The 144,179-nt window shown below is 44.6% G+C and overlaps 3 protein-coding genes, 1 long non-coding RNA gene and 2 other non-coding genes across 6 annotated transcripts; 4 read left to right on the forward strand and 2 right to left on the reverse strand.

Moving 5' to 3' along the window:
• The first annotated feature begins 2,770 nt into the window (after window positions 1-2,770).
• On the forward strand, window positions 2,771-15,899 carry LOC140722273 (uncharacterized). Its single transcript, XR_012097572.1, has 4 exons — window positions 2,771-2,845; window positions 3,799-3,966; window positions 13,477-13,826; window positions 15,747-15,899. It is a non-coding gene; the product is annotated as an uncharacterized lncRNA (long non-coding RNA).
• Window positions 15,900-28,097: 12,198 nt separating this feature from the next.
• Window positions 28,098-34,095, reverse strand: LOC140722264 (uncharacterized). Its single transcript, XM_073037066.1, has 2 exons — window positions 34,002-34,095; window positions 28,098-30,113 (listed from the first exon to the last, which is right to left on the reverse strand). Exon 2 carries the CDS (start codon window positions 29,702-29,704, stop codon window positions 28,313-28,315), a length of 1,392 nt encoding a protein of 463 aa, XP_072893167.1. The 5' UTR covers window positions 29,705-30,113; window positions 34,002-34,095; the 3' UTR covers window positions 28,098-28,312.
• Window positions 34,096-42,173: 8,078 nt separating this feature from the next.
• LOC140722234 (uncharacterized) lies at window positions 42,174-63,417 on the forward strand. Its single transcript, XM_073037021.1, has 3 exons — window positions 42,174-42,289; window positions 43,236-43,402; window positions 60,979-63,417. The coding sequence occupies exon 3, from the start codon at window positions 61,372-61,374 to the stop codon at window positions 63,415-63,417; it is 2,046 nt and encodes a 681-aa protein (XP_072893122.1). The 5' UTR covers window positions 42,174-42,289; window positions 43,236-43,402; window positions 60,979-61,371.
• Window positions 63,418-86,579: 23,162 nt separating this feature from the next.
• Window positions 86,580-91,801, forward strand: LOC140722257 (uncharacterized). Its single transcript, XM_073037048.1, is given in 3 exon segments — window positions 86,580-87,183; window positions 87,352-87,574; window positions 87,659-91,801. Coding segments are annotated over 3 exon segments (4,650 nt in total). The 5' UTR covers window positions 86,580-86,899.
• Window positions 91,802-107,127: 15,326 nt separating this feature from the next.
• Window positions 107,128-107,241, reverse strand: trnal-caa (transfer RNA leucine (anticodon CAA)). Its single transcript has 2 exons — window positions 107,204-107,241; window positions 107,128-107,162 (listed from the first exon to the last, which is right to left on the reverse strand). It is a non-coding gene; the product is annotated as a tRNA-Leu (tRNA).
• A 4,572-nt stretch (window positions 107,242-111,813) lies between these two features.
• On the forward strand, window positions 111,814-111,885 carry trnac-gca (transfer RNA cysteine (anticodon GCA)). The gene has a single exon. It is a non-coding gene; the product is annotated as a tRNA-Cys (tRNA).
• Window positions 111,886-144,179: the final 32,294 nt, after the last annotated feature.

Genomic DNA, 144,179 nt, shown 5'->3' on the forward strand with positions numbered 1-144,179 from the left:
GAAACTATAACTCTGAGAACTCTGTGACCTGGCAGTGGAGGGAAAGGGATCGGGGAAGATATGGAGGGGAAAAGCTAAATACGTATCCGGTGTACGTATGAAAATAGGATAGGGAAATAATGAAATGATGTGGGAAATGTGGCGGTGGATTGGGCAGCGTGTGAGGGGAGGAGCGGAGTCTCCGGGTCACGTGGGCGACCCATAATCACGTGACCCGGTTTCCCCGCGGGTCCGCAGCACCTTTGGGTTTGTTTCTGAGGCCCCGCCCACTGCCTGATGACGCTATTACAGATCTCGCATGCTCCGTTGTTTTTTTCCTCCTTTGTGGAAGCGGGTCGGCGGAGGGTTCGGGATCGGGAGGGGTCCTTCCCCGCTAGGACGGGGAGCCAGGAACGGATTATTCTCTGCGGGGTAACACCAACAGTTTCTCTTCGGTGAGTACTGAAGCCGGTCCCAAGCGGAGAGGTCTGACGGTGGGTAGTGAGTTAACTTTCCCGAACTCAAACAAGAGAAAATCTGCAGATGCTGGAAATGCGAGCAACGCGCACAAAATGCTGGAGGAACTCAGCAGTCCGGGTAACAGCTAGGAAAATAGTACAGTCAACGTTACCGACCGAAACCCTTCGGCAGGACATGAGAATAAAAGGTGGGGGTGAGGAAGAGACAGAGAAACACACGGTGATCGGTGAAACCTGAAGGAGGAGGGAATGGACTGGCGGCCTGGCCTCGCGCCTTCACACCGAAACGCCTGAGATGAGCCGCCGCTCAGCCCGTGTTGTTCTGGTCCTATTAGCAGGATGACGTAAAACATATTTCTATATTGTTACTGAGGGAGAATTGTATAATTTGTATTCCTTGTATTATCTGAATGTACTTGCCTGTGATGCTGTCACAAGTCAGTGTTTCTCTGTATCTGTACCGTCCCGTACCTGTGCACTTGGCAATTAATTCAACAGGTCCTGAGAAATCTCAGTGAGATTTGATCAGTGATGATCATCTCGGCAGCTCGGTAGGTCGAATGTATGAGACAGTACACTGTTAAGATAGATAGATAGATAGACAGATACTTTATTCATCCCCATGGGGAAATTCAACTTTTTTTCCAATGTCCCATACACTTGTTGTAGCAAAACTAATTTCATACAATACTTAACTCAGTAAAAAATATGATATGCATCTAAATCACTATCTCAAAAAGCATTAATAATAGCTTTTAAAAAGTTCTTAAGTCCTGGCGGTAGAATTGTAAAGCCTAATGGCATTGGGGAGTATTGACCTCTTCATCCTGTCTGAGAAGCATTGCATCGATAGTAACCTGTCGCTGAAACTGCTTCTCTGTCTCTGGATGGTGCTATGTAGAGGATGAGAATGCAAAACCCTGAACAGTGTTGATGATCAGAGGGATCTCAGACTCCAAGTTCATCGCTCCCTGAAAGAGACTGCACAGATTGATCGGGTGGTTAAGAAGGCAAATGGCGTGGTTGTCTTTATTTGTTGAAGCTTTGAGTTCAAAAGTCGGGAAGTTGTGTTGCAGCTGTTACGAGCCTGCGGTCGTACTGTGACTGTTTCTTTAAGAGCGCCGGCGTGAGGAGGCGGGACTATGACGTCAGTCACAGGCTGACGGCGCTAACTGTGGATTAACCATAAGAGAGAGAGAGAGCGATCTGCAGACAGGCAGTCGGCCAATCTAAAGAGAGAGAGAGACTGGAAAAGCTGATCGCTTCAGTTTGTCGCAGCTGAGGCTTGGAACTCTCCTCGGCCCACAAGAGTGGGTTGATCATCGGTACAGGGAACCACAACGAATGTGTGTGGCTGTCACTTCATATAATCCATAGGAGTGGGTTGTGGAATATCTTGTGATAACCATTGCCTGGGTACGTTGTGTGGTAATCCCTGGAAGACGGTATTCCTGTGACAGGTCACTTTCGCTGATAACTCGTATATGGACGGATTCAACGGATAAGAACTTCGTCGACGGTTATTTTGAAGTAACGGCCTTTTCTCTACGTTTCACCCTGGATTACAAATATCTCTCTCCCATCATTTATTCCGGGGATTACTGAACTTTCCTACTTTACCATCACAAGACTCTGAGCTTTTTTCCCGCAGGCTCGATAGTTTGGGAGTTATATTTACACATGTACACACATAACACTGTTAACTTTCCTTTATTTCGTTAACTTATGAGAAGTAGATCCTAATAAAGACATGGTTTAACATCAAAACCAGACACCAGTGTGAACTCTGTTGCTGCTGGTTCGTTTCTAAAACGTTACAGTTCGTAACACAGCTTTATAAAACTAGTTAGACCACATCTGGAGTGTTTCTGACAGTTCTGGGCGCCCCCATTCTCGGAAGGATGTCGGGGCTTTGGAGAGGGTGTGGAAGAGGTTTACCAGGATATTGCCTGGATTAGAGGGCATGAGCTATAACGAGAGGCTGCACAAACTTGTGTTGTTTTCTCTAGAGCGGCGCTGGCTGGGGTGAGACTAGATGGACGTTTACAAGGTTACGAGAGGAATAAATAGAGTGGACAGACGATATATTTTTCCTGGTGGTTGAAATGTCTAATACATTTAGGGTGAGAGGAGATGTGAGTGGCAAGTTTGCTTCTGTCCACGGAGTAATGGGTAGCTGGAATAACTGCCCGGGAGAGGGGGGGTCACGTGATCCACTTTGCCCCTCCCATTTAACCGCAGATGGGCAGCATATGTGCGTTGCTTCCGAGGCCCCGCCCTCCGGATGATGCACCAATCACTTTGCGCATGCTCACAGTCTCCAGGCGGGTTGCGTTCTGCGGATTCGGGATCACTGTCTGCGGGCCGAAGATATCACTTTCCCATCGGTGAGTATTGAGACCGATCCCGAGCGGGAGATCCGATGTTGGCCGTGAGCCCCGAACTGAGGGCCAATTACTCATTTAGTACCCAGTTATCTGGGCTCGTCAGAAATGTATCGACTTCACTGAATCTGCATTGAGCGATCCAAACCAGGAGCCCAGGCTGTCTATTTCCGTAGAACTGAAAGGGGAGTCCAGCCAACAGGTCACGTGAGGCTATGTGCCGCAGATATGCCCCGTCCCCCGCTTTGTGACGCACGATCACGTCGTGTGTTGCTAACAAGGTTTGCAAGAATTATCTCAGAAATGATCGGCTTTATGTATGAGGAGCATTTGATGATTCTGGACCTGTGCTCAATGGAGTTCAGACGGGGGTGAAAGGGGAGGGGTTGGTTAAGTAAACCTACCGAATGCTGAAAAGCCTGGATACAGTGGACATGGAGAGGATGTTTCCATTAGACAGAGAATCTGTGATCTGATAGCACTGTCTCAGAATAAAGATGCTTCCCTTTAAAATTGAGGTGAGAAAAATTTCTTCAGCCAAAGGATGTCTGATTTGTGGAATTTGTTGCTGTAGAGGGTGGTCGAGGCTGCCATTTGGGTACGTTTATGACAGAGATTAATATATTGATGATTGCTAAGTCGCTTCAGGGTTACAGGAGGAAGGCAGGAATATGGTGTTGGAATAAAAATCAGCCATGGTTGAGTGGTGGGGCAGACCAGATGGATCGAATCACCTAATTCTGTTCCTGTGTCTTATGTCTTACCATACTGAATGATGGCTCCTTCTTCTCCCATATCGTTTTGTGACGTGTGAGGGACAATAAAAGATTGTTTACTGAGATCATTATATTTGCCTTCAACATTTAAATTTCAGTGAGTTTTCTTCTTAGTAACATTAAGCAGAAATATTTTGTTCTTTCTATTGTTAACGTGCTTCATTATTTTTCATGTTAAAGTTAGACCTGCGGTGAGAGATTTATCGGAAGAAAAACCTCAACTGGAAGCAAACCACAACTGAAGACAGTGGAACATCAACAAGTGAACCAGCCCGAGGATTGAGAGCATCAACTGGAGAGAACCCATCTGACTCAGAGAATCCAGTGATTCAGTCAGGAGAAAGTTTGGTGAGTCTCATTTACTCAAACACTGGTCCTTTAGAGATTACATACCTGTACAAAGGAAGGAAGGAAATAGTTGGAAGTGAGACTGAATGTGCCCAGAGGAACCAGTTATGCCTCTGTCAGATCCAGTTGCAATCACTCTAGGTCTGGTAATATGTTTCCAGCAGCCCAGTCCTTTAAAACCACTCCCATTCTGTCAAAGTCGAATCCGGATAAAGTCACTCAGAGACCGTATAAATACAAACTCTTTATTCCAAGCACCCGGGGCTTATTCAGTTAGTCACTCAAACAGGAAGAGTCTATGACTGTTACTGCCCAATCCACTAACTGACTAACAATTCCCCTTACACCACAGATATATCTGTCCAGATACCCACCACACAAGGCAGGCTGGAGCCAAAGTTATTTACTACATGACAGCCCCTAAAGACAAAATAATCATAATGGCTTACACACAGAGAACTGACTGAAGCTGTCCTATCTCTACACGTGAGTGCACAAGGAGATGAGCATCCTGGAACCCGAGCTAGCTTCCATCAAGAAGAAATAGGGCTCAGCATGGCTTAGCACATCTGGTGCTCATCAGCAGTTTCTTTCAGAAAAGCAGGCTGCTATTGTTTAACCAAGTGTTAACCCTTTTGCATACTTTATCATTCCCTCCTTTTGATCATTACATGATCAACAAAGCAGTAGTTTTTTTTACAGAGAAAGCAACTGAGTACAGCATTGACTTATCAGTAGGAAGAAACAGTGTACAACAGTTATTATTACAATGATATGCACAACTATTAGGCCATAATGCAATATCATGCCCCATATATTAACAAACAGGCCTTCAAAGACCACCATTTCGAACCTTCAGTGAACCCGTGTAAATCCTGCTCTACTTTCTTGATGCTGTCAATCTCCTTGGCAGTGTGCTCGGAGAGAGATGTAATGTTAGACTGATCAGGGATATAGGTGCAGCATTCTGTTTCAATAATAACACAGATTCCCCCTTTCTCAGCGAGGATAAAATCTAAAGCCATACGATTCTGTACGACTGTTTGCCGGATTGCAATCATTTCAGTGGATATTTCTGTTACTTGGGCCTGCGTTTCTGTCAGGGTCTCTGCAGTATTGTGGCCAGCTCAAGTGCTGTAGCCAAATTGATAATCTCTGGTGAATTCCTGGCTACTCCATAGGAGAGAAAAGTGATCATCCAAAATCGCTCAGTCTCAGTTATTCCTCTCCGCTGCTGGGCACCTGCAAGTATGGCCAGGTTGCATGTTTCCCAGTCTAGGAAGTTCCGTTTGGTGGGAGCCTGAGATACCATCCCTCAGAACACTGACAGCCACATTCATCGCTGATAATACCACAGTCCCTCACCTCACTTCCCCGGGTGTTATTTGTGAAAGCCCAGGCTGAGAGTTCCTCACTCTGGTTGAGCGGGATTACTGACATTGGAATCATAGTTTTACTATGCTGCGGAATTTCAGCACAAACCTAGCAGGCCCCTAGTTCTACCTGTTTGGCATCGGTGTGACAGACAAAGGTGTTAACATGGGTGCCCCCCGGATGCTGGGGTGAGCCCTGTCAAAGACATAAGCATGAATACCACTATCAGACAATACATTTTCCTTTAGTCCAAGAGTCATTCTACATGATTGCAGACTGTTCAGTGTATCCAACGAGATTGCCCCTTCAGTTTCACAGCCGTGGAGTTGTCAGTAACACCTGATATGGTTGTCTCCACCGAGATCCGAGTTTCCCACAATCCCAGTTCTTGATCCGAACAATATTCCCAGGTTCTTGGGTGGGATAGTCACTCCTCTCTGCGGGGTAGTTCTCTTCCTTGTAAGCCTGTCATACCTGTGTATGTAATGCTTGGAGAATTTTGGTTATTTCCCATCTCTTCCCCAAGAGTATGAATTTTGAATTTTGCTGGTAGACTTTCTGGCAACAATGGTATACAAGGTCTTGGTTCCCAGGGTGTCCTCATGATGATTTCAGCTGGTGACAACACTGTTTTCCCCTGTGGGGTAACCCGCATGTGGAATAGGGCTAATGGTAGGTCCTTCGACCAAGTGAGTCCAGTAACCACCGTTAGTTTGGCCAATTTACTCTTCAGAATGCCATTGACTCTTTCCACTATGCCAGCAGTCCATGGGTGGTGTGTACAGTGGAATTATTGCCTCATAGTTAGTTTGTTACATACCTCTTTGTTCACTGTCACCACAATATGTGGGCCATTGTCAGAGCTCAGCATCTCTGGCAGGCCGTACCTGGGAGTTATTTCCTGTAATAATACCTTCACAACAGTCATAGCTGTATTGGTGGTAGCTGGAATAGCTTCAAACCATCTACTAAACACATCTATAATATCTAAGCAGTATCAATAGCAATGTACTCTAGGCAATTCAATAAAATCAACTTGTAGACAGGAAAAAGGTCCATCTGTCAAGGGAGTCATACCCAGTGTGCTGGTTACCAACCATTCCCTCCTTTCCCAGGTGTGTACAGTTCTGTATATAATCGACCAATATTGGTAAAAACTGTGTAGGAACACAAACCTGTCCCGCTGGGGTGATCCAAAAACCTCGGTCGGGGTCTTTCTGGCACCTCACCTGGAACTACAGTTTGCGCTCCTCATCAGAGGCGTCCCGCTGAAGTACGTACCTCCCACATGTCTGGCAAACTCGTTCTGCTTAAGTCACGGAGGATTGCTTGATGGGAACCCGAGGAGACTACAACTACTGAGGACTGTGCCACACTTTTCGCTGTCTGATCTGGTAAAGCATTGCCTTTAGTGACCCAGTCCGACTGGCGGGTGTGGGCCGCACATTAATAATAGTCAAAACTCGAGGTAGCTGTAGAGCGGTGAGTAAGTTGTTTATAAAGGTGGCATTACTAATGGGGTGGCCAAAGCAAGTCAGGAACCCCCCTGTTCCCAGAGAGCCCCGTAGTCATGTACAGCTCCAAATGCATAATGGGAGTCTGTGTGAACGTTCGCACTTTTATCTGTTGCTAGGATACAGGCACAAGTCAGAGCAAATGGCTCAGCCTCCTGGGTGGAGACAGCTGCTTCAAAAGAGGCCTGCTCAATTACTTCACTGTCCGTCACTATCACATAGTCAGAATATTGTTTTCCTGCTGGATCCACAAAAGAACTTCATATCCTCATAAAACATTTACTCAGGCTTGAGGGCGTATTGCGGAATGGATGGGAGAATCTTTCACAGTGATCCAGATGGGGGGCAGTTGGTGCGGCCGTCTTCATGGCCTGAGGTTGCCCAGAGACGGGGTACAACGTCTAGGGTTCAGTCAATATTGATAGAGTGTTTTACAAGATGTCCTGACTTCACCTCAGACTCCTTCCAGTATTGGAGTTGTCCTGCGACCAAGTTTTGCCAGTCTCCCTCGTTGCTAGAGGCTTGTTTCATCAGGGTGTAGGCAAGGAACCCCAGGGTCTTTGGTTTGAACCCGGGGCAAACCCTGACGGTAGTATGGGGAACAACCAGTCCTGTCTGTCACCAAAGGAAATCTGGAACTTTGGCCAGTAATGCACTGCCCTCTTTTCCTTTAACCTCTCCAATCACCATTACTGGGAACTTCTGTCCCTCGAGGGGGGCATAATACTGGCTTTCCTCAGTTGAGCACCCCGGAGGGTCATAGCACAGAGTCACATGAGGGTCGGCCGCTGGCAGAAGGGGTTCAAACGCAGTGGAGTCCAGATTAAGTGCCCACCACTGGGGGGGGTGTCAGTAACTGGGGAAGCTGTCGGTTGTTCACTAGTCCCAGGGTGACACCCTTGTCCACGCAGAGAATCTCGACTTCCAACGGACAGAGCAAGTCTCTCTCTGCTAGATTACACCCCAACTGGTGGTGACTGTAAATAAAACCTCACACTGGTTCCCCTAGAATTCCACCTGCAGTGGCTGGGTACGTGGATACGTACATTCCATTCATTCAAACCCAAACAGAGTGATTGTGGCGTCTGATAGCTGTTTTCTCTTTTCCGATACTATTTCCTGATCGAGAGTGGTTGTGATTGCCCCATATCAATCATAAACGGAACAGGAATTCCAGCAACTTGCAATATTACACTGGGCTCTTCCTGAGGGGTGGTACTCACGGTAGGAAGCATCATTGATTGTCAATTTCTATACAGGTTGTTATCCCCACCTGTCCCTTGGTAGGTTTTTGTTTCTATTTCTTATCCCCAGATACAGCACACAATGTCAGGTCCCAATAATATGTCAAAGCTCTTCGCATTCGATTTCGATCATTGTCAGGCCAATCCATATTATTTGTTTTAATCATGTTGGCTATCTTAGTTGCTAAGCATTGGAGCAGTAAGGTGTTAAACTGGGGAACGGATTCCCATCATTAAAGACTCAGTCTCCTGCGAAAGTGCCGTAGCAGGCCACAAATCACTCCCAATAGTCTGGTCCCGATTCCCCAGGCTTAGGTTTGCATTTAAGTACTTCAGTGATGTTTACAGGTTTCTGGAAAGCCCTTTCCAAGGCTTGGATGATCTGGTCTGTCTATTCATTCTCATTCTGGATTCCCACCTGTAACTCCTGATAGGTTTGGTATCTCAATCCTGCCTTCCATTTCCGCCCCTCAACAGCTGAGAGAATCATGTAGCAGAGACTGAATAAATCTTGCAGGGTCGCATTAAACATTTGGATAGTACTGCGGACACACTGAGCAAACTGTACTGGTTTTTCTTTTCTACCTGGGACCTGATTCATGATCATTATCATTTCTTGAGGCTTCCAGGGTGCATACACAGGAATCACTAAGGGCTGTCCCTCCTCCTGCTGCTGGTGGACTGGACAGCATTCGGGTGGGCAATTGCCTTTAGAACCATAGAACATTACAGCACAGAAACAGGCCTTTTGGCCCTTCTTGGCTGTGCCAAACCATTTTTCTGCCTAGTCCCACTTACCCGCACCTGGGCCATATCCCTCCAAACCCCTCTCTTCCATATACTGTTATGATACCAGCCCCCTCCTTTGTGAGAATTGCAAGAGCCCTAGTGAAAGGGGGGTCAATGACCCGAGAGAGAGAGCAAGAGAGAGAGAGAGACAGGCTGAATGGACACAGGAAATGGAAAGACAGCGACGTGCTGGATACCACATTCCACTGGGACAAAAGCTGGCGACTGTGGCATTGTTCTCAGGAGACACCTGGGAACTGCAGACGTGCCAACTCGCAGGGACATTGTAAAGCCCTCGGGCAAAGTGGGCTGGTTGAGAGAGAGATTGCATCACCTGCAACCTGATTGACACCTGAGATCCCGTGAGGCAGTATAAAGAAGGGTCTGAAAGAGGACGACCCTCAGACGCACCAAGGAGACACCAAGAAGCACGATACCGCTTCCCGTGGGAACGGGAAGCCATTTTGAAGTAAGCCACGTGCGTTAAATTCCGAATGCGGGGTTTGTGGCTGGAACCAACGGAAGATCGCTTTTAACTAACAACGGGGAAGATCGCTCCCCTGATTCCACGGATGTTTTTGGGCAAGTTTTTCCGTTTTATCTCTCTCTCTCTCCAACACGTGAAACCAAAAGGGAAAAGCCTGCAGACTTCAGAGTGACTCTTTATATTTCCAATTGGACTCAGTATTATATACCCTAGACAACGAAAGAGATTATTTCTAAGTGATTATTAATGTACCTGCGTTTTAGATTGAGTATTGACGCATTTTATCTGAATGTTTGTATTAACCTTAATTTTTGTGCCCCTTTATTAATAAAACTTTTGAAAATAGTACCATTGGACTTCAACTGACATATCTATCTTTGCTGGTAAGTGAAACCAGTTACTGGTTTCATAACAATACCTACCCAAGATTCTCTTAAATGTCAAAAGTGAGCCCGCATTCACCACTTCTTCTGGCAGCTCATTCCACACTCCCACAACTCCCTGAATGAAGAAGCCCCCCACTGATGTTCCCTTTAAACTTTTCCCCCTTCACCCATGACCTCTAGTTTTTTTCCCCCTGGCCTCAGTGGCAAAAGCCTGCTTGCATTCACTCTATCTATACCCATCATAATTTTATACATCTCTATCAAATCACCGCTCATTCCCCTATGCTCCAGGGAATAAAGTCCTAACCTATTCAACCTTTCTCTGTAACTCGGTTTCTCAAGTCCCAGCAACATCCTTGTAAACCTTCTCTGCACTCTTTCCATCTTATTAATACCCCTCCTGTAATTAGGTGACCAAAACTGCACACAATACTCCAAATTCTGTCTCACCAATGTCTTATACAACTTCACCATTACATTCCAACTCTTATACTCAATACTTTGATTTATAAAGGCCAATGTACCTAAAGCTCTCTTTACAACTTGTGATGCCACTTTTAGGGAATTATGTATCTGTACTCCCGGATCCCTCTGTTCTACTGCACTCCTCAGTGTCCTACCATTTACCTTGTATGTTTTACCTTGGTTTGACCTTCCGAAGTGCAATACATCACACTTGTCCGCATTAAACTCCATCTGCCATTTTTCAGCCCATTCCTCCAACTAGTCCAAATCCCTCTGCAAGCTTTGAAAACCTTCCTCACTGTCAACTACACCTCCAATTTTTGTATCATCGGCAAATTTGCTGATCCAATTTGCCACATTATCATCCAGATCATTGATATAGATAACAAATAGCAATGGACCCAGCAATGATCCCTCTGGCACACCACTAGTCACAGGCCACCACTCAGAGTAGCAATCCTCCACTACCACTCTCTCGCTTCTTCCATTGAGCCAATGTCTTTGTGGAGCAATTACCTCTGGGGTTCTATTGGATCCTTCCCTCCCTGTCTCGGAATAATCGTAGGTATTCCCTTTCTGAATCTCATGGTATAGGGACCTCCCCCTTCCCTGCCACCACTGTTTTACCCGAGTGGTCACCGTATCTGAGTACTGGGAGGATTGGGGTTCGGGAGCACTGGGTGCACTCGGCTCCTGGTGAGGTGTTGGGGGGGGAGTACCTTGGGTGCCCACACCTCATCACAGTCACTGTCCTGTAACAGGGTTGGTATGCCAGACATGGGTTTGGGATCTCTTGTTTCCCTATCAGTTCGAACTTCAGACTGACATTCCTGCCATTCTCTCCTATCTAGGCTAGACTCAGTTTGCTTATGTTGTTTTCCCTGCTCTTGTTTTCTTCGTCTATCCACCCTTTCACGTACCGCTTTTAGCATCTCCCAAACTTTGGCGTTCCTCCTGCTGTACGTACCCTTTGTCACATGCATTATTCCTCCAACTTGCTAATAATGTACCGTTCCACTTTGCATCTGCCTTATCCTTCCATTCCCTTTCCAACAATTTCCACTTCTTTCCACAGTTTTTTTCCATATCAAATTTACTGCTTGTTCTCATGAGGTAATATCCCTGGTTCCCCCACAGTGGCCAGATTTTGTCCCCCAATTTCTTATTCAGTGCTGCACTCAACATGCGCAAATCTTTTTCCTTGTCTGGAAAACTCTCACACATTGTGTAGGGCTGCTCCCGGCCCACTCATATCAATCGACTGCAATTGACCCATGTTCTCTAAGTAATTTACCCGGTACAAAGCCTCCTGCTTAATTAACAAACAGATACATTTACCCAGCTGACACCTCCTGTCCATTTAATAAATTTACCCGGCTGGCACTTCATGCTCATTTAATAAATTTACCCGGCACGTCTGCCTCCTGTCTACTTAGTGAAATTTACCTGGAATCGCCTCCTGCCCACTTAGTAAAATTTTGCCTCCCTTATACGAGTCTCCCAACAGATTCTTTCCTGATCCCGTCAAGGTATACGATTAGCCTTGGGTGAGGGACCGTACCCTGAAAGGAACAAACAGAGAGCGACGAAAGATAAAATAACTATTGAGTGCCCAGTCAGTCTCCACCGTCCCCAGAGTGGTCCAGCCGCTTACTCAGCCAGTCTGCTTGGCACTCCCTATATTGGGATCCTGTTCGAGACGCTAAACGTTAAAGTGGAATCTGAATAAAACTTGGGAGACCAGGTTCTTATCGTCACCACGGTTTATTGCGCATTCTCCTGCAGGAGTTTGAGACCCAGTTGTCAAAGGGAAGGCACGTAAGCACTGCCACCATCTGACAAGTGGACTGACTCAGTCAGGTTACAGCCGTGTATTTATACATGAACCCAGACATTTATATATAGTAAGCCCCAGACTTTACTATTGCAAAACTTAATTACATAGATAAGAGAGTTTGCTAAACGAAGGTTTTAATTACAGGTGGATGTACTGTTCAGTCCTTATCAGTTATTCCCATTGCAAGGCCCTGACTTAATTACAGACAGATGTTCATTCCTGTCCTTATCAGCGAGTTCTCCTCCCTTCACTCAAATGAGGGTACAATGTATAATGTTATCAGCTAATGAGGGTGCAATGCATAATGTTATCAGCTCTCAGTGTGTCTCTCTGCAAGCCACAGAGAACTGGTAATGAGCCTGTCTTAGCAAACCACTGAACACAAAGTTGACTTCAGTTCAAAAATTCCTGTTCAGTCCCAAATATTCTTTTAGCCAGAGCTTACATAGGGTCAAAATGTTTTTTTATGTATGTATCCTTAATTCCTCAGGAGGTTTCATGGGAAATATTTATGTCCAATATAGAAACTGGTGTTACCTATGTGTATTGTGGTGATGCAAAAGTTGCTGGAAAATTTACAAATGGGAAGAAGTGGAGTGATATTTGAAACTCTGACTTTTTAAACCATAATTTAGCAAACAAACCACTTACGGACAATATGCAAGACCTTTGGTGAGAAAATCCTTCATTGACCTACAAGTATCTGGGAGTACAGTTAGACGAGAAGCTAGACTAGACTGCCAACACAGATGCCTTGTGCAGGAAGGCACAGAGTCGACTGTACTTCCTTAGAAGGTTGGCGTCATTCAATGTCTGTAGTGAGATGCTGAAGATGTTCTATAGGTCAGTTGTGGAGAGCGCCCTCTTCTTTGTGGTGGCATGTTGGGGAGGCAGCATTAAGAAGAGGGACGCCTCACGTCTTAATAAGCTGGTAAGGAAGGCGGGCTCTGTCGTGGGCAAAGTACTGGAGAGTATAACATCGGTAGCAGAGCGAAGGGCGCTGAGTAGGCTACGGTCAATTATGGAAAACCCTGAAAATCCTCTACATAGCACCATCCAGAGACAGAGAAGCAGTTTCAGCGACAGGTTGCTATCGATGCAATGCTCCTCAGACAGGATGAAGAGATCAATACTCCCCAATGCCATTCGGCTTTACAATTCAACCGCCAGGAGTAAGATATGTTAAAGTGCCGGGGTTAGGACTCAATGTATTAAGTAAACTACTTAAGAACTTTTTAAAAGCTATTATTAATGCTTTTTGAGAGAGTGATTTAGATGCATATCATATTTTTACTGAGTTAAGTATTGTATGTAATTAGTTTTGCTATAACAAGTGTATGGGACATTGTAAATAATGTTGAATTTCCCCATGGGGATGAATAAAGTATCTATCTATCTATCTTTCTATCTACAGGCCTGCTATATAGTGTGAGAGAGCAGATGAACTCGATCGAACCCAGAGGAGATCAAAGTTCTTATTGACAGTGATTTGCTAGCTGTTAAAATGAATACCTCACTATATAAAAATCACTATGCACATTTTGTCACTGGGTAAAAAAATGCACAGTACAAGATTTATGTACACACCGGTCATTACAAATTAGAGGGGACATTGGTGGGAAGGTGGGGAGACCTCCAGTGTCCCTGATGCCCTCACCTACAAGATGTACATCCAGCTGCAGCTTGTAACCCTGCACCTTAAGGAGTTGGAACTTGAAATGGATGAATTCTGGATCAGCTGGGAGTCTGTTATATACATGAGGGGTAGGAATCTTTACGTTACATCTCAATCTAAATGTGCAATGTGTAAGTTATAGTAATTTCTAATAAATAGTTTGTACATAGGATAGTCAATATAGCAGAAATGCAATTCCATCAGCATGAATTAATCAGTCTGATGGCCTGGTAGAAGATGATGTCCCGAAGCCTATTAGTCCTTTTGCTGTGGGACCGTTTCCTGGATGGTAGCAGCAGGAACAGTTTGTGGTTGTGATGTATTGGGTCCCCAATATCCTTTGGGCCCCTTATAAACACCTGTCTCTGTAAATGCCCTAAATCATGGGAAGTTCACATCTACAGATGCGCTGGTCTGTCTGCACCACTCTCTGCAGGTTCCTGAGATTGAGGGAAGTACAGTTCACATACCAGGCAGTGATGCAGCCAGTCAGGATGCTCTCAATTGTCTCCCTGTAGAATGCTCTTAAGATTTGGGCCCATACCAAATGTCTTCAATGATCTGAGGTGAAAAAGGGGCTCCTGTGCTCTTTTCACAACACGGCCGGTATGTACAGACCATGTGAGATCCTTGTTGATGTTTCTGCTGAGGATCTTAAAGCTGTTCACCCTCTCAACCCCAGATCCATTGATATCTTGATGTCAATATGGGTTAGCCTGTCTCCAATCCTCCTGTTGTCCACAATCAGCTCCTTTGTTTTTGTGCCAATGAGGGAGAGTTTGTTTTCTTGACACCAGTCAGATGTTATTCATACCTCAGATAGAGTCAGTGATCAAATGGTTGAGCATGGTGTGATGAAAGTGCTGAGCTGTGTATATCCCAATGCAAGAAGCATCGTAGGAAAGCCAGATGAGCTCAGGACAGGGAATTATGGTATTGTAGCCATTACTGGGACTTAGTTGCACCCAACAGTCTGAGGGATTTAGAGGAACAAATTTGTAGAGAGATTGCAGACCATGCCAAGAAACAAAGGTTGATTCAGTAAATGATTTTAACTTTCCATATATTGACTGGGACTCCCATACTGTAAAAGACTAGATACAGCAGAGTTTGTCAAATGTGCCCTTAATCAGTACGTAGAATTCCCGATGTAGAAGTGTGCAATAAGCTGTTAGGAAGTGATCCAGGGCTGGTGACAGAAATTAGTGATCATAATCCATGAAATTCAAAGTAAAGGTGGAAAAAGAGAGCTCTGGACCACGGGTTGAGATTCTGAATTGGAGAAAGGTCAATTTTGATGGTATCAGAAAGGATCTGACAAGTGTGGTTTGGGACAGGCTGTTTTCTGGCAAAGGAGTACTTGGTAACTGGAAGGCCTTCAGAAGTGAAATTCTGATGGTGTAGAGCTTGCATGTGCCTGATAAAATAAAGGTTGCATGGTAACTGGTGCAGGGAACCTGGGTTTTTAAGAGATATTGAGGCAACGGATATTTTGTTCCTCTAAATGCCTCAGACTGTTGGGTGCTACCAAGACTCATTAATGACTACAATATCATAATCCCATGCCCTGAGCTCATCTGGCTTTTTTTTAGTCATCTTCTGTTGGTTTCTAAAAGCTTCCATATAGGTTTTGCTCTATATTTTGCCCTCTCTTTGGCTTTGGCTTCTCAGTTTAGCTACAGTTTTGTCCTCCTGCCTGTCCAATGCTTCCACTCCCAGGAATCCATGCAGCTCAGTGGGAACAGGGAATGGAGACACTTAAATGGAGCCAGGTCACAGATTGTACATGGCAGAAGTGCCCCATTCTTGTAGAGATAGGAAGAGCATCAGAGAATTTGAGGGTCATTCCAGATACCAGCTCTGTGTCCTGTTAGAAGATGATTTCTGTCTCCAGCTTGGGTTGAACTTCATTGTAACAGTTTAATGCCAGATGACACCTTGATAACCCAAGTGTTCTCACTGCAATGATGCCCTTCACCCATTGATGGATTTTGTAAATTGTTTTACAGGTTAAAAATGATGAAGACCTTTTCTACGGGAATCTCGAACACAACACACCAGTTTTGTTGTCTCTGTCCAGATATTTAAGAAGTGGAGCAAGGGATTCACTGGATCATCCTTCCTGCTCAGACTGTGGGAAGGGATTCACTTGCTCATCACAACTGAAGGGACATCAGCGAGTTCACACTGGGACAAGGCCATTCACCTGTTCTGTGTGTGAGAAGACATTCAGAAAGTCTTCCCACCTGTGGACACACCAGTTAATTCACATTGGGAAGAGGATGGCCGCCTGCTGAATTTGTGGGGAAGGATTCACTTGGTCATCTGACCTAATGGCTCACCAGCAAATTCACACCAGGGAGTGGCCGTTCACCTGCTCAGACTGTGGGAAGGGATTCACTTGCTCATCTCAACTGAAGGTACATCAGAGAGTTCACACTGGAGAGAGGGCGTTCACCTGCTCAGACTGTGGGAAGAAATTCAGTTGCTCATCTCAATTGAAGGTACATCAACGAGTTCACACCGGGGAGAGGCCGTTCAGCTGCTCAGACTGTGGGATGGGATTCATTTGCTCATCTAATTTGAAGGTACACCAATCAGTTCACACTGGAGAGAGGCCTTTCACCTGCTCAGACTGTGGGAACGGGTTCACTCAGTCATCTAAACTGAAGATACATCAGAGAGTTCACTCTGGAGAGAGGCCATTCACCTGCTCAGACTGTGGGAAGGGATTCACTCAGTCATCTCAACTGAAGGTACATCAGCGAGTTCACACTAGAGAGAGGCCGTTCAGCTGCTCAGACTGTGGGATGGGATTCATTTGCTCATCTAATTTGAAGGTACACCAATCAGTTCACACTGGAGAGAGGCCTTTCACCTGCTCAGACTGTGGGAAGGGATTCACTCAGTCATCTAAACTGAAGATACATCAGAGAGTTCACACTGGAGAGAGGCCATTCACCTGCTCAGACTGTGGGAAGGGATTCACTCAGTCATCTCAACTGAAGGTACATCAGCGAGTTCACACTGGAGAGAGGCCATTCACCTGCTCAGACTGCGGGAAGGGATTCACTCAGTCATCTCAACTGAAGGTACATCAGCGAGTTCACACTGGAGAGAGGCCGTTCAGCTGCTCAGACTGTGGGATGGGATTCATTTGCTCATCTAATTTGAAGGTACACCAATCAGTTCACACTGGAGAGAGGCCATTCACCTGCTCAGACTGTGGGAAGGGATTCACTCGGTCATCTCAAGTGAAGATACATCAGAGAGTTCACTCTGGAGAGAGGCCATTCACCTGCTCAGACTGTGGGAAGGGATTCGCTCGGTCATCTAAACTGAAGATACATCAGAGAGTTCACTCTGGAGAGAGGCCATTCACCTGCTCGGACTGTGGGAAGGGATTCACTCAGTCATCTCAACTGAAGGTACATCAGCGAGTTCACTCTGGGGAGAGGCCATTCACCTGCTCAGAGTGTGGGAAAGGATTCACTCGGTCATCCAACCTACAAGCGCACCAGTCAGTTCACACTGGGGAGAAGCCGTTCACCTGTTCAGAGTGTGGGAAAGGATTCACTCAGTCATCCCACCTGCAAGCGCACCTGTCAGTTCACACTGGGGAGAGACCGTACACCTGCTTAGACTGTGGGAAGGGATTCGCTTCATCATCTCAACTGCAGAGACACCAGCGAGTTCACATTGGGTAGAGGCCTTTCTCCTGCTGTGAATGTGGAAAGGGATTCACTCAGTCATCTAACCTTATGTAACTCTCACTTCACCTAGCAGCTTAATATAGGGGGTGTTCATGCCACCCCCCCCCCCCCCCCCCCAGCATGGCCAAACTAAAGAAATCTCGTTTGGGTGGATGCTGCGTGATGTGTCCCCTGTTTCAAATCAGTACCCCGAAATAACAAACAGTACACAGTATGTCATTAAAGGACTGAGCTCTATAATTCTTACTTTCACTATAGGGTTAGTAAAGAAAAAATAAGGGCCCATTTTCTCCATTTGTGTCTTCTCATTTGTCCCAGCAAGCGACCGTGAAAATCTCTCTTCCAGACTCAATGAAAGAACATTTCTCTCATTGGATAGCATCGCACACCACAACCCTGTTATCTCTGCTACAGAGAAACCATTACCTCAGCAGTGAAACATTACAGAGAGGCCATTACATTAGCAGTGAAACCTTGCAGCATGTTACACTTGTGACACACTACCGGGTTCACACTGGGAGAAAGTTTCAATGAGCTGCATGCTGGATATTTGTCCATCACCATTGCTGAATGCAATTTCGACAGTGACTGTCGGTGCTGAACTCTGCAATTATTGCTGCTGCTCACCACACCCAGTTCTGCACCCTGGTCACTGGGCATGGGAGGAGTTTCTTCTGCTGTACATTCACTTTTAATGGGACTGGATCAGTGACAAATAAATCAGTTCTATTTTAAACTGTCTCCGGTATTTAGTGAATTTACAACACACCTAGTGTACAGTAGAGAGTTAACTCATGCTGGCTGGATCCTGCCAGTGATACTGTTTGCGACAGTCCTTTTACATCTTCCCTTGTTGTTCATCTCTCACTCTCCCTGTGGGGGGGGGGGGGTTCCAGTCACTACTCTGTGGGTGAAGAGGTTTCCCTTGAATTTTCTGCAGATTGAGGAAGTCGAGCTGACTGCAGTTCTGTCTGAGATGTTCTTCGCCCCTCAAATCTCTGGGCTGAGGAAGAATGACATTAGTTGTTAACCTCCCTATTCAGGGCTCATTTCCACATTATTTGTCATTTTCCCTGCTTCTGAAGGGTTGTTAGAAAACACCACTGTCCTCCAAACACTGAAAGCTGAATGGGAAACCATTAGTTTGATGTTCAATGGAGCAGGGTCAGAAACCAGAGGTGGGTCCACACAGGGCATTGTTTGAGGCTCTGAACGATGGTCGGCGTAAGAACGTATGATGAGGAGAAGGGAATCAGCAACAGGGTGTGGCAACGAATGACAGAGTAGCAACATTTCGAAGCTGATTGACAGAGAAAATCATTCAGTTATCTGACTGATGACACAAACAATTCCTGTTGTGAGGTGCTGCACTGGCCGAGGAACGTGTGTGTGTTGGGAATGCTTTTGTCTATTGAGGGAGTTGTTCCTGCTTGTTTATCCTGTAATATTGTATCCAGATGGTTATTATAGATTGTCCTATTTGGTATAATGTATTGATTATCATATAATTTGTAAGATTTTGACTCTAAAAGTGGATCAGGCTTGAACTTACGGTGCCTCGATGAAGTGATGGAGGGCATTCATGCGTTTGTATTTTAAAGCAAGGTTTTGGTGAATCATATTTGCCACTGATTGTACCTTTGTAATTAATCAGATTGAATTAAACTGCTGTAGGGTCCTGAAATGTGTTGGATTGTGTCTGATTTCTTTTGGCATTTTCTACACAGACAGACATACTTGATTGATCCCGAGGGAAATGGGGTTTCGTTACAGTCATATCAACGGAGTGTAAAAATTACTTACTGCCTTATTGTTTGTATTTCATGTACTTTCGATTTTTTCTTTCCTTTTGTTAACCACATTGATGTGTATTTCTGCAAGGGACCCCTTGTCAGGTGATTTTTGACAGGTCGTGACCATTGCATCTGTTATCTCTTCAGCAGCCTCTCTCAGGTGTTACGAATCCCTCGGTTTCGTTTGCTGTGGACTGTCACTTTAAGAAAGTTCCTGAGTGAGGCGGGACTAACAGTGACGTCAGCCGGCAGCTTTCTCAGCTCAGATAGAGAGAGCGAGATAGAGATTTAGAGAGAGCGATACATATAGATAGATATGAGACACACACACACAGTCGGAACGAGGGAGACAGAACAGCTACTCTCGTAGTCTGAGTAAGACTTTTATTTAAGAACTGCCAGGGCAAGGTTTGCTCCAGAATGTGTGTCTGTCACTTCGTATAATCCAAAGGAGTAGATTTAGGAATGTAATGTGGGACCACTTGAAGTTAACCCTTACCTGGATATGTTATGTGGTACTCACTTGAAGACGACATTCGTCTGATATATCTAAGTGGATTTTGGATCGATTCAACGAACAAAATCTTCGACGACAGTTTGCGTTTACCTGTGGAATTCGACATAATTGCCTTCTCTCTACAATTACCCTGGACTACAAGTATCTCTCTCTGATCATTTATTCCTCCGATTACTGAACTTTCCTACGTTACCATCTCCAGACTCTAAGCCTTGATCCCCCAGGCTCGATAGTTTAGGAGTTATATTTACCCATATTTATACGCATAACACTGTTAACTTTTGTTTAATTTGTTTAACTTAAAATATTATAAGTAGTTACTAATAAAGATAATGGTTTTAACATCAAAACCAGACTCCGGTGTAAACTGTATTGCTGCTGATTTGTTTCTAAAACGTTACACAGGACTCTATGATGTACTTCTTCTGGTCCAGCTGTCTTATCCACTTTAAGAACCTGAGTTTGCCTCGCACGTTTTCCTTTGTAATAACAATGACATTCACTCCTGCTCCCTGACACTCACGGATCTCTGGCACACTGCTGTGGCTTCCACAGAGAAGACAGATGCAAAGTACCTATCAAGTTCATCTACCATCTCTTCCCCATTTCCACCTCATGAGCATAATTTTCCAGAGGTCCAAAATAAACTATCACCTCCCTTTCGCATTTTTTATAATGGTGTATATTATTGTCTAGTTTGCTGCGATATTTCACCTTTCCCCTTCATATAGCTTTTTGCAGTTTCCTGTTGTTGGATTTTCAAAGCTACCCAATTATCTAACTTCCTACTCACTTCTGCTACCTGAAAAGCACTTTCCTTGGCTTTTATACAGTCCATAACTTCCTTTGTCAGCCACGGTAGCCTAGCCCCGCCGTTTGTGAACTACTACTGCGGGAGATTATGACCTATTCTGTACATTATGAACTATTCCCAGAAACGTCAGCCACTTCTGCTTTGACATCATCCCCACCAGTATCCTTCTCAAATCCACCTGGGGAATAACCTCTCTCATGCCTCTGTAATTCCCTTTATTCCATTGTGATACTATGCATGTGACGTATGCTTCTCCCTTAGAAACTGCAGCAGGAATTCAATCATTATGATCACTGCCTTCTGATGGTTCCTTTACATTAACCTCCTTAACAAGATCTGGGTTATTACACAACACCCAATCTAAGATAGCAGTTCCCCGAGTAGGCTCAACCATCAGCTGCTCTAAAAATCCATTTCGTAAGCATTCAATACATTCCCTCTGTTGTGATCTCACACCAATCTGACTTTCCCAATTCTCCTGCAGATTGAAGCCACCCACTGCTTTTACAAAGGAGAGAACGTGTTTTGGAAGCTGAAAAGCCTGAAAGTGAACACACCAGGGTGCGGAAAGAGGTAGCTGAAGAGATTGTGAAGGCATTAAAGTCATAGAATACTACAGCACAGAAAAATTTTGTCCGTCCTAAAGCATTAATCTGCTGAGTTCCAACAACTTCCACCTGGACCATAGCCCTCCATATACTTCTCATCCATGAACATAAGCAAACTTCTCTTAAAGTTTGAAATCGTCCCTGTCACTTGCTCTGGCAGCTCGCTGCACACTCTCCCCGACTCTGAATGAAGAAGCTCCCCCTAAGCTTTCTTTTAAAGTAGTGAGTAATGATCTATCACGAATCACTAGATTTTGGAACGGTTCTGGCAAACTGGAAAGTTGCAAATATCACTCCACTCTTTAAGAAGTGAGGGAGGGCAGAAGAAAGAAAATTGTAGGACAGTTAGTCTGACCTCAGTGGTCAGGAAGATGTTAGAGTGTATTAAGGGTGAGTGTTTTTGGGTACTGTAATTGGGGATGCATGAAGAAATAGGCCAAAGTCAGCAGGATTCCTTTAGAGAAAATAGTGTCTGACAAATCAATTGGAATACTTTGAGGAAATAACAGGCAAGATAGATAAAGCAGAAGCAACGGATGTTTTTAGCTTGGATTTTCAGATGATCTTTAACAAGGTACCCCATTCAAGGCTTATTGAGAATGTAAGCAGGCATGGGATCCAAGAGGACATTGCTTTCTGGATCCAGAAGTGGTTTCCCCACGGAAGGCAAAGAGTGGTTGTAGTTGGGTCATATTCTGCATGGAGGTCGGTCACCAGTGGAGCGCCTCAGGGATCTGCTCTCGGACCCCAACTCTTCGTGATGTTTATAAATAACATGGATGATGAAGTGGAGGGATAGGTTAGTAAATTTGCTGGTAACACAAAAGTTGGGGATGTTCTGGATAGTGTGGATGGCTGTCAAAGGTTACAGCGGGATATTGATAGGCTGCAAAACTGGGCTGAGAAGTGGCAAATGGAGTTCAGCCCAGAAATGTGTGAGGTGGTTCATTTTGGTAGGTCAAATATGATGGCAGAATATAGCAATAATGGTAGGACTCATGGCAGTGTGGAGGATCAGAGGAATCTTGGGGGTCCGAGTCCATTGGACACTCAAAGCTGCTATGCAGGTTGACTCTGTGATTAAGAAGGCATATGGTGCATTGGCCTTCCGTGGGATTTAGTTTCAGCGCCGATTGGAAATGTTGCAGGTATACAGGGCCCTGGTCAGACCCCACTTGGAGTAATTTGCTAAATTCTGGTTGCCTCACTACAGGCATGCTTCTGGCATGGTCCCGGAGGACAGGAAGATTGCAAATGACAATCGACTATTTGAGAAGGGAGGAAGGCAAAGGAAAGCAAATTATAGTCCAGTTAGCCTAACCTCATGCTGGGGAATTGTTTGAGTCTATTATTAGAGATGAGGTTTTGGGGTACTCGGAGACTAATGATAAAATAAGTCAAAGCCAGCATAGCTTCTGTACAGGGAAATCTTGCCTGACAAATCTGTTAGAGTTCTTCGAGGAAGTCATACGCATGATGGACAACCGAGAGGCAGTGGATATCATTTACTTGGGTTTTCAGAAGGCATCTGATAAGGTGTCACACACGAGACTGTTTAACAGGATAAAAATCAGAAGAAATACTGGCATGGATAGGAAGAATGGCTGACAGCAAGAGGGAGCGAGTGGGAATTAAAGGAGCCTTTTCTGGTTGGCTAGCAGTGACTAGTGGTCTTCATGGGGCAGTAATCGGTCCGCTGCTTTTCACATTATTTGTCACTGATTTGGATAATGGAATTGCTGGCTTTGTGGCAAGGTTTGCGGGTGATTCAAAGATAGGTGGAGGCGTTATTACTGCTGGGGAAGCAATGCGACTGCAGCAGGACAGACAAATGTGAAGAATGGGCAAAAACTGAGAGAGGGGGAGTAGTGAAGGAAGAAACTTCTTGGGATATAATGACAGACAGACAGGCATACTTTATTGATCCCAAGGGAAATTGGGTTTCGTTACAGTCACACCAACCAAGAATAGTGTAGAAATATATCAATATAAAACCATAAATAATTAAATGATAGTAAGTAAATTATGCCAAGTGGAAATTAGTCCAGGACCAGCCCATTGGCTCAGGGTGTCTGACCCTCCGAGGGAGGAGTTGTAAAGTTTGATGGCCACAGGCAGGAATGACTTCCTATGACGCTCAGTGTTACATCTCGGTGGAATGAGTCTCTGCCTGAATGTACTCCTGTGCCTAACCGGTACATTATGGAGTGGATGGGAGTCATTGTCCAAGATGGCATGCAACTTGGACAGCATCCTCTTTTCAGACATCAACGTCAGAGTGTCCAGTTCCACCCCCACAGCACCACTGGCCTTACGAATGAGTTTGTTGATTTTGTTGGTGTCTGCTACCCTCAGCCTGCTGCCCCAGCACACAACAGCAAACATGATAGCACTGGCCAACACAGACTCGTAGAACATCCTCAGCATCGTCCAGCAGATGTTAAAGGACTTCAGTCTCCTCATGATATAGAGACGGCTCTGACCCTTCTTGTAGACAGCCTCAGTGTTCTTTGATCAGTCCAGTTTATTTTCAATTCATATCCCCAGGTCCACACTGACCCCTTGGATGGAAACGGCCTTAGCCCTCCTCAGGTCCACCGCCAGCTCCTTAGTCTTTTTCACATTAAGCTGCAGATGATTCTGCTCACACCATGTGACAAAGTTTCCCACTGTAGCCCTGTACTCAGCCTCATCTCCCTTGCTGATGCATCCAACTATGGCAGAGTCATCAGAAAACTTCTGAAAATTTCCTTAACGATTCTCGAAAGATCATTGCTAATGCATTCATATCTCTTCAGCCATCTCCGGTTGGTGTACCACCTGATCCAGGTGACCTATTTACCTTCAGACCATCTGTTTCCCAAGAACCTTCTCCCGGGTAACATAACTTTAAACATTCTGACCACTAACAATTGGGACTTCCATATTCCTGCAAGTGTCTTCGACAGATAAGAGTGATGCACAATACTTATTCAGTTCATCTGCCATCACCTTCCGCACCCACCCCATTACTACCTCTCCAGCATCATTTTTCCCAGGTCTGATATCCGCTTCAGCCTCTCGTTTACACTACATGTACCTGAAGAAAAAATTGGTATCCTCTTTAATATTGCTGGCTAGCTCATCTATGTATTCCATCTTTTCCTTCTTAATTATTTTAGTTGCATTCTGTTTGTTCTTAAAAGCTTCCCAATCATCTAGCTTCCTAGTAATTTTTGCTCTAAGCCATCTCTTTGGTTTTTATGTTGTCTTTGGTTTCTCTTATCAGCCACGGTTTTGTCACCTTACCTTTAGAATACTACTTCCTCTTTGTGATGTGTATATCCTGTGCCTTCCGAATTGCTTCCAGAAATTCCAGCCATTGCTGCTCTGTTTTCAACCCTGCCTGTGTTCTTTTCAAATCAATTTTGACCAATTTTTCTCTCATGCCTCTCTAATTCTCTGTATTCCACATCTGACTTTAGCTTCTCCTTCTCTAATGTCGGGGTGAATTTGATCACATTAAGATCACTTGCCCCTAAGGGTTCTTTGAACCTGAGTGACCTAATTAATTCCAGTTTGTTACAACACCCAATCCAGAATAGCTGATCCCCAAGTGGCCTCAACCACGAGCTGCTCCAAAATGCATCTCGTAGGCATTCTAGGAGTTCTTCCTCTTGAGACCAACACCATCCTAATTTTCCGAATCACCTACATGACAATCCCCCATAACATTGCCCTTTTGACACGTATTTTCTATCTCCCATTCTGATTTGTGGACCACATACTTACTACTGTTTGGAGGTCTCTATACAATTCCCATCAGGGATTTTTTTTTTACATTTGCTGTTTCTTAATTCTACCCACAGATTCTACAACTCCCAACACTATGCCATCTCTTTCTAATGATTTTATTGAATATTTTAACAACAGGGCCACACAACCCCATGGCCAGCTTGTTCCTGGCTTGTTCTTTCAAGAAACATGTAAGTATCTGGGAAACAAGAGGACCTGAAGATGCTAGAAATCTAGAGTAATACACACAATGTGCTGGAGGGGCTCAGCATGTCAGGCAGCATCTAAGGATGGGAATCAAATTTTTGGGCCAAGACCCCTTATCAGGACTCTTGATACCCACGTATCTGGAATATCAAGAAGCAAAGAAAATAGGAAGTAGTGCAAAATAGGAAAAACTTGGAAAAATTTAGTTCAAGGCTTTAAAAAAACCTGTCAGAGCTCAATAGTTAACAAACACAACAAAGGCAATAAACACTTCCATCAACACTGACATTGAATTATTTGTTATAAAAATATCTTGGTCCCATTTCAATCAGTAGAATTTACAAAGATAAATAAGAACTTTAGAAAACATTAGAAAAGACTATTTACACCCAAACCCACTTAGATTAACACCAGCTTGGACAGAACGAGGAAGAGATATAACACACATGATAAAAAAATCACACAACAGTCAGATAAAACTAAGTATATATTTTCATCAAAAATGAACAGGATTCAGCACTCCATGTGTGTATATGCAATCGTGATAAGCAATACAGACCAGAAAACTTCAATGAAAGACCAACTCAGAAAAATGAATTACCACTATGGAAGAAAGCATTAACCATTGGAATGAGTATGACCCTCCATGGGAGACATCCCAACAATCTGAGCAGATCAGATGTTGACAAAGAAGCATCGAGCACTCCACTGAGAGTTCGAGACTTCTTCCCACAAACAGAGGGGTTCCTTGCAGAAATACAGGACAAGGTGGTTAACAAAATGAAAAAAAAATCAAAAATACATGAAATACAAATAAAAAAACAAAGCAGTAAGTGCAGAAAATGCCAAGAGAAACCAGACACAATCCAACACATTCCAGGATTCTGCAGTAGTTGAACTCAATCTGATCACTTGTGCAGGTACAATGAAGTTCTAAATATCATTCACCAACATCTTGCTTTAAAATACAAACTCATCAATGACCTCCATCACTTCATCAAGGCACCATAAATTCAAGCCTGATCCAGTTTTAGAGTTAAAATCTAACATTATATGATAATCAATACATTATGTCAGATAGGACAATTCATAATAATTATCTGGATATAATATTACAGGATAAATAAGCAGGAACAACTCGCTCAATAGATAAAACCATTCCCAACACACAAATGTTCCTTGACCAGTGAAGCACCTCACCACAGCTATTGTATGTATTATAAGACAACCAAAAGATTTTCTCTGCCAATCAGCTTCCAAATGTTGCTACTGTGTCATTCGTTGCCATGTCCTGCTGAATCCCTTCTCCTGATCATACATTCTTACACCAACCATCATCCAGAGCCCCAAACTCTGCCCTGTGCAGACCCGCCTCTGGCTTCTGACCCTGCTTCGTTTCCCATTCTGCTTTCAGTCTTTGGAGGACAGTGGTGTTATCTTAAGAAGCAGGGAAAATTGCACATAATGTGGAAATGAGCCCTGAATAAGGAGATTAACTACGAATGGCATTCTTTCTCAGTCCAGAAATTAGAGGGCCAAGGGACATGTCAGACAGAACTGCAGTCAGCTCGACTTCTTCAGTCTGCAGAAAATTCAAGGGAAACCTCTTCACCCACAGAGTGGTGACTGTTTGGAACCCATCACAACAGGGAGAGCGAGAGGGGAACAACAGGGGAGGATTTAAAAGGACTGTCGTGGAACAGAATCCCTGGCAGTGTCCAGCCGGCCTGAGTTGACTCACACTAGGTGTGTTATAAATTCACCAAGTACTGGAGACAGAGTTTAAAATAAACTGATTTGTTTGTCTCAGATCCAGAACATTAAACTCCAGTCCCATTAAAAGTGAATGTGCAGCAGAAGAAACTCCTCCCATGCCCAGTGACCAGGGTGCAGAACTGGGTGTGGTGAGCAGCAGCAATAATTGCAGAGTTCAGCACCGACAGTCACTCTCGAAATTGCATTCAGTAACGGTGATGGACAAATATCCAGCATGCAGCTTATTGAAACTTTCTCCCCAGTGTGAACCCGGTAGTGTGCCACAAGTGATAGATAGATAGATACTTTATTCATCCCCATGGGGAAATTCAACTTTTTTTTCAATGTCCCATACACTTGTTGTAGCAAAACTAATAACATACAAAACTTAACTCAGTAAAAAAATATGATATGCATCTAAATCACTATCTCAAAAAGCATTAATAATAGCTTTTAAAAAGTTCTTAAGTCCTGGCGGTTGAATTGTAAAGCCTGATGGCATTGGGGAGTATTGACCTCTTCATCCTGTCTGAGGAGCATTGCATCGATAGTAACCTGTCGCTGAAACTGCTTCTCTGTCTCTGGATGGTGCTATGTAGAGGATGTTCAGAGTTTTCCATAATTGACCGTAGCCTACTCAGCGCCCTTCGCTCAGCTACCGATGTTAAACTCTCCAGTACTTTGCCCACGACAGAGCCCGCCTTCCTTACCAGCTTATTAAGACGTGAGGCGTCCCTCTTCTTAATGCTTCCTCCCCAACACGCCACCACAAAGACTCTGTAATGTTTCACTGCTGAGGTAAAGGTTTCTATGTAGCAGCATTGTTTAGGTTACAACGGGCGATAAAAGGGTTTGGAGTGCAAGTCTATCCAATGACAGCAATGCTTTTTCTTGTGAGTCTGAAAGAGAGATTTTCGTGGTCTTTTGATGGGGAGAGATGAGAAAACTCGAATGGTGAGAGTGAGCCCTTTCTCTTTTCTTTTGGTTTATTTCACTAACTATATCGTCAAAGTAAGAATTATAAAGCTCAATTGCTTAATCACATATTGTGTACCATTTGTTATTTCAGGGTACTGATTTGTAACAGGGGTCATCACATAGCACACACCCAAACGAGATTCCTTACATTTGGCTGGGCCAGGGGTCTATCACCCCCTATATAAATCTGCTAGCCAAAGCAAGAGTTACATGAGGTTTAATGACTGAGTAAATTGCTTCCCACATTCACAGCAGGTGAACGGCCTCTCACCAGTGTGAACTCAATGATGCACATTTGGTTGATTTGACTGAAAGAATCTTTTCCGAAAGTCTGACCTGGTGATCAGCCTCTACCCAGTGTGAAATTGCTGGTGTCTCCGTAGTTAAGATGACCGACTGAATCCTTTCCCACAGTCTCAGCATATGAATGGCCTCTCCCCAGTGTGAACTCGCTGATGTACCTTCAGCTTAGATGAACAAGTGAATCCCTTCCCACAGTCTGAGCAGGTAAATGGCCTCTCTCCAGTGTGAACTCGCTGATGTAACTTCAGTTTAGATGAACAAGTGAATCCCTTCCCACAGTCCAAGCAGGTGAACGGCCTCTCCCCAGTGTGAACTGACTGGTGTGCCTTTAGTGTGTATGACTGAGTGAATCCCTTCCCACAGTCTGAGCAGGTGAAAGGCCTCTCCCCAGTGTGAACTGACTGGTGCCTCAGTAGCTGCGATGACAAAGTGAATCCCTTCCCACAGTCTGAGCAGGTGAACGGCCTCTCCCCAGTGTGAACTCTCTGATGGACCTTTAGTTGGGATGAGCAAGTGAATCCCTTCCCACAGTCTGAGCAAGTGAATGGCCTCTCCCCAGTGTGAACTCTCTGATGTACCATCAGTTTAAATGAGCAAGTGAATCCTTTCCCACAGTCCGAGCAATTGAACGGCTGCTCCCCAGTGTGAACTCTCTGATGTACCTTCAGTTGGGATGAGCAAGTGAATCCTTTCCCACAGTCCAAGCAGGTGAATGGTCGCTCCCCGGTGTGAACTCGTCGATGTACCTTCAGTTGGGATGAGCAAGTGAATCCTTTCCCACAGTCCAAGCAGGTGAAAGGCCACTCCCCGGTGTGAACTCGTTGGTGTACCAGTAGTTCGGATGACCGAGTGAATCCCTTCCCACAATCTGAGCAGGTGAACGGCCTCTCCCCAGTGTGAACTCGCTGGTGTACCAGTAGTTCGGATGACCGAGTGAATCCTTTCCCACAGACGGAGCAGGTGAATGGTCTCTCACCTGTGTGACCTCTCTGATGTACCTTCAGTTGGGATGAGCAAGTGAATCCCTTCCCACAGTCCGAGCAGGTGAATGGCCTCTCCCCAGTGTGAACTCGCTGATGTACCTTCAGTTTAGATGACTGAGTGAATCCCTTCCCACAGTCTGAGCAGGTGAACGGCCACTCCCCAGTGTGAACTCGCTGGTGTACCTTCAGTTGGGATGAGCAAGTGAATGTCTTCCCACAGTCCAAGCAGGGGAACGGCCTCTCCCCAGTGTGAACTCGCTGATGTACCATCAGTTTAGATGAACAAGTGAATCCCTTCCAACAGACTGAGCAGGTGAATGGCCGCTCCCCAGTGTGAACTCTCTGATGCACCTTCAGTTGAGATGATTCATTGAATCCCTTCCCACAGTCCGAGCAGGTGAACGGCCTCTCGCCAGTGTGAACTCGCTGATGTACCTTCAGTTTAGATGACCGAATGAATCCCTTCCCACATTCTGAGCAGGTGTACGGCCTGTCCGCTGTGTGAACTCGCTGGTGAGCCATTAGTCAGATGACTGAGTGAATCCTTCCCCACAAATTCAGCAGGTGACCAGCCTGTGTGCAGTGTGAACTGACTGGTGTGTCCACAGGTGGGATGACCGACTGAGTCCCTTCTCACACACAGAATAGCTGAATAGCTTTGCCCAGTGTGAATTCGCTGATGTACCTTAAATTGAGATGACCAAGTGTATCCCTCCACACTGTCTGAGCAGATGAACGGGTTCCCCCTGTGTAAAATGACTGGTATGTCAGTCGGTCAGATGATGGATTATATCGCTCCACATATTCTGAGTAGGAAGGATGATCGATTGAATCCCTTGCTCCACTTCTTAAATATCTGGACAGAGGCATCAAAACTGGTGTGTCGTGTTCAAGATTCCTGCAGATTCCTGCATTCCTTTTCATTTTTAACCTGTAAAAAGATTTATAAAATCCATCAATGGGTGTAGGACAACATTTCAGATAAAATCACTTGATTTGCTAAGGTGTGATCTGGCATCACACTGTTACAGTGAGTTTCAACCCAAGTTGGAGTGAGAAGTCATCTTCTAACTTGGCACAATGCTGGTATTGCTGATGCTCTTCCTGTCTCTGTAAGAATGGGGCATTTCTGCCATCTCCAATATGTGACCTGGCTCAGTTTGTCTCTGTCCATTGGTATTCCCTGTTCCCACTGAGCTGCATGGGTGCCTGGCCCCACAGTAACTGAAACACTCTGGGAATAATACTCTGGCTATCCACATGATCAATGCCCCTCAACAGCTTATACACCTAAAAAAACTCTAAACATAAACAAGGAAATTATACATTGTTTTGAGGATTTGTTGGAAGTATACAAAATTATGAGTGTATGAGGGTAAATGCAAGCAGGTTTTCCACTGAGGTTGGGTGGGATGAGAACCAGAGGATCATGGGTAAGAGGGAAGGTGAAAATTTAATGGAAACCTTTGGAAAAGCTCTTTACTGAAATGGTCATGAGAGAGTGGTATGAGATGCCAGCACAAGTGGTGAAAATGAGCTTAATTTCACCATTTAAAAGAAGTTTGGATGGGAGCCTGGATGGTAGGGGTATGGAGGGTGATGGTCCCGGTGCAGGTAGTTGCATAAGGCAGCTTAAATCTTTTTTCAGCATTGGCACAATGGGCCAAATAGCCTGTTTTCAAACTGAACTTCTCCATGATTCTATGACAGAGAAGCTGGCCAAACTTGTTTGGAAGGGAAAAGTTAGGACTGACATTGGATCAGCAACGGCTGGAGTTTCTGGGAGCAATGCAGGAACTGAGTGATCGATACATCTCAAAGAAGTGGAAGCATGGGAAATGCAGGATGACACAACAGTGGCTAAAATAAGAAGCCAAAGCCAACATAAGAGCCAACGAGAGAGCAAACAAAAGAGCAAAAACTATTGGGAAGCTTTTAGAAACCAACAGAAGACGACTAAAACATAAGTCAAATGAACTCAGGGCATGAAATTATGATATTATAGTCATCAGTGAGTCTTGGTAGCACCCAACAGTCTGAGGCATTTAGAGGAACACAATATCTCTTGGAAACCAATGTTGCCTGCACCAGTTACACTTCAACATTTATTTCAACAAGCACATACACACTCTACATTCCCAAAACTTCACCTGAACAACTGCCACTTACCAAGTATTCCTTTGCCAGAAAACAGCCTGTCCCAAGCCACACTTGTCAGATCCTTTCTGATACCATCAAAATTGACCATTCTCCAACTTCGAATCTCAACCCATGGTCCAGACCTCTCTTTTTCCATATTTACTTGGAACCTCATGGCCTTATGATCAGTAGATACAAAGTGTTCTCATACACTAATTTCTGTCACTAGTCCTGGATCATTTCCTAATACCTTTTTGCATACTTTTATGTCTGGAATTCTATGTGCTGATTAAGGGCATATTTGATAAACTCTACCCCATTTAGTCCTTTTACATTATGGGAGTCTCAGTCAATATTTGGAAAGTTAAAATGACTTACTGAATCAACCTTTGTTTCTTGGCATAGTCGGTGATTTCTCTACAAATTTGTTCCTCTCAATCCCTCAGACTGTTGGGTGCAACCAAGTCCCAGTAATGGCTACAATATCATAATTCCCTGCCCTGAGCTCATCAGGCTTTCCTATGATAATTCTTGCATTGTGATATACACAGCTCAGGACAGTCTTCACACCATGCTCAACCTCTTGATTGATGACTTTGTCTGAGGTCTGAACAACATCTGTCCAGTGTCAAAACAAACTCTCTGGGACAGCTTCTTCCACCAGTCTACCAGACTTTAATTCAATGCTGAAAGAATTGTATTTCTGTGTAATATTGACTGTGCTGTTATACATACAATTTATTGTAAATTACTATAAATTGCACATTGCACATTTAGATGTAGATGCAACATAAAGATTTGTACTCCTCATGTATATGAAGGATATAAGTAAGAAAATCAATTCAATTCACCCTCTCCAGTATCTGTTCTGGCATTCTGGTCCATACCCCTTGAAACTTTAGTTTAACCTCTAACCCCCCCCCCCCCCCACTAGCAGTAGCAAGCCTCACCCCTAGGCTATTAGTCCCCTTCTAGTTCTGTTCCCCTCAGTAACAAATCGTGTATCACCACTTTGACATTCCACTGCCAGCTAATTCCCTCCAACACTTTCTAAAGTGGTCCATCTATTGTTGTGGGGGATGGCCACAAAAGTACTCTACGATGGCTATTTAACATCGTTCCCCTTCCTGACTTTCACCCAGTTTCCTGTGTCCTGCAACCTGGGTGTAACACCTCTCTTCATGTCATACCTATCACCCCCTCTGAATCCCGGATTATCTGGAATTCATCCATTTCCAGTTCCAACTCCTTAAAGTGCAGGTTTACAAGCTGCAGCTGGGTGCACATCTTGTAGGTGAGGGTGTCAGGGACACTGGAGGTCACTTCACCTTCCCACCAGTCCCTTCTGATTTGTGAAGACCAGTGTGTGCAAAAATCTTATGCTGTGCAATTTTGACCCAGTGACAGCAGCATATGCACACTGAATTTTATATAGAGAGGTATTCATTTTAACAATGTCAATAAGAACTTCTATCTCCTCTGGGTTTGATCGAGTTCATCTGCACTCTCACACAACCTATGTAGCAGGCCTATAGTGGATAATTAAGGATATTCTCGTCAGAGCATTTGGACACCATCCATATGTGATTTGCTTGCTAAGCAACGCTTTAAACAGTCAAATTTCCAAATATCACTCCACTTCTTCCCACATGCAAATTTTCCAGCAACTTTTGCATCACTACATGCAGGTAACACCAGTTTTTGTATTGTACATAAATATTCCCTCTGAACCCTCCCCCAGGTGATAGATGGTGGTGAATTCATTGATGGAAATGCCAATGAATGTGAAGGGAAGGGCAGTAGTCTGTCTCACTGGAGTCTGTGATGTGAAAGCTACATGATGCCCAGGGCAAAGGAATTTGATATCATTATGTACCAAGAGAAAAGGGGACAAAACATGTTCTCACTGGTAGAAAAGTCCAGAGCAAGAGGAAACAGAACAAGCAACACACACAAAATGCCGGAGGAACTCAGCAGGCCAGGCAAAATCTATGTAAAAGTGTACTAATACTGAGTTCCTCTGGCATTTTGTGTGTGTTGCTTTGATTTCCAGCATCTGCAGATTTTCTCTTGTTTTTGATTATATAGGCATCCGCTAGTCTCATGAGACCATGGATTTGTGCCTTGGAAGGTTTCCAGGATGCAGGCCTGGGCAGGGTTGTATGGGAGACCAGCAGCTGCCCATGCTGCAAGTCTCCCCTCTCCACGCCCCCGATGTTGTCCAAGGGAAGGGCATTAGGACCCATACAGCTTGGCACCGGTGTCGTCGCAGAGCAATGTGTTGTTAAGTGCATTGCTCAAGGACACAACGCGTTGCCTCAGCTGAGGCCCGAACTAGTGACCTTCAGATTACTTGGCCACGCGCCAAGTGGATAAGTGTTTGTAATTGCAGGTAGAACAAAGGTGATTTTCTCAGCTGGTGATGGAAACGATTTTGTTCCCTTTCTCCGAGTTCCCAATCCTTGCATTCAGATATCTGGAGCTCAGCTCTGTCTGAGAGATCCATCGGCTCCCATTCCCTCATCAGACGGAAGCTCCCCGGGGCTGGTGTACGGGTCGTGGGGCTGGAGAGATGGAAGAGGGCAGGACTGTCCCGGGATTGCGGGGTGTAATGTTCGAAACTCACAGCAATTGTCCCGAGCTCGGAACTTAAGATAATATCACGAAGAATCGCTCTTACCTGCTTCCGACATTTTCCGAGGCTTTTTGTGCACTGCGCGCATGCGTGATATCCGGAGACCGCCGCAGCCCTGACGCCTGCGCATTTGATCGGTGCTTCACGGGTAATCACGCTGCAGTTAAAAGTTTCTGCATGTACTGGTTCAATGTCCATACCTCAGCTTTTTTCTGTGTGTATAGAAAACTCAGCAGCTGTTTTAATGCAGAAAGCGGCTCCCATAAGAAGATAATCAATATCAACGTGTATCTAATGGCAAAGTAAAATCCTCTTACAAATGCAGAAATGCAGACAAGACATTCTGCAGTTGCTGGAAATACAGAGACGCAAACACACACAATGCTGGAGGAGCTCTGCAGTTCAGGCAGCAACTAAGCAGAGGAGTACACAGACTCGGCATGCTGAAGTGAGTCGGCCTAAACGTTGTCCATTTATTCCTCTCCACATTTGCTGCCTGATCTGTTGATTTCCACCAGTATTTTGCAGAAATTAACCACGTTTTTTCGGTCAACCGGTTTCCAAATGTTTCTAATCTTTCATTTTTAGCCACATCCTGCTGGTCTGGTTCCTCTTCCTCCTCGTAAACTCCAGACCCCATCTCTCTCTGGAGCCCCAAGGCCCTGACTCAGTCTGGCAACTCTTTGGTTTCTGACTCTGCTCCATCGTAGTTCGTCTTCTGTCAGACTTTAGAGGTGCATTGTGTTACAAGACCGCTGGCTCGTTTGAAGACAGAGGCTGATCAGAGTCCTGACGAAGGGTCTCGACAGTGCTTCTTCCGATAGATGCTGCCTGGTCTGCTGTGCTCCACCAGCATTTTGTGTGTGTTGTTTGAGGTTCGGTCACTGTTAGAGGCGGGACTATGACGTCAGAGACAAGCTTGAGAGAGAGAGAGAGTGAGAGAGAGAGAGAGTGAGTGAGAGAGAGAGAGAGAGAGAGAGAGAGAGAGAGAGAGAGAGAGAGAGAGAGAGAGAGAGAGAGAGAGAGAGAGAGAGAGAGAGAGAGGGACTGAGACTGTTGGAACTTCAGCTTGTCACTGCTATGGGTTGGAACTCTTCCATGCCCAGAAGGTCGGGTTGATCATCAGCACGCAGTGTACAACGGATGTGTGACTGTCACTTCGTATAATTCCTACGTGTGGATTTGTTGGAGTATCCTGTGGTATCACTTCTATTGGCCATTACCTGGAATCGGGGTGTTCTGTGGTAACCACTTGAAGACGATATTCCTGTCACTGTCACCTGGTGATATTTCGAAGTGGATTTCGGAACGAATCAACGGATGAGATCTTCGGCGACAGTTATTTCGTTTACCCAGCGTGGAATGTGTGTGGGATTCTGCGTAACTGCCTTCTCTCTACATGTTCGTGTGGATTTACAAATCTCTCCTCTCACTCGCTTATTCCGTGGATTACTGAACTTTTCTACTTTACCAGTTTAAGACTTTAAGCATTGTTTCCCAAGTTTATGGTGGAGGAAGGGAAGCCCCTTTGTTTAAAAAAGGAAGACATCTCCTTCGTCCTGGAACGAAAAGCCTCATCCTGAGAGCAGATGCGGCGGAGACGGAGGAATTGTTAGAAGGGGATAGACTTTTTTGTAAGATACATTTTTGTAAGAGACAGGGTGGGAAGATGGGAAGCTACAGTCCAGGTAGCTGTGAGAGTCTGTAGGCTTATAGTAGATATCAGTAGATAGGCCGTCTCTAGAGATGGAGACAAAAAGATCAAGAAAGGGGAGGGAGGTGTCAGAAATGGACCAGGTAAATTTGAGGGCAGGGTGAAAATTGGAGGCAATGTTAATGAAGTCAACGGGCTCAGCATGCGTGCAGGAGGCAGAGCCAATGCAGTCGTCTATGTAGCGAAGGAAAAGAGGGGGATGGATGCCCATATAGGCTTGGAAAATGAACTGTTCCACAAAGCCAACAAAAAGGTAGGCAAAACTGGGACCCATGCCGGTGCCCATGGCTACGCCTTTGGTTTGGAGGAAGTGGGAGGAGCCAAAGGAGAAATTATTCAGAGTAAGAATTAATTCCTGTTGTGTTCCCAATCACAAATCCTTTGACTTTTCTACACTGCTAAAAGTTTAGAAAAGCACGTCAGTGGGTGAAGGGCAACATTTCAACTGAGGTAATTTTAGGCCCCATGGTGCCTTCTGATAAAAAAAACACTGTCACAGCTCAAAACAGTTTGGAGGAACAAGACTTTATCTTCTAACTGGCCACAGTTCCGACATCAGGCACAATATTAAACTGTCTGCTTCCCTCTGTATCAAAATGGATCATTGCTCCCCTTCGTCAGTCTGTGACCTGGCTCAGTTTGTCTATCTCCTTCGCATTCTGAGCATGCGCCACACACCTACTGCGATCACATTTTATTGACACGGCTGTGACTAGAGACTTTCAGATTATTATGTCCCTCCTGGTATCTGTCGGTGGTAAAGTCAGAGTCAGCAATGGTATTGACCCTCAGGAGTAGGTGATTAGGCTTTTTCGTTGGAGATCGATAAACTGCCGGTAGTGTGTGGCTGGATGAGTGGTTCATTTTCAGACTGGAAGGAGGTAGCGTTTGGAGTACCCCAGAGATCAGTCCCTGACCACAGTTGTTCACAGTTTAATGTCCTGGCGGAGGCAGCGAGATGTGAGATGTCCCAGTCTGCTGGTGACGCAGAAAGAGTGGAGTTGGTGTAGGGGAGGCTATTCACATGCAATTTCGTAGCTTTGCAATCAGTGCATAGTGCACTGTGGGGATGCAGTGGCGGGCTCCATTGCTGGGATCAGTGTACAGTCACGTGGGCTATGAGGATTTTGTGAATAAAGCGCCATTCTCCAATTTAGAATCTCAAGCCGTGGAACAAGCCTACCGCTTGTACATTTATATTGTATTTATGGCATTGTGATAACCAGATACTATAGCCCTCCACAAACTCTTTATCTAGTCCTAAAGAGTGGCTGCCATTGGGAGCTGAAAGTCCAACGATGTACGGTGTATCTGAAAGAGAGGTGAGTAGGCACAGGAAGTGGTGTGGCGCTGTGTACAATATTAAATCATTGGAAGGAGATGACATATGATTGATAGATAGATAGATAGATAGGTAGATAGATAGATAGATAGATAGATAGATAGATAGATAGATAGATAGATAGATAGATAGATAGATAGATAGACAGACAGACAGATAGATAGATAGATAGATAGATAGATAGATAGATAGATAGATAGATAGATACTTTATTCATCCCCATGGGGAAATTCAACTTTTTTCCAATGTCCCATACACTTGTTGTAGCAAAACTAATTACATACAATACTTAACTCAGTAAAAATATGATATGCATCTAAATCACTATCTCAAAAAGCATTAATAATAGCTTTTAAAAAGTTCTTAAGTCCTGGCGGTAGAATTGTAAAGCCTAATGGCATTGGGGAGTATTGACCTCTTCATCCTGTCTGAGGAGCATTGCATCGATAGTAACCTGTCGCTGAAACTGCTTCTCTGTCTCTGGATGGTGCCATGTAGAGGATGTTCAGAGTTATCCATAATTGACCGTAGCCTACTCAGCGCCCTTCGCTCAGCTACCGATGCTAAACTCTCCAGTACTTTGCCCACGACAGAGCCCGCCTTCCTTACCAGCTTATTAAGACGTGAGGCGTCCCTCTTCTTAATGCTTCCTCCCCAACACGCCACCACAAAGAAGAGGGCGCTCTCCACAACTGACCTATAGAACATCTTCAGCATCTCACTACAGACATTGAATGACGCCAACCTTCTTAGGAAGTACAGTCGACTCTGTGCCTTCCTGCACAAGGCATCTGTGTTGGCAGTCCAGTCTAGCTTCTCGTCTAACTGTACTCCCAGATACTTGTAGGTCTTAACCTGCTCCACACATTCTCCATTAATGATCACTGGCTCCATATGAGGCCTAGATCTCCTAAAGTTCACCACCATCTCCTTGGTCTTGGTGATATTGAGACGCAGGTAGTTTGAGTTGCACCATATCACAAAGTCCTGTATCAGTTTCCTATACTCCTCCTCCTGTCCATTCCTGACACACCCCACTATGGCCGTGTCATCAGCGAACTTCTGCACATGGCAGGACTCCGAGTTATATTGGAAGTCTGATGTGTACAGAGTGAACAGGACCGGAGAGAGTACGGTTCCCTGCGGCGCCCCTGTGCTGCTGACCACCGTGTCAGACCTACAGTCTCCCAACCGCACATACTGAGGTCTATCTGTCAAGTAGTCCACTATCCAATCCACCATGTGAGAGTCTACTCCCATCTCCGTTAGTTTGTGCCTTAAGATCTTGGGCTGGATGGTGTTAAAGGCACTAGAGAAGTCAAGGAATGTAATCCTCACAGCACAACTGACCCCCTCTAGGTGAGAGAGTGATTTGTGCAGCAAATACGTGATAGCATCCTCCACTCCCACCTTCTCCTTATACGCAAACTGAAGAGGATCCTGGGCGTGCCTGGTTTGTGGCCTCAGATTCTGTATTATCAGCCGTAGAGTCTCTATGGGTTGAATTAAGAGCAGGGATGCAATGGTGCGACTCTGTCAGGCACCCGTGAGATCACACAGACTATTGTGCGCAGTTTTTTTGATCCTTATTTCAGAAATGATATACTGTCATTGGAGAGGGTTCAGAGAAGATTCACTAGCATTATTCTAGCAATGAAAGGTTTACCATATGAGGAGGGTCTGACAGCTCATGGGCTGTGTGCCCTGGAGTTCAGGAGAATAATAGGGACCTCATAGAAACATTCTGAATGTTAAAAGGCCTTTACAGATTAGATATGGCAAAGTAAATTTCCAATGGTAGGGGATAATAGGACAAGAGGGAATGTCTTCAGAATTGAAGGACGTCCATTTGGATTAGAGATGCGGATAAATTACTTCAGTCAGTGGGTGGTAAATCTGTGGAATTTGTTGCCATGAGTGGCTGTGGAGCCAAGTCATTGGGTGTATTTAAGGCAGAGATAGATAGTTTCTTGATTAGCCAGCGCATCAAAGGGTTTGGGGTGAAGTCAGAGGAGTGGAGATGACTGGAAGAATTGGAACAGCCATCATTGAATGACGGAGCAGACTCGGTGGGCCGAATGGCCAACTTCTGCTCCAATATTTTATGGTCTTATGGTCTATTCCACTGTTTCTCCCTGCCAAAGTGCAGCCAATATTTCTGGATGCCTGACCCATTCATATGAGAATTTAGCCTTTACTATTTTTCTGAGCTTCTCATCAACGTGGACAGTTCAGTTAAGCTTTGCTCCAGAATTTGCACACAATTAAAAGAGTTTAGTTCAGTTTTTATGTTTATTTTTGCACTACTTATATATTTTAACGATTTAATATGTATATTATTGTATTTCATAGTTGTTAAAATCTATTGTTATGAATTAGGTTCTCCTGTTGCCGCAGAGACAACAGATTTCAGGACATATGCCGGTGCTATTAAACCTGATTCTGATATTGATATGGGAGAACCACCACCGGTCACCTGATCCCAGTTACCGCGGATCGTAATGCGAGATTGAAGCCTTTTCTAATTATTTGCAATCCTCAGAAATTACAACAGTCAGTTAAGTGTCCTTCTGAGTTTCCAAAGCAGAAGCGCAGTCTGTCTAATATTTCCACACAATTAAAATGGGGATATTGTTTATTCTTATCACGTACTGAGTTACAGTGAAAATCTTGCCTGACGTACCAGCCACACAGATCAATACATTACGACAGTACATTGAGCTGATATACGACAAGACAACAACTGTAACAAAGCATTATGGCTGCAGAGAAAGTGCAGTGCAGATAGACATATGGTGCAGGGTCACGTCGAGTTACATTGTGAGGTCGAGTCCATTTTATCATTCATTTGGCTTATAACCGCAGACAGGAAGCCGACCTTGAGCCTGGTGGTTCGCACTTTAAAGCTTTCGTATCTCTTCCCCGATGGGGGAGCGGGTTTGCAGCAAGAATGTCCAGATTGTGAGGATCTCTGAGTACATGGCCTGCTTTTCCGAGGCAGGGGAAGTGCAGGAAGAGTCTATGGAGGGGAGGCTTGTTTCTCTGATGTTCTCCGCTCTCCAAAGTTTTCTGCAGTTCCTTGCAGTCATGGGCAGAGCAGTAGCTATACGAAGGCGTGAAGTATCGACAAGAAGCTCAGAGACCTCGGCCTTCACCCTGCCTTGTGTAGCTGGATCCTGGACTTCCTGTCAGACCGCGAGAGTGGGCTCCCTCACCTCTGTCTCTCTGACCCCCAGCACACATACCCTACAGGGGCGTCTCCTTGCCCCCTCCTTTACTCTCTGTATATCCATGACTTGTGTCGTCACCCACAGCTCCAATCTGCTTAATAAATTTGCTGACGACACTGCACTGACTGGCCTAATCTCAAATAATAACGAGACAGCCGACAGAGAAGAAGTCATCACCTCGACACTGTGGTGTCAAGAAAACAACCTCTCCCTCATTGTGACAAAAACAAAGGAGCTGGTTGTGGATTGCAGGAGGAATGGAAACAGGGACCAAATTCAACATTTCCAAGTCTGTTATTGCACATTTTAATGAGGATCATGACAAAATGTACTGTATTTTATATACGGTTAATGACATATTTATAGATTATGGATTGTTACTGACAGAGAATCATATAATTGGTGATCCGCGTGTTATCCGAATGTACTTGCCTGTGATGCTGCCACAAGTCAGTGTTTCTCTGTACCTGTACCTTCCCGTACTTGCGCACTTGGCAATAGATTCAACAGGACCTGAGAAATCTCAGTGAGATTTGATCAGTGATGATCATCTTGGCAGCTCGGTAGGTCGAATGTATGAGACAGTACACTGTTAAATGCAAAACCCTGTACAGTGTTGATGATCAGAGGGATCTCAGACTCCAAGTTCATCGCTCCCTGAAAGAGACTGCACAGATTGATCGGGTGGTTAAGAAGGCAAATGGCATGGTTGTCTTTATTAGTTGAAGCATTCAGTTCAAAAGTCGGGAAGTTGTGTTGCTGCTGTTACGAGCCTGGGGTCGTACTGTGACTGTTTCTTTAAGAGCGCCGGCGGGAGGAGGCGGGACTATGACGTCAGTCACAGGCTGACAGCGCTAACTGTGGATTAACCATAAGAGAGAGAGAGCGATCTGCAGACAGGCAGTCGGCCAGTCTGAAGAGAGAGAGAGAGAGAGAGTGAGAGACTGGAAAAGCTGATAGCTTCAGTTAGTCGCAGCTGAGGCTTGGAACTCTCCTCGGCCCACAAGAGTGGGTTGATCATCGGTACACGGAACCACAACGAATGTGTATGGTTGTCACTTGTGTTAACCCTTGCCTGGGTATGTTGTGTGGTAATCCCTGGTAGACGGTATTCCTGTGACAGGTCACTTTCGCTGATAACTCGTATATGGACAGGTTCAACGGATAAAAATTTCGACGACAATTATTTCGAAGTAACGGCCTTTTCTCTACGTTTCACCCTGGATTACAAATATCTCTCTCCCACCATTTATTCCGGGGATTACTGAACTTTCCTACTTTACCATCTCAAGACTCTAAGCTTTGTTCCCTCAGGCTCGATAGTTTGGGAGTTATATTTACACATGTACACACTGTTACCTTTCCTTTATTTCGTTAAGTTACTGTAAGTAGATACTAATAAAGAGAGTGGTTTTAACATCAAAACCAGACTCCGGTATGAACTCTATTGCTGCTGGTTCGTTTCTAAAACGTTACAGTTCGTAACACAGTTTTATAAAACTAGTTAGACCACATCTGAAGAATTTCATACAGTTCTATTCGCCCCCATTCTCGGAAGGATGTCGGGGCTTTGGAGGAGGCGCAGAAGAGGTTTACCAGGATATTGCCTGGATTAGAGGGCATGAGCTGTAACGGGAGGTTGCACAAACTTGTGTTGTTTACTCCAGAGCGGCGCAGACTGGGGTGAGACTGGATGGACATTTATAAGATTACGAGAGGAATAAATTGTGGACAGACGATATATTTTTCCTGGGGGTGAAATGGCTAATACATTTAGGGTGAGAGGAGATGTGAGTGGCAAGTTTGCTTCTTTCCAAAGAGCAATGGATAGCTGGAGTCACTGCCCGGGGGCGGGAAGGAGGAGTCACGTGATCTCATTTTCCCCTCCCATTTAACCACAGATGGGCAGCATCTCTGCGTCGCTGCCGAGGCCCCGCCCTCCGGATGATGCACCAATCACTTTGCGCATGCTCACAGTCTCCAGGCGGGCGCCGTTCTGCGGATTCGGGATCACTGTCTGCGGGCCGAAGATATCACTTTCCCATCGGTGAGTATTGAGACCGATCCCGAGCGGGGAGATCCGATATTGGCCTTGAGCTCCGAACCGAGGGCCAATTACTCATTTAGTACCCAGTTATCTGGGCTCGTCAGGAATGTGTTGACTTCACTGAATCTGCATTGAGCGATCCAAACCAGGAGCCCAGGCTGCCTATTTCCGCGGAATTGAAAGGGGAGTCCCGCCAACAGGTCACGTGAGGCTGTGCGCCGCAGATCTGCTTTGTGACGCACGATCACGTGGTGTGTTGCTAACAATGTTTACAAGAATAATCTCAGGAATGATCGGCTTTATGTATGAAAAGTATTTGATGGTTCTGGACCTGTGCTCAATGGAGTTCAGAGTGGGGGGTGGTGTAGGGATGTATGGTTAAGTAAACTTACCGAATGCTGAAAAGCCTGGATAAAATGGACATGGAAAGGATGTTTCCATTAGACAGAGAATCTGTGATCTGACAGCACAGGCTCAGAATAAAGATGCTTCCCTTTAAAATTGAGGTGAGAAAATTTCTTCAGCCAAAGGAAGTCTGATTTGTGGAATTTGTTGCTGTAGAGGGTGGTTGAGGCTCCATTTGGGTATGTTTATGACAGAGATTAATATATTGATGATTGCTAAGTAGCTTCAGGGTTACTGGAGGAAGGCAGGAATATGGTGTTGGAATGAAAATCAGCCATGGTTGAGTGGTGGGGCAGACCAGATTGATCGAATCACCTAATTCTGTTCCTGTGTCTTATGTCTTACCATAACTGAATGATGGCTCCTTCTTATCCCATATCGTTTTGTGACTTGTGAGGGACAATAAAAGATTATTCACTGAGATCATTATATCTACCTTCAACATTTAAATTTCATTGAGTTTTGCTCTTAGTAACATTAAGCAGAAATGTTTGGTTCTCCTTTCTATTGTCAATGTGCTTCATTATCTTTCATGTTAAAGTTAGACCTGCGGTGAGAGATTTATTGGAAGAAAAACCCAACTGGAAGCAAACCACAACTGAAGACAGTGGAACATCAACAAGTGAACCAGCCCGAGGATTGAGAGCGTCAACTGGAGAGAACCCATCTGACTCAGAGAATCCAGTGATTCAGTCAGGAGAAAGTTTGGTGAGTCTCATTTACTGAAACACTGGTCCTTTAGACATTACATACCTGTAAAAGGAAGGTAGGAAATTGTTGGAGTGAGACTGAATGTGCCCAGAGGAGCCAGTTATGCCTCTGTCAGATCCAGTTGCAATCACTCCAGGTCTGGTAATGTGCTTCCAGCAGCCCAGTCCTTTAAAACCACTCCCATTCTGTGGAAGTCGAGTCCGGATAAAGTCACTCAGAGACCGTATAAATACAAACTCTTTACTCCAAGCACCTGGGGCTTACTCAGTTAGTCGCTCAAACAGGAACAGTCATAGACTGTTTATGTCGTTAGTGTCGTTAGTATCCAATCCACTAACTGACTAACAATTCCCCTTACACCACAGATATATCTGTCCAGATACCCACCACACAAGGCAGGCTGGAGCCAAAGTTATTTACTATATTACAGCCCCTTAAGATAAATTACAAAATAGTCATAATGGCTTACACACACAGAACGGACTGAAGCTGTCCTATCTCTACGCATGAGTGCACAATTCAGATAAACATCCAGAAACCCTAGCTAGCTACCCTCAAGAAGAAATATGGCTCAGCATGGCTTAGTACATTGGCTAATCATCAGCAATTTCTTTCAGAAGAACAGGCGGCTATTGTTTAAGAAAGTGTTAACCCTTTTACATACTTTACCACTCCCTCCTTTTGATTCATTTTTATCAATGAATAAAAACAATGCACAACAGTAATTATAACAATGATATGCACAACTATTAAGCCATAATGCAATATCATGCCTCACATATTACCAAACAGGCCTTCAAATACTACCATTTCGACCCTTCGGTGAACCTGTGTAAATCCTGCCCTACTTTCTTGATGCTGTCAATCTCCGTGGCAGTGTGCTTGGAGAGGGATGTAATGTTAGTAGACTCATCAGGGATATAGGTGCAGCATTCTGTGTCAATAATAACACAGGTTCCCCCTTTCGCAGCTTGGATAAAATCTAAAGCCATACGATTCTGTACGACTGTTTGCCGGATTGCAATCATTTCAGTGGATATTTCTGTTACTTGGGCCTTTGTTTCTGTCAGGGCCCCTGCAGTATTGTGTCCAGCTCCTCAAGTGCTGTAGCCAAATTGATTATCTTTGGTGGATTCCTGGCTACTACATAGGAGAGAAAAGTGATCATCCAAAATCACTCAGTCTCAGTTATTCCTCTCCGCTGCTGGGCACCTGCAAGTATGGCCAGGATGCATGTTTCCCAGTCGGGGAAGTTGCGTTTGGTGGCCCCTAGTTCTACCTGTTTGGCATCGGTGTGACAGAGACACAGAAATGTGTTAACATGGGGACCCCGGATTGTGGGGTGATCCCTCTCAAAGACATAAACACGAACACCACTGTTAACATACCTGTAACAATTTAAATGAACCAGCAGCAATAGACCACACATGGAGTCTGGTTTTGATGTTAACACCACTATCTTTATTTGTATCTACTTATAATATAACAACTTAAGCAAAACAATCAAAAGGGACCTTGGGGTTCAAATCCATACATTCCTCATGGTTGCTGCACAGGTTGATAGGGTGGTTAAGAAGGCCTATGGTATGCTAGGCTTCATTAACAGGGGGATTGAGTTCAAGAGTAGAGAGGTCATGTTGCAACTCTACAAATCTCTGGTGAGACTGCTCTTAATGTTTAATTCTGGTCACCTCATTATAGGAAGGATGTGGACGCTATGGAGAGGGTGAAGAGGAGATTTACCAGGATGTTGCCTGGTTTGGAGAACAAGTCATATGAATCAAGGTTCGCAGAGCTGGGACTTTTCTCTTTGGAGAGTAGAAGAATGAGAGGGGACGATAGAGGTCTACAAGATTATGAGAAGCATAGACAGGGCGGATAGTCAGTATCTGTGTCTCAGGGCAGCAATAGCAAATACCAGAGGGCATATGTACAAAATTAAGGGAGGGAAGTCTAGGGGAGACATCAGTGGTATGTTTTTTTACACAGAAGGTTGTGGGTGCCTGGAATGACTTGCCGGGGATGGTGGTGGAGGCTATAACATTAGGGCTATTTAAGAGCCTCTTGGACAGGCACATGGATGAAAGAAAAATAGAGGGTTATGTGGTAGTGTGGATTTAGTACATTTTTTTAAGGGTTATATGGGTCAGCACAACATGGAGGGCTGAAGGGCCTGTACTGTGCTGTAGTGTTCTATGGTTAACAGTGTTATGTGTGTACATATGTGTAAATATAACTCCCAAACCATTGAGCTCAGGGAATACCAAGCTTAGAGTCTTAAGATGGTAAAGTATGAAAGTTCAGCTCATCCACGGAATAAATGATGAGAGAGAGATATTTGTAATCGAAGGTGAATGTCGAAAGTAGGCAATTGCTTCCAATTCCACAAGTTCCACGGTGGTAAAACAGGATAACAGTCGCCGAAGATCTTATCCGTCTTCGTTCCAAATCCACATATGAATTATCACCAAAACTAGCTTATAACATGTGTACCGTCTTCAAAGGGAACTTCCACCCAGGCAAGCGTTAACACACAGGTAGATTCCACAAGGTACTCCCAATCCAGATCCAACACACAAAGTATAACTGACAGTGATTTCCACAGAATACCTTTCTCACAAGTGGTTACCACATAACACACCCAAATCCAGTTAAGGGTTAACAAAAGTGGTAGCCACGGGATACTCCATCAAAATCCCCATATGGATTATAGGAATTATCACCAACAGTGATTTGTCACGGGGTACCCTGTACAAGTGAATTACCACCCCCAGGCAAGGGTTAGCACAAGTGGTCTTCACAGGTTACTGCCAAATGTAAAGATCCACTCGAGTGGATCAAACAAAGTGACAATCACACATTCAACAGACAATAGACAATAGGTGCAGAAGTGGACCATTCAGCCCTTCGAGCCTGCACCGCCATTTTGAGATCATGGATGATCAATTCCTTATCAATTCCCAGTTCCTGCCTTGTCCCCATATCCCTTGATTCCCCTATCCATAAGATACCGATCTATCTCCTTCTTGAAAGCATCTGGAGAATTGGCCTCTACTACCTTCCGAGGCAATGCATTCCAGACCCCCCCCCAACTCTCTAGGAGAAGAAGTTTTTCCCTTATTCTCAAACCATGCCCTCTGGTACTGGACTCTCCCAGCATCTGGAACATATTTCCTGCCTCTATCTTGTCCAATCCCTTAATAATCTTATATGTTTCAATCAGATCCCCTCTCAATCTCCTTAATTCCAGCGTGTACAAGCCCAGTCTCTCTAACCTCACTGCGTAAGACAGTCCAGACATCCCAGGAATTAACCTCGTGAATCTACGCTGCACTTCCTCTACAGCCAGGATGACCTTCCTTAACCCTGGAGACCAAAACTGTACACAATACTCCAGGTGTGGTCTCACCAGGGCTCTGTAAAAATGCAAGAGGATTTCCTTGCTCTTGTACTCAATTCCCTTTGTAATAAAGGCCAACATTCCATTAGCCTTCTTCACTGCCTGCTGCACTTGCTTATTCACCTTCAGTGACTGATGAACAAGGACTCCGAGATCTCTTTGTATTACTCCCTTACCCAACTCTATACCATTCAGATAATAATCTGCCTTCCTGTTCTTACTCCCAAAGTGGATAACCTCACACTTATTCACATTAAACGCCATCTGCCAAGTATCTGCCCACTCATCCAGCCTATCCTGAATTCTCCTAACATCCTCATCACATGTCACACTGCCACCCAGCTTAGTAACATCAGCAAATTTGCTGATGCTATTCTCTATGCCTTCATCTAAATCGTTAACGTAAATGGTAAACAGCTGTGGTCCCAATACCGAGCCCTGTGGCACCCCACTAGTCACCACCTGCCATTCCGAGAAACACCCATTCACCGCTACCCTTTGCTTTGTTGGGCTCAGGTTATGTCCTGTGTTCGTTTGGAAGAGAGACAACCAACACCTGATTATAGTGAAACGTGGCTTTATTGCAGAATCGTAACTGGCACAGCGAGTACACAAGCATCGCTGGAGAAGGCGCGTTCTGCCTTCCCCTTACATTCTGTTCTTATTTATACCCCTTTTCCCCATTCCAACCCCTCGCTACACATATTTGGTAAGGCCGAACTTTGTTGTACATATTTGGTAATATCGGGCACTTGTGTCCTCCTTATTGGCCCGATGCCATTCACCCACGAGTTACCTGTTTCTTTTGTTTACTGAATCGCGTGACACTAGCAGTTTTGGTGTAGCGGAATCCTCAGTTTCGCTTCCTCCCTCCCTTGTACTCCTGTCTCCTAATATCACGCGAGCCACTCCTGACCTGTAGTGGCAGTCTCGAATTAACCCTAACATTAACCCTAACATTCCCTCCCTTGGCCTCCCTGAGGCCACATCCCTTACAAGCTTTTTCCGCGGCTGTCGGGATCAGGCAGGGAGGTGAGCATCCCCCGGCACTCTTTGGCGTGTCCTCCCTCTTTGCATATCCTGATTTGTCCGACCTAGGGTCACAAAATATGGGTAGGGGTTCCCTAAACATCAGCAATTTTTACAAGTAGCATGCAACATTTCAGAAGACTTATTCAAAAGCAACTCTCAATTTCCCCCTTTGCATGGCCCATTCCAGTCCGTGTTTTCCCATAGTGCGTCCGTTTCCGGGAGGGCCATGTCCTCCCTCTCCACCGGGAACAAGGGTGCCTGGTACGCCGGTGGAGGTCCATCCTTTCCGGTCAAGGCTCGATCTATAGTTTGGACGACTAGGGTCCTGATACAGGGTATGCAACAACAACCACACGTGATAAATATAGCAATTGAAATAGACAGTCCTAGAGCCAACTGTCCCAGGAACGCTCCCCACTTACCAAAGGTCTTATTCAGCCAATCTACCACTGGGTTGTTTACCCCGGACTGCTCTTTCAGCTCGTTGGCCAACGCCCGGAGTTCTATCAGGCTCCTGGTCAGCTTTCCGTCTGGTCCACCCCATTCCCCACCAAACATCATCCCAAGAGGCACACCACTGCCCTCCCGCCGTTCGTTTATTGGGATAGATGGGTGGATACCCTAGTCCGAGTGCCGCAAAGGGATACATGTAGACTTCGTATCCTTTCCATCCGGCTTCTGAACCTCCCCAGCAGTCAATCACATCACAAAGGTTAAATAGAAAAACTTTATCCCTCTTTGGGTCGGCGTCTAATATCACTCTGGCCCCGCAGGGGTCCGGCGCTCCCTGAACGAGATGTCCCAGGAGAGCGGCAATACTTATCCACCCCAACATCCAGTTACTCATCCTTGCCCGTTTCCTCCTCCGAGCCCTCTTCGTCAATCGTTTCAATTAGATTAATTTGGCTTCCTTTTGCGGATCTGGAGCAGTGAGAAAATTATGCCAGTTATTGTCACCCTCCCTTCTTACCTTTTAATGCCCTGTTGGAGACCTCGGTTACAGGGTATGGACCATGCCACCGTTTTTCGTTCCAGGTGAGCTTCCCCGGGCCTCGGAGGAACACTTCCACTCCTACCTTGATGGTGTCCGACCCCTGCGGCTGCTCACTGTTAGATTATTGAACTCGCACAGTTATCAATTTTACCATATTTCTAAAAACTCTCATATACTCTGTTACTCAACACGCAAATGTCTGAGTTTTGGTAACTTGAAGTTGAAGTGCTCCATGGCTCCCTAGTACACGGAGAGGATCAAATGTGGGACAGTCGCCTTTTAAAACCTGACCTTCGCGTGGGAGATTTCTCCTCTTAACAACCAGTCTAAGGTAGGCGCCGTCAGTATCTCCGTGCACTACGGTGTACCGCGTAACTTTTCTCCTCCTCACTTCTGAGACTTTTATGCCCTTCGTGGGCGGCGGGGTACTCAACTCCCCTCACTCAGAAGACTTTTCCACGGGCGGAGGATCCTGCTAAAACGGATAAGAAAAAATAAGTACTTACCAGTCACGATTCCGCACCTGGAATGAACTTTCCCAAGGTAATTTGGGGTTGGTGAGGTTCCGTCAGCAGACAAGATCTAACTCAGTAATTTAACTATCTAGTGGAAGTCTTCGATATAACAGGCACTTCCTGACCTTAATCGAGGTGCGGCCGCAAGTTGTCTGCCGTCGGACCCGCCAGCCTGTGTTGTCTCTTCCCTCCCCACGTCGGGGTCACCAATTGCTGGGCTCAGGTTATGCCCTGTGTTCGTTTGGAAGAGAGACAACCAACACCTGATTATAGTGAAACGTGGCTTTATCGCAGAATCGTAACTGGCACAGCGAGTACACAAGCATCGCTGGAGAAGGCGCGTTCTGCCTTCCCCTTACATTCTGCTCTTATTTATACCCCTTTTCCCCATTCCAACCCCTCGCTACACATATTTGGTAAGGCCGAACTTTGTTGTACATATTTGGTAATATCGGGCACTTGTGTCCTCCTTATTGGCCCGATGCCATTCACCCACGAGTTACCTGTTTCTTTTGTTTACTGAATCGCGTGACACTAGCAGTTTCGGTGCAGCAGAATCCTCAGTTTCGCTTCCTCCCTCCCTTGTACTCCTGTCTCCTAATATCACGCGAGCCACTCCTGACCTGTAGTGGCAGTCTCGAATTAACCCTAACATTAACCCTAACACTTTCTATCTGCCAACCAGTTTTCTATCCATGTCAATGCCTTCCCCCCGATGCCCTGAGCTTTGATTTTATCCACCAATCTTCTATGTGGGACCTTATCAAATGCCTTCTGAAAATCGAGGTACACTACATCCACTGGATCTCCCCCATCTAACTTCCTGGTTACATCCTCGAAAAACTCCAACAGATTAGTCAAGCATGATTTACCCTTGGTAAATCCATGCTGGCTTGGCCCAATCCTATCACTGCTATCTAGATATGCCTCTATTTCATCCTTAATAATGGACTCTAGCATCTCTCCCACCACCGATGTCAGGCTGACAGGTCGAGAGTTCTCTGTTTTCTCCCTCCCTCCTTTCTTAAAAAGTGGGATAACATTAGCCATTCTCCAATCCTCAGGAACTGACCCTGAATCTTAGGAACATTGGAAAATGATTACCAATGCATCCGCAATTTCCAGAGCCACCTTCTTAGTACCCTAGGGTGCAGACCATCTGGACCTGGGGATTTGTCAGCCTTCAGTCCCATCAGTCTACTCATCTCCGTTTCCTTCCAAATGTCAATCTGTTTCATTTCCTCTGTTACCCTATGTCCTTGGCCCATCCAGACATCTGGGAGATTGCTTGTGTCTTCCTTAGTGAAAACAGATCTAAAGTACTCATTAAATTCTTCTGCCATTTCTCTGTTTCCCATAACAATTTCACCCAATTCATTCTTCAGGGGCCCAACATTGTTCTTAACTATCTTCTTTCTCTTCACATGCCTAAAAAAAGCTTTTGCTATCTTCCTTTATATTCCTGGCTAGCTTGCGTTCGTACCTCATTTTTTCTCCCCGTATTGTCTTTTTAGTTAAGTTCTGTTGTTCCTTAAAAACTTCCCAATCATCTGTCCACCCACTCACCTTAGCTCTGTCATATTTCCTTTTTTTTAATGCTATGCAGTCTCTGACTTCCTTTGTCAACCACTGAGGCCCCTTTTCCCCCCTTTGAATCCTTCCTTCTCTGGGGGATGAACTGATTTTGCACCTTGTGCATTATTCCCAAGAATACCTGCCATTGCTGTTCCACTGTCTTTTCTGCTAGGCTATCCATCCAGTCAACTTTGGCCAGCTCCTCCCTCATGGCTCCATGGTTTCCCCTGTTCATCTGCAACACTGACACCTCCGAGCTGCCCTTATCGTTCTCAAATTGCAGATAAAAGCTTATCATATTGTGATCACTACCTCCTAATGGCTCCTTTTCTGCGAGATCGCTTATCAAATCCTGTTCATTACATAACACTAAATCCAGAATAGTCTTGTCCCTGGTCGGCTCTGGTACAAGCTGTTCCAAGAATGCATCCCGTAGGCACTCTACAAACTCCCTATCCTGTGGTCCAGCACCAACCTGATTCTCCCAGTTCACCTGCATGTTGAAATCCCCCATAACTACTGCGACATTAGCTTTGCCACATGCACGTATACCCTTGTACATTCATTTCCCAGGTCTGATCTCCCTGCAGCCATGTCTCCGTTATCCCAGCAACATCATAGTTACCCATTCGCACCTGAGCTTCAAGCTCATCCGCCTTATTCCTGACACTTCGTGCATTCAGATATAGAATTTTTAACCCATTTCTCCTCTCTCTGTTTGAATCGCTGCCTATTGTGCTTAACCCAGCTCCCTGAACTCCCATCGGGCTATACGCCCCTAGAATTTTGTTGTCCTTCCTACATTTACTTATTCTTGCAACACATTTAACTCCATGTTCAGTCAGACCATCCCTCTCTACACGAGTCCTCCTTATCACTTGTTCCGCCCCACCTTCCTCTACTACACACTTAATATTCCGGAACCGTGTAGTCCCCACCTGTCCTTTATTCATCCTCTCGCTATCCTCTCTCACATTCTGGATCCCCGCCCATTGCAAATTTAGTTTAAACCCCCCCCCAAGAAGCTCTAGCAAACTTCCCTGCAAGAATGTTAGTACCGCTCCAGTTCAGGTGTAAACCGTCCCTTCGGAACAGATCCCACCTTCCCTGGAATAAGGCCCAATTATCCACAAACCTGAATCCCTCCCTCCTGCACCATCCTCTCAGCCACGTATTAATTTTTATAATCCTCCTGTTCCTTGCCTCACTCGCACGTGGCACAGGTAGCAATCCTGAGATTGTTACCCTGGAGGTCCTGCTCTTCAGCTTCACACCTAACTCCCTGAACTCCCTACGCAGGACCCCCTCACTCATCCTACCCACGTCATTGGTCCCTACATGGACCACAACATTTAGATCCTTGCCCTCCCTCTTGAGAATAAACTGCACCCGATCTGAGATGTCTCGGACCCCGGCACCAGGGAAGCAACATACCATCCGAGACTCCCGATCTTCCCCACAAAATCTCCTGTCCGCCCCCCTGACTATAGAACCCCCTATCACTACTGCTCTCTTCTCTTCCCTCCTCCCCTTCCTAGTCGCGGGTCCAACTTCAGTGCCAGAGACAGGACCACTGCAGCTTGTTCCTGGTAGGTCATCCCCACCAACAGTATCCAAAACGGTATACTTATTTTTGATGGGAACGGCCACAGGGGTGCTTTTCTCTCTCTGTCTGCTCCCCCTGCCTCTCTTGACTGTCACCCATTTGCCTACCTCCTGTCTTTTCGGTGTGACTGCCTCCCGATAACTCTTATCTATCTCTGCCTCTGCCTCCCGAATGATCCGTAGTTTATCCAGCTCCTGCTCCAATTCCCTAACTCGGTCTGATAGGAGCTGCAGCTGGATGCACCTATTGCAGGTGTGGTCATCAGGGACAACTGTGTTGACCCTGACCTCCCACATACTGCATACGGAGCACACCACTGCTCTAACTGTCTCCCCCATTACCTGATCCTAGATTAGTCAGAATAAATGAAAAGCAGGCTTCTTGCCGAAGTCCTCTTGCGCCGAAGCCCGCTGAGCCAAAGCCCAGCAATCTGCTCCTGCGCACTCCGCTGCCCGCTCCTGAAAGTGGGTCGCTTTTTAAAGCCCGCGCTCGCCGCTGACGTCACCCGCGCTCACGCAGCTTTACCTTCCTCCTCAGGTATTTTCCAGGTATTTGCTGGATCTATAATCAACCCACCCTTGTGGGCACAGGAGAGTTCAAACAGCAAACTTCGGCCACTAGGTCCTTTGTTTCGAACCTTCCATCTTCTTTCTTTCTCTCCATCTGACTGTCTGTCTCTGACTGTCCTTGCTTAAATAAAGCAAACTGCGAGCTATGTAAACACAAGCTGTGAGCAAGTGTAAGCACGCTGCAGAGTCGATTAGTTCCACCCCTCCCTCTCTCTCAGTAAGAATCAAACAGGAGCCGAGAAAGCCGGCGGCTGACGTCACTCAGGCACTCTCTGAGTGACAAGAAACCTGGAGGTTCATCACACCACGATCAACCAATACTTTTTCCTTTAGTCCGAGAGAGTCCTTCTACTCAGTTCCTTCAGTAACACGATTGTAGTCTGTTTGATGTATCCACCGAGATTAACCCTTCAGTCTCAGAGCCGTGGAGTGGTCAGTAACACCTAATATGGTCCTCTCCACCGAGGTCTGATTTTCCCTCAATCCCAGTTCTTGGTCAGGACAAAATTCCCAGGTTCTAGGGTGGGATAGTCACTCCTCTCTGCGGGGTGGTTCTCTTCCTTGTAAACCTGTAGTACCTGTGAATGTAATGTTTGGAAAATTTTGTTTAGTTGGCATATGTATTTCCCCATCTCTTCCCCGAGGGTATGCATATCCAATTTACCTGGTAGACTTTCTGGGAACAATGGTACACAAGGTCTTAGTCCACAGGGTGTCCTCATGGGCCGTCCATAAATGATTTCAGCTGGTGACAGCACTGTTTTCCCCTGTGGGGTGACCCTCATGTAGAATAGGTCTAACAGTGGGACCTTCATCCACGCGAGTCCAGTCTCCGCTGTTAGTTTGGCCAATTTACTCTTCAGAGTGCCATTGACACTTTCCACTAAGCCAGCGGCCCGTGGGTGGTGTACACAGTGGAAATGTTGCTTGATAGCTAGTTTGTTACACACCCCTTCGCTTGCTTTCGCCACAAAGTGTGGGCCATTGTCAGAGCTCAGCATCTCTGGCAATTCCCAGTACCTGGGAATTATATCCCGTAATAATACCTTCACAACAGTCTTAACAGTATTATTGGTAGTTGGAATAGCTTCAATCCATCTATTAAGTGCATCTATAATAACTAAGCAGTATCTATAGCAATGTACTCTAGGCAATTCAGTAACATCAACTTGTAGACACGAAAATGGTCAAGGGAGTCGTACCCGGTGTGCAGGGTGCAGGTTAACAACCATTCCCTCCTTTTCCAGGTGTGTGAATAATTGACCAATATAGGTAAAAACTGTGTAGGAACACAAACCAGTCCCGCTGGGGTGATCCAGAAACCTCGGTCGGGGTCTTTCTGGCACCCCACCTGGAACTACAGCTTGCACTCCTCCTCAGAGGCGTCCCCCTGAAAAGTACGTACCTCCCACATGTCTGGCAAACTCGTTCTGCTTGAGTCATGGAGGATTGCTTGATGGGGACCCGAGGAGACTACAACTATCGAGGATTGTGCAGCACTTTTCGCTGTCTAATCTGCTGAAGCATTGAGTTTAGTGACCTGGTTGGCCATGCGGGTGTGGGCTGCACATTTAATAATAGCCAAAACTCGAGGTAGCTGTTGAGCGGTGAGTAAGTTGTTTACAAAGGAGGCATTACTAATGGGGTGGCCAGAGCAAGTCAGGAATCCCCATGTTCCCAGAGAGCCCGGTAGTCATGTACAACTCCAAATGCATAACGGGAGTCCGTGTAATTGTTCGCACTTTTAACTGTTGCTAGGATACAGGCACAAGTCAGAGCAAACAGCTCAGCCTTCTGGACGAGACAGCTGCTTCAAAAGAGGCCTGCTCAATTACTTCACTGTCCGTCACTATCGCATCACCAGAATATTGTTTCCCTGCTGGATCCACAAAAGGGCTTCCATTCTCATAAAACATTGCCTCGTGCTTGAGGGGATATTGCAGAGTGGATGGGAGAGTCTGTCCTTCTTTCATGGTGATCCAGACGGGGGGCAGTTTTAGAAATTAACAAGCAAGGCCAATTTCATGGCCTGAGATTGCCCAGAGATGGGGTACAGCCTCTTGGGTTCGGTCAATATTAAAAGAGTGTCTTACCAGATGTCCTGTCTTCACCTGAGTCCTTCCAGTATCAGAGTTGGCATGCGGCCAAGTCTGGCCAGCCTCCCTTGGTGCTGGAGGCTTGTTTCATCAGGGTGTAGGCAAGGAACCCTAGGCTCTTTGGCTTGAACCCAAGGCAAACCCTCACGGTGGTATGGGGAACCACCTGTCCTGTCTGTCGCCAAAGGAAATCCGGAACTTCGGCCAGTAATGCACTGTTCTCTCTTCCTTTAACCTCTCTAATGTGACTGGGAACTTTGTCCCTAGAGGGGTGCATAATACTGGCTTTTGTCAATCCCCCTGGAATTCCACCTGTAGTGGCTGTGTATGTGAATACGTGCTTTCCGTGCCTTCGAACCCAGACAGAGTGATTGTCGTGTTTGATAGCTGGAATCCATTTTCCAATATTATTTCCTGATTGAGAGTGGTTGTGGTTGCCGGCATATCAATCATAAATGGAATTGGAATTCCAGCAACTTGCAATATTACATTGGGCTCTTCCTGAGGGGTGGTACTCACGGCAGGAAGCATCCTTGCTTGTTAATTTGAAAATGGGTTGTTGCCCCACCTGTCCCTTGGTAGGTTTTTGTTCCCATTTCTGATCCCCAGATATAGCCCTCTCACATCCTTCTTCCCACTGAACATCTTCTCCTTTAATATTAGTTCCTTTCAGGGTTGATTGGGATTTGATAGTCAGGTCCCAACAAGATGTCAAAGCTCGTCACATTCGATTTTGGTCATTGTTAGGCCAATCCATATTATTTGTTTAATCATGTTGGCCAACTTAGTTGGTTAGTATTGGAGCAGGAGGGCGTTAAACTGGGGGGACAGATTCCCATCTTTACAGGCTTGGTCAGAAGTTGTTCAGACCTCAGATGGAGTCAGCAATCAAATGGCTGAGCATGGTGCGATGAATGTGCTGAGCTGTGTATATCACAATGCAAGAAGCATCGTAGGAAAGCCAAATGAGCTCAGGGCAGGGAATTACGATATTGTAGCCATGATTGGGACTTGGTTGCACCCAACAGTCTGAGGGATTTAGAGGAACAAATTTGTAGAGAGATCGCAGACCATGCCAAGAAACAAAGCTTGATGCAGTAAGTGATTTTAACTTTCCATATATTGACTAGGACTCCCATAATGTAAAAGGACTAAATGGGGTAAAGTTTGTCAAATGTGCCCTTAATCAGTGCGTAGGAATCCCGACGTAGAAGTGTGCAATAAGCTGTTAGGAAATGATCCAGGGCTGATGACAGAAATTAGTGATCATAATGCCATGAGATTCAAAAGTAAATATGGAAAAAGAGAGGTCTGGACCATGGGTTGAGATTCTAAACTGGGGAAAGGTCAATTTTGATGTTATCAGAAAGGATCTGACAAATCTGGTTTGGGACGGCTGTTTTCTGGCAAAGGAGTACTTGGTAAGTGGGAGGCCTTCAGAAGTGAAATTTTGAGGGTGTGGAGTTTGTATGTGCCTGTCAAAATAAAAGTTGAAAGGTACCTGGTGCAGGGAGCCTTGCTTTTCAAGAGATATTGAGGCCCCGGATATTTTATTCTTCTGAATGTCTCAGACTGTTGGGTGCTACCAAGACTCATTAATGACTACAAATCATAATTCCATGCGAGCTCATCTGACTTTTTACTTAGTCGTCTTCTGTTGGTTTCTAAAAGCTTCTCAATAGTTTTTGCTCTTTTGTTTGCTCTCTCTTTGGTCTTTATGTTTGTTTTGGCTTCTCATTTCAGCCATGGTTGTGTCATCCTGCCTTTCCAATACTTCCATTTCTTTGGGATGTATCGATCACTCAGCTCCTGTATTGCTCCCAGAAACTCCAGTCATTGCTGCTCTGTTGTCACTCCTACCTTTCCCTTCCAAACAAGTTTGGCCAGCTTCTCTGTCATAGAAACATGGAGAAGTTCAGTACAGAAACAGGCTGTTTAGCCCACCTAGTCGATGCTGAGAACACATTTAAGCTGTCTAATGCAACTACTTGCACAGGGACAATCACCCTTCATGACCCTACCATCCAAGTACCTATCAAACTTCTCTTATTGTTGAAACTGGTCTTATATTCACCACTTTTGCTGGCGTCTCATTCCACAGTCTCACGACCATTTCATTAAAGAGCTTTCCCAAATGTTCCCGTTAAATTTTCACCTTCCCCACTTACCCATGACCTCTGGTTGTCATCCTACCCAACCTCAGTGGAAAAAGCTGTTTGCATTTACCCTCTCTATACCCTCATAATTCTAACAGATCCTCAAAGCAATGTATAATTTACTTTCTGATGTTTAGACCCTTTTTTAGGTCTATAAAGTGATGAGGGGCATTGATCGTGTGGATAGCCAGAGGTTTTCCCCCCAGGTTTGAAATGGCTAACACGGGGGGACATAGTTTTAAGGTGCTTGGAAATAGTTACTGAGTGGATGGCAAGGGTAAGTTTTTTACCTAGAAAATAGTGTGTGCATGTAATCCACTGCCAGCAGTGGTGGTTGAGGTAGATACAATAGGGTTTTTTAACAGCCTCTTAGATAGGCACATGGAGCTTAGAGAAATAGAGGGCTCTGTGCTAGGGAAATTCTAGGCAGTTTCTAGAGTAAGTTATGTGGTTGGCACAACATTGTAGGCTGAATGGCCTGGAATATGATGTAGATTTCTATGCTCAATGTTCTATGTTGAACAGTGAAATAACATCTCTTCTTTAATCTGTACAGGGTCCACAATTTTAATGTGGCTTTTTCACACTCCAATAGAACCTTTGTCCATCTCCTGAGTAAATAGAGATGAAAACATATTTAAGATCTCCCCCATCTGCTTTGGTTCCACACGTGGATTGCCATTCTGGTCTTCCAGAGAACCAACTTTGTGCCTTACAATCCTTTTGCTCTTAATCTATCTCTGGAATCCCTGAGGATTATCCTTCATCTTTTCTGCAATGGCAATCTCATGCCTGCTTTTAGCCATCCTGATTTATCTCTTCTGTGTTCTCTTGTATATTTTATACTTCATAAGAACCTGCCTGCCTATCCCTGTTATGAAACTCCATTTTGTGCTTCACCAGGGTCTCAATATCTCTTGAAATCCAAGGTTCCCTGCAGTTTCTATCTTTACCTTTTATTCTGACAAGCACATACCCGCTTTGTACTTTCAAAATTTCGCTTTGAAGGCCTCCCACTTACCAAGCAAACCTTTGCCATAAAGCAGCCTGTCCCAGTCCACAGTTGACAGATCCTACTATCTTAATTCCAGGTGTTGATCCATTCCCTGAACACATCCACCTTTCCTATCATGCTCCTTGCATTGAGATATACAGGGCTCAGCATATACACTGCACCATGCTCAACGTTTTTCATTCCTGACCTTGTCTGAGGTCTGAACAACACCTGTCTCCACAACCCCTACACTATCTGTTCTGTTATTCAGGCATCCATTCCCCCTGAGACGTTAGTTTAACCCCCCTTACCCCCACCCCCCACCATGCAGCTCTATCACCCCTTTTGTTTTCATCTCCCAGTTCAATAAAAAGGAGGTGCATACAGGCAGATAGGAACAAATGGGCTACTTATGAGATACAGGAATTTCAAGTGAACTCTGATGAAAGAAGGCATGAGGTTGCCCCAGCAGACAAGGTGAAGGAGAATCCTCATGGATTCTGCAGATATGTTAAGTGCAAAAAGATTGCAAGGGAAAAATATAATCCTTTACAAAATCAGAATGGTAATCCATATGAGGAGACAAAATAGATGGGGGAGATTTTTTCTGCATTCGTATTTACTCAGGAGGTGGATACAGAGTCTATAGAAGTGAGGCAAAGCAGCATCAAGTTCATGGACACTGTACAGATTACAGAGGTGGAGGTGTTTGCCGTCTGAAGGCAAATTGCCATGGATAAATCCCCAGGGCCTGACAAATTGTTCCCTGGGACCCTTTGGAAGACAAGTGCAGAAGTTGTCGGGGCCCAAGCACAGATATTTAAATCATCCTTAGTGACAGGTGAGGTAGTGGAGGATTGGAGGACAACCAATGTTGTTCCGCTGTTCAAGAAAGGCTCTAAAAATAAACTAAGAAATTGTACATTGGTGTGCTTGACATCAGTAGGGGGAAAGTTATTGGAACTTATGTGCAGGAACCGGATATATAAGTATTTGGATAGATGTGAATTGATTAAGGATAGACAACATGGCTTTGTGCTTGGTAGTTCATGGCTCACCAATCTTATAGAGTTTCTCGAGGAAGTTATCAGGAAAGTGGATGAAGGCAAGGCAGTGGATGTTGTCTACATGGACTTCGGCAAGGCACTTGACAAAGTCTCATATGGGAGGTTGGTCAAGAAGGTTCAGTCACTCAGCATTCAAGATGAGATAGTAAATTGGACGAGACACTGGCTTTGGGAGAAGCCAGAGTGTGGTAGCAGATGATTGCCTCTCTGACTGGAGGCCTGTGACTAGTTGTGTGTCATAGGGATCAGTGCTTGATCTGTTGTTGTTTGTCATCTATATCAGTAATCTGGATGATAGTGTGGTTAACTGGATCAGTAAATTTGTGGATGACACCAAGATTGGGGTGTAGTGGACAGCGAGGGAGACTATCATGGCTTACAGTGCGATCTGGACCAGCTGGAAAAATGGTTTGAGAAATGGAAAATGGAATTTAATGCAGACAAGTGTGAGGTGTTGCACTTTGGTAGGACCTACCAGTGTAGGTATTACACAGTGACTGGTTGGGCACTGAGGAGTGTTTTAGAGGAAAGGGACCTGGGAATACAAGTCTGTAATTCACTGAAAGTGGTATCACAGTTAGATAGAGACGGAAAGAAAGATTTCAGCCCATTGGCCTTCATGAACCAAAGCACTGACAACAGTAGATAGATGAAAGTTGTAAAAGAGGTTCCGAGAGTTCAGAGAAAATTTACAAGGATTTTGCCAGGTCTGGAGGACTTGGGTTACGAGGAAAAATTGAACAGGTTAGGACTTTATTCCTTGGAATGTAGAAGATTGAGGGGAGATTTAATTGTGATAGAGGGGCATAGATAAAATGCAAGCTGGCTTTAACCACGGAGATGGTGTGGAACTACAACCAGAGGCCATGGGTTAAGGGTGAAAGGTGAAATGTTAAGGGGAACATGAGGGGAAACTTCTTCACACAGATGGTCATCTGGGTGCAAAATGAGCAGCCAACACAAATGGTGAATGCGAGCTGGATTTCAACATTTAAGGAGTTTTGTGTAGGGACCTGAATGGTAGGGGTGTGAGAGTGGGGAGTTTAAATAGTTTAGCACAAGCTAGATAGCCCAAAGGGCCTGTTTCTTTGTTGGTACTTTTCTGCAAGAGCCTTTAACAGCTGTGCGGACCAACCATTCATCTCAGCAAGAAATTTTTATAAGGCATTAAAACTGTGGCACTTTAAGTTAATAATACATATAAGAAAATCCCAGCTGCACGTCAAGAAAGACTATTTGCGTGAGAATTTTTCAGTTACTGTGTGGCCAGGCACCCATGCAGCTCAGCAGGGACAGGGAATAATACCAATGGAGGGAGCCAAACTGAGCCAAGGCACAAATTGGAGACCGCAGAAATGCCCCATTCCTATAGAAACAAGAAGGGCATCAGAGAATTGATGGTTATCCCAGATACCAGCACTGTGCCCAGTTAGAAGATGATTTCTCTGTGCAACTTGGGTGGAACCTCACTGTAACAGTGTGATGCTGGATCAAACCTTGGCAACTCAAGTAATCTCTTCCGAAGTGTTGTCCTACACCCAGTGATGGATTTTGTAAATCTTTTTACAGGTTAAAAACGAGAAGGAATTTGTCTCCCGGAAGCTCAAACATGGCACACCAGTTTTCCTGTCTCTGTCTAGATATTTGAGAAGTGAAGCAAGGGATTCAATCGACCATCCTACCTGATCAGACAACGGGGCAGGATTCACTCAGTCATTTGACCAACTGGCACGCCCGTCATTTTACACAGGGGAGAGCCCATTCTTCTGCTCAGACATTGGGAATGGACTCAATCAGTCATCTCAACTGAAGGTACATCAGCAAGTTCACACTGGGCAAGGTCATTCACCTGTTCTGTGTGTAAGAAAGCATTTAGTCTGTCAACCCACCTGTGGACCCACCAGTCAGAAGCTGGTCATCTGCTGAATTTCTGGGAAAGGATTCACTCGGTCATCTGACCTGATGGCACACAAGCGAGTTCACACCGGGGAGCAGCCGTTCACTTGCTCGGGCTGTGGGATGAGATTCACTCGGTCATCCACCCGACAGAGTCACCAGCGAGTTCACACTGGGGAGAAGCCATTCACCTGCTCAGACTGTGGGAAGGGATTCACTTTGTCATCTCACCTACTGACACACCAGCGAGTTCACACTGGGGAGAAGCCGTTCACCTGCTCAGTCTGTGGGAAGAGATTCACTCAGTCATCCCACCTACAGATACATCAGCGAGTTCACACTGGGGAGAAGCCATTCATCTGCTCAGAATGTGGGAAGAGATTCATCAACTCTTCCAGCCTACTGACACACCAGCGAGTTCACACTGGGGAGAAGCCATTCACCTGCTCAGAATGTGGGAAGGGATTCACTCGGTCATTTGACCTAATGGCTCACCAGCAAGTTCACACCGGAGAGCGGCCGTTTACCTGCTCAGACTGTGGGAAGGGATTCACTTTGGCATCGAAACAAGTGAGACACCAGCAAGTTCACACTGGGGAGAAGCCATTCACCTGCTCAGTCTGCGGGAGGGGATTTACTCAGTCATCCCACCTACAGAGACACCAGCGTGTTCACACTGGAGAGAAGCCATTCACCTGCTCAGAATGTGGGAAGAGATTCACTCGGTTATCCAGCCTGCAGTGTCATCAGCATGTTCACACTGGGGAGAAGCCGTTCATCTGCTCAGACTGTGGGAAGGGATTCACTCGGTCATTTGACCTAATGGCTCACCAGCAAGTTCACACCGGAGAGCGGCCGTTTACCTGCTCAGACTGTGGGAAGGGATTCACTTTGGCATCGAAACTAGTGAGACACCAGCAAGTTCACACTGGGGAGAAGCCATTCACCTGCTCAGTCTGCGGGAGGGGATTTACTCAGTCATCCCACCTACAGAGACACCAGCGTGTTCACACTGGAGAGAAGCCATTCACCTGCTCAGAATGTGGGAAGAGATTCACTCGGTTATCCAGCCTGCAGTGTCATCAGCATGTTCACACTGGGGAGAAGCCGTTCATCTGCTCAGACTGTGGGAAGGGATTCACTCGGTCATTTGACCTAATGGCTCACCAGCAAGTTCACACCGGGGAGCGGCCGTTTACCTGCTCAGACTGCGGGAGGGGATTTACTCAGTCATCCCACCTACAGAGACACCAGCGTGTTCACACTGGAGAGAAGCCATTTACCTGCTCAGAATGTGGGAAGAGATTCACTGATTCATCCACCCTACAGAGTCACCAGAAAGTTCACACTGGAGAGAAGCCATTCACCTGCTCAGAATGTGGGAAGAGATTCACTGATTCATCCACCCTACAGAGTCACCAGAAAGTTCACACTGGGGAGAAGCCATTCACCTGCTCAGTCTGTGGGAAGGGATTCACTCGGTCATCCCACCTACTGACACACCAGCGAGTTCACACTGGGGAGAAGCCATTCACCTGCTCAGTCTGTGGGAAGAAATTCACTTCGTCATCCAACCTGCAGAGACATCAGTCAGTTCACACCGGGGAGAAACCGTTCACCTGCTCAGTCTGTGGGAAGGGATTCACTCAATCATCTAAACTGAAGGTGCATCATCGAGTTCACACTGGGGAGAAACCGTTCACCTGCTCAGTCTGTGGGAAGGGATTCACTCGGTCATTTCACCTACTGACACACCAGCGAGTTCACACTGGGGAGAAGCCATTCACCTGCTCAGTCTGTGGGAAGAGATTCACTGATTCATCCAACCTGCAGAGACATCAGTCAGTTCACACCGGGGAGAAACCGTTCACCTGCTCAGTCTGTGGGAAGGGATTCACTCAATCATCTAAACTGAAGGTACATCAGCGAGTTCACACTGGGGAGAAACAGTTCACCTGCTCAGTCTGTGGGAAGGGATTCACTCGGTCATTTCACCTACTGACACACCAGCGAGTTCACACTGGGGAGAAGCCATTCACCTGCTCAGTCTGTGGGAAGGGATTCACTCAGTCCTCCACCCTACAGAAACACCAGTCAGTTCACACATTCTGAACTATTCACCTGCACAGAATGTTGGAAAGGATTCATTCAGTCATCCCAACTACTGGCACACCAGTCAGTTCACGTTCTTATTAATTCCTTGCTTTTGCTTGCTGAGGACATTCATTTTAAGAGAGCGAGTGATTAAGAAGGCAAATCAGTCGGGCTTGCAGCTTGTTTACATCGCTCACAGCTTGTTTAGTTTTAACCGAGGACTCACACTCAGAGTCAGGCGGAGATGAAGGAGGAAAAATGGAAGGATCGAAACCAGGGAACTAGTGGCCAAGGGTCACTGTTTAGAGCTTTCCTATGCCCACAAAGGTGGGTTAAGTGTTGATTCACCATACATCGAATGTGTGGTTATCACCTCATTTGATCCATAGGTGTGGATCGGATTTGGGGTATCCTGTGAAGACTACTTATGTGTTAACGCTTGGCTGGGTGTGGTGTGATAATTCACTTGAAGGCGATACCCCTTGTGACAAGTCACTTTCGGTGATAATTCGTATGTGGATTTGAAACGATGAAGCATAAAATCTACAGCAACTGTTCTCTCGTTTCACCACAATGGAACCTTTGGAATTCGACGTAATTGCCTTCTCTCGACATTTACCCTGGATTACAAATATCTCTCTTTCATCACCTATTCCGTGCATGAACTGAACTTCCAGACTTTACCATCTCAAGACTCTAAGCCTTGTTTTCCCCGAGCTCAATAGTTTGGGAGTTATATTTTGTTACACCTGTGCCCCAACTCTGAGGGGCTGAAGGGTACAAAGTAGCCCCCACCTTTTTGAGAATCGCAAGATCGCTATTAATTCAGGTCAGGAGACGCAGGAAATTAGAGAAAGACACGCAGAGTCCACATGTGGTTTGGAACGTCCTGGCCCCTCAGCGATACGAAGCCACGGGAAACGGCCATTGTCTCTTGGAGACGGAATTGTGTATTGAGTACTGTACTATTTATTTGAAGCCCTCAGGGAATGAGCCGAGGGGGCTGGCTGAGGGATTGCATCATCCCAACCTGATTGACATCTGAGACCCCGTGAGTAAGGATAAAATAGGGTCTGGGGAACAACCCCTTTAGAGGCACCAGGAGAAACGATAGAAATCCCGTGACAGCATTTAATAGCGACTGCCGGTGGTGACACGTGTGTGTGTCCATCCTTGCCCGGATGATGAGTTTTCCACGGAACGGCTTAGCTAAAGGACCGACTACAAAAACGGAACTCTCGAAGGATCGACATCATAAAAAGGAAAGCAGGCAAGTTTAAAACATCTGTCTCTCTTGACTCCAACAAAAGGCTGCAGCCTGCATGAACTTGAGTGACTTTTATATTTCCATCGGACAATACATTATCCCCTACACAACGATAGAGTTATTTCTTATTGATAATTATTATACCCGTGCTTTTAGATTTAGCATTGACAACGTATATTATGTATGTTTGCATTGATATTATTTTTGTGTATTTTTATCAATAAATACTGTTAAAAATAGTACCATCAGACTTCAATGGACCTTTCTATCTTTGCTGGTAAGTGACCCAGTTATGGGGTACGTAACAATTTACACACACATATATACACATAAAACTGTTAACTTTTGCTAGTATCTTGCTTAATTTACTTTATTGTAAGTAGATACTAATAAAGATAGTGGTTTTAACATCAAAACTAGACTCCAGTAGTCTATTGTTCCTGGTTAATTTCTAAAACTTTAGTTTCTAAATTTTTATTCATAACAAAATTGGGGCCTGCATCTGGGATATGAACAAATTTGAGGGCGTGTTGATTAATTAATTATTGATTTCATTGGGGAAATCCCTTTTGATTTATTTGTCTGCAAAATTAGCAGCAATGGATGTTGATAAATGTCTGGAAGCACCAACCTCTGAGTCACTAGAGGACGCCAGAAGGATCGTGTTGTTGTGTATTGTGAAAAGGTTTAAACTTGCTAAGGTGAAATTGACACTGAGGAAGGCACAGATGCAGAGGATTATAGCTGAACATCATGTATCTGAGGTGTGTTTAAAGTGGAGGAGTTGGAGGTGTTTCTTGAAAGTAAACCTAGTGAGCTTGAGCTCCATTACAAGTTAGAAAAGTTAAAGATGGAGGCTGCGGAAAGGCAGAGGCAGTTTGAGGCTAGAGAGGCAGAAAAACAGAGGGAGGAAGCAGAAAGACAGAGGGTGTTCGAGCTGGAAAAGATAGAGAGATTGCAGCAAAGGGGTCTAGCGTTAGACACTGGTGATAAGTTTGAGGACAGTCGGGAAGTTAAATTGGTACCTCCACTTGACGAGGCAGAGGTTGATAAATACTTTCAGCATTTTGAGAAGTTGCTCAGAGTTTAAAGTGGCCAAAAAGGGTTGGCCTATTCTCTTACAATGTGTAATTGAGGGGAAGGCTCAGCAAGCCTATTCTGCTTTGACAGTTGATGAAGCAGCTGATTATGACATAGTGAAACAGGCTGTGCTCAAACTTACAAGTTGGTCCCAGAATCATACAGGCAAAAGTTTAGAAATTCAAGGAAATGTGTGAACCAGACTTATATGGAATTTTCTTGTGAGAAGTTTGTGTTTTGGCTGGTGCAGATATAAAAATATAAATGATGATTTTAACAGCTTGAAAGAGTTGGTTGTAATTGAAGAATTCAAAAGGTGCGTCTCTGATGGCTTCTCAGTCACTTATATGAGACAGCGTTCTAAAGTTTGGTGATGAGACTGACACTGGTGAGGTAAATCTTATTAAAGGCATTGGGGGCGGCGTGGTTTTTGTGCCATTGCCCAAGGTACCTTTACAGTCAGGGTTGGTTTCCAGACCTGTTAAGATCAGATTGTGCTCCAGTTTACTGGTGGAAGATGTTACTTTGCTGTTAGGGAATGACCTGGCAGATGGTAAAGTTGTTCCTGTAGTGCAGTTGACAACTAAACCAAGCACTGACGACCCACAGATGGATTTTATCATTTATCCTTCCTGCGCAGTAACTCACAGTATGGCTAAAAAGTCTGCCGACGCAGACAGTTCTGAGCAGCATGATTCTGATACCAGTGATAGCCAAAATCGGGATTCAGATTATGCTGACTTGTCAGGGACTTTTCTGCCTTCATTGTTTCAACAGGATTCATGTAGACAGTCTGATGAGAAAGACGTATTCCTGTCTAGGAAGGAGTTTATAGCAGAACAGAACCGAGACCCTGAGATTGAAGCTTTAAAAGAAACAGCTCTCTCTGATGATGAGATTAAGAAAGTGCCAGTAGGGTATTATCCCAAGGATGGAGTGTTAATGAGGAAGTGGATGCCACCTGCTACACCTGTGAGTGAGGAATGGGCAATTGTTCACCAAGTTGTAGTTCCTAATGTTTACAGGACTGAAAATTTAACTTTGGCCCACAGTATGTCCTTAGGTGGCCATTTTGGAGTGAATTAAACTGTAAAAAGGATTATGAAGGAATTTTACTGGCCTAATTTGAGGAAAGATGTTGTGATCTTTTGCAGAACCTGCCGCACTTGTCAGGTTGTGGGTAAACCTAATCAGGCCATAGCAGTGGCCCCACTGTGGCCTGTACCTGCATTCGGTGAACCCTTTTCCAAAGTTATAGTGGATTGTGTTGGCCCATTGCCAAAGACTAAAGCTGGCCATCAGTATTTGCTAACTATTATGTGTACTGCATCCAGATTCCCAGAGGCAATACCTCTCAGGAATATTAAAGCTAAAATGTGGCAAAGGCTCTTACCAAGTTTTTTACTTTATTTGGTTTACCTAAAGAATTCCAGTCTGATCAAGGAAGTAATTTTACATCTGGATTATTCTAGCAGGTAGTTTATGAACTGGGAGCTAAATGAATTACATCATCTGCATACCATCCAGAATCACAAGGGGCTTTAGATAGATTTCATTCTACCCTCAAAACAATGATTAAGACATACTGTGTTGAAAATGGAAAAGACTGCGATGAAGGAATACATTTGCTTTTGTTCGCAGTAAGAGAGTCGGTACAGGAATCACTGGGCTTTAGTCCATTTGAATTTGTAGTTGGTCACTGCGTGAGGGGACCTTTGACCTTGTTAAAGGAACAGTGGATTGATGGGATGTACATGTTAACTTCTTTGACTATGTTTTGAAGTTCAAAAACAAACTACACCAGTCCTGTAGTCTAGTAAGACAAAATTTAAAGATTTGTCGAAACACAATGAAGTTTTTGTTTGATAAGCAGACTTGTGAAAGAAAATACCAGGTGGGGTTAAGGTGCTTGCCTTATTTCCAATGTGGCTGAACCCACTTAAGGCGAAACTCAATGGACCGTATGAAATAGTCTCTCAAGTTAACTATCTGAATTATGTTATTAAAAGACCAGACCAATGTAAAATAACATAGGTGGTACACATAAATAAGATAAAGCCTTATGTTGACAAGCAGGCACCATCTGTGAGTGTTGTTGTCAAAACATATGAATCTGGCAACCCTGAGAATGAAACAATTGACTCGTCTGAGACTTTTCACAAGCCAAACACGGTCCCAGTTAGGCTAATGAACTCGGTTGTTCAAGAAAACATTGATAATAAGTTGGCTCATCTGCAGCCAAAGCAACAACAACAGCTGAAGAAATTAATTCTGAAGTTTAAAGATTTATTTCCCGCCATTCCCAAGCAAACCACGGTCACAGTATATGACGTAGATATTGGTCAAGGCAAACCAATTAAACAACACACATATTGCATGAATGTAGAAAAGTGTAAATTGCCTGTGATTATGGACTGTGCCTTTAAGAACCATGTCTATAAGGGAGAGGGAGAGAGAGATAGAGAGACAAGCACAAGCAGCTTGTTACAGAGACAGATAGAGTGGAGAGCCTGCATGATGGACAGCTGGTGTTCAGCACAATGGTATTTAAAGGAGTGTTGCTGTTTGTTTCGTAGGACACGCAGACACACAAAGGCTAGTGGGAAGAGTTGTCACTGAAGTTTAAAATGTCCACGCGTTTGGGGTTGAGGATCGGTTAAGAGGAATCGGTCTGTGACTATTAGTGCATGTCAGAGCAACCCTGTGAAATCTGCTGAAAACCCTTGGCTGGGTTGGTAGATTGTCACTTGAAGACGAAGCTCTTTAGTTGGTCACGTTTGACTAAATTGGAAGATTCGGAGAACATCGACACCTGTTTACTTGGATGCCAAATCTCTCACTCACTTCAATCCCGTGAACTGAACTGAATATCCTTACCACACCAGCGTAAGACTGTATCATTTCCCACCCAAGTTTGGGAAATATATATTTAAAACTATATATGCATAACACTGCTAGATTTTGCACTGATTATGGAAAGGTAAATGCAGTAACAAAAACAGATGCCTATCCTATCCCTCGGTTGAATGATTGCATCGTAAGGTTGGAAAAGCTATATTTCTAACAAAGACTGATCAGTTGAAAGAGTATCGGTGTGTTCCATTGACGGACGGAGGTAGAGAAATTTCTGTGTTTGTGACACCATCTGGGTTGTACGAATACAATGTTTTGCTGTTTGGAATGAAAAATGCCCCAGGAACATTCCAGGGAATGATTGATTCTGTAATTCGAGGGTTGGAGCACACAGATACCGATACTGATGACTTAGTCACAGGGAGCAACACTTGGAATGACCGTATCTCTGCAGTAGAAAAGCTGTTTGACAGGCTTTCCCAGGCCAGCCTTACAGTTAACTTACCTAAGAGTGAATTTGGCCATGCCACTGTGACCTATGTTGGCTATGTTGTAGGTCAAGTCAAGTTAGCTCCTGTTCAGGCAAAAGTCCAGGCAATTTTCTGAAGTTTCTATTCCGACTGGTAACAAGGCTCTTGGAAGGTTTCTGGGAATGGTTGGATATTATCGCAAGTTCTGTAAGAACTTTGCTGGTATTGCTCTTCCGCTGACTAATCTCCTGAAGAAGGGTGAAAAGTTTGTTTGGACCGAGTTGTCAGGAGATTGATTGAAAGTTATTATTTGAGATTAGGCCAATCAATGTAGTGTCGTCAACAAATTTAATTCACAGATTGGAGCTGTGAGTGGCGACACAAGTCGTGGGTGCACAGAGAGTAAAGGAGGGGGCAAGGAGACACCCCTGAGGGGTATGTGTTCTGAGGGTCAGAGAGACAGAGGTGAGGGAGTCCGCTCTTACCACCTGCTGGCGATCTGACAGGAAGACCAGGATCCAGCTACACAAGACAGGGTGAAGGCCGAGGTCTCTGAGCTTCTTGTTGATACTTCACGCCTTGGTATGGCTACTGCTCTGGCCATGACTGCAAGGAACTGCAGAGAGCTTTGGAGAGCGGAGAACATCAGAGAAACAAGCATCCCCTCCATGGACTCTTCCTACACTTCCCCTGCCTCGGAAAAGTGGGCCATGTACTCAAACATCCTCACAATCTGGACATTCTTGCTGCAAACCCGCTCCCCCATCGGGGAAGAGATACAAAAGTCTTAAAGTGCGAACCACCCGGCTCAAGGACGGCTTCCTGTCTGTGGTTATAAGCCAAATGAATGATAAAATGTAATCGACCTCACAATGTAACTCGACGTGACCCTGCACCATATGTCTATCTACACTGCACTTTCTCTGCAGCCATAATGCTTTGTTACAGTTATTGTTTTGTCGTATATCAACTCAATGTACTGTCGTAATGTATTGATCTGTGTGGCCGGTACGTCAGGCAAGCTATTCACTGTAGCTCAGTACGTGATGATAATAAACAATATCCCCATTTTAATTGTGTGGAAATATTAGACAGACTGAGCTTCTGCTTTGGAACCACAGAAGGAAACTTAACTGTAGACTTTTCTGAGGAATACCAATAAATAGAAAAGGCTTCAGCCTCGCATTACGATCTGCGGTAACTGGGATCAGGTGACCGGTGGTGGGTCTCCCATATCAATATCAGAATCAATATCAGACCGGCACATGTCATGAAATTTGTTGTCTCTGCGGCAGCAGTAGAACCTAACTCATAACAATAGATTTTAACAGCTATGAATTACAAAAATATACATATTCTATAGTTAAATTAAATAGGTTGTACAAAATTTAAAATTAATACAAATGTAATAAACCATTTTAATTGTGTGGAACCATTTGACTGGGTTGTTGCTCTGGAAATTCTAGAGTGAAGCTTAGCTGAACTGTACATATTTATGGGAAGCTCTGATGAATCAAAAAGCTAAATTCTCACATAAATGGGTCACACATCCAGAAACATTGGCTGCACTTGTGTGGGAGCGCTTGTAATTAAAAACACCTTAATGGACGTTTCTGATGATTTCAGTGGGACAACAACATTAATCACGGGTTTCATCACTGAATCCAGTGTTGTGAGATGTAAAGCCCCCTGTTATGTGTCCGGCTGTGCAGTGTTGTTGGTGGAGTGGGCAGCGTGGTGTTTGTCTCGATTCGGGTCACAACACCAGAATTGCCAGCGGGGTCCACACACAGTCAACAGAAAACCTCTCGTCCCTGCAGTCTTTGTCTCCTGGTAAACTCAACACCCTGACAATGTGGACCATAGACACCCCTTCCTCTTTAAAGTCAGTCATTCATTCAGACAGCTGATCGCTGACAGGATTTATATTTATTGGTCATTAAAGTTCGCCCAGATTCGTTTGGACGGATTTGATGTGGAGTTCAGGGAGTCACAGTGAAAGGGCCGGACGGCCGAACTCTCTCCGTTGTCCAAACATCCTTCCAGGTGAGGCGACACTTCACCTGTGAATCTTCCCGGGTCGCCTATTGTGTCCGCTGCTCCCGATGCGGCCGCCTCTACACTGGTGACACCAGCTCCTGCGCAGTTGTGCGGGGTAGGGTTGTTTTTTTGGGGGGCGGATCGATGTTATTGTTCCCTTTTGTGCGGGAGGGGTGGGTTTTGGGGGTTGATGATCGGGATGCCGTTCTTTTTGATGCGGGGGGTGGGGTGGGAGTTTGATTTTTCTCTCTGAACGACTTTCATGCTCTTTCTTTGTTTTGTGGTTCTCTGGAGAAGAAAAAAAACTGCAAGAGTTCTTCATGGATACGTGCTTTGATAATAAACTGACCTTTGAACTGTCCGCTCCCAGCGGGACTTCCCGGTGTCCAAACATTTTCATTCCAATTCGCATTCCCATTCCCGTTCCGACGTGTCAATCCATCACCTCCTCTTCTGCCAAGTTAAAGCCATCCTCAAAGTCCAGGATCTGCACCTTCTATTCCGTCTGGGTAGCTCCTCCCCCCAACCTGAGCTGTACGAGGGGTGATTGATAAGTTCGCGGCTGAAAGTTATACAGCTCTCGGTACCTGCACGTGCAGTTCAACTCTTTGAGTGATTATGCAGAAAGTTAATCAGTTTTGTGCTTTTTCTGTTACAGATAATTGAAAATTGCTAGGTTTTGTAAAATTGACTCCTTTCACCGTAGGCCACAAACTTATCAATCACCGCTAGTATGTCACCCAATTTGTGTATTTGTGTACCTGCTCCTTTCGTGTACTGGGCAACTTCCTTGTCCCATTCATGTAATGAGCAGGTACACAGATTGTGTGTGTGTGTGTGTGTGTGTGTGTGTGTGTGTGTGTGTGTGTGTGTGTGTGTGTGTGTGTGTGTGTGTGTGTGTGTGTGTATTATATACATATATATATATGAATGAATAGCGCTTTTTATAATGTCAACCACTATACCAAGATGAAAGAAATATATATGATTTCCAGAGCTCCACAGAAATGCAGTGCTAAATAAGACATTAACAAGATTATAGCCAATCACTGCATTTCAGTATATAACTGGTACAATACAACATATAATACTTAATTTAATAATAAGACAAAGTATTGCATGGTTGCATTCTCTAATTATCATCAAATCTAATTATCAAGCAAGTGAAATAATGTTGTTTGCTTAGAAGCCATAATGTTGTTAGTGAGAAAAATTTACTTTTGTATTAGCGAGTAATCCACGGACCACCACAGTGACAGCTCCAGGATTTCACCAAAAACAATCCAATATCCTATGCTAATGTTATTAGTGATATTTTCCTCACCAGCCACCAACCCCTCTCCCTAACCCCCGCTTCCGTAAAATTCCCTCAATTTAATATGCAGCAGCTGTTAAATTCCCCGCTTGTTTATTTTGATTTTTTTACAGAGGTGCTGGGGTGATGCTCCGGTGAGCTCCGGCAGCACTGCACCCCTGTTTAGATCCAAGTAACATGGACCCGGGGATCAAGCTGCCCAGGTTTACGAGGTGTTGAGCGAGTATTTCTGCTCTGGGATCAAATGGTTTTTTTTTTTCTGGAGTTCAGTTCCTTTGGAAGCAATGCTGCTAATCTGAGGAGAGAATGAGTTTATATTCCATCCCTCTCAAGGAGAGGCTGTGAGTAAATGGGCTGGTCTGTGTTTGAACCAGTAGAAATAGACCTGGGGTGGGGGGGGGGGGGGTGTTCAGTGTTTGAACTGTTTGGAAATTCCTCCTCGCTGTCACCTGTCTGTCAGACAGTGGAAATCAAACAGAAACTCAGGTTGCTGGAGATCTGCACTAAAAATGATAAATTTTGAATCCATTCTGACAAATGACTGTGAACCTGAATCGTTAACTTTGTTGCTCTCCCCACAGCAGTTCCTTACCTGTTGAGCGATTCTGGTGAATCCAGTTTCTTTTTATTCCATTCACTCTGGAATGGTTTAAATTTCCTGATTGTCTGTTATACTTGGGAATGTGTTCAGTGCAGTTACTAACAAGTTTGACCTGAATAATCTCAGGGATGATCAGCTTTATGTATGAGGAGCATTTGATGGTTCTGGACCTGTGCTCAATGGAGTTCAGAGGGACGTTGGGGATGGTGGTGGGATGTATGGTTAAGTAAACCTTACGAATGCTGAAAAGCCTGGATACAGTGGACATGGAGAGGATGTTGCCATTAGATAGATAGATAGATAGATAGATAGATAGATACTTTATTCATCCCCATGGGGAAATTCAACCTTTTTTTTCCAATGTCCCATACACTTGTTGTAGCAAAACTAATTACATACAATACTTAACTCAGTAAAAAATATGATATGCATCTAAATCACTATCTCAAAAAGCATTAATAATAGCTTTTAAAAAGTTCTTAAGTCCTGGCGGTTGAATTGTAAAGCCTAATGGCATTGGGGAGTATTGACCTCTTCATCCTGTCTGAGGAGCATTGCATCGATAGTAACCTGTCGCTGAAACTGCTTCTCTGTCTCTGGATGGTGCTATGTAGAGGATGTTCAGAGTTTTCCATAATTGACCGTAGCCTACTCAGCGCCCTTCGCTCAGCTACCGATGTTAAACTCTCCAGTACTTTGCCCACGACAGAGCCCGCCTTCCTTACCAGCTTATTAAGACGTGAGGCGTCCCTCTTCTTAATGCTTCCTTCCCAACACGCCACCACAAAGAAGAGGGTGCTCTCCACAACTGACCTATAGAACATCTTCAGCATCTCACTACAGACATTGAATGATGCCAACCTTCTAAGGAAGTACAGTCGACTCTGTGCCTTCCTGCACAAGGCATCTGTGTTGGCAGTCCAGTCTAGCTTCTCGTCTAACTGTACTCCCAGATACTTGTAGGTCTTAACCTGCTCCACACATTCTCCATTAATGATCACTGGCTCCATATGAGGCCTAGATCTCCTAAAGTCCACCACCATCTCCTTGGTCTTGGTGATATTGAGACGCAGGTAGTTTGAGTTGCACCATATCACAAAGACATATTAGACAGAGAGTCTCAGAATAAAGATGCTTACCTTTAAAATTGAGTTGACAAAAATTTCTTCAGCCAAAAGATGTCTGATCTGTGGAATTTGTTGCCACAGATGGTGGTTGAGGCTGCCATTTGGGTATATTTATGACAGAGATTAATATACTCATGATTGCTAAGTAGCTTCAGGGTTACAGGAGGAAGGCAGGAATATGGTGTCGGAATAAATCTCAGCCATGGTTGAGTGGTGGAGCAGACTCGATGGATCAAATCACCTAATTCTGTTCCTACATCTTATGTCTTACAATGACTGAATGATGACTCCTTCCTATCCCATATAAGGTTTTGTGACGTGTCAGGGACAATTACAGATTTGTTCACTGAGATCATTATATTTGTTTTCAATATTTAGATTTCAGTGAGCAGAAATATTTTGTTCTCCTTTGTATTGTTAACGTGCTTCATTATCATTTATGTTAAAGTTAGACCTGCGGTGAGAGATTTATTGGAAGAAAAGCCCACAACTGGAAGCAAACCACGATTGAAGACGAGGGAAAAGCAGCAAGTGAACCAGCCCGAGGACTGAGAGCACCGTCTGGAGAGAACCCATCTGACTCGGAGATTCCAGTGATTCAGTCAGGAGAAAGTTTGGTGAGTCTCATTTACTTAAACACTGGTCTTTTAGACATTACATACCTGTAAAAGGAAGGTAGGGAATAGTTGGAGAGAGCTGAATGTGACCAGAAATGCCAGTTATGCCTCTATCAGACCCAGTTGCAATCACTCCAGGTCTGGTAATGTACTGTCAGTAACACAGCTCTTTAAAGTCTCTCACATTCCCTCAGTGTTTGCTCATTTGCAGAACTTGTATCTTCTGAGGTAGCTTTTGGTCGGTTCTGAGTGTGGACAGGGAAAGAGGGGTGTTTATATGTACTATCTTGCAAAAAGAAGTCGTTGTTTGCAATTACTTGCTGCAAACTCACTACCCATACCCTGTACATTCTCAACCAGATTATTGACATAGATGACAAGTAGCAATGGGTGTTACCCTGGGGAGCTCCAGGAGGCACGGGCCTTGACTCCAATAAACAGCCTCCCATCATCACCATCTGCTTCCTACCATCGAGCTGTTCCCAGACTCTGGGCTCTGTGACAAACACAATGGTAGCAGCAAGATTAGACAGTGATTAATATAAAGAGAGATTCGTTACTTCCTGAAAGCTGTCTGATGCAATGGACCTGATCCTCCCTTGTTCACAACGTGATCTGCCCTAGGACTCATCCTCCCGGGTCACACTGTGTCCGATAACCCACATCCCCAACCTCCCTCCACCCCGCCAGTAGCCCCACAACTTTCCCACCATTTACCCCACACCCATACACGTAAACAGATCCTCGTTACCGACATGCACTCTCACTGCTTGGGGAACCAGAACTAACTGATCCTACATTCCCGGCCCAGACTGTCCAGCCATTTGGCTCGGTCCCGACCCTTTCCCACTGCAACCGAACTTTGATTTACACAAAATCGAGACCAGCCCCTTCCTCATCGCCACCCAACCAGGCTCAGAGCTCGTTAAGGAGCCTCGTGTGTGTTACCTTGTCGAAGGTCTGAAATTCCAAGTACACAATATCAACCAATTCTCCTTTGTCTACCCTGCTTATTATTTCTCAAAGTATTCCAACAAATTCATCAGGCAAGATTTTCCCTTGAGGAAACAATGCTGAGTCCAGCCTATTTTATCTTGTGCCTCCAAGTGTCCCGAACTCACATTCTTAACAATTGACTCCAACATCTTTCAAACCACTGTCAGACTAAGTGGCCTATAGTTCCCTTTCTTCTGCCTCTCTCCCTTCTTGAAGAGTGGAGTGACATTTCTGAAATCTTTATGGGTTGAGCTAAGAAATCGCAGGGGTAAAAGGACCCTGATGGCAGTTATCTACAGGCTTCTAAACAGCTGCAGTGATGTGGACTACATTTTACAACAGGAAATAGATAAGGCTTGCCAGAAGGGCAGTGTTATGATAATTGTAGGTCATTTTAACATACGAGTGGATTGGGAAGATCAGCTCAGCACTGGATCTCAAGAGAGAGTATTTGCAGAATGTCTACGAGATGGCTTTTTAGAACATCTTGTTGAGCCCACTAGGGGATCGGCTGTACTGGATTGGGTATTGTGTAATGAACCAGAGGGATGGAAGTGAAGGAAGCCTTTGGAGGCAGTGATCACAACATGATTGAGTTCACTGTGAAATTTGAGAAAGAGAAGCCGAAATCCGATGTGTTGGTATTTCAGTGGAGTAAAGGAAATTACAGTGCGCATGAGAGAGGAACTGGTCAAGGTTCACTGGAAAGGGACACTAGCGGGAAGGACGGCAGAGCAGCAGTGGCTGGAGTTTATGCGAGAAGTGAGGAAGGTGCAAGACAGATATATTCCAAAGAAGAAGAAATTTTCGAATGGAAAAAGGATGCGGCCGTGGCTGACAAGAGAAGTCAAAGCCAAAGTAAAAGCAAAGCAGAGGGCATATGGTTATGGGGTTCTGCTTCTACAACATGATACAAAACATGGCCAAAGGCACCGAAGGATGCAGACAATAATCAAAACTAATACAATCAGACTTCAAAATGCTAAAACAACCCCCAGAAGTCCCCGAATATATTGAAAGGCCAGGGCCACCCCCCTGCCTTACTGGCCAACATCTTGAATTTTCGGAATCTCTTGGGTTCTGTGTTTAGACAAGCCAGTAACATTGGAAGATTCGTCAGGGATATGGGTACAGCATTCCTTACCTATGATAGCACAGGTCCCTCCTTTTTCTGCTAATATAAAGACTTGGGCCATCCGATTCTGTCGCACTGTTTGGCGAATTGCAATCATCTCAGTTACCTGTACTTGAGTGTCAGTCAGTGCTCCAGCTGTATTATTGGCCAATTCTTCTAGAGTGGCTGGTAAATTAATTATTTCCCTGGAATTTCTGACTACCCCATAGGAGGGAGAGGGAATCATCCATAATCTCTCAGATTCGGTTATACCCCTTCGTTGCCTGTTCCAATGGGGTTGATCCTGAGGCTGAGCCAGGATCCTCAAGTGTGGCATAAGGTCGGCCAAGTAGCAACAACCACTCTGACCCTCGTCCCCCCTCGAGAACCCGTCTGGTAGGGTGTGGTTCCATGCCGCTGCCCTGTTCTTTCTCCCGGCAGCCAGGGATAGGCCCCGTTTCCACAAACCCAATAAGCTCCATTTAGTGGTCCAGGGGTATCATAAGTTTGACTCTTGGTACAGTTACTACTTCCCACTTGATAAGGTGCACTCTCATTCTAGTTACACAACAAGTAGTACGAACCACTGCTGGAGATGTAACTCTTATCCCCGGCCATAGCTTGGAGAAGTCTTGTGGAGGAGATCTACGACTCCAACCCTCAAAGCAACACCATCCCCAGTCTCGCCTTCCAGACCTGGATATGGTGCAATTGACAATGCTACCATTACAGCTATCAGGAAACACCAGAACTGAATTGACTCCACTAGTATTCAGAGGCACCACTGACATAGTCTTACCCTGTTGGAGAATCCGGGCACATACCCAATGTGCTCCCCGCTCAACTTGCTCAGCGTAGGTGTGGCAGAGGGACAGGAAAGTGTTAAACTGGGGGCCTCCCGAGACAGGGGCAGGTTCTCTTAGGGTCAGTAAAATCAGCATTAACCAGTACATTTTCCAGTCCTTATCAGTTCTGCCAGTAACGTGTTTACAGTCCGTTCGATGTATCCGCCGGAGCTGCCCTTCCACCATCACTGCAGGAGGTGTTGTCAGTAGCACTTGGTACAGTCCTCTCCACCTCGGTCCCAACTTCTTACTGTTATGAACCCCATAACTGTGTCACTTACCAGCAAAGATGGAGACGTCCGTTGAAGTCTGATGGTACTATTTTTAACAGTATTTATTAGTAAAAATACACAAAAATAATATCAATGCAAATATACTCACAATGCAAATATACAGATAATATACATCGTCAATACTAAATCTAAAAGTGTGGGTATAATAATAATCATAAGAAATAGCTCTATCGTTGTCTGGGGGATAATGTGTTGTCCGATGGAAATATAAAGTTCACTCAGTTCTTGCAGGCTGCAGCCTTTGGGGGACCGCTGGGTTGCAATGGTTGGAGAGAGAGAGAGATTTGGAGAAAAACTTGCCGGCTTTCCTTTTATGATTTCGATCCGTCGGAGTCTCGTTGGTGTGGCCATTCACTTGTGGCCTCTCCTTTAGCTAAACCGTTCTTCCGTGATGAGCCCACGACCCTGGCAAGGGAGGACGCACTCGAGCCCTCACCGGCTGTCGCTATCAAACGCTGTCACGGGATCTCTAGCGTTTCTCCTGGTGCGTCTAAAGGGGTTTTTTCCCAGACCCTCTTTTATCCTTACTAACGAGGTCTCAGGTGTCAATCAGGTTGGGATGATGCAATCCCTCAACCAGCCCACTCTGGTTGTCCCCTGAGGGGTTTCAATGAATAGTACAGTACTCAATACACAATTCCATCTCCAAGAGACAATGGCCGTTATCAGTGGTTCCGTTTTGCTGAGGTCAGGACACATTCCAAACCCTGTGTATTCTGGACGTCTCTCTCTCATTTCCTGGGTCTCAGACCCGAATTAATAGCGATCTTACGATTCTCAAAAAGGAGTGGGCGACTTTGTACCCTTCGGCCCCTCAGAGTTGCGTCACATTTGTAACATTACCATCCCAGTTCTTGAGCAGGACAATTCTCCAGGCTGGATGGTGGAGTAGTCACCTTTAGTTTGGGTTTCGTCCTCTCGATAGGCCTGTCGTACCTGTGAATGCAAGCTTTGGAGAGTTTTTGTTAATTTGCATAAGTATTTTCCCATCTCCTCCCCCAAGGTATGCATATCCAATGTTGCAGGTAAGCTCTCAGGGAGGAGCGGCAAACAAGGTCAGGGTCCCCATGGGTTCTCATGGGCTTCCCGTAGATAATTTCTGCCGGTGATTTCTTACTTGATGGCGTGATTCTCATATGGAATAGGACTAAGGGTAAAACCTTCAATCAGGTCAATCCAGTTTCTTGTGTAAGTTTTGCCAACTTATCTTTCAAAGTACCATTGGCTCGTTCCATATGTCGCTGCTTTCAGATGATGGGTGCAATGGAACTGCTGTTTTATAGCAAGTTCTTTACAGATTTCCTCATTTATTTTGGCCCATTGTCCTGGCTTATCATTTCTGGAAGTCCATAGTGAGGAGTTATTTCTTTTAGCAATATGTTCACAACAGTCATAGTGGTATCATTAGTTGTAGGAACAGCTTCAATCGATCTGCTAAATACATCTACTATCACTGAGCAATACCTATAACAATGTACTCTAGGTAATTCTATAAAATCAAATTGCAAACAAGAAAAACATCCACCAGGCAACGGGGTAGTTCCAGAACCACAAGGCATCCCCTTTCCAGCATTTGTTTTTTTTTACAATTTAAGCATGCTTTGGCTCGTTTTTCAGCTGCTTTCTGGAAGTCAAGGTTGTAATAATGTATTAACCATTTCCTCCTTGCGCAAGCGTGTATAATTATGTACATGATCTATAAAAATAGGTAAGAACACAGAGGGAACACAGACCTGTCCCGCAGGGGTCACCCATAAATTGGTCTGAGGTTCGAGGTGGCAACCCATTTGGGACCATAGTTTGCGCTCTCCTTCAGGGGCGTCCCCCTGTTAGTTACGTATTTCCCCCATGTCTGGCATACCCGTGCTTAGATTTTGTCTAATAGGAGCTTGCTGGGTTCCCCAGGGGATTAAAAGTGTGAGATTCATGGCTGTCTGTTTGGCCGCTGCATCAGCCCTAACATTACCCTGGAACATCTCATCACACTCCCCAGTATGGGCAGCACATTTAATAATAGTCAAAACTCGAGGTAGCTGTAGAGCGGTGAGTAAGTTGTTCACAAAGGTAGCATTACTAATGCGGTGGCCAGAGGAAGTCAGGAATCCCCAAAGCCCCGTAGTCAGTTCATGACGGGAGTCTGTGTAAAAGTCCACACTTTAGTCTGTTGCTAGGATACAGGCAGGAGTCAGAGCAAACAGCTCAGCCTTCTGGGCAGAGACAGCCGATTCAAAGGAGGCCTGCTCAATTACACTGGCATGCAAAAGTTTGGGTACCCCGGTCAAAGTTTCTGTTACTGTTAAACGAGTAAAAGTTGAACTGATTTCCAAAAGACATAAGTTAAAGATCACACATTTCAGTAATATTTTAAGCAAGGAAACTTTTTTTTTAATTTCCATCTTTTACAGTTCCAAAATAACAAAAAAGGCAAAGGGCCTGAAGCAAAAGTTTGGGCGCCCTGCATGGTCAGTACTTAGTAACACCCCCTTTGGCTGGTATCACAGCTTGTAAATGCTTTTTGTAGCCAGCTAAGAGTCTTTCAGTTCTTGTTTGGGGGATTTTCACCCATTCTTCCTTTGCAAAAGGGTTTTAGTTCTGTGAGATTCTTGAGCCGTCTTGCATGCACTGCCCTTCTGAGGTCTATCCACAGATTCTCGATGATGTTTAGGTCGGGAGACTGTGAGGGCCTTGGGCAAACCTTCAGCTTGTGCCTCTTGAGGTAGTCCAGTGTGGATTTTGAGGTGTGTTTAGGAAAATTATCTTGTTGCAGAAGCCATCCTCTTTTCATCTTCGGCTTTTTTACAGTTTGATGTTTACATCCAGAATTTGCTGGTATTTAATTGAATTCATTCTTCCCTCTACCAGTAAATGTTCCCTGTGCCACTGGCTGCAACACAAGCCAAAAGCATGATCGATCCATCCCCGTGCTTAACAGTTGGAGAAGGGTTCTTCTCATGAAATTCTGCACCCTTTTTTCTCCAAACATACCTTTTCTCATTGCCATCACAGAGTTCTATCTTAACTTCATCAGTCCACAGGACTTGTTTCCAAAATGCATCAGGCTTGTTTAGATGTTCCTTTGAACCTTCTGAATTGAACTCTGGGCTCTTTGGCTTTAACCCAGGGCAAACCCAGACAGTGATATAGGGAAGCACCAGTCCTGTCTGTCGCCAAAGGAAATCCGGAACTTCAGGCAGTAATGCGCTGACCTCCTTTCCTTTAACCTCTCCAATCACCGTGACTGGGAACTTCTGTCCCTCGAGGGGTGCATAGTATTGGCTTTCCTCAGTTGAGCACCCCGGAGGGTCATAGCACAGAGTCACATGACGGTCGGCCGCTGGCAGAAGGGGTTCAAACGCAGTGGAGTCCAGATTAAGTGCCCACCACTGGGGGGGCGGGTGTCAGTAACTGGGGAAGATGTCGGTCGTTCACTAGTCCCAGGGTGACACCCTTGTCCACGCAGAGAATCTCGACTTCCAACGGACAGAGCAAGTCTCTCTCTGCTAGATTACACACCCGACTGGTGGTGACAGCAAATGAAACCTCACACTGGTTCCCCTGGAATTCCACCTGCCGTGGCTGGGTGCGTGAATACGTACGTGCCCTGCCTTTGAACCCAGACAGACCGATTGTCTGATAGCTGTTTTCCATTTTCTGATACCATTTCCTGATCGAGAGTGGATGTGGTTACCCCCATATCAATAATAAACGGAATTCCAGCAACCTGCAATATTACGTTGGGCTCTTCCTGAGGGGTGATACTCCTGGTTGGAAGCATCCTTTGTCAATTTCTAAATGGGCTATTGTCCCCACCTGTCCCTTGGTATGTTTTTGTTCCCATTTCTGATCCCCAGATATAGCCCGCTCGCGTCCTTCTTCCCGCTGAGCATATTTACCTTTAATATTAGTTCCCTTCAGGGTCGATCGGGATTCGAAAGTCGGGTCAAAGCTCGTCACATTCCATTTTGGTCTTTGTCAGGCCAATCCATATTATTTGTCTTAATCATGTTGGCTAACTTAGTTGGTAAGCATTGGAGCAGTAAGGCTTTACACTGGGGAACAGATTCCCATCATTAAAGACTCGGTCTCCTGTGAAAGTGCTCTAGCAGGCCATAATTCGCTCCCAAAAGACTGGTCCCGATTCTCCAGGCTTAGGTTTGCTTTGACGTACTTTAGTGATGTTTACAGGTTGCTGGAGAGACATTTCCAAGGCTTGAATGATCCGGTCTGTCTGTTCATTCTCATTATGGATTCCCGCCTGTAACTCCAGGTAGGTTTGGTATCTCAGTTCTGCCTTCCGTTTCCGCCCCTCATCAGCTGAGAGAATCATGCAGCAGAGCGAATAAATCTTGTGGAGTCGCATTATGCACTCAGCATCACAGTCACTGTCCTCAAACAGGGTCAGTATGCCAGACATGGGTTCGGGATCCCTTGTTTCCCTATCAGTTCGAACTTCAGACTGATGTTCCTGCCCTGCTCTCCTATCTAGGCCGGCCTTGATTTGCTTACGTTGTTTTCCCTGCTCTCGTTTTCGGGGCCCATCCACCCATTCATGCTCCGCTGTTAGCCTCTCCCAACCTTTGGCGTTCCTTCTGCAGTGCATACCTCTATCCCTTTGTCACATGCATTATTCCACCAACTTGCTAATACTGTACTGTTCCACTTTGCATCTGCCTTATCCTTCCATTCCCTTTTCAGTAATTTCCACTTCTTTCCACAGTTCCTTTTCCTTAGCAAATTTTCTGCTTGTTCTCATGAGGTAATATCCCAGGTTCCCCCCAGTGGCCAGATTTTGTTCCCCAATTTCTTATTCAGTGCTGCACTCAACATGCGCAAATCTTTTCCCTTGTCTGGAAAACTCTCACACATATTGTGTTGGGCTGCTGTTGTCCCACTCATACCACTTGACTGCAATTGACCTCTGTTCTTTACCCGGCACAAAGCCTTCTGCTCAATTAACAATCAGATAAATTTACACGGCTGGCACCTCCAGTTAAATTGATAAATTTACCTGGGACCACCTCCTGCCCACTTACTAAAATTTACCCGGCCCATCTGCCTCCTCAGTAAAATTTTGCCCACCTTATACGAGTCTCCCAATAGATTCTTATCCGATCCCGTCAAGGTATGCGATCTGCTTGGGCGAGGGACCGTACCTCGAAAGGAACTAACGGAGAATGACATAATGCCTATTGGGTGTCTGGTCGGTCTCCGCAGTCCCCAGAGTGGTCCAGCCGCTTACTCAGCCCGTCTGCTTGGCACTCCCTATATTGGGATCCTGTTTGTGACGCCAAATGTTAAAGTTGAATCTGAATAAAACACGAGAGACCAGCTATCGTCACCACAGTTTATTGCGCATTCTGCTGTAGGAGTTTGAGACCCAGTTGTCAAAGGGAAGGCACGTAAGCACTACCACCATCTGATAAGTGGACTGACTCAGTCAGGTTACAGTCGTGTATTTATACATAGTAAGCCCCATACATTACTATTTGCAAGATGTTATTTGAACTGGTATGCTCACCAAGTCTGTTGCTGCAAAACTTAATTACTTAGATAAGAGAGTTCACTAAATAAAGGTTTTAATTGCAGATGCACGTACTGTTCTGTCCTTATCAGTTATTCCCTTTGCGAGGCCCTGACTTAGTTACAGACGGATGTTCATTCCTGTCCTTTTCAGCGAGTCCTCCTCCCTTTACTCAAACAAGGGTACAATGTATAATGTTATCAACTAATGAGGGTATAATGTATAATGTTATCAACTAATAAGGTTACAATGTATAATTTTATCAGCTCTCAGTGTGTCTCTCTGCAAGCCACAGAGAACTGGGAATGAGCCTGTCTTAGTTAACCGCTGAAGACAGAGTTTACTTAAGTTCAAAAATTCCTATTCAGTCCCAATTATTCTTTTAGTCAGAGGTTGCAGAGGTTCAAAATTATTTTGTTATATATCCTCAATTCCCCAGGAGTGCTCAGGGGAAATACTCATGTTACCTGTGTGTATTATGGCGATGCAGAAGTTGCTGGAGAATTTACAAGGGTGAAGAAGTGGAGTGATATTTGGAAATCTGACATTTTAAAGTGTAATTTAGCAAGCAAACCGCATATGGACAACGTGCAAAAGCTCTGGTGAGAAAAGTTTTCATTACCCGTTACAGGCCTGCTACATAGGTTGTGTGAGAGTGCAGATGAACTTGATCTAACTCAGAGATCAAAGTTCTTATGGACAATGCTTTGCTAGCTGTTAAAATGAATACCTCCCTATATAAAATACTCTGTGCACATGTTGTCACTGGGTAAAAAAATGCACATTACGAGATTTATGTGCCCACTGGTCATTACAAGTTAGAGGGGACATTGGTGGGAAGGTGGGAAGACCTCCAGTGTCCTTGATGCCCTCACCTACAAGATGTGCATCCAGCTGCAGCTTGTAACCCTGCACTTTAAGGAGTTGGAACTTGAAATGGATGAATTCCTGATCATCCAGGAGTTGGAGGGGGTGATAGTCGTCCACAATCAGCTCCTTTGTTTTTGTGCCAGTCAGGGAGAGGTTGTTTTCTGGACACCAATCAGATGTTGTTCAGACCTCAGACAGAGTCAGCAATCAAATGGTTGAGCATGGTGCGATGAATGTGCTGAGCTGTGTATATCACAATGCAAGAAGCATCGTAGGAAAGCCAGATGAGCTCAGGACAGGGAATTACGATATTGTAGCCATTATTGGGACTTGGTTGCACCCAACAGTCTGAGGGATTTAGAGGAACAAATTTGTAGAGAGATCACAGACCATGCCAAGAAACAAAGGTTGATTCAGTTGGTGATTTTAACTTCCCAGATATTGACTGGGATTCCCACACTGTGAAAGGACTAGATGGGGTAGAGTTTGTCAAATGTGCCCTTAATCAGGACGTAGAATTCCCGATGTAAAGTGTGCAATAAGCTGTTAGGAAATGATCCAGGGCTGTTGACAGAAATTAGTGATAATAATGCCATGAAATTGAAAGTAAATATGGAAAAAGAGGTCTGGACCACGGGTTGAGATTCTAAACTGGGGAAAGGTCAATTTTGATGGTATCAGAAAGGATCTGACAAGTGTGGTTTGGGACAGGCTGTTTTCTGGCAAAGGAGTACTTGTAAGCGGGAGGCCTTCAGAAGTGAAATTTTGAGGGTGTTGAGTTTGTATGTGCCTGCCAAAATAAAAGTTGAAAGGTAACTGGTGCAGGGAACCTTGGTTCTCAAGAGATGTTGAGGCCCCGGATATTTTGTTCCTCTAAATGCATCAGACTGTTGGGTGCTACCAAGACTCATTAACGACTGACTCATTAATCATCATTCCAATTCCTGAGCTCATTTGACTTTTTTTTTAGTCGTCTTCTGTTGGTACCTAAAAGCTTCCCAATAGTTTTTGCTCTTTTGTTTGCCCTCTCTTTGGCTTTTATGTTGTCTTTTGCTTCTCATTTCAGCCATGGTTGTGTCCTCCTGCCTTTCCAATGCTTCCATGTCTTTCATAAGTATCGATCACTCAGCTCCCGAGTTGCTCCCAGAAACTCCAGCCATTGCTGTTCCATTGTCACTCCTACTTGTTTTCCCTTCGAAGCAAGTTAGACCAGCTTCTCCATCATAGAAGCATGGAGAAGTTCAACACAGAAACAGGCTATTTGGCCCATATAGTCAATGCCAAAAAAACATTTAAGCTGTCTGATGCGTCTACCTGCACCGGGACCATCGCCCTCCATACCCCTACCATCCAGGCTCCCATCCAAACTTCTTTTAAATGGTGAAACCGAGCTCACATTCATCACTTGTGCTGGCATCTCATTCCACACTCTCGCGACCATTTCAGTGAAGGGCTTTTCCACATGTTCCTGTTAAATTTTCACCTTCCCCACTTACCCACGACCTCTGGTTGTCATCCCACCCAACCTCAGTGGAAAGAGCTGCTGGCATTTAACCTATCGTTTCCCTCATAGTTTTGTAGACTTCTAATAAATCCTTAAAGCAATGTATAATTTCCTTGTTTATGTTTAGAGCCTTTTTTTTAGGTGGATAAGATGATGAGGGGCATTGATCGTGTGGATAGTCAGAGGTTTCGTTCCCAGGGCTGAAATGGCTAACACAAGGGGGCATAGTTTTATGGTGCTTTGAAATAGATACCGAGGGAATGTCAGGGGTAAATATTTTTACACGGAGAGTGGTGGGTGTGTAGAGAGTGTTTCAGTTCCTGTGGGACCAGGCACCCATGCAGCTCATTGGGAACAGGGAATAATACCAATGGAGAGAGACAACTGAGCCAGATCACAGGTTGGAGATGGCAGAACTGCCCCTATGTTATAGAGACAGGAAGAGCTTCAGAGAGTTTGATTGGCCAGCACTGTGCCCAGTTAGAAGATGATTTCTCTCTCCAACTTGGGTTGAACTTCACTGTAACAGTGTGATGCCAGAGCACACCTTGATAACTCAAGTGATCTCATCTGAAATGTTGTCCCACACCCATTGATCGATTTTGAAAATCTTTTTACAGGTTAAATATGACAAGGAATTTGTCTCCAGGAAACTCGAACACAACACGCCAGTTTTGCTGTCTCTGTCCAGATATTTAAGAAGAGGAGCAAGAGATTCACTCGATCATCAGAACAACTGGCGTGCCCGTCATTTTAGACGGGGGGAATGCATTCACCTGCTCAGACAGTGGGAACGGATTCACTCGGTCATTTCAACTGAAGGTACATCAGCAAGTTCACACTGGGACAAGGCCATTCACCTGTTGTAAGTGTGAGAAGGGATTCAGTCAGTTATCCCACCTGTGGACACACCAGTCATTTCACACTGGGTAGAGGCTGGTCATTTGCTGAATTTGTGGGGAATGATTCAATCAATCATCTGACTGAATGGCACAACAGCAAGTTCACACTGGCGAGCGGCCGTTCACCTGCTCAGACTGTGGGAAGGGATTCACTTGCTCATCTAAACTGAAGGTACATCAGAGAGCTCACACTGGAGAGAGGCCATTCACCTGCTCAATGTGTGGGAAGGGATTCACTGTAACATCTCACCTACTGAGACACCAGTCAGTTCACACTGGCGAGCGGCCGTTCACCTGCTCAGACTGTGGGAAGGGATTCCCTTGCTCATCTCAACTGAAGATACATCAGCGAGTTCACACTGGAGAGAGGCCATTCACCTGTTCAGTCTGTGGGAAGGGATTTACTCAATCATCCCACCTGCAGTTGCACAGGCCTGTTCACACTGGGGAGAGGCGGTTCACCTGCTCAGACTGTGGGAAGGGATTCACTTCTTCGTCCCAACTGAAGGGACATCAGCGAGTTCACACTGGGGAGAGGCCGTTCACTTGCTTGGACTGTGGGAAGGGATTCAGTTACTCATCCCAACTGAAGGTACATCAGCGAGTTCACACCGGAGAGAGGCCGTTCACCTGCTCAGTCTGTGGGAAGGGATTCACTAAATCATCTCACCTAGTGAGCCACCAGTCAGTTCACACTGGTGAGCGGCCGTTCACCTGCTCAGACTGTGGGAAGGGATTCACTCAGTCATCTAAACTGAAGGTACATCAGCGAGTTCACACTGGGGAGTGGCCGTTCACCTGCTCAGTCTGTGGGAAGGGATTCACTTCTTCATCCCAACTGAAGGTACATCAGCGAATTCACACTGGGGAGAGGCCGTTCACCTGCTCGGACTGTGGGAAGGGATTCACTTACTCATCCCAACTAAAGGTACATCAGCGAGTTCACACTGGAGAGAGGCCGTTCACCTGCTCAGTCTGTGGGAAGGGATTCACTTCTTCGTCTAAACTGAAGGTACATCAGAGAGTTCACACTGGGGAGAGGCCGTTCACCTGCTCGGACTGTGGGAAGGGATTCACTTGCTCATCCCAACTGAAGGTACATCAGCGAGTTCACACTGGAGAGCGACCGTTCACCTGTTCAGAGTGTGGGAAAGGATTCACTCAGTCATCTGAACTGAAGGTACATCAGCGAGTTCACACTGGGGAGAGGCCATTCACCTGCTCGGTGTGTGGGAAGGGATTCACTAAATCATCTCACCTACTGAGCCACCAGTCAGTTCACACTGGCGAGCGGCCGTTCACCTGCTCAGACTGTGGGAAGGGATTCACTTGCTCATCTGAACTGAAGGTACATCAGCGAGTTCACACTGGAGAGAGGCCATTCACCTGCTCAGTCTGTGGGAAGCGATTCACTCAATCATCCCACCTACAGGTGCACAGGTCTGTTCACACTGGGGAGAGGCCGTTCAACTGCTCAGACTGTGGAAAGGGATTCACTTCTTCGTCCCAACTGAAGGTACATCAGCGAGTTCACACTGGAGAGAGGCCATTCACCTGCTCAGACTGTGGGAAGGCATTCACTTCTTCATCCCAACTGAAGGTACATCAGCGAGTTCACACTGGAGAGCGGCCGTTCACCTGTTCAGAGTGTGGGAAAGGATTCACTCAGTCATCTGAACTGAAGGTACATCAGCGAGTTCACACTGGGGAGAGGCCATTCACCTGCTCGGTGTGTGGGAAGGGATTCACTAAATCATCTCACCTACTGAGCCACCAGTCAGTTCACACTGGCGAGCGGCCGTTCACCTGCTCAGACTGTGGGAAGGGATTCACTTGCTCATCTGAACTGAAGGTACATCAGCGAGTTCACACTGGAGAGAGGCCATTCACCTGCTCAGTCTGTGGGAAGCGATTCACTCAATCATCCCACCTACAGGTGCACAGGTCTGTTCACACTGGGGAGAGGCCGTTCAACTGCTCAGACTGTGGAAAGGGATTCACTTCTTCGTCCCAACTGAAGGTACATCAGCGAGTTCACACTGGAGAGAGGCCGTTCACCTGCTCAGACTGTGGGAAGGGATTCACTTCTTCATCCCAACTGAAGGTACATCAGCGAGTTCACACTGGAGAGAGGCCATTCACCTGCTCAGACTGTGGGAAGGGATTCACTTCTTCATCCCAACTGAAGGTACATCAGCGAGTTCACACTGGAGAGAGGCCGTTCACCTGCTCAGACTGTGGGAAGGGATTCACTCAGTCATCTGAACTGAAGGTACATCAGCGAGTTCATACTGGGGAGAGGCCGTTCAGCTGTTCAGTCTGTGGGAAGGGATTCACTAAGTCATCTCACCTACTGAGCCACCAGTCAGTTCACACTGGCGAGCGGCCGTTCACCTGCGCAGACTGTGGGAAGGGATTCACTAAGTCATCTGAACTGAAGGTACATCAGCGAGTTCACACTGGGGAGAGGCCATTCACCTGCTCAGTCTGTGGGAAGGGATTCACTCAGTCATCTAAACTGAAGGTACATCAGCGAGTTCACACTGGAGAGAGGCCATTCACCTGCTCAGTGTGTGAAAAGGGATTCACTCAGTCATCTGAACTGAAGGTACATCAGCGAGTTCACACTGGAGAGAGGCCATTCACCTGCTCAGTGTGTGGGAAGGGATTCACGAAATCATCTCACCTTCTGAGCCACCAGTCAGTTCACACTGGCGAGCGGCCGTTCACCTGCTCAGACTGTGGGAAGGGATTCACTAAGTCATCTGAACTGAAGGTACATCAGCGAGTTCACACTGGGGAGAGGCCATTCACCTGCTCAGTCTGTGGGAAGGGATTCACTCAGTCATCTAAGCTGAATGTACATCAGCGAGTTCACACTGGAGAGAGTCCATTCACCTGCTCAGTGTGTGGGAAGGGATTCACTCAGTCATCTCAGCTGATGATGCACCAGTCAGTTCACACTGGCGAGAGGCCATTCACTTGCTCAGACTGTGGGAAGGGATTCACTTCTTCGTCCCAACTGAAGGTACATCAGCGAGTTCACACTGGATAGAGGCCATTCACCTGCTCAGTGTGTGAAAAGGGATTCACTCAGTCATCTGAACTGAAGGTACATCAGCGAGTTCACACTGGAGAGAGGCCATTCACCTGCTCAGTGTGTGGGAAGGGATTCACGAAATCATCTCACCTTCTGAGCCACCAGTCAGTTCACACTGGAGAGAGGCCATTCACCTGCTCAGACTGTGGGAAGGGATTCACTTCTTCATCCCAACTGAAGGTACATCAGCGAGTTCACACTGGAGAGAGGCCGTTCACCTGCTCAGACTGTGGGAAGGGATTCACTCAGTCATCTGAACTGAAGGTACATCAGCGAGTTCACACTGGGGAGAGGCCGTTCAGCTGTTCAGTCTGTGGGAAGGGATTCACTAAGTCATCTCACCTACTGAGCCACCAGTCAGTTCACACTGGCGAGCGGCCGTTCACCTGCGCAGACTGTGGGAAGGGATTCACTAAGTCATCTGAACTGAAGGTACATCAGCGAGTTCACACTGGGGAGAGGCCATTCACCTGCTCAGTCTGTGGGAAGGGATTCACTCAGTCATCTAAACTGAAGGTACATCAGCGAGTTCACACTGGAGAGAGGCCATTCACCTGCTCAGTGTGTGAAAAGGGATTCACTCAGTCATCTGAACTGAAGGTACATCAGCGAGTTCACACTGGAGAGAGGCCATTCACCTGCTCAGTGTGTGGGAAGGGATTCACGAAATCATCTCACCTTCTGAGCCACCAGTCAGTTCACACTGGCGAGCGGCCGTTCACCTGCTCAGACTGTGGGAAGGGATTCACTAAGTCATCTGAACTGAAGGTACATCAGCGAGTTCACACTGGGGAGAGGCCATTCACCTGCTCAGTCTGTGGGAAGGGATTCACTCAGTCATCTAAGCTGAATGTACATCAGCGAGTTCACACTGGAGAGAGTCCATTCACCTGCTCAGTGTGTGGGAAGGGATTCACTCAGTCATCTCAGCTGATGATGCACCAGTCAGTTCACACTGGCGAGAGGCCATTCACCTGCTCAGACTGTGGGAAGGGATTCACTTCTTCATCCCAACTGAAGGTACATCAGCGAGTTCACACTGGAGAGAGGCCGTTCACCTGCTCAGACTGTGGGAAGGGATTCACTCAGTCATCTGAACTGAAGGTACATCAGCGAGTTCACACTGGGGAGAGGCCGTTCAGCTGTTCAGTCTGTGGGAAGGGATTCACTAAGTCATCTCACCTACTGAGCCACCAGTCAGTTCACACTGGCGAGCGGCCGTTCACCTGCGCAGACTGTGGGAAGGGATTCACTAAGTCATCTGAACTGAAGGTACATCAGCGAGTTCACACTGGGGAGAGGCCATTCACCTGCTCAGTCTGTGGGAAGGGATTCACTCAGTCATCTAAACTGAAGGTACATCAGCGAGTTCACACTGGAGAGAGGCCATTCACCTGCTCAGTGTGTGAAAAGGGATTCACTCAGTCATCTGAACTGAAGGTACATCAGCGAGTTCACACTGGAGAGAGGCCATTCACCTGCTCAGTGTGTGGGAAGGGATTCACGAAATCATCTCACCTTCTGAGCCACCAGTCAGTTCACACTGGCGAGCGGCCGTTCACCTGCTCAGACTGTGGGAAGGGATTCACTAAGTCATCTGAACTGAAGCTACATCAGCGAGTTCACACTGGGGAGAGGCCATTCACCTGCTCAGTCTGTGGGAAGGGATTCACTCAGTCATCTAAGCTGAATGTACATCAGCGAGTTCACACTGGAGAGAGTCCATTCACCTGCTCAGTGTGTGGGAAGGGATTCACTCAGTCATCTCAGCTGATGATGCACCAGTCAGTTCACACTGGCGAGAGGCCATTCACTTGCTCAGACTGTGGGAAGGGATTCACTTCTTCGTCCCAACTGAAGGTACATCAGCGAGTTCACACTGGATAGAGGCCATTCACCTGCTCAGTGTGTGGGAAGGGATTCACTTCTTCGTCCCAACTGATGGTACATCAGGGAGTTCACACTGGGGAGAGGCCGTTCACCTGCTCGGACTGTGGGAAGGGATTCACTTGCTCATCCCAACTGATGGTACATCAGCGATTTCACACTTGTGAGTGGCCGTTCACCTGCTCAGACTGTGAGTCGGGATTTGCTCTGTCATCTCACCTACTAACACATCGGAGAGTTCACACTAGGGAGAAGCCGTTCACCTGCTCAGACTGTTGGAAGGGATTCACTCAGTCATCTCATCTACAGAGACATCAGTCAGTCCACACTGGGGAGAGGCTGTTCACCTGCTCAGACTGCGGGAAAGGATTCACTCGATCATCCACCCGAATGGCATACCAGCAAGTTCACAGTGGGGAGTGGCCGTTCACCTGCTCAGACTGTGGGAAGGGATTCACTCGATCATCCCACCTACAGAGACATCAGTGTGTTCACACTGGAGAGAGGCCGTTTACCTGCTCAGTGTGTGGAAAGGGATTGACTCAGTCATCTCATCTACAGACACACAGGCGAGTTCACACAGGAGAGAGGCCGATCAGCTGCTGAGACTTTGGGAAGTAATTCTGTCAGCAAAATCAACGAAATGTGCATCATTGAGTTCACAGAGGGGAGAGGCCGTTCACCTGCTGTGAATGTGGGGAGCGATTCACTCAGGTCATTTAACCTTATGTAACTCATGCTTCAGCTAACAACTTAATATAGGGGGTGATAGCCCCTGAGCTTGGCCAAACCTAAGAAATCTCGTTTGTGTGAATGCTGCAGGATGTGTCCCCTGTTACAAATCAGTACCCCAAAAATAACAAATCGTACACAATATGCGATTAAACAATTGAGCTACGGTATTTAATTCTTACTTTGACTATAAGATTAGTAAAGGAAACAAAGAAAAGTAAAAGGTCCCTTTCGCTCCATTTGTGTCTTCTCAACTCTCCCTGGCAAAAGACTGTGAAAATCTACCTTCCAGACTCACAGGAAAGAACAATATCTCTCTCATTGGATAGCTAGGCACTGCAAAATCCTGTTATTTCCAGTCATAAGCTAAACATTGCTGCTGCAGAGAAACCATTAGCTCAGCAGTGAAACATAACAGAGAGACCATTACATTAGCAGTGAAATCTCACAGCATGTTACACTTGTGACACACTACCGGGTTCACACTGGGGAGAAAGTTTCAATAAGCTGCATGCTGGATATTTGTCCATCACTGTTGCTAAAGCAATTTTGAGAGTGACTATCAGTGCTGAACTCTGCAATTATTGCTGCTGCTCATCACATCCAGTTCTGGGCATGGGAGGAGTTTCTTCTACTGCATATTCACCTTTAATGGGACTGGAGTTTAATATTGACTGGGGTGGAGTGTGGCCAGTGAAGAAGTGGAGCTTTGAGGCTTTGGCTCAAGTAGTTTTGGCAGATGGATTGTGCAATTAAGATTTGAATAGCTCCTGGAGGCTGCGCCTGTCTGTGAATGGAGTAACAGCAGTTTCTGAGCTGCTCCTAGTTTTGTCCCTTTCCCCCTAGTTTAAACTGAATTTAATATCTTCAGTTGCTGATTCTTGAAGGGGAACAACATATCTTTGAGGAGTGGGAAATACTTGTCTGAACCTAGTGATAAAGGCAACAGGAAAGGAAAGATGCAAAAGGAAGGATCTGATGAAATGCCGTTGTGGGCTGAAGATATGGCTTGGACGCAGTTCATTTAAAGACTAACTTGAAAAGAATAGTAATGAAATGATGTCATTTCTGGGAAAACTTAAGGATCTGGAAGCTCAAGTCACTACACACAAAGAGGAATTGAAGATAATTAAGCAAAAATTGCTTGAAAGTAAAATAAAGTAAAGCTCGTTTGGAATGATATCGAAATAAGATTATAGACCTGGAAACTAGGTCTCGCCGAAGGAATATACAAATTGTTGGGCTGCAGGAAGGAGTTGAAAATGGAGATTTAACTGCTTACATTGGTAAGCTTTTTCATACCTTATTTCTTTCTATACTATCACAGCCGCCTACTGTAGAAAGAGCAGACAGAACTTTTACTTCGAGATCTCAAGATCCAAATAAACCAAGGGCTGTTCTGGTTTGTTCTCATTATTTTAGGATTAAAGGTCAAATAATGTGACAGGCAAGAAAACAGAGTTTTTAGATTTGAGACATCTGAGCTCGGTTTTTATGAAGATTTTTCTAAGGAGGTAATGGAACAAAAATTAAAATTTGCTCTGGTAATGAAACAGGCATATGATAAGAAATTGTTTCCTTCCTTGCGTCACCCAACAAGGATGAAAGTTTTTCCTCCTGATTCTCCTCCTCGTACATTTTGTGATCCTAAAGTTGCACTGCCGTTTGTTTAAACTATAGCTGCTGCGACTGCCGATTGAACTGTCTGGCATATTATCTGCATAATAGCATTTCGGAAAGAAGATTTATGAAGGCTACTTGGACATTTCATTAAGAGACTATTAAAAGAAGATTAGGAGATTTGTTTATTATTGCATATCATTGTTTTTTTTGGTAAGAAGATTTATGGTTCAGCTATGACTGTTTAAATGGTTATTTGGACATTCGACAGAGAAAAAGAACATAAAAGGACTTACTCCTTTAACCTAATATCTGGTTTGATATTTTTTGTGTTTTTTTCTTAATTAACTAACTGGTAGTTTTTCCTACTAATGGGGCTATTTGCTTCTCTTATATATACTTAGCAGAGGTTTCAATTATTTGTATAATATTAGTTTTAAAGATTGTGTTGATCTGTTATTAAACACTATGCTTGTTTTCTCTAGGTAATATGTTTTAGATTTTAATAACTGCTTATTTTTTAAAATTATTTTCAATATATTGGAATGTTTTTAATATAATGAATATTATTGCATCTTATAACTGAATTTAAAGCTTTTTTAGGGGATTTAATGTTAAGTTTAAGATGGAGCTGTTTTTTACTTTTTAAGAGATAACAATTTTTTGGTTTCCTCTTTGTTTAAAAAAAGATTAAATATAAACATGGGATAGTTTGTAGATGCTGGAATGTAAACATTTTCCTTTGTTGAGACTTTGCCGTTCCTCTTACAAGGTCAGTGGTTTTCATTTTTTAACTGGGGGAGGGATAGAGAACCTTTTTTAATCTTTTTTTTCAGACAGACAGCGCAGTCTTGGCTGTGTTTTCTATCATAGGTTTCCTGCTTTTTCTGGGCTGTGGGGGGAGTGGGATGGGGTTAGAATTAGGGTTTTTTTTCCCATTGGGTGGTTCCGGAGCATGTGTGTTTTCTGTGTGGTTGTATTCTCCATCGCCACCATTTTTGATCATCCCATATTGGTATGTGCTCGGCGCATGTGTAAAGTAGAATAAAATTATAGTATGGAATCTAAGCAGATCAATGTAATATGTTAGAATGTATGTGGTTGAAATCATCTTATCAAATGAAAAAAGACTTTTAAAATCATTAATCGATTTCAACATGATACAATTTTTGCCCAGGAGACACATATCAGGGCGGGAGATCAAAACAGGTTTTTTGGATCATGGAAGAGTTTGCAATTTCACTCCACTTCTCAAAGTAAAACTAAGGGAGTGTCTATTTTTATTAAATCCAATATTTCATTCATTCAAGAGGACATTAAGTCAGATTCTGTTGTCGATTTTTAATTGTTAAAGGAGTAATTTGTAACAGAAAAGCTGTTTTGGTCAATTTGTATGGTCCTAACAGATGATTTTTTTTAAAAAAAATGTATTTGCTTTACTGCCTCATTTAAATGAATATATGTTGATAATGGGCGGGGCTTTTAACTTGTTTAAATCCTTTGATTGACAAGAGCTCAACCAACCAGCAACTTCCAAATCACTCCGCATTACTTATTGATTCCTTTTTGACTGATTTTCGGATTGATTGAGTTATGCAGGTATTTACACCCTGATGATAGAGAATATTCTTTTTTGTCACATGTTTATAGAAAATATTCAAGGATCGATTATATTATAGTTGACCCTTACTTCTTGCCTAGTGTTAAGAATTGTGAATATGACACTATCGCTGTATCTGCTCGTGCAGCTTTCAGTTTGTCTTTCGAATTTGATGATGCCATCCTTGCCCACCCACCTTGGCGCCTGTCTCAGACATCATTGCAGAATTCAGACTTTGTTAGCTTCATTGAAAACCAGGTAAAATAATTTTTTTCTTTTTAATGTTATAGGGGGTATGTCTAAATTAATCATATGGGATACATTTAAACCATTTTTAGGTGGTCAGATCATTTCTTATTCTGCTAACCTGAAAAAACAAACTAAAGTAGAATTAGATCAGATTACCAAACAAGTTAAACACTTAGATATTATTTATGCGATTTCCCCTAATATTGACATTTAAACACAGGATGGAACTTCAATCACAATATAATTTATTATTAACTCTTCCTATTGAAGGCTATTTGCTTAAGCTAAAAAGTCAATTTTATATGTTTTGAGATAAAAATAACAAACTGCTTGCATCTCAATTAAAAATGGCCAGAGCCAAAGGGCAAATTTTGAAAATCTGTAGGAAAGATGGTACCCTGGCTTGGGAATATGAAGACATTAATAAGATTTTTCAAGATTTTTATACAACTTTATAAAACTCAATTTCCAGTAGATTCTTCTAAAATTATTTTATTTTACGAAGGATTGTTTTTCCTCGAATTTCTGTTAAGGGTCAAAAAACTCTTGATGCCCAAATTACCGAAGCCAAAATTCATAAAGCTATTTTTTCAATGCCATCTGGTAAGGCCCCTGGACTTGATGGGTACCCTGTAGAATTTTATAAAAAAATTGGATTGTGCCTATTTCATTTTTGAATGTTGATGCTCAGATCCTGTCAAAGATAATGGCCAATTGGTTGGAAAATTTTTGGGTAAAGTTATTTTTAAAGATCAAACAGGCTTTATAGACAGCCGTTATTCCTTTTCAAATGTTTGGAGATTATTTAACATTATATACCCATCTTCTTTTAAAACTCCATCATGTGTCTTCTCTTTCGATGCTGAAAAAGCGTTCGATTGAGTTGCATGGAAATATTTATTTAATGTTTTAGAGAAATTTGGTTTTGGTGTTAATTTAAATAATTGGATTAGAATGATATATAAAACTCCTATTGCCTCTGTTATTACTAATAATTGTAGATCTCTTTTTTCAGCTTTCACGGAGGACAAGACAAGGTTGTCTATTAAGTCCTTTGTTATTTAACTTAAAATTAGAATCCCTTGGTATCACTCTTCGTGAAGGTAAAGATATTCATGGGATTCTTGTGAATGAGATTTCTCTTTACGCTGACGATTTTCTGGTTTATGTATCTAATCCCGAGGAATCTCCCTGCCTTGTTAAAATTATTTAATGAATTTGGAGGTTTTTAAGGATATAAAATAAATTTTAATAAAAATGAACTGTTTCCTTTAAATGAATCTGTTTCTATATATGGTAATACTCCGTTCAACATTATGGATTCTTTTAGATATTTATGTGTTATAATCTCTAAAAAAAATAAGGATCTTTACAAAGCTAATTTTGTTCCCTGAGTAGATTCTATGAAGTATTTATTTAGTGGATGGAACCCACTTACATTTTCACTTGTTGGTCACATCCATATAGTCAAAATGCTGATTTTACCAAAATTGTTATATTTATTTCAGAATATCCCTGTTTTTTTGATGAAGATGTTTTTTGATCAGATTGATTCTATTATCTCATCTTTTATATGGAATGATAAAAGACCAAGAATTAGTAAATGTCACTTACAAAAATTGAAAAAGGATGGAGGTCTTACTTCGCCTAATTTAAGAATGTATTACTGGGCTGTTAATGTGCAATATATGTCCTTTTGGTTGCACTGGGTTGATAAGAATGAACGGCCAATTTGGGTAGATTTGGAATTGAAAGCTGAGAAACAGTTTTATTTAACCTCGTTATTGGGAGCTGCTTTACAATTAGCTATACAATTAGCTAAAGTTGCTAATTTAAATTTATACCCTGTGATTAAGTATTCTTTACAAATTTGGCTCCAGTTCCATAATTTTTTAATCTTAAAAAATTTAAACTTTGTAGTTTAATTTATTATAATTTTTTAAAGCATTCTTTGAGTGATCCAATTTTTTTACTTTGGAAAATAAAGGTATTAATTCTTTTTTGGATCTATTTAAAGAAGATAGACAATTAGTTGATAAATATTCTCTTTCGTACTCACACTTTTTACAATACCTTCAAGTTAGACATTTCTTACAAAAACATTTAACTAATTTTCCTTACATATTGAATGCCGGCTTGTTAGGTACTATTACGAGTATGAACCCTTTGATGAAGGGTTCCATTGGAAGAATTTATAAATTACTATCACAATGGGATAAGTGTCCTTTATTTAAGATTAAACAAGATTGGAACTTAATTTGACTTTTATGACGGAGGACTGGACATGGGTTCTGAAGTTGGTTAATTCTTCTTCGATTTGTGCTAGTCATGCACTGATACAATTTAAAGTTGTACATCATTGCTATTTGACGAAGGAGAGATTGTCTAAAATGTTTCCTGATGTTGATAGTTATTGTGATAGATGTAAAACTGAGACAGCTACACTGACACACATGTGTCAGTCTTGTTCTACACTGGAACAGTTCTGGAAGTCAGTTTTTTTCTACAATTTCTAAAGCACTTAAAATTAATTTACAACCTAACAAATTAACTGTACTTTTTGAATAATTCCTCAAAATATCCAAGCTATTTCTTTGTCTGACCAACATGTTATTGCGTTTGTTACATTGATAGCTAGGAGGGCAATTCTGTTGAAGTGGAAAGATACGTCGGCTCCCACTCTGTTACAATGGTTCTTCCAAGTGATGCTATGTCTTAGTTTGGAGAAAATTAGAAGTTGAACCTTTGAACCTGTGTTTGATTTTGAGAAAAAAAGGGGTTCATTTTCTTGTTATTACCATTTGAGTTCATTGATAATTTTCTCCACGATCTAATTGTATTTTTTTTTCTTGCTGGCGGTTTGATGGTTATCTTTAGAAGCTTTTTGTATGACGCATGGCTCCGGGGTTGAGTTCTTAATATTTTTTTTCCTCACTTTTCTTTGCTTTAGTGTTTTTTTTTCCTTTTCTTTTTTTGTGTCACCATATTTTTCAATCTTTAAAACAATGTTTTTTTTTCCTTGACACATTGTAAGTGTTATTTACTTCGATGTACTCTTGTTATTTTGGACAATAATAATGAAAAGATTTGAATAGATCAGACTCCGCAGAAAGCAGCTGATTGGGCTGTCGAGGTCAGGTGACCAAGCCGTCTGATTGGGCAATCGGAAATTGAATAGCTCAACAAACAAATAAAAAGAGGGGTAGCTCAAGCGGAGTGGCCAGTGAGTGAGTGGGGCCAGAGCAGCAGTGGAGCTTTGAGGCTTTGACTCGAAAGGTTTTGGCGAGCAGAGGCGGAGGACGAACTTGCTCCTAGTGGGTAAGGCCGGGTAAGGTTCTTTAATTAATTTAATTAACTTAGGAGTTGTTGATGGAGGCAGTGGATAGGGCAGTCCAGTGCTCCGATTGTAGGATGTAGGAGTCAGGGACAGCACAATTGTCTCTGATGACTACACCAGCAAGAGAAGCAACCAGTTTCAGCTCTTGTCAAACCGAGTTAGGGAACTGGAGCTGGATGAACTTCGGATCATTCGGGAGGCAGGGGCAGTAATAGATCGAAGTTTCAGGGAGACAGTCTCCCCTAAAAGTCAGGAGACAGGGAACTAATTGGGTGACTGTCCGGAGAGGGAGGGGGAATAGACAGAGAGCGCAGAGCACCCTTGTGGCCGTTCCCATCAACAGTAAGTTTACTGTTTTGGATATTGTTGGTGGGGATGACCTACCAGGGACAAGTTGTAGTGGTTGTGTCTCTGGCACAGTGACTGGCCCCTTTGCTGAGAAAGGAAGGAGGGAAAAGAGGAGAGCAGTAGTGATTGGGGATTCTTTAGTTGGGGGGACAGATAAGTGGTTCTGTGGGAAAGATCGAGAATCCTCGATGGTGTGTTGCCTCCCTGGTGCCAGGGTCCATGATATCTTGGATCGAGTTCTCGGTATTCTCAGGAAAGAGGGTGAGCAGCCAGCTGTGGTCCGAGTGGGGACCAATGACATAGATAGGAGTAGGGATGAGGTCCTGAAGAAGGAATATAGAGAGTTAATATAAAAGTTAAAAAGCAAGGGTGGTAATCTCAGGATTGCTGCCTGTGCCACGAGGCAGAGAGGGGAGGAACTGGAAGTCATGGCAGTTGAATGGGTGGCTGAAGAGTTGGTGCAGGGGACCATTTCAGACTTCTGGAACATTGGGATCTCTTCTGGGAAAGGTCTGACCTGCACAAAGTGGACCGGCTGCACATGAACTGGAAAGGGACCTGGCGGCCAGGTTTGTTAGAGCTGTTGGAGAGGGTTTAAATTAGTTTGGCAGGGGGTGGGAATCAGAATGTGAGTGCAGAGATTAGGGTACAAGGACAAGGGCATGATGCTATGTGTTCTGAGTTAGTGAGGTAGGACAGGCAGGCGATAAAACATAAATGTAGCCACTTAGAGGGGTTGAAATGTGTCTATTTCAATGCTTAGAGTATTAGGGATAAAATGGATGAACTTAGAGCATGGATCAGTATGTGGAGTTATGACACTGGCCGTTACTGAAACCTGGCTGAGGAAGGACAGCATTGGCTGATGGAGGTACCGAGGTTGAGGTGTTTTAAAAGGAATAGGATGGGAGGTAGAAAGGGGGGGGGGGCGGGGGGAAGTAGCATTACTGGTCAGGGATAGTTTCACGTCTATAGAAAGGGAGGACGTGTTCATTGAGTCGGTCAGGGTGGAAGTCAGAAATAGGAAAGGAACAATCACGTGTGCTGGGAGTAGTCTATATGCCCCCAAATAGCCCTCGGGTCACCGAGGAGCAGATAAGCAGGCAGATTTTAGAATGGTGCAGGAAATACAGGGTTGTAGTTATGGGTGATTTCAACTTCCCTCATATTGACTGACACCACCTGACTGCAAGGGGGATAGATGGGGCTGAATTTGTCAGGTGTGTTCAAGAAGGATTCCTGATACAGTATGTGGACCGGCTGATGAGAGGAGAAGCCATACTGGATCGAGTTCTAGGTAATGAACCTGATCAGGTGGCAGAGCATTTTGGTGAGAGTGACCTCAACTCCCTTGGCTTCAGCATTGCTATGGAAAAGGATAAAAACAGGCAATGGGAAAGTGCGTAACTGGGGAATGGCGAACTGAAGGGATGAGGCGGGAACTAGCGGGAGTAAATTGGAAACAGATTTTCAAAGGTGAAAGCACAGAAGTAATGTGAAGAAAGTTTAAGGAACACTTGTGCTGGGTTCAGGATAGGTTTGTCCCACTGAGCCAAGGAAAAAGTGGTAGGAAAAGGGAACCATGGCCGCCAAAACATGTGAGGCAACTCGTCAAGAGAAAGAAGAAAGCATATGTTAGAAAGAAGAAGCAGGAAGCAGGAGAGGCTCATGAGAAATATAGGATAGCTAGGAAGGAGCTTAAGAAAGGATTTAGGAGAGCTTGAAGGGGGCATAAAAAGGCCTTGGCATCTAGGATTAAGGAAAACCCCAAGGTGTTCTATGCGTATGTGAAGAGCAACGATGACAAGAATGAAGATGGGGCCGCAAAAGGATAAAGAGGTCAACATGTGCCTGGAGGCGCAGGAGGTTGGAGAGTTACTAAATGGATACTTTGCTTCAGTATTCATAAGTGAAAAGGATCTTGATCAGGGTGAGGTCGAAATAGAACAGGCCTGTGTGCTGGAGAATGTGGAGATTAAGGAAGAAGAAGTGTTGGATCTTCTTAAAAACCACAAATCCCCAGGTCCAGGCGAGATATACCCCAGGTTGCTGTGGCAAGTGAGAGAAGAGATCGCTGGAGCAGTAGCTATGAACTTTGAATCCTCTTTGGCTGCAGGGGAGGTGCCGAAGGATTGGAAAACGGCTAATGTAGTTTCCTTGTTAAAAAAGGTAACAGAGAAACCTGGTGAGACCTGGTATAGACCGGTGAGTCTTACGTCGGTGGTCTGCAAACCATTGGAAAGGATTATTAAGGATAGGATCTACCAGCATTTGGAGAAGTACAGTCTACTCAAGGATAGTCAACATGGCTTTATGAAGGGAAGATCGTGCCTCACGGGCCCAATTGAGTTTTTTGAAGAGGTAACAAAATAAATTGATGAGGGTAGGGCGGTAGATGTCGTTTACATCGATTTTAACAGGGCATTTGAGAAGGTACCCCGCGAGAGACTCATCCAGAAAGTCATGAGGCATGGGATCAGTGGATCCTTGCTGTTTGGATAAAAAAATGGTTACCGGAGGAAAGCAGGGGTTAGTTGTGGAACGAACGTATTCCGCCTGGAGGTCGGTGACTAGTGGAGTGCTGCAAGGATCAGTCCTAGGACCACTGCTCTTTGTGATGTGTATAAATGACCTGGCTGAAGACGCAGGAGGATGGGTGAGTAAGTTTGGGAATAACACGAAGATTGGAGGAGTTATGGATGGAGCTGTAGGTTGTCGAAGGTTACAAGAGGGTATGTACAGGATGCAGAGTTGGCCAGAATAGTGGCAGATGGAGTTCAATCCGATTAAGTGTGCGGTGATGCATTTCAGAAGGACAAATCAGAAGGCTGAGTACAGGGTTAATGGTCGGTTACTTAAGAGTGTGGATGAACAGAGGGACATTGGGGTTCAAATCCATTCATCCCTCACGGTCGCTGCACAGATTAATAGAATAATTAAGAAGGCCTATGGGATGCTAGGCTTCTTTAATAGGGGGATTGATTTCAAGAGTAGAGAGGTCATGTTGCAACTCTACTAAACTTTGGTGAGACTACACTTAGGGTATTGTTTTCCATTCTGGTCACCTCATTATAGGAAGGATGTGGAAGCTATGGAGAGGGTGCAGAGGAGATTCACAGGGACATTGCCTGGATTGGAAAACAAGTGTTATGAGGCATGGTTAGCAGAGCTGGGACTTTTTTCTTTGGAGCATAGAAGGATGAGAGGGGTCTTTATAGAGGTCTACATGATTATGAGAGGCATAGATAAGGTGCTAGCCAGTACCTGTTTCCCAGGGCACGAATAGCAAACACCAGAGGGCATACATACACAGTTAACTTAAGGGAGAGAGGTTTATGGGAGACATCAGGGGTATTTGTTTTTTACACAGAGGGTTGTGAGTGCCTGGAATGACTTGCCAGGGATTGTGGTGGAGGCTAAAACAATAGGGGTATTTAAGTGCCTCTTGCACAGGCAAATGGATGAAAGAAATATATGGTTTGGCTCAAAATCGAGCGCCGAAGGGTTTGTATTGTGCTGTCCTATCTTAGTGTCTTCTAGTGTCATTTACAATCGGTGTCCACGTACTTGCCATTGGTGCCTGTTAGTGCCCTTGGAATTCCGGGGCTTAGTACTGATAAGTACCCATACAATGACTACTTTTCGTTGAAGCTGGCATTTATGGAAGCAGATGTTGGAGTAACTGAGACTATGGAAACGGATGGAACTTTTTATTCTTGTGAGAAGGTTCCAAGGAGCAAGCAAAGAGAGAAGTAGAGAGAACTTTTTGAACACCTTGTCCATTCACCATGTGTTCAGAGCTGCTTTTTAGAAGGTGCAAGTTCCTGCTAAGTAGGATGATGAGCGGAAAGGAGGAACTGTGAGGTGCATCCTGTCTAAACCTGTCATGTTACGTTCTGGGAGCAACTAGAGCGACCGGAAACCCTACATTTGCTGAAATGTTCGAGGAATGGAAATGGAGATTAACTGATAACGTGTTGGAACGCGAAGACGCCTTTTCCACTGGCAGTTCTGAGTTTGATTTCTCCAAGCGTACTTGCCACAGTATTAGAGCAACCGAGGGCATCCCTTTCCGAGAGAGGTCTCGCCGATTGGTTCCAGCGGGGGTTCCTGACATGCATCCGCAGCTGATGAAACAGAGGGAAGCTGAGTTTTGTCATGGAGCAGGAGCGCCTAAGCAGCCGGGAGACACGAGTGATAGACACGGGGAGAGACGGTCCCGTAGTCAGCTGGGTGACACGAGTGATAGAGACTGTCCAAGGGGTGATTTGATGCGCGAACCACTCACTCTCCTGAATTCCCCTGAGTAGAGATGCAGAACCATCACATGCTTCTCGCATGACAAAGCTTTCAACACGGGAATAATTTTCTAAACCACCTCTGAACCGTCTCCAGTGACAACACAACCTGTCTCAGACAAGGGGCTCCAAACTGCTCACAGTACTCAAGGTAAGGCCTCATCAGTGCATTTTAAACCCTGAAAATTCCATCGCTGCATCCATACTCCATTCCTCTGGAAATGATCGCCAACATCGCATTGGCCTTCCTCACCACTTTCGCAACATGCATATTTACCTTCCGGGAATGCTGGACGAACAACGTTGAGTCCTTTTGCACCGCAGATTTTTCCAATTTTCTCTACGATTAGAAAATAGTCTTCCATTTTATTTCTTCTGCTCAAGTGCAGCACCATACATTTCGTGCCTGTGTTTTATGTCTGCCACTTCTTTGCCCATTTTCCTCATCTTCCTCTGTCATTTTGGAGACTTTCTACTTCCTCCAGATTTCCTGCACCTCCACCAATCTTCATCTGGACCGCAAACCTGTCTGTATGATCAGCAATTCCAGCATCCAAGTCATTAACATATAAAATAAGAGTATTCATCCATCAGTTGTAATGTACCCTGCTGTTCTGTTAAATATTATGCTACCTCAATTGCTACTGTCTGGACGTTTAATCTAATACGCTTATTTTGTCCAGATTTTATTTTTATAACTTTTGAAATCATATTTACTATCTGTATTAAGTGTTTCAGCTTTACGTGAATAATTTCAAATCGTGCATATTCGATCCTCTGTCAATGTGTAATTCATCTGGTTGTCTCTGTGAGAGGTTAAATCTAAACAAACTCCAGTGAGCTTCATGGTCGCCCTGGATTATTGTGTAAAATAACAATTAATATTGCTATTATCATTATTCTTTCACTTGACTTTGCACAGATTGCTGTATTGTACACATTGAGTGTTTTGACCGTCCTGTTAGTGCGGCCCTTCATGGATTTTATTGTGTTTCTTGGATGCCCGCAGGAATGTCAATCCCATTGCTGCGAATGGTGATATATGTATATAGATATGCTGTGATGCAAAATTTACTTTCTGCTCTGAACTTTGAATCAATTGGGCCGCAGGCTATTTTCCATGCTGTACGACTTAAAATATCTGCATTGCAAAACAAGGAAGAGTGGCCTGTTAAACAACGGAAAGTGAATATAATCCAGTCCGGAATGATCAATCCGATATTCCCAAATGCAGAAAGGTATTAAACACACGTTATGGAGCTCCACGGCAGATGTACGCTTAAGAACGACAATGTAAAATGCCGTTTCGATATAGAGACCAACAACGTGTTTGAATGGCCCCAATGTCATTCTGTCCAAACAACAGCCACGGTTAAGAAGGTGACACAGACACTCTTCAACGAGGCCTTTTTCTCATCAAACTCATGTAACCCGTTGTTCTGCTCTCTGTTGTGACTAAAACAAAATCTTTATCTTAATTGCGTCTTTCTCATACTCCCAAACAGACTACGCTTTGATCGCTGCAGTAAAATTACAGTGATTGCATTATAAATAATAGCACGTGAAAAACAGAGTATTTGCCAGGAGTGGGGTTCGAACCCACGCGTTGGAGACCAGAACACTCGCGTTTACTAGGAAGCGACTTACTCGCCTTAAGTCTGGCGCCTCAGACCACTCGGCCACCCTGACATCCCCTGCAGCACTCTCTCCACATGCCAGATAAACATCTGTATTTCAGAATATTATGAATGACTGCTTTGATGAGAGGGTCTCAGATTGCCGAGCATGTGCGGAATCAGAGCGTACAGCATCACAGCACTGGAATTGTGCTGCACTCCGTTCAAGCCATCCTCCAGAGAAAGCATGACGCGGATTCGGAGAGTGTGCAGAAGAGCATCACCAAGATGCTACCTGAATTAGACGGTTTGTGCAATAGCGAAAGTTTGGGCAAACTTGTTCTTCTTCTCTGGAGCATCAGAGGTGAGGGGGAATCTAATAGAAGTTTCTTAGATTTTCAGGCACAGATAATGGTAGAGTACGCAGAAGTTATCTCCATTCCAGGGTTTACATGTCTTTAAACGATCCTCTCTTAGGGCATACAATTCAACTAAGAGGGGATCGTTTTAAACAAGATGTGCCAACACCCTACCACTCTATGTCGGCAAGACCAAGGACTGATTGTTGTCTTCAGCAGAGGGAAAACCAGAGGTCCTTGAGCCAGTTCTCCTTGGAGGATCAGAGGCGGGGCGCGTCAGTAACTTTAAATTGTTGGTATAACTCTTTCCTCTACTTTCTTAGGAGACTGCGGAGATTCAGCATGACATCAAAAACCTTGATGAGCTTCTATAGATGTGTCGTAGAGAGTATATTGTCTGTCTGCAACAAGACGTGGTACGGAAATACCGTACCTTTGAAGGAAAATCTTTAAAAAGTTAGTGAATTCGGCCCAGTCTATCACGGGAAAAGCACTCCCAAACATTAAGCAGATCCACATAAAATGATGTAATCGGAAAACAGCATCCACCGTCAGAGGTCGTCACCATCCTGCCATGCTCTTTTTGCGCTGCTGCCATCGGGTAGATGGTACAAGAGCCTCAGGACTCGCACCACCACGTTCAAGAACAGTTACTACCCATCAGCAATCAGACCTTTGATCAACAGGTGATAATGTACGCTCACATGCCCATCCATTGAATAATCTGACAACCAATGATTTCACTTCAGGTCTGTGAGTTGGATGTTCATGCCGGCAGGTAGGAGGCTACCTAGGCGGGAGATAAGGTATTGCTCCATTGACCTGCGTGTACCAAGCCTACACTGGAATCTGTCCTCCTCTTTTCTTACGTTATATTGACAATATTCTATATTGATAGCTGAGTATGCCAGGAGGAGCTCAGCAGACCAGGCAGCATCTGTGGAAAAGCGTAAGCAGTCGGCGTTTCGGGACGAGATGCTTCACCGTGAAATGTTTTTCTGAATAAATCACTCACTCAGAATTCGGTGTTCGGTGACCTGTTGCAATACGATGAGCAGTGTCAAAAACATAATCTTATCCTCCAACAGTTTTTCTAATCCACCTCAACAACCCAGGTTTTGTTTGCAGAAACAACGTCGCCTCGATTGAATTCTTAAAGACAAATTTTGTCAGGAGTGGGATTCGAACCCACGACCCCAGATTGGGACCAGAACACTCCCGTTTGTCGGAAGGACTTTCATCCCTTGAGTCTGGCGCCTTAGACCACTCGGCCACCCTGACAACTTTTGATGTGAGTTTGAGAACGGAATAAATGCCTGATTTGTAAGGAAAGTCATATCCACTCAAACACATATATCATCCTGCCAATCGGAAATGAAAGCGAGAGTGTTACAGTTTGTTCAGGTTAGGCAACTTCTGTGTAAAGTAAAGCTATAAAATATTACAATTCGAAGACTCGTGAGACGCGTCTCGGCAAGAATTTGGGAAGGACGTTTGTTGAGATGGATGAGAACGCTTGGAAGAGTCATCGCTTTCGCATTTAGGGAAGCGGAGAAATAAACGTTTATAGACAGGACTGAATCTAAAAACTGTGTGGGAATTGATCGCAACAATGTCAACAGAAACTGAACGCAGGAGGTTCAATTATAGCCGGCAACGCTGCTTTACAGATGGATGTTGGAAAGTAGACTATAGGGCCCAATAATCTGATGAATTTGGAATAAAGCGAAGGTTCAATGACAGTCAGAATGTAGGTTTGTAGGTCAATGTTTAATCTGAGAATGGAGACGGAAACAGGGTCTTTTGGACGTTAGAGCAGCGGCCTTTCTGAGAGATGGGACGCTTAACAGAACGTAATTCGCTCTGGTTCTCAGATCCAGTGTTAAAGGCACAGAACACATTAAAGTAAGACAGGGACAAGCGTACAGCCACCGTCTAAGTTGAAGGCTCCTCGCGGGATGTGGGAGGCGGGGATACCTCCGGAGTTCCTGATGACGACACCCGCGAGAAGTGCACACAGCTGCATCTTGCAACAATCCACCCTATGCCGTGATGGACTAGGACACATAGAGTGGTAGATACACCCACGGTGCATGACATAGGGAACTGTGGGACAGTCAGGAAGAGGAAAGGATTTAAAGAGGCAGTGCAGACTATCCCTATGGCCATCACCATCAGAAACATCTGGATGCGGTTTGTGGTTGCATGACCTGGTAGGGAAAAGCCACAGCGGTCGGACCTCTGGCACTGAGTCTGTTTTTCTGACTCAAAAGGTAAGGGGAAGACAGATTCCTGGATGGTATGTTACCTCCCGGGTGCCAGGGTCAGGGTCAACTTGGATCAAATCTTGAATATTTTTCAGCAGGAGCGTGAGCAGGCAGCGGTTGTGGTCCGTTTAGGTACCAATGACATCGGAGTGACGACTTTATGCAATGGAGATTCAGAGAGTTAGGTGCTGAGGAGGAGGGCAGGATCTTCGGGGTTGTGACAGCGACACGTGGCGCGTCCTAATGAGGCGAGAAATGGAAATATGATACAGATTATCACGTGGCTAAGGGTTTGGTATAGGAGACAGGCCATAGGATTTTTCGAGTACGGATCTCTTTTCCAGGGAAGCTGAGACCTGTGGATAAAGACGGTTTGTGTGTGAACTGGAAGTGTAGTAATATCGTGTCGGAAAGTTAGCTAGCGCTGCATGATGAAGCTTAAACTACATTTACAGGGTAATTGGAACCAGGGTGCCAGAACAGCTAATGCAGAAATTGTGCAGACATGTTGATAAGATCTCACACAACGTCAGGAATGCAATCATTGAGCAAGGTCCGACTGGTGGCCTGAGGTGCGTATGTTTCAGTGGTAGAAGTATCTGAGAATAAGCCGGTGAACTCACTGCTTGGATCAAAACCTGGAATCATGGTATCTCAGCCGATAATGATACTGGGTTGCAGGAGAGTCTGGTCCGGCAGTTCAGTATTTCGGAGTTCCTTTGCTTCAGAAGTGACAGAGCGGGATGGACTAAAGGAGGAGAGTAGAGTTAATGGTCAGGGAAAATTCTCGGCTGTCTTCCGTCAGTGCAGATGCTGAATTCGGCTAATCCAGGTCCCCCTCCTCCGCGGGGTCGTTTAACGCGCTCAAAGGCACGGACAGACGCGCAATGGGTGAAACCGTAAACAAGGAAAGGTATGATCACGTTAATGGGGATAGATTACTGACCACCCAATGGTCAAGAGTATTTAGACGGCCAACTTTGTGGAGAAATCGCTGTGTATTGCAGGAGCATTACGGTTGTGAGAGTAGGTGTTTTTAACATTCCGCACGTTGAATGTTAATTCCACACTTGTAAAGGACAAGATGGGTAGGTGATCGTTCAGGGTATTTTTTTTCTTTTGTGCGTTGATGAACCAACGAGAGCGTGCTCGATACTTGATCTGCTATCGTGAAGTAAATGAAACAGGACAAGCGATAGAAGCTTGATTTAACGAACACTTTGTAACTGGTGATCACAATGCCATTGGTTTCATTGTAAATATGGTAAAAAGATCGTTCTAGTCCGTGCGTTGAGATTTTCCATTGGGGAAGGTCAATTTGGACGGTATTGAAACACATTTATCTGTTGCCGATTGAGGCAGGATGTTTTCTGGGGCATGGGACGTGTTGAGAAATGAAAATTGGAGCGTAGAAAGCTCGTATGGGCCTTTCAGAAATAAAGATAGAGACAACAAGAGTGAATAACCTTGGTTTTCAAGAGTAATGATGTTTTGGCACCTCGGTCCCGATGCCGCAGGAGACGGACGAGGTCCCTCACTATGATTTGGCTGCTGTTTTCACTAAAGACACATAGACCTCTGAGGGAGACTGTATGGTGTAGAGGACACCAAATGAGCCTAACTCGGCCGGATTGTTATGTCTTCAAGTGATTCCAACAGATTTTTGAGGCCAAATTTTCCCTTGACGGAACCATGCTGTCTCTGGTCTACTTCATCATGTCTGAGACTTCATCCTTAATGATTGACGCCAACACCTTCTCATCCGCTGTGGTCAGAATGAGCGGCTTAGAATCTTCCTGTTTTTTAGATTTTTCGTGTCTTCTGACTCTCCATGCTGGAAGTGTGAAGTGATATTTGCAATTTTCCACTCTTCCGAAAAAATTCTAGAACCGAGTGGTTGTTGCAAGATCATCACTAATAACCCACCATGTCTTCAGCCAACGCTTTTTAAACTCTGGGGTGTACAGCATCTGGTCCCTCCAGTCTTCCTTCAGACACGAGTTAGACACTTACCTTCTCTCCGGTCATGGTAACTTCACACACTTCATACCCCTGACACCTATAACTTCCATCACGCGGCTGGTGTTTTCCAGACTGAAGACTGATGCAAAATACTATTTAGTTCGTCCGATATTTCAAGGTCCCACAGTGCTACATCTCCAGCAGTGCTGTCAACGATCCGATGTTCAATCTCGCTACTTTTCTTACTTTATGTATCAGAGGAAAATTTTGGTAACTTTGCTAATATTGTTAGTCAGCTTACTTTCGTACTCTATCTTTACCTTCATAATGCCTTTCCAGTACTCCAACCTCCAACTAATATTGCTCAATTGTACTTTTTATTACTCAATTGCTCTTTTGTTTTTTATGTTGGTTTTGAAATCTTGTATTAAGACTTTAAGATATAAGAAAAAAGTAGGCCATACGGCCTATTCAGTCTGCTTCGCCAGTCAATCATGGACTGATCCCAAACATCCATCATTCTCACGACGCTGTCTGTTCACCCCATAACCTCTGAGGCCTTGCCTAATCAACAACCCATCTATCCCTGACATAAATACACCGAGTGGCCTGGCCTCCACAGCCGCTCGTGCCAACAAATTCCACAGATTTACCACCCTCTGACGAAACAAATTTCTTCTCATCTCAGTTCTAAATGGACGTCCTTCAATCCTGAAGTTGTGCCCTCTTGTCCTAGAATGCCCTACAATGGGAAATAACTTCGCCATATCTGATCTGTTTAGACATTTTAAAATTCGGAATGTTTATATGATATCCGGCTCATTCTCCTGAGCTCCATGGAATACAACCCCAGAGCTGCCAAATGTTCCTCATACGGTAACCCTTTCATTTCTCGAATCATTGAGGTGAATCTTCACTGAACCATCTCCAATAGCAGTATACCTTTTCTAAAATAAGAGCCTCAAATTGCACACAATACTCTAATGTGGTCTCACGAGTGCCTTATAGAGCCTCAACATCACATCCCTGCTCTTATATACTATACATCGAGAAAGTAATGCCAACGGTGCATTCGACTTCCTCAGAAACGTTTCAACTTGGAGGCTAACCTTCAGGGTATATTGCCCAATAAATCCCAAGTCCATTGATCTCTGTATTTTGAATTCTCTCTCCATCCAAATAATTGTATGCACGTTTATTTTTTCCTACAAAATGCATGGCCATATAATTTCCAACATTGTATTTCATTTTCCACTTCTTTGCCTATTCCCCTAAATGATCTAAGTCGCTCTGCAAGCCCTCTGTTTCCTCGACACTACCCGCTCCTCCCTTATGCTGCACCGGTGAATCACCACTGGTAACCGGCACCCAGACCAGTCGCGCAGGAGTTTTCTTTCAGAAAACTATACAGGCTTTGTCCTATCTTGTCATGTGCCTGCGGGTACTCCGTAATCTCATCCCTAACATCGATTCCGACAACTTCCCAACCACTGATAACTGGCTAACAGGCCTTCTTAAATTGTGAAATAACGTTTGCAATTTTTCTGTCATCTGGTACGCCAGAATCTATGGATTCTTGAAAGGTTATCGTTAATGCCTCCACAATCTGTAGCATTAAAAATGTGGGGGTATAGCTCAGTGGTAGAGCATTTGACTGCAGATCAAGAGGTCCCTGGTTCAAATCCAGGTGCCCCCTTCAAAAATAAAAAAAAGTGACCACAGCGATGATATAGATTGTAACTTCATTTATTGAAGTTTAATTGAGCTAAGTGTGAGGTGCTAAATTTTGCTTGGACTGATCAAAATAGGCCACACATGGTAAATGGTAGGACACTGAGGAATGCAGTAGAACAAAGTGATCTAGGAATAATGATGCATAGTTCCCTGACGGTGGAATCTCATGTGGATAGGTTGGTGAAGAAAGCTTTTGGTATGCTGGCCTTTATAAATTAAAGAATTGAGCATATTGAGAATTAGGATGTAATGCTAAAATTGTACAAGACATTGGTGAGGCCAAATTTGGAGTATTGTGTACAGTTCTGGTCACCGAATTATAGGAAAGATGTCAACAAAATAGAGAGAGTACAGAGGGGATTTACTAGAATGTTACCTGTGTTTCAGCGCCTATGTTACCGAGAAAGGTTGAACAAGTTAGGTCTTTATTTGTGGAGCGCAGAAGGTTGAGGGAGGCCTTGATAGAGGTATTTAAAATTATGAGGGGGATAGATAGAGTTGACGAGGATGGGCTTTTTCCATTGAGATTAGGGGAGATTCAACCAAGAGGACATGAGTTGAGAGTTAAGGGCAAAAGTTTAGGGGTAACACGAGGGGGATCTTCTTTACTCAAAGAGTGGCAACTGTGTAGATCGTGCTTCCAGTAGAAGTGGTAGAGGCAGATTAGATATTGTCCTTTAAAAAAAAATGGATAGGTGTATGGACAGGAAAGGAATGGAGGGTTATTGGCTGAGTGCAGTTCGGTGGGACGAGGTGAGAGTAACCGTTCGGCACCGGTTAGAAGGGCCCGGATGGCCTGTTTCAGTGCTGTAATTGTTATATGATTATATGGTTAATCTCACCCGCTACATTCGTCAGAACCCGAGGGTGCATTCCATCAGGTCCAGGAGCAGGTAGCTTCCTGAGCACCTTCTCAGTCGTAATCTTTCCTGCACAAACTTCACTTCCCTGGCGCTCCTGAATGTCCGGTATACTGCAGACGCCTTCCACTGTGAACACTGATGCAAAATACGCATTCAGTTCCTTTGTCATCTCTGCATCTCTCATTGCAATATCTCCCGCGTCATTTTCTATCAATCCTATATCTACCCTCGACTCTCTTTTACCCTTAATGTACTTAAAACAGCTATTAGTATCTTCATGGATATTAGTCACCAGCTTCCTCTTGTAATTCATCGTTTCCTTCCAAATGACCTTCTTTGTTTAATTCTGCAGGTTCTTAAAACCTCCCCATTGTTTTATCTTTCCAATAGCTGTGGTTTCCTTTTACGCCCCCTCTTTTGCTTTTACTTCGGCTATGACTACACTTGTCAGCCACGGTAGTGTCCTTCCTCCCTTTGAAAATGTATTCTTATTTTTATTTCCTGCAGATGTCCCTTTCCAGTCAACTTCGGCCAGTTACCCTCCCATGCCATTGTAATTTCCTTTATTCCACTGACATACCGACACATTGGATTTTATTTTTCCCTCTCAAATATCATTGTGAACTTGATAATAATGTGATTTCTGTTCCCTCAGGGTCCTTTAACCTTGAGCTCTCTTACCAGCTCCGATCATTGCACAACACCCAAACCGGCACAGCCGATCCGATAGTGGGCTGAACAACAAGCTGTTGTAAAAAGCCATCCCTTAAACATTCTGCAAATTCTCTCTCTTGTGGTCCAGTAGTGACGTGCTTTTCCCAATCCGCTTTCATGTTAATATTTCCAATGATTATCATGACATTGCCTTTCTGACGCGCATCTTCTATCTCCTGCTGTAATTGGTAAACCAACAGGCTGTTTGGAGGCCTGTATATAACTGCCATTAGGGCCCCTTTACCCTTGCCATTTCTTAACTCAACCCGTGGAGACTCTACACCTTCCAATCCTATGTCACCTCTTTCCAATGATTTAATATTATTTCTTATACACAGAGCCACAGCACCCCTTCTGCCTACTAACCTATCTTTCCGATACATCGTATATCCTTGGACGTTTAGCTCCCAATGGCAGCCATCCTTTAGCCGAGTTTCAGAGATAGCCACAACGTCATGTTTGCCAATCTGCAGCTGAATTTTCAGATCGTCCATTTTATTCCTTATGCTGCGTGCAATCATCCTACTTAACGTCGACCTGTTCAGGCATATCAGCCTGTTCTAGTTTGCTCACATTTGTCAAGATCTTTCTCAATCGTGAATACTGAGAGAAAGTATTCATTAAGGACCTTTCCTACCTCTCCGAAACCAGGCCCATGTTTCCTCAGTTATTCCTGATCGGTCCTGTCGTGACACACGTAATCCTTCAGTTCCCACATATGTGGGAAACGCCATGGGTATTTAATCTCCTTCCTAGCGATATTTTAACCTTTTCTGATCGTAGATTCCATGCTCTCTAACTGTAGGAATGCGTTGCCCAGCGCATCTGTGCCGCAGGCTCTCCACACTCACCCGGCCAAGCACTGCCGCTTTCTCAGATCGGTTCTCTGCTGACCAAAACAATCCCGTCAATAAAGGGACAGCGGTTGCACTGAGGAAAGTTCTCCTCACCTCTCTCTGTTTCACCTTTCAGTAACGAGGTCTGGTCCGCTGCCACTGGCGAAATGGATTGCCCACACATGTGAGGACGAACCCTGGATCGCCCGCCTTGCTTCGTATCAATCACCGCTTTCGGCACGCTCTCCACTAACAACGTGTTCCCATACCGCTATTCAGTAATCACGGCACTGGCCAGTTCACCCAGCCTGGCCTCGGCAACCTGTAACCAACACGTGAGGGATCATAACCCACTCTCACAGTAACCGCAATGTGGCTAGATTAGAAGCCCAGTTCTCGGACTTCCGGCCACCATGGTCCTCCACTGACCCAGGAACATCGGACCGCGTTGATAAGGGAAGCAGCCCTGAGAAAGCAGTGCCCATGTCGGGAACAGACAGATGTGTCCTGCTCCCGGGTCTTTTGCATTCCTGGTGCAAGTGTGAGATCCGGAACACGTTAAAAACATTAAGTCACGCAGGTTGACGCTTGGGGTTTTAAGGGATGTTTGGGTTTCCTCGGGGAAGATGGGGAAGATGGCGGCCACTGGGCACTTCTGTCTCACCGCCCGGGTTGTCGGCACTGGAGCAGTGCACACACCGGGCAGAACGGGCAGCGGGTGTGCGATGTGATCTGCCGCTGTCTCGATGTAACTACAATAATTCTCCTGTGCTCTGATTATGGGAAAGGGTTAAAGTTTTCCGGTGTTCGCATTCTCTGGTATCGGTACTGACTGTAGATTATCCGCTGATCGCCACCCCGCCGTAGTACAACCGTTACTGCATCCAACTGCATAACTCAATAAAGCTGACGCTGTTTGCATTAAACTGGTCTCCGTCTCTTGACAGAAACTCGCTGTATTCGGTACCGGCGAGCCTTTGGGAAGGTCTGTGGAGCCCCACCGAGCGCATAGAGCAGCCTAGTCCCAGAGCAGACAATGCAGTTGCTGAAACATTCCCTGCCAACGCCGAGCCACACTGAGGCAACTACCACATGCTGGTGAAGCCGGCTGGGATGTGGGGGTGTGGGAATGCAGGGGCACACCGACATGGAGAATGTCCCCAGTCGGATTTATCTCAAGGGCCCTTCGGGCTAAACAATCTCCCGTAATGATGATATCACCTGCCGTGCGAGTACTCTGGTCTGGAGCGTTGGTCGGTGTGGGCAGAGTTTAGGTGAATATTAGCCGGTTAACGGACAGGGCCTCCCCCATTCCGGAGCAGACTGTTTTCCCACGCTCCTCCACCTCCAGTCCCAGGGTTGTAAATCACCACGGGGCCAGTCACCGAACCCGTCTCACTCGGAGACAATAACACCAGGGATGGAGGACGGGGCGGGTGGGTGTGTGGGACTCAGGGTCATTAATGTTCACTGTGGAGAGAGGAGCATTCACTACGGGACAAGGAGGAGAAGGCTGAGAGTGAGAGCGGTAGGTAGTGATAAATGTCTGTTCCGGGAGAGAAAAGGGTTGAGGCTAAAGTAAGGGTGGAGGCTCGGAAATGCGATTAGTAACGGTCGTAAGATGTGGGGGTGATTGAGGTGCTATGGAGCGATTGCAGGATATGGGGGACGTTTCGAGAGACCGGTTAGCGAGCGTCTAGGGAGGAAGTGGCGTGTGGTTGACGGTAGGAAGTGCGGGGTGGAGGTGCCTATGGAGGCGATTAGGTGGGTGTGGTGGTGTTCGGAGAAACCAGTCAGCCAGGCGCCTGGGGGAGAGCGGTGTGGGGTTCATGATGCGATGGGGAGGGGAGCTGACGGTTAATACGGAGCTGTTTGTAGGAGGTTGGGCGTTCGTCGGAGAGTTCAGTCAGCGAGGGGCCTGGGGGAGAGCGGTGTGGGGTTGATGATGCGATGGGGAGGGGAGCTGAAGTTTAATACGGAGCTGTTTGTGGGAGGTTGGGCATTGGTCGGAGAGTTCAGTCAGTGAAGGTCCAGTGAGGGAGCGGTGTGGGGTTGATGATGCGATGGGGAGGGGAGCTGAAGGTTAATACGGAGCTGTTTGTGGGACGTTGGGCGTTGGTCGGAGAGTTCAGTCAGCGAGGGGCCTGGGGGAGAGCGGTGTGGGGTTGATGTTGCGATGGGGAGGGGAGCTGACGGTTAATAAGGAGCTGATTGTGGGAGGTTGGGCATTGGTCGGAGAGTTCAGTCAGTGAAGGTCCAGTGAGGGAGCGGTGTGGGGTTGATGATGCGATGGGGAGGGGAGCTGAAGGTTAATACGGAGCTGTTTGTGGGAGGTTGGGCATTGGTCGGAGAGTTCAGTCAGTGAAGGTCCAGTGAGGGAGCGGTGTGGGGTTGATGATGCGATGGGGAGGGGAGCTGAAGGTTATAACGGAGCTGTTTGTGGGACGTTGGGCGTTGGTCGGAGAGTTCAGTCAGCGAGGGGCCTGGGGGAGAGCGGTGTGGGGTTGATGTTGCGATGGGGAGGGGAGCTGACGGTTAATACGGAGCTGTTTGTGGGAGGTTGGGCATTGGTCGGAGAGTTCAGTCAGTGAAGGTCCAGTGAGGGAGCGGTGTGGGGTTGATGATGCGATGGGGAGGGGAGCTGAAGGTTAATACGGAGCTGTTTGTGGGAGGTTGGGCATTGGTCGGAGAGTTCAGTCAGTGAAGGTCCAGTGAGGGAGCGGTGTGGGGTTGATGATGCGATGGGGAGGGGAGCTGAAGGTTATAACGGAGCTGTTTGTGGGATGTTGGGCATTGGTCGGAGAGTTCAGTCAGCGAAGGTCCAGGGAGAGAGCGGTGTGGGGTTGATGTTGCGATGGGGAGGGGAGCTGACGGTTAATACGGAGCTGTTTGTGGGATGTTGGGCATTGGTCGGAGAGTTCAGTCAGTGAAGGTCCAGTGAGGGAGCGGTGTGGGGTTGATGATACGATGGGGAGGGGAGCTGAAGGTTAATACGAGCTGTTTGTGGGAGGTTGGGCGTTGGTCGGAGAGTTCAGTCAGCGAGGGGCCTGGGGGAGAGCGGTGTGGGGTTGATGATGCGATGGGGAGGGGAGCTAAAGTTAATACGAGCTGTTTGTCGGAGGTTGGGCGTTGGTCGGAGAGTTCAGTCAGCGAAGGTCCAGTGAGGGAGCGGTGTGGGTTTGATGATGCGATGGGGAGGGGAGCTGACGGTTAATACGGAGCTGTTTGTAGGAGGTTAGGCGTTGGTCGGAGAGGTCAGTCAGCGAAGGTTCAGTGAGGGAGCGGTGTGGGGTTGAAGATGGAAAATGGGGTGTCATTGCTGCAGGTGACAATAGAGGTGACTCGACGGGATGGATAGCGTTCAGAGAGATCGGCCAGTGAGCTTCCCGGGGGAAGGGTTGAAATAAATAGCTGCTGAAGCTGATTGGTGAAAGAGATACAGAGCTTGAGAAGTGGGAGTCTGATAGGTGAGGATAGAAAACGATGGCAGAAAGAAAAACAGGTAGAAGCCACAAAGGGAAGCGATTGGCGGGCAAGGAGATAAGGAGTGAGACGGTAAAGGGGATGGGGCTTGGTGAAGGAGTGCGTGAGTGCCATTACCGGAAGATTGAGAAATCGTCTTTATGCAATCTGCTTGGAGGCTACCCCGAAAGAATATAAGGTGTCGTTCCTCCGACCTGAATACGGCCACGTCGCGACAGTGGAGGAAGCCAGGAATTGACTTATTGGAATGGGAAGTGGCATTAAACTGGGTGGCCAATGGCAGATATCTCTTCTTTCAGGTGCTCGGTGAAATGGTCTCCCAACCTACATCGTATTTCACCGGTATACGGGGCGCTACCTCGGGAGCACCAATCACTGCAGATGACTGTATTGGTCTGCAGAGGGATCTTTGAATCTGAGCTCATAATTCACAGTTGCTGATTCCAGTGTCACGCAGTTGTGTCAGTTGTATAAATCTGTAGTTTAAAGCTGAGGATTTGGATGTTGAGGAGAAATGGTTTATCAGGATACTGCCTGAATAACGTGAGATTGGACAATATAGGGAAATTTCCTCCGGAGCGCCTAAGACTGGAACATGTCTGACATACTTTATAGGAATTTGAGAGACACAAACAGTGTGGATAGTCGGCATTCTATTCTCTAAGGTTGAACTTTATAAGATCAGATGGCACATATTTCATGAGAAAGGACGAACAGTATCTCAATAGTCCCTTCTTCCACTGTTTCTGCAGTGTGTAATTTAGTGGATGTTCTGTACCTTTTCCCGACATTGCTGCTGTAAAGACACACTTTAGTCAGATAGTGATGTTAAACCTGACTCAGAATATTCAAAGAAGATCTGCGTTGAAAGTTTTTACTTTAATACTCGTCGTGGTGGGCGCAGGTAATGCAGAACAGTGGCGTTGGAAGAGGCAGATGTGACAGAGGTTGTCAGATACCAGATGAATGTGTGGAGAATGGAGGGATGCGGACCTAGCTAAGGTTGAAAGGATTGATTTGGCAAGGCATCAAATGACCAGGTTGATTGGTTCAGAAAGACACAGTGAGCAGCAGGGCCTGATTTCCTGCTGTATTGCTCTATACTGTTGAGACCACATCTGGAAAACTGTGAGCATCTCTGGTCGGCCGCCTCTGGAAGGACTTGATTAACCTAGAAAGGTGGAGTAAGAGTTCACGGCTTTCGTTGCGGGGACTGGAGTACTCGAGTCAGAGGCGAAGCAACACCAATTCTTCTCCCCGTCGCCATAGGCCCCGCTGTAATGGTGCAATCGTGGGATAATGATAAGGGTGTCCAACATAGAACATATAACATAGAAATCTACAGAACATTAAAGACCCTTCGGCCCACAATGTTATACCACCCATGTAACCTACTCCAGAATCTGCCTAAAATTCTCTACCGCATACCCGTCATTTTTTTTTACTAAGCTCAACCTACCTATCGAAAAACCCCTTAAAAGACCTTATTTATTCCGCATCTCTGACATCCCCCACACTGACATCAGATCTCTCTGACATCTGGCCATCCACACGATGAATACCACTCATCATCGTATAGATCTCTACTCTCAAACGTCGGTCCAAAAGAAAAGGTCGTGTTTACTTTGCATATTTCATATGGAATACGTTTCCATCTAGGCAATATCCTTATAAATCTCTTTTGCACTCTAATTTATCCACATTCTTCCTGCGTAAATTGACGAGAAATGGGGTTTACCTAAGTTCCTATTTAGACTTAACGGTACTTCACGTTCTCGAACTCAATCCCAGGGTTGATGAAAGCTCACCGATCATACGCCTTCTTAACATTGACTCTCTGCGCAGCATCTTTGAGTACCTTTTGGATGGACAAGGACCCCAATTTCCTGCTGATATTCCACACTGCCAAGAGTCTTTTCATTAATATTATATTCTGTACTCAAATTTGACATACCGATATGAATCGCTTTATACGTACCTGTACTGAACTCTATCAGCCACTTCTCAGCCCAGTTCGGCATCCTATCGATGTCCCGCTGTAATTTCTGACATCCCTCTGGACTATCCACAACACCGCTAATTGTTGTGTCATAAGTAAACGTACTAACCCACCCATCTACTTCCTCCTCCAGGTCATTTAAAAAAATCACAACAAGGAGAGATCCCGGAGCAGATCTCTGCTGAACACCGCCGGTCACTATACACCATGCAGAATATAAACCATCTATAACCACCCTTTGCCTTCTGTGGGCAAGTTAATTCAAGATAAACATAACACGGTCTCATTGGATTCCACACCTCCTTACTTTCTGAATGAGCCTTGCGCGGGGAACATTATCAAAAGCCATACTGAAATCCATGCACAGTACTTTCACTGCCCTGACTTCACCAATAAGTTTTGTTTCACTGTCAGATAATTATATCAGGTTCCTAATGTACGACCTGTCCTTGACAAAGCCATGCTGATTGCCGCTAATCCAATTATGCCTCACCAAAGGCTCACGAATCCTGACTCCCAGGATCTTCTCCAACAAACCACCCACGTCACTAGTCAATAATTTTATGGATTTTCTCTAATCCCTTTCTTGAACAAAAAACAACATTTGCAACTTTCCCTTCTTCCGGTACTTCCTTCCACCCAAGTGGTGATGCAAAGATCATCAGCAGAGACTCAGCAATCTTTTTCCTCGTTTCCCACAGCAAGCGGTGGTATATATCATCCGGTCTCGGTGAATTATCTAACTTAATACCTTTCAAAAGCCTGAACACACCCTTTTTCTTAATCTCATTAAGTACCTCTGCTACCTCCTCCGATTCCATGCACACGCTTCCACTACTGCACCTGACTGTTCCTATTCTGACACGGCTCAACTTCTTGCTGTTCACATACTTTACCATGTGGTTTTCCTTAATCTCGTGTTGGCAAGGCATCAGACTAGTAACCTGAAGGTCATTGGTTCGAGCCTCAGCTTGTTTCCTTGAGCAAGGCACTTAACAACACATTGCTCTGCGACGTCACCGGTGCCAAGCTGCATGGGTCCTAGTGCCCTTCCCTTAGACAACATCGGTGCCGTGGAGAGGGGAAGGCCTGCAGCTTGGCCAACTGCCGGTCTCCCATACAACCCTGCTCAACACTGCTCAGGCCACCATTTCCTTAATCCTGATCACCAAGACATTCAGATTTCCCTAGCTCTCTTAATTCTATTCTTCAACTTCTTTCCGGAGCTGAAGCTCATTCTTGCTCTAGTTCAGATTTACTGTTATAAAATCATCAAATGTAATTCCATATACAACGTATGGATTTACCTGTCAGCTTCTTAAAGATCCTTGGTCACAGAGGAGTTGGGGGAAGGAGCGGGTTGACTGTTTTGCAGAAAAACTGTTAAAATTCAACTCTGGACATGGACCTTCCACTTAGAAATTAGAGGCAAAGGATTTGTGGGATTAACAATTATGGGTTTTTGGCATAATGGGTACAAGGGGTCTAATCAAATGGTTAACATATCATAGTAATTTATTTAATGTATTACGGAATAAGTAAAAAATTTAAGTTGATGGGAAAAGGCGGTTGAACAAGAAGGGAAGGAATAATATAGACGCGACTTAGATTTGGTCATTCTTGGCTTAATTATTCCTTATGTCATGTTGGAAAACAATATTCTAGGTCGTGTAGATTTTGTCATTATGATAAAGTTGCACACATACTATTTCAGTGTGAGACATATCAGATAGAAAGAAATAAAATTCACGATTCAATACAATTTTTAATGTGAATAGTTCTAACTTAAAAACGCTCTTAAGTTACGGAAGATATTTTAATTTAATTCACAGCATTTTGTCCCATTGAATATAATCTGTAGGGATTTTGGGTTAATTTACCATTCTTCAGAAAATAAAATAAGCAGTGAAGGTTTTTAAAGAGCAAACACGAGGAAATCAGCAGATGCTGGAAATTCAAACAACAACAGACACAAATTGCTGGTAGAACACAGCAGGCCCGAAACATCGACAGTGCTTCTCCCTATAGCTGCTGCCCGGCCTGCTGTGTTCTACCAGCATTTTCTGTGTGTTGTTGAGTGAAGGTTTTATTTACAAATTCCCAGTACCGTATGACAGTCCATTTAGTGGCAGGAATGCGCCTTGAGGTTGGAGTGTCCACCAGCGTTTATTCAAATCTAGCCCTGTTTTCTTTTACGTTACTGTTCATTCAAGGGGACGGACCAACCTAGTATGATTGATATTCGATCAGCCAAACAGTACTGAACAGTGCGACAAGGTCGGACTGAGGTTGATAGGAGTGAATGGGAAAAGATTGACATATTCGCTGACCAATGGATGGTCGAAATTCCGGAGTAATTCTTTCACTGACATCTGGTTGGGCCACGGGGGTACAGGATCGGCAGGATGGTGGCTTGCCGCCAACAATTAACCACCCCCCCCCCCCCCCCCCACACACACACACACACACACACACACACACACACACACACACACACACACACACACACACACACACACACACACACACACACACACACACACACACACACACACACACACCACTAATGTATGTCACGGAGATGTCAGTCGATGAGACAACCGCCCGGGAATTACAACTGAGGGTGAAATTGACATGCTGGAGCCTGAAATGGGGGCACGGTGGCTGCCATTGACTTGTGCTCAGGAGGTGGCTTTCTTAATGAACTGAAGCACAGAAGTGATCGGATATTTTACGGTACTGATCACGTGCTCCCTGAATTTCGTCTGTGTGACCGAGTAAATAATGGTGTTCGTGCAACAGCTGAGACCCCTCAGGAAAATTCCGACGTAGTGAAAGATCCGTTCAGAGTCATTGAAATCGATTCCTTTTCCTAAAACCAGATAATATATGACATTTACAGTGGATGTCATCCACAGGAGGATGAAGCTGCCGGAGATGGTGAAGAGTAAAACCACAGACCTCCTCCTGCTCTCCATCTCTGGGTCACTGCGGTTCTCCCCCTTGCTCTGACCCTTCAGACCCTTACGGACCCGACTGGCCACTAAAATGTGCCTGACTGTCAGAGTGTTGAGCAGTATGATCCCAGCATAAGGTAGTAATGGGGTTAAAAATGTATCAAGCCAGTCGTATCCTACCCACCCGGGGTCAGTGAAGTAATTCTCCAAGGCAACACAGAACCAAGGAATATTGTCGGTGATCATCCAGTGTTCCCACGTGAAATATCGCGGAAGGTTTTTCAGACAGAACAGTACGCCAGTTGTTGTTAGAACCACAGCCGCAGTTCTCCCGGTGCAATATTTCGTTTTCAGCTTCGTGCAGCAAATAATGACAAACCGATCAAAGGTGAAAGTGACGGTGAACCAGACAGAGCAGTCACTGGCTGAGTACCTCAGTACATCGATAACACTGCACACAGGGGTGATGTCCAGGAAATTCACCGGGAAATAATGCACGTTCGTTTGAATCAAGATGACCTCGATGACAATGGTCAGGAGATCCGCTGTTGCCATGGCTAAAAGGTAGCGAGTGGTGCAAGTAGAGAGGCCGCACTTTCCGCGGTATAGTATTACAATTGTCATAAAATTCACTGGAGAGAGAGAGAGAGTGAGTGTGAGAGTGAGCGAAGGAAGAGAACATTACCCTCTGCACATTCTCCGGGTCGTAACACGGGATCGAGATTCAGATAAAGATCCGGGGCTAGAGACTTTATAAGGTGGAAATCAGACACGGGTTATCGTGTCTCTGACCTGCCTTCTTCAATATGGAGATAGGACGAGCTGAGGAATCGGCGGCGAGAAAACCGAGCAGTATGAACAGCAACGATCTGTGGTCTCCCGAATCCAGTTGGTGATGTGGCCGATTTCACAGATTTAACCGTGACTGATCAGGCCTCTGGAAACTCTGCATCTGATGGGGCCGATAAAGGATACAGAGAGGAGCTACACACGCAAATTACTGGAGGAGGTGGCACTTCAGGCAGCATCCATTGAATTGAACAAACTCTGGTTTGTAGCCGAGACCGTCCTCAGGACGAAGCCGTGTTCCAATTCATGACGTGTCTCAGCGCGAAAGCAGCGACGTTAGTAACCAGGAATGAGTGGCTCCGTCAGTGGATTAATTCTGGACATGGGTTCAGGTAATCAGACCCAGTCATTGACCAACAAGCTGTGGAATCCGTCTCTAAAGACCCCACAGGGAGACGTGAAACATGGGACCACGGTTCACCCTGATCGGTAACTCAGAAACAGTGACTTAACAATGTAAAACTCTCCCAATCACCCTTGCTGGAGAGCTGCCTGTCCCCATCATTGTTGCAAATTTAGACTGAGTCACATTAAAAGCCGCCCTGTCTCACCTTCCCGGATAGCAACACTGGGACAGCTCTGGATATGGTGTCATTAAAGGCCGGGACAATGTCCCAGTCCGTTCCAGTCAGAGGAGAGTCAGGTACAATAAATGTCCGACTTAGATTAATACAATACAATTTTTTTACATCAGGTATATATTACACCACAAAAAATAAATAGATTAAACCCAAATTTATCTGACCAATGTTTCCGATGTAATCAAGAAATCGGTACTTTTTCACACTCTACTTGGTCTTGTTTTAAAATTCAACCTTTTTGGATAAATCTAAGACTTTTACTGAAACAAATTATTGGAATACAACTGCCACATAGCCCAATATTATTTTTATTAGGCGATATTGAAGGGATAATACCGAAACCTAAATTGAATAAATATCAGAATTTTTTAAAATAGAAATTGCATTGGCAGTAGCCAAAAAAGTTATTGCAATTACTTGGAAATCAGATTCATACTTAACTATGGACAGTTGGAATAATGAAATATATAGCTGCATTCCACTTGAAAAAATTACTTATAATTTAAGAAACGAATTTGATATATTTTTTGTAAATTTGGCACCCCTATCTACAAAAAGGATTAAATATATACGTCCTTTGAAGATAAAATTATTAGTTATTTGAAAAAAAAATAAAGATATATACTAAAGTTACTTTGTACTCCATGGAGCATGTGGGGATCCTCCGATATCGAGGAAATCCTTCTTTTCATCTTTCTTTTTTCTTTTTTTTAACAGGGATGTTAAGGGGGGAAGGGCTAATAGTAATTTTCATTACTCTGTTATTCTATTCATTTTATTTAATTCTCTTAAAATTAATAAAAATATATATAAAAAAGTGCAGAGACAGAGATTCAGTTTTGCTCTGTCATTAAATATGAAAATTCAGAAAGTTGAACTGACAGGATTGTTATCACTGATATATATTTGTACAACGGTCAGAAATTTAGCAGCGTGCAAAATGGTCATGAACAGATTCACAGTGGCTAGCACACAGAAATACCGAACGAGAGTTGCTCTGCTGACTCACCAGGAACGCCAATGACGACAATGAGCAGGTACAATATTTTCTCCACACTCAAGTACGTATCCAAAATTGTAGACATTTTCTCTGTATAGTCATTTTGTTCCCGTGCTACAGACGATCACTCGGAATGTCATACTGAGGCAGCACATGCCTGAGGTTTTTAATACCATTCAGCAACTCCAAAGGGACAGATTTCAACAGATTTAAAATTAGAGATTTTTAAGTTATTTACACGATAATTACGGCAGTCAAGTGCAATCCCCATGCTGACAGATTGTAAGTGATTGCGTGAAATAATTATAGAACATCTGTGAGGTTCAATTTGTCCTAATTAACGTCACTGAACCTTCGGGTGACCTGCCGATTAAATGTGCTTCCAAATGCACTTCAAAGGAACCATTTGCCAGACACAAAATATTGGAGTAAATTAGGTCACTTACGGAGAGCTGCCGAGGCAGATTAGATTGGAACGTGTAGGTGTGTGTGTGTGTGTGTGTGTGTGTGTGTGTGTGTGTGTGTGTGTGTGTGTGTGTGTGTGTGTGTGTGTGTGTGTGTGTGTGTGTGTGTGTGTGTGTGTGTGTGTGTGTGTGTGTGTGTAGGCGCTTTTGTTCGTTTTTGTGTATCTCTGTGACTTCTCTCTGTGTTTGTGTGTCAGACGCCAGCTAGCAAACTGCTGTCGTTTTATTACTTATCCCCAGCACGGGTCTTACACAAACACATTGGACAAGGATTGTCTGCATTTTCCCGAACTGTATAACACTCATCACACTGTATACATCAATGAAATGTCCCATCGTGTTTCGAACATCAAGTCCCAGCAAACAGTCCGTGTAAATTTTCTCGGCACAAATTTATTTCCCTACTATTGAAGTTTTTCCATTTTTCACGAGGAAGAATGATTGCCTAACATTCAAATATTAATCAAAAATATTAATATTAGCTCAAGAGAGTTTGATTTCTTATGTCTAATCATACACTAACATATATCATCCTTTCCTGGAGACGTCTGACCTGCATTAATAATAGCCCTCTTAAATTCACACATGGACAACTTAACCACTGATACTATCATTGCTACACCTGACTGCCAACACACCAGTGTACGCACTGCATTTTTAACCTCTTCGCTTAAATTATCTTGTTTATGTATCGCGGCAAATGACACAGCCAATAACTCAACATGCTCTATTTGAGTAGCAATCATGTTAGCCTCATCAATCAGTACTGAAATATCAGGATCATTACGAACCGTACTCCACATTTCCTTTAATCATTAGCCAAAGTTCCCTAAATTTAATATCCCTTCCAGAATAATCTCAATATGCCCTCCAGTAAACACTTTTCATAGTCTTCAACACTTTCCTCAGCACAGCCTGTAGCTTTTTTTTATTATTGATAAGGTCACTGGTAGTTCTTAACTTGCCTGAACTCTTTAATTCTGTCCCTAATTGTTTCTATGCATTCTTCAGTCCACCATGGTGCAGCCTTTCTCCCATGAATTCCCTTTTAATAGGAACCACCTTCGATACTGTTGGATGAATAATGTGAAATTCCATTTCATTATAAAAATCGACATCAAACTCAACCTTCAGCCCTGACCGACGCTGATCACATAAAGCTTTAAACTCCTCCCAATTTGCTTCAACAAAAAAAATCACGTTCTCACCGTGGCTTCTGACCCTGATATAAATCTAAACAACGGCTTATAAAGACAGGCAAATGTCACTCCCGGATCTTTCATCACCCATAACGTCCAACATGCTCACGACAGCCAATATGTTCAAAACTAAAGCTGGATCTCTAACTGTATCAGAATTATTATGAATATTGAATTTCGTGGCGAGAACCAGGATTCCTGAATACACATAACATCGGGAGGATTCCGCAAGTCAGATATAATGTTTTTTAGAGTATGGAACATTGGAAATCGGGCTTCTCGCGTAGCACTGCAATATTTTATTCCCATAATGTAGACTGGGATTCAGACACCGCACGCTTCAGTGCTTCATTTACTGCTTCCCACATAACATCAGTTATAACAAGATACTTTTCTGCAGGTTTCAAAATACTTTCAATTTCCACAGTTTGATGTGACGACTGAACAGCAGAATTCACCAGGTCGGTTCTAAACATCACAAACTTTATTTTATCCAGCTGTAAAGCACCATGAGTAAGAGAACTGTCATGCCGACATAGATCCATTGATTTCATAGTCTCTTCTCCGACTGGGAAGAGAAGAAACTATCATCGTTTTGTTTATCTGTATACAAGATCACTCTCCCTGACTGATGTTCATATGAACTAACCGTCGTATGTATTCATATTTGACGACAGGCATCTCAGTCCCTGACAACTGGGGAAAACGTGGATCTGAGCTACGACAGGCCGCGTGCAAATCTGCCCCAAACTCAGCACAACCACTTCTGCTCCCTCGCCTTTGTGGAGTACATCGATTTGCTTCGGTCGGTGGTCGCCAGCCCGCGGTTAGTCTCTTCGGGCGGTGTTTGTTGTGGCTGAGGAACAGAGTTGAGGAGCGAAATAGGAGCAAAGGAAATATAATTACAACTCCCAGATGGCTACGCGCCTCCCCACCCCACAACCTCAGTTCAACAGCTGCCGCTGAGAAAATCCAAAAACTGTCTGATTTCTCATTATCTAGGCAATAACCTTGTATACCACCGTCCAAAACCTCCATAACGTTTTTTCTATAATTTAATTGCAACAGTTCAGGTGCGATTAAACTAGAGATCCATTAAAGTGCGGAGTAACTACCTCACACTGGAACTCAGTGCCTCGACTACTCGTGACCGCTACCCATCATCCTGTGCAGCTACTTTCAGTGATTTATGAACTCCTGTCCGAGGATCCATCTGTAGATCAACGCTGTAGAACACACTGACCAATCTGGCAAGACCTCACAATACAGGAAATCTCATCTGGAGACTTCCAGCAGAAAATATTCCTTGTATATGATGAACTGAATGCAGCATTTAAAGAAACTATTCAGGACAGGCAGCATCAATTGACAGGAAGAGAGTGGACGTTTTAGACGAGACCGTTCCCTTTCCGCAATGGCAATGGCCCTTCTGCCTACCTATTGCATGACGAGCAGGTGCCCCGCAAAATAGTCCGACTCGCCTCCGTTTCTCCCACCTCCTGTCGGGCAAGAATTTGTTTGAATTTACATCTCAGTCATGTGGCCACAGAGCTGAAGGTTCTTTGCCCTGCTGTAAGTGTTTATAACTAACCCTTTCCTATCCTGAACTTATCCACTAAAGAGTTACTGTTTGGTCTCTTAAAGAGCTATAAAGTGAATCATTCCCAGAAGCCTGGTGTGATACATCACAGATTATTGAGAGGGGCAAGAGATGAGATTACAGGGACTTGATGGATATATTTGTGTTCTCTCGAGCCATGAACAACATCTCAGAAAAACGACGATGAATGATATTCTATTGTTTAAGAAAGGGGATGAATAATCCTGGCAAAGCTGGACTCCATTCAGAGGTAGGGAATTTACTGCAGACGTTCTTACGGATAGGATGTAGATTTATAGAACACCACACACATAAGCAGAATGGCTGGTTCTTCCAAACTTTGACAACCTGTTTTCCGGCCTAGCCTCAGTGACCTGCAATAGGACTATTGCCTGTGATACTCCTCCCATTTGTGTATCTGTCCAAGTCTCTGCTCAATATTGCAATTAAACCTGCATTCACCACTTCCTCTGGCAACTCATTCCACACACACACTGCCCTCGGATTGAAGAAGTTCCCTCCCTAGCCTGGTACTTCCTGGGAAAGTGCAACACCTCACAACTGTCTGCATGACACTCCATTGGCAACGTGTCCAAACCCCCATATCCAGCTGCTCCACTCACGCCCCATGTTCTGATGAACTATCTCGCTGTCCGATCACACTCTGAAACTTGGTGTCATCTGCAATCCCAGTTTGAAATATTGCCATTGAAATACAAAGACTTATGTATTCTGTCCTTTAGAATGTCTTCCAATAAGTTAACAACGACAGACGTCAGGTTCACCTGCCTCCCCGACTTATCGTCAGAGACTTTCTTCAAATATGGAAGCTAACCCCTCGCACCTCACACGTGGCTTAGACATCCTAAATACTTCTGCCAAGGCGCCTGCAATGTCTGAATTAACTTCCTGCAAGGATCGAAGGGATATCTTATTTGAAAGTGAATATTTATTCACCCAAATTTAGAGTATCGGACCATAAGATATAGAGGCAGAACTTGTCCATTAGACCCATCGATTTCCCATTTCACCATGGCTGATATATCTACGCTAAATCCCTCATCTACATCCATCTCTCCGATTCTTTTCATGTCCTGAGTAATCAAGAATCTTAGCCTTTACCTTAATGACCTGGCCTCCACTGTCGTTTGTGAGGCCTCTCCATTCCTTTCAAAAGTCTCAAATTTACATTCTTCCTTTTCTTTATGTTCTTGTCTCTTTGAAATGAATGCTAACATCGCATTTGTCTTGCCCACCAGACATGAACTGCAAATTAAACTTTCGGGAAACCTGCACAAGGACGTACAAGTCCCTTTTCTCCTCGATTTTTCTATTGATCTACATTTAGAAAATACTCAGCGAAGAGCGTGACCAACATCCTGAAAAGGGAGGGTGAGCAGTCAGAAGTCCTGGTACATGATGGAAACAGCGACATAGCTAGATAAAGACAGGAGAACATGAGAAAGGAATACGACTAGTTAGGAAAGAACTAAGAACCATTTCCTCAAGGATAGTAATCTAGGAATTGCTCCCTATACCTCGAGACATTGAAGATAGGGATAGAACGAGTTGCCATACAAATGTGTAGCTAATGACTTGAAGCGGGGCAAAAGATTTTGATTTCTGATCATTGGGACCTCTTCTGGGGCAGGCATGATCTGCACAAAAAGAACGAGTAATACACGAATCCCAGTGGGACCAATATTCTTGTGGGGGTGATTACTAGAATTGTGGGGAGTGGTTGAAACTAATATGGCAGGGGTTGTGAACCAGTATGGTAGAGTTGAGGATGGGCCTGTCGGATTACAAGTAGATGATGGATGTAACATGAGTGCACGCAAGGACAAGCCAATAATTTGGTACACCTGCGTGCAGCTTGAAGAGTTAAATTGCACACGAAAGGCAGAATTCAAAAGGGCAGGGAATACAGGAAAGAGCTGAATGAGAGGGTACATTTAGGAGTCAGGAATCATAATGAGACTGAAATGATGCTGCAATTTGAGAGGGAGAAGCATGACTCACATTGTATCTGTCTGGAAACGAAATAAAGGGAATTTCAAAGGCATAAGAGAGGAGCTTGCCTGGGTAGATTGCAGAGAGATACTGGCGGGGATGACAGGAGAGACATGACTGAAGTTACTGGGAATAGTTCTCAAAGCGCACGATAGATATGCCCCGCAGAGGAAGAAGTTCCCAAATGGATGTGGCAGGAAACCGTGGCTGATATGGGAAATAAAGGATTACGTAATAGCTAATGAAATGGCAGAATGTCAGGTAAGTAAGTCGGAATTTGGATGATTGGGAAGCTTCTAAATTCCAACAAAAGGCAGCTACGAAGCAATAATAAGGGAAAAGATGAAATATGGGGACAGACAATCCGATAATATAAAGCAGAATACCAAAATTAATTTTCAGTTATACAGAGTGAAAGGGAGGTAAGCTTTGATAATGGATCACCGGAAAATAATGTTGCTGTGATACGCAAGGGGTATTATGAACGAAGCGGTTGTGCTTAGGGCATGGATCAGAACTTGGAGCTACGTTGTAGTGGTCATTACAGAGACTTGGATGGCTCAAGGGCAGGAAAGTACCGGGTTTTAGATGTTACAGAAAGGACAGGGAGCGAGGCAAAAGAGGTGGGGGCTTGGCACTGTTGACCAGAGATAGTGTCAAGGCTGCAGAAAAGGTGGACGTCATGGAGTGATTGTCTACGGAGACTCGGTGGTGGACGTTAGGAACAGGAAGGGGTCAAATAACTGTACTGGGTGTTTTTTATAGTCCGCCCAGTAGTAACAGGGATATCGAGGAGCAGATAGGGAAACAGATCGTGGAAAGGTATAAAAATAACAGTTTTCATGGTGGGAAATTTTAATATCAATTGGCATTTCCCTAGAACAAATGGTGTAGATGGGGTAGAGTTTGTTAGTTGTGGAGTTCTCCTTCGGTAGGTTCCGGTGAGACAGGGAAGTTATGGTAGGGTTTGGGCGCGAGGAAAGTTTGCCCGTCAACCTCTGTTTTGAGACTGGCAAGGAAGATCTATCGCAGAGGACTTACCTGAAGTATGTGTCCGATATGAGAAGGGAGCTGAATAAGGCTTATGAATTAGCTGAGGTCTCGGCTACAAAGCAGAATCAAAGAAATAAGAGGAGGTATGTGAAAAAGTAAGGTTCTCCTAATGCATGCCTGGAGACCGAGTACTCATAAAGAATCTGGGGCTACCTGGGAAGCAAACGTTGGCTCACAGCTGGAAGTTACGCACTATCAGGATTCTGCATCAGAAGCACCCTGTACCTTTGGAGCAAGAGGTGCGTGTTAACCCAGAGCTTGACCTGGTCCCTGCACCCGGTAAGAGGACTCTGCGGCGCCATGGAGAGAGAGAAGGACTCGGAGGATGAGGAAAACGGGTTGTGAGATATGCTGCCTTTCGCCAGCTACCCAAAATCTGAGGAAGAGATTCCCAACCTTCCCCAAACGGAGGCAGGTATCCTGGGTGTGGTGGGGGGGATTGGCAGTGCTCAGACAGGCTTGCAGCTGGATCAGGAAGGGGGTGTAGGCTCCAGTGTAACTGAGGATGAAGCTGAGCAGAGGGATCCGGTTTGCAGGAAGGCACGAGTGACAGACCGGGGGAAGCCTCGTCATGTACACCAGAGGTGTCCCAATGAGTGTCTGAAACTGAAGGAATAGTTGATGGGACAAGGAGGTCTCAAAGAATCAGGAGACCCCCCGGTATGCTTGCCTATGTAGCACCAGGGAAACAGAGTGCTACGAATATCCCACTCGGGAGATATGTCACTACAGTTTACAAATGGATTGGAGCTGCTGACGTCACGAAATTCCATTGGAAGAGGTGTTATTAACCTGAGATGACAAATTATTTCCAAGTCATGAGGACATGACTATTTTGTTGTGTGGAGAGTGCAATGCCCCGGTTCCTAGTTTTACTGCACGTGTTTCATATTGGCTGTTCTGTGAAAGCAGCTTGTTTTCAGCTTGTTTGGCTTGTGGTTGAACGTAAGAGATGAGGAGACATGTGCACCATCCAATTCGGATGGTTGAATTAAGGGGATGTTTCTCTGGGGAGGGACACTAAGTTTGGGTTTTGTTCTGCGGGGGACGGGGAGAGATGACGCTGTAGAGAAGCGGCTGAGGCATAGGATCCGGTGGGAGAGCCGTTTGTTCGAAATGGGTTGCGAGCGACGTTCGGAAGATGGTGTGAGCTTTCACGTTGACCGAGGACCCAGTGCCTGAGTGACAGAGAAGTTCTACATTAGTTCCAACCTGAAGAGAAATTGAAGAGCATGAAGACCAGATCAATCTCACCGTGCTGAATTCGGAAGCGGTGTGGAGAGAACATGCAGAGGAAATAATTGAGAGGAAGATAGGAATTTCTCTTCATTGGCAGAGGGACGGAACTTCAGAGAAACCCTTGTGGAGAAACTTCCAATATTGGAAAAGTACAGCAGAGGCATGGAGACTGTAAGAATGGAATATAGCTTCAAATGAGAAGTATGATGGTGTGGAATGGATGCAGGAGGGCGGGGCTGAGGAGAACCATGGAGTGAATACAAGACTCAGAAATGAACTGAATCAAACTTTTCCACACTGAAGACAGGATACAAAAGAAAGTACACAGAGGGAATTTTCCCGAGGTGAGGAGACAGGAAACGGGATAAGTTGGAACTGTGACGGGGAGAATACCCTTCAGCAAATGTAGTGTAAGTTTGCAACATTTCACCCGAGGTTCCACGGATGCTCAATCTTTGAAATACTTCATAATATTCTCTTTATATATATAAATCGATGAGATTAGATGCGGAAAAAGGAAAAACTTCTTCGTGGGAAAATATTAGCCATGATAATGTCTCATTAAGGAATAGCTTCTCCTCGTATTTCACAAGTCTATCCGGATTTCCTCTAATGTTCACAGTGTTTTCTCAGTTATTACCCAGTAGGCTATGCTCTATTTGCCCCGTTTCGTTTTCCTGGAACGCTTTCAGTTACGTGTCCTTTATCATATGGCTTGGAGAATTTTGGTGGTGAGTTTTTGTCAGGAAGCGTATCTCGCCCAGTTTTCCACTGAGACAATGCACAACAATGGAAGGAAAAGACAGGCTACTGAGCGGACGGGTGTTACTGCGGAATTTCCACCTCAGGTAGCTGAAGGATGGATGTCCGCGGTGAAGGGAGGGCCAAGCGGGAATGACTGAAAGAGCACTGAACTCTGGGATCATGGGACTGATTTGGACGGGACTTTGGAGTGATTTCCATACAAGTGCATAAAATTATAAACTCAGCGTTCTCGATTAAGCTGTGCCGTTAGTCATGCAAACATCTGTCTTCAATTTATCCCCTAAACTCGGTTTACAATTTGTGGCTCATAAATGTATTTTTCTCCCGTCTTCACCGATTCCACATCGCTCCCCTTATCACTTCATTTCTTGAATATTGAGATCAGTTCTCTTTATATCGGCGTGGGAATGTCATGGGGGATAATTCCGGTTAACAAAATTGATGTATATACAGCCCGGAAGGTAGTTCATCTAAGCGAATAATTAGTAGTGGTGTCTTGTGACTGGGACGTCATGTCTCAGAAATATGACTGTGATCTTAAAGGAATAATCTCGGCAATTTAACGAAGCAGGAAGGTAGAGGGAGTTTGGATGGACTTCAGTAATGTTTCTAAGAAGGCTTCCATGGCAGATGCAGGGACGCCGAGATGAGCTGTCAAACTAGTTACAATAGCAAACTAGTTAGCTCGGTAAATGGATGCAAATGATAGTGTGCGTGTGTCTCTCTCTTCCCGGACGCCAGCAATAAGCGGCGAGTGTAGATTTGCTGTTGGGTCCTTTATTGTTTGCAAAACAGTATGTGAAACAATTTGTGACTTAATGCACTTCGTGAAATAAAATTCTGGGAGGACATACAGACCTTTGTAGGGTCGCAAGGGGTTCTTTTTATACTCGCATTGTCTAACAAGGCTTTGAGCGATGGTAGATCAAAATTCACCAGATCGTTTCTGGACTGTGGGGAAGGGAATAAACTATAAGGAGAAGTTTGATTGATTGATATAGAAAATAAATTGAAGGGTCCTTGTAGAAGTTTATACAATTATGAGGAGGTGTATATTGTGCAGATAGCCAACAACTTTGTCTTTTCCTACGTCAGTAGTAGCTAACACTACAGGCACATGCATACACAGATCTGAAGACATCCTTTCTTTGCCCAGTGTTGCGGGTGCAATTCTGATTCCCACGCCATGTGAAGGATTTGGTAAGAACTGAGCGATGGTAGATCAAAATTCACCAGATTGTTTCTTGGACTATGGGGAAGGGGATAAACAATAAGGAGAAGTTTGATTGTTCCAACTAGAAAATGAAGTGAAGATTCCTTGTAGAAGTTTTTCAATTAGGAGGAGGTGTATATTGTACAGATAGCCAACAGCTTTGTCTTTTCCTACGTCAGCAGTGGCTGAAACTACAGGCACATGCATACACAGATCTGAAGACATTCTCTTTTCACCCCGTGTGCGTGGTGATGTCTACAGCAGACGTGCTGGATGGAGGTGACAATAAAATAATGGAAAAGTGTCTGGATAGCCCTTGGTTAACGAAGGAAGCGAGGGATTCGGGATGTATTATGGCTCTGGGGATTAACATAATTCGGCATAGTCGACTTGGGGCAGAATCTATGCAATATTGATCCCCCGCTGCAATTTACAAGAAGGTGGCTCTGTCAGAGCGTTGACCGCAGCGAATCTCCACTGCCAGTGTAAAAGTCATTGCGATTGCTCCAGCTTTACCCGAGTTACCCTGCGGCCAGATGAGCCCTGAGTGTCAAAGCAGATGTGAAACGGAGCGAGTGAATGAAATCAACTGAGTGATCGGATACCGATATTGTTGATGACGTCACGCTGTCAAGGGTGCTCCTGCACGGAAATGGAGTTGAGTGTTATTTTATTTCAAGTCAATTTAATAGCGAGACCCATAATATTAAACACATAAAACCCAGATGCACATCGCGACCCAATGGCGGATGCCCGATGCGGAGAATTAGTTGTTAATGAACTTTTGACCTTTAGGAACATGTGCTTTGCTTTAACTGCGTTTATTAATCAATATTAAAAACAAAGTCCAAGGAGATTTTAACACCCGCCGCATTTCTTCTCTAAACTGAGCCTGGGTCGCTGTATAAATGCAGGTGTTCGTGCAGGAACTCAGGTACATGAGCATGTAGCCGGCTTCAGTGGCGACATAGGCAGAGTCGGTGTAATCGCCGTCGTAATGCGCGGTTCCTGTGAGTCGGGTGGTCAGAAAGCTCACAGTGACCGGCAGCCACAACAGAATGAAACTGCCGGACACACTAAAGAGTAAAATGATGGATTTCCGGCGGCTTTCCATCTCCGGATCCTTCTGTGTTTGACTGTTGTGACCGCGCAGTCCGCGGCGCACTTTACTGGCTAATAAAATGCGCCTCACTGTCAGACAGTTAAACAGGGCTATCAGAGAAAAAGGTATTATAACCGTTAAAATACTCTGCAGAAAGGAGAATGTCACTCCCACAGGAGACGTCATGAACCATGAGCTCGGCTGACAGCCCCATTGAATACCGTTAATTACATACACAGGTTTATACTGAAATAGATACGGGACGCTCTGTAAATGCAACAGGACCAGCACGGTTATAATGCCGGCAACAGCTGTCCTCACTGTGCAATATTTCACTTTAAGCTTCTGACAACAGATCGCTACAAACCGATCGCCTGTGAACAGGACAGTGCACCAGACCGAGGTTTGTAGGCTGGTCGACGTGAAGTACAGGACGACCTTACAAGCCGATGTGTAGGACAGGAAGGATGTTGGAAACTGGTACATGACGAAATGATACCCGATTACACAGAACATCATCACCAGGAGATCTGCCATTGCCATGGCAACCATGTAGTGGGATATACATTTGGAAAGGCCGCAATTCCCTCGGAAGAGAACCACCATTGTCAACAGGTTCGCTAGGGAAAGAGATACAAAGTGTGAGTTACAAACAGGGCGAGGAGAAGTGTTTGCGAAGTCCAATGTGAAAATACTATTCCGACAGTGATCGACAAAATATGTTCCAAGCGAGAATATTTTAAAAATATTTCAAGAGACTAAAAACCCCTCATTCAGTGAACTAAAACGGTTTGCAGCCGAACTGCGCATTTGCTCCTGGTTAAGTTGCTGATGACACGCTCTCGATTTCACCTTGGCGATGTAACCGAGAGGGGCAGCACCTCTGCTCATTCGCCATCACAACCCAGAAACACGGAGATCACCATCTTCTCCCATACCTCCCTTGCGCCCTGCAACCCCCACCCGTGGGATCGTCATTTCAATGGCTCTTACCCTCGAAACCCCATTCAGGCACCAGCTGTCGGGATTGAGAGCCGCTGAACCCAGCGGCTATAGGAGAATCGGCTGATGTGAACTCGACAGGTTCCACTCAACGGAGCTCTCATGATTATTGAGCCAGTACTGCCCCGGACTAAGTGGGGTCGTGTTGTTCTCGGTCACCATGCCCAGGGTGAAACCGATGCACTCGTTCCCTGCGTTTAATCAATGAATGAGCACGGGGCCGTTTGAACAGAAACGGACTTCACTGACTTGTCCATTGTCGCTTGTACACAAACTAACTGAAATTCAATAGTTTCAGACATGCCGATCAATAAATAAGCTCCTCCTCTGGGATATATCTGCCCTTTTGATCGCATTCGTTATCATCTTGCAGGAGCAATAGGGAGAAATTATTTCAAATCCCTAGCTGGACATGCTTGTGATAGCTATATTTAATATAATTCCCAGCTAGTACGGGTGAGACATGCTATCAAAGGTTTGATCGAAAAGCCTAAAGTGGCGGGGCGCGGGAGAGAGGGGGAGAGAGAGAGGGAGAGAGAGAGGGAGACGAAGGTAAGCAGAATTTATCCTGAAACTCCACTCTCTGTCCAATTATGATAGATTGGAAGGTGCTGTGTTGGGCGGCAGTTGGTACAATCCACAATGATCCCACAATTCGTACTCTTCTTCAAAAATAAGTTATATCACAAGATTTATTTCAATCTGTAACAATGCGTGGTTGCCGATTTACACCTGCCAGCGGGGAGGATTGATTTCTCTGAATTTGAGCAGCATCGTCAGGGGTGACCTTTGGAGGGGGGAGGGGGCGGCAGTGAACGTGAGAGGATCCACCGGAGAGGATCATCTCTGCAGCAGTAGTCTGCCGTGTCTCCGCGCTGGGTTGGTTTCACCGGTACAAGACACCCAGTGAAACCACTGTTAATCGAAGAGCGTCCCGAGCATTTCAGACAGAGAGTAATTTCAATGTGTCGTCTTACCCGGAACACCGAAGGCTGCGAGAAAAGGGTAAAATGCAATCCTTACATCCCGGATTGTTGGTAGAGCCATTTTTCGGATATTGTACAAAATGTACCGCACTCCTTGCACTAAGCGCCACTCGCCTGCGCTCTGAGCTGGCTGCCCTTTTATACATTAATCTATGCCCCGATAAAAATAAAACAACAGGCACAAAGGTTGCACAATGATTCAAGTTAGTTATAGTCAGTGAACAAACAAGGCGCCGTTTCTAATTCTGTGTTCTCTCGGTACCACACCGTCTAGCAAAGTAGACAATCAGGAAGTTTTTAAAGCTGTTCCAGGCATTCCGCATTGAAATGCCAGTCATGACCTGTCGCCTAGTTCTATTGTTGCCTTCATATTCATTTTATTTAATATTTAATATTAATCGGTCCATATCTCTCAAAGCAAATGTTTGCTCTGTGCGAGCTCACGGTTTATCCTGAACACAACCCCACGTTATATGAGCATTACAGCGGGCTTGCACAGTCCGCATTAGTTGCCCAATAAATGTGTGGAACATACCGATTTCATCACCTTATTCCAACTTTGCTCATTTTTCTTTTTTTTAAATTTATTTTTTATTGAATTTCATCATTGAACTAACATTTCCATAAGATATATTTCAGACATTGTACATATATATCACATATGTCACAAATCTCCACATAGTATTTATCTGAGGTAAACATTTATAGAAAACAGTCGAAAGAAAAGAAAACAAGCAAAATGAAAAAAAAACTACGTACAAGTAGAGAGTGATTTTTTTTAACAACATATTCATCGATTTGTGAGAATAAAATCAGGCCTATGAGGCATTATGTAGTTAACCCATTTTACCCAGTATGAATCAAATTGTTCCAGTTAATGATTAAAATATGCTGTTATCTTCTCCGATTTGAAAATGTCCATTGTAATTTCCATCCATGAATTTAAATGTGGGCTCTCCTGTGATAACCATTTCCTAGTAAGAGTCTTTTTACCAGCCACCAACAGTATATTCGTTAAATATTCATCTATTTTACACCATTCTTGAGGTAGACACACAAAATATATGGTCGTACTCTCTAAGGGTATTTCACATTTAAAGATGTCTTAATGATTTGCATTTTGATTTCCACAATTTTTCCAGCGAACAGGGAGGTTACTATCATAATGGGATTTCTAAGAGGGTGTAATAAAAAACTTATCAAATTATTTCCATCCAAACTCCCTCCATTTCTGTGAACTGGTACTCTTCCATTGATACCTCCATATTATTGTCCATTCTTCCTCAGATATAATTATACCTTCTTCATTCTCCCATTTTGTTTTAATGTATGAAGCCGAACGTGTTTTAAGTTTTGACAAACCCTTATAAATGCTTGAAATGATTCTACTACCGTTATCTGAATTCTATGCTTTTCTAAATAGCTCTATCAAGCATGTACGTGCTTTGGTTACATTTTTAAGCGTCTTATTAACATATTGTCCCATCTGTAAATACCGATAAAAATCTTGTTTTTCTAATAAGTGTTTCTCTTTAAGCACTTCAAAACTGAACAGTGTTCCTTCTTTCATTATGTTGAAAAGAAATGTTATTCCTTTAGCTGCCCAGTCCTTAAACCTAGCATCCAGTTTATTCGGTGTAAAATCCGAGTCATATGCACACCATTGAATAATTGCAATATCTCCCTCTAGATTTTATTCTTTTATAATAGTATTCCATATTTTAAGAGTCAATTTCACCCATGAGTTATCAATAGTATTTATGTACCTTTGCAGGTTGTTAGCAGCCAAAATTGCTTGTATGGGGATGGGAAGTACCCACTCCTCAAAGTTTTTCCATTGAGCGTCATATGATGGGTTGCACCAACATTTCACAGCTCTCAACTGTGCTGCAAAATTATAATCTCTAAGAGAAGGTAGGCTCCATCCCCTTTTCCTTTGTTAATTGCAAAGTTTTCAGACGACCTCTAGGCCTTTTACCCTGCCAAATATTCCTTGATAACATCTTGTTCCATTCATTGAATTGATTTTGATTAATCTCTATTGGTAGTGTATGAAAGAGATATAACAGGCTGAGCAATATATTAATTTTAATAGACTCAATCCTTGAACTGAGACTAAAAAAAGAAATCAGGTTCCATCTTGCCATATCTTCCTTAATTTGTTTTATAAAAAGTCTGATAATCACATTCTCATAATTTTGCCAAATCTTTTGGCACAATAATGCCCAGATATTTGAAAGACTCTGTTTGCCATGCCCCGGGTATCGACTTTCTATTTCACTTGGTGGGCTCTAGTTATATGAAAGTAATTGGGTTTTATCTATGTTAATCTTGTACCCTGATATTTTACCATATTGTTCAAAGGATTGCATCAATTTAGGTAAAGAGTACGTTGGTTGCCCTAGATAGATCAAAATGTCATCAGCGTAGCAAGCCAAATTATGCTCTGTACCTTTAATAGTAATTCCCCTGATATCTTCATTTTGTCTGATGTATTGAGCTAATGGTTCCAGACACAATGCGAAGAGTAGCGGTGACCATGCACAACCCTGTCTTGGGCCCCTTTCTGGAGTAAGACTATTTGATAAATATCCATTGATTTTAATCCATGCCATACAGTTATGAATTCGGCAGGACAGTAGCATCTGGTGAGCTGTTATTTGCACTACCGCTTGGGACCATCCACGCCGACAAAAAAATAAATACTAAAAACAATAATGTACAAAATACAGGACTGCAATTGATCTAGCTCAACGGTGATCAGCTGACTGCAGCTGACATTAAGGTAGAAGTGATGCAAAGTGGGCGCGATTTTAAATCAATGTTAGCAGGGAAATCATGCTACGAGAAGAATAAACACCAGAGAGTCTGCAAGAGATGGTTGAGATTAGGAACAATGATCTAACCCAGTATTACAATTGCAAAGCAAGTGTGCGAAGAGCTGTTCAGGCAACATGAGTTCCCTTTTACCAAAACTTGCCGTTTCGGATGTAGGTATTTTGTTTTCTCTTTGAGACTGTGTATATTGTGGGTGTTTCTGAGCTGATCTCCTGAAAGTCCTGTTGAAGCAAAGGCTTTGATTCTGTTCATGGTTTCGATACATCGCAAACAGTTGGGGTGACCAGTTACAGAAAGCGGCAGACGGCATAGCGGAACGAAAGCCATCATTTCACTACTTAGTGCAGAAGGCTTGGTGGGCGAGAGGCGAATTTTTCATGGTATGTTTAAAAGAAAAGCTGTGACAACCGCGAGATTCTAATCATTTTAATGGGGTCCTACCAAGACAAATGGGTATCCTATGGAAGCCTTAATAGTTTATTTTACTATTCTGAAAGCGTCCTCGTTGAGTCCGGCGTGATAGCGGTTACAGAGATATGGCTGTAAGATGACCGGGTTGGGTGTTCATTATTACAGCATGTCAAAGAACAAGAGGCAGCACAGATGTTCAGTGGGAAACCCGAATAATCTTCATTGTTGATAGAGACGTAGCTGTAATGCAGAATATGTGTGATTTTAAAATCAGACAATGGGAATAGTAAACACAAAAGAGTCTGCTGAACTATTTGCTGGGAAAACCCAAATCGTCGGACGCCATCTATGGAGAGGAATTTCTTGACGCGAAACGTCGAATGTTTATTTCTCTGCATAGATACTGCCCTACCTCCTAATTCCTGCAGTTTTGTTATGGATTTTTCCCAGGGCTGAAATGGCTAACATGAGAGGGCACAGTTTCAAGGTGCTGGGAAGTGGGCACAGAGGAGATATTTAGGGTAAGTTTTTTTTACGCAGAGAGTGGTGAGAGCATGGAAAGGGCCTCTGGCGATGGTGGTGGAGGCGGATACGATAGGGTCTTTGAAGAGACACTTGGATAGGGACATGGATCTTCGACAAATAGAGGGCTGTGTGTAACTCTGGGTAATTTCTAAAGGAAGTAGAGGTTCGGCACAAAATTGTTTGCCTGGGATATCACAGAGTCCTGGGATACACCAGTTTTAGATGCAAGTGCAATGGACCCGGGTTCAAGCAGCGCAGGTTTTTAAGGTGTTGAGCTACTATTTATTTTCTAAGCTCAGATTTTTGCTTCTGGTGTTCCTTTGTTATTGCTGGAAATGTGTTCAGTACCACTGTTGCTCACACAATTCACAAGAGTAATCTCAGGAATGAGAGGGTTTATGTACGAGAAGCATCAAAATGAAGAAGTTTCCCTTTAAACCTGAGATGAGAGAAACTTCGTCAGCAAAAGAGTGTTCGGCCTGTGGAGTTTGTTGCAACAGCTGGTGGTTGAAGCTGTCATTTGGTATAATATTGGCAATATATTATTGATCGATAGAGTAAGAATCATGTTTTGTTAGCCAGAACAACTATACGATTAATTCAATACAGCACGAGGCATGGCTAAAAGCAGCCTTTACAATTTTAGATTCATCATTTCAAAATGGCTACAGTGTTAACCTTTGTCACAATGTAATTCAGAGTGTGTGCTGCTGACTTTGATATTTCCTTTTTCAGTTACTATTGTTGAGCCACTTCCTCCGTTTCCACGGTAACAAACCACGAGAACTGCAAGAAGTGTTACACAATTTCATCGTTCTGTGTTCACTTCCTCTTTGCGTAGAATCAGTAACCTCGGGAGCAACTTCAACGGAATGATAGTGGGAGGAAAGGATTCTGTGAGCACTAGCTGTGTGGAGTGAACATAGAAATATAGAAAACCTGCAAGCCCTTGGCTAACCCTCCTATCCGAAACATGTACTTGCTTCAAAAATTTCCCAGGGTTAGCCTTAGTCCGCTATTTTTCTAAGATCCATGTATATATCCAAGATCCTCTTAAAGGACCCTACTCTGTCCGCCTCCACCAACGTCGCCGGCAGCAGTGTCCACGTACACACCACTGTCTGCGTAAAAGGAAAAAAAAGCATACCCCTGACATTGCCTTGGTACCTACATCCAAGCACCTTAAAACTGTGCCCTCTCGTGTTAGTTATTTCAGCCGTGAGAAAATGCCTCTGCCTACCCGCACGATCATTGCCTCTCATCACGTTATACACCTCTATCAGGTCAGCTCTCATCCTCCATCTCTCCAAGGAGAAATGGCCAAGTTCACTCAACCTATTCTCAGAAGGCTTCCTCTCCAATCCAGGCAACATTCTTATCTATCCCCTCTGCACCCTTTCTATAGTTTGCACATCCTTCGGTTAGCGAGGTGACCAGAACTGAGCACAGTACTCCATGATTGGTCTGACCAGGGTCCTACATAGCTGTAACATTACCGCTCGGCTCTTAAACTCAATCCCACGGTTAATGAAGGACAATGCACCATAAGCCTTCCGAACCACACAGCCAACCTACGAGGCAGCTTTGAGTGTCTGATGGACTGTGATCCTCTACACTGCCAAGAGCCTGACCATTAATATTATATTCTACCATCATATTTGACCTAGCAAAATGAACCACCTCATACTTACCTGGGCTGAACTCCATCTGCCACTTCTCAGCCCAGTTTTGAATCAAATCGCGTCCCGCTGTAACCTCTAACAGCCCTCAACACTATCCACAATACCCCCAACCAACGTGCCTTCAACAAATTTATTAACTTATCCTTCCACTTCCTCATCCAGGCCATTTCCAAAAATTGCTAACAGAAGAGGTCCCAGAACAGATCACTGAGTCGCAGCATTAATCTTCGATTTGCATGCAGAATATGACCCGTCTACAACCACTCTTTGTCTTCTGTGGAAAAGCCAATTCTGGATTCACAAAGCAAGTTCTGCTTGGATCCCATGCCTCCTTACCTTCTCAATTAGCCTTGCATGGGGTACCTTATCAAATGTCTTGCTGAAATCCAGATACACTACATCTCCTGTTCTACTTTCACCAAAATGTTTAGTCCAATCCTTAAAAAATGCAGTCAGGCTCGTAATAATCATATTATGCCTCTACAAATGTTCATAAATCAAGATCTCTCAGGATCTTCTCGATCAACTTCCCAACCACTGAAGTAAGACTCATTGGTGTATAAATTCCTTAACTACCTCTGCTCACTTTCTTGAATAAGTGAACAACATCCGCAAGTCTCCACTCATTTAATACCTGTGCATTAAAAATAATATAAAACTGTTCTTGCAGGAAATTTAAAGTAAAAAAGAGAAAATGCTGGAAATATTCGGCAAATCGGCAGCATCTTGGATAGCCCCAGATCTGAAACTGTGTCTCCACCATTTCTCCTTCACGGATCTACCCTGATGTACTGCGTCTCAGCATTTTCCATTTTATAACTTTACATTGTGTTTCTGCTACCCTGAGGGAAACATCACAGCCAACTGTGCAGTGCAAGATCC

This window comes from Hemitrygon akajei, unplaced genomic scaffold (genome assembly GCF_048418815.1).
Source record: "Hemitrygon akajei unplaced genomic scaffold, sHemAka1.3 Scf000073, whole genome shotgun sequence".
Classification (NCBI taxonomy): Eukaryota; Metazoa; Chordata; class Chondrichthyes; order Myliobatiformes; family Dasyatidae; genus Hemitrygon; species Hemitrygon akajei.

Excerpts from the sequence above, each read along its gene's own strand:
- LOC140722264 (XM_073037066.1), bottom strand. The coding sequence starts at position 29,704 with ATGGCTCACCAGCGAGTTCACACAGCGGACAGGCCGTACACCTGCTCA.
- LOC140722234 (XM_073037021.1), top strand. The coding sequence starts at position 61,372 with ATGGCACACAAGCGAGTTCACACCGGGGAGCAGCCGTTCACTTGCTCG.